This window comes from Aulonocara sp. 'chitande type north' Nkhata Bay, linkage group LG11, assembly GCF_057382095.1.
Source record: "Aulonocara sp. 'chitande type north' Nkhata Bay isolate Kocher_YH1m ecotype deep benthic linkage group LG11, A_spYH_male_GT1.1, whole genome shotgun sequence".
Classification (NCBI taxonomy): Eukaryota; Metazoa; Chordata; class Actinopteri; order Cichliformes; family Cichlidae; genus Aulonocara; species Aulonocara sp. 'chitande type north' Nkhata Bay.
In genome coordinates, this window is record NC_141354.1 from 38,448,578 (window position 1) to 38,559,650 (window position 111,073).

A 111,073-nucleotide genomic window follows, 5' to 3' on the forward strand; every position below is an offset into this window, starting at 1 on the left:
TGTAGGGTCGACCTTACAATATAAAGCATCTTGAGGCGACTGTTACTGGGATTTGGCGCTTTATTAATAAAACTGAATTGAATTGAAAAACGTTGTATAAATCTCTCTGAGTAATCCAGGAGAGCAGAAAGGTGCTGTATGAGAATCATTTACCATTTATTGTTATCATTATTGTTATTATGCTCATCTGAGAGGTCTCATGTGGAAAGCAAAGCTCTGTAGGCTCGAGGTCACACAGTTCACATCTCAGATAAATAAACTATGTCTGACTAGACCTGAAAATGTTAATTCCTGCTAAGCTGAACTGTTATAATTCACATTACTGACACATGGGTTCTTCTTGTTTGCAGCAGGCTGACAGATGAGGTCAGGCTGGAGCTTCTGTGGACTGTGATGTTTGCAGACGACACTGTGATCTGCAGTGAGAGTAGGGAGAAGGTGGAGGAGAGCCTGGAGAGGTGGAGGTCTGCTCTTAGAGACAAGACAAATTAAAGTCAGTAGAAAGAAAACAGAATCCATCTGTGTGAATGAGACGGAGACCAGTGCGAAGGTCAGAACTTATTTCTATTAGTTTTATTGTTATTTTTAACGCCTCAGTTGACCACATATTATTTTGTTTTTTATTTGTTTTTGAGGAGAAGATTTGGCTTCTTTTTCGTTCTTTTAATTTTATAATTTATTTTCTTTGCTAGTCATTATTTTTTATGAAAGAAGAAAATGTGGAAACCCTGTTCTGTCAGCAATAAATAAAAGACGGGAAGGTCTGCTTAGCTGACATCTCTGCAACACAGCACAGAATTCATTTAAGAAGTTTCTCCTTTTTTTTTCAAACAAGGATTTTACAAAAATAAAAGTAAAAAAATCACCAAACATATTCAGCATAAACCTTTACATTCACACACTGCATCAAAAATATGCAGCCAAACTTATTTGCAAGCAAAAACGTTTTATGAGATTTATAAGATCTGTACTTTTCCTTATATTTATATATATTTTAAACATTTCTAATTCTTTAATATTTATATGTAAAAAGAAAAATAAAGATAATATGTAGTTTTAGAATGTACTTTTTGTCCTTGTCCTTTTAAAAAATAAAGATTCCACAACAATAAAAAATAAATGAGACACGTTGGCGCAGGAATCCTGCTTTGAGTGAGTCATCTTGTTTTTAGACAACCTTTGGCCAGCCTCATCGCGAGCTCCTCCGCGCAGACTCCCTGCATCCTAACGGGAGCATCACTGCGCACCGACACGGAGACCGACGCAGCGAGCGGACGACACCTCCGTCAGCCGATGTATGAAGGCTTCCTTTCCCGGATCAGCGGCTTGTTTTCGGTGATTCTCTTCTCATCCGTCGCTCCTCTATGGATGTGAAGTAAAAGCGGGCGGTAGTCAGTCGGTGTCTTCTCATCTCTGCGCTCTTTCTCCCCGCTCGGTCAGGACCGCATCCTGCCCCGATCCACAAAATGGCGGATATCAGCGAGCTGGGACCCGCCTACGGTGAGATCCAGGCCCTTTTGGTCTTCGTATCTTTTCCATCTCACCCACATCCACCGTGTTTAAATGGCCTCACTGCGTTAGGCTGTGGGGTGTACTGGGGTCAAATGCTGTGACATATTTAACGGATGCCTGCAGCAGGTGAATAAAGCGGCCGCACAGCCCATCACATCCAGTCTTTCCTTTCATGCTTCAGGGGTGGAGCGGGTCATCTTCCCGTGACTGGCACCACTGCCAGGCCGGTCAAATGAGCTCACACGGTGATTTTGTGACCGCAGCCATGTTTGAGTGGACGGTGTTGGGGAAAGATGACCGTCCTCTAAGTCATCATTTCACTGCCACGGAAAAAAGTGCGTGGGGTTTAAACGAGGCCTCGCGCGTGCCTCTGCATCATCGGTGACAAATTAAAAATAACAGCAGCCCGCGCGGGGGAGAAAAACAGGGCGTTCTCGCGGCGCTCCCACGCACGGTCTGCCTCGCTCTCGTGCGTGAGCGCGCGCCCGTCGGGGTGTGTATGGGTGACGTCATGTCTGTGCTCTCCGAGTGAAAAAACCTTTTAAATCAGTTTAATCGTCGCGTGGGAGCTGATCAGCGAAAGGAAAATAAAGTAAACGACGATTACGTCATCGATGAAGCGCCTTTTAATACAAATGAGCTGAAGATCCAGACTTACACCACATCTTATATATACTGGCTGATAAATGCAGTTAATCGATTGGCTGATTGTGGTGCGATCATAAAACTGGATGATGGTGTTTCTGTGGAAAATTATAATTGCTCCTAGTTTTCTGACATTTTTAGATAAAAATCTATATTGAAGGTTTCTGTTGTTTGCTGGTTTAAAGGACCCAGTAAAGAGCTCTGTCTGTGGTGAGCCTGAACATCCACCCAGAAGACACTCAGCCACTTTATTAGGCACAGCTTGCTAGCACTGGGTTGGGCTCCCTTTTACCTTCACAGCTACTCTAAGTCGTCATGCCACACATTCAACATTTGGTCTATGATCACATGACATCATCACACAGCTGCTGCAGATTTGCCGGCAGTGTCCACGATGAGAATCTCCAGCTTCACCACATCCCAGAGGTGCTCGACTGGACTGAGATCTGAGCCCAGTGGAGTCACCATCATGTTAAAGAAACCAGTTTGAGGTGATCTGCAGTTTGTGACGTGGTCTGTTACGCTGCCGGAAGCAGCCATCGGCAGATGGGCCACTGTGGTAGTATTAAGGAGATGCACAAGGTCAGCTAACAGTGCTCAGTTAGCTTTGGGGTTTTAACGATCTTTTTCGTTAAGGAGCCCAAAGTGTGCAACCAAACCACACCTTTACCTCACCAGGCTGAACCACTGAGTCGGCTTCCTGTTCTTGACGGGAGCGGTGCCTGGTGGACTCTTCCACATTCAGCAAAGAGTCTTGACTGCATCCCTCAGTGCACTGAGTCGCTCCTGCGTGTTTGGCTGAGGACATATTTGCATATTTGCAATTCCAAGCAGTTGAATGGGTGTGCCTAATAAAGTGGCTCGTATAGTATGTGACAGGAAGTTCTGTCCTAAAGATCTGGTTTCACCGACAGAAGCTGCAAATAAGCAGAACGAGGGAGCTTTAAAATGACAGGTTAAGACTTCTGAATCAATCCACTGTATTATTCAGGAGCTCGTTGATCCACATACCGATCAGCTGAGGTTATGGATCAGCTCAGGACGGTGCTGATTGGAAAAGAGCTTTTGGTGTGAAGAAATGGTGGCTTCCAATGATTATGTGAACAAATCATTGAGCGTAAAGACAATCAATCACCTTCTGCATTCGTTTTAGCTGCAAAGCTACAAAGCTGTGCGCTTGAATGGTTTGTTCTGCTTCCCTGCAGAGCGAGAGTTCATGTTGAACCCCAGTTTAGTTGAGCTCCGATGACTCAGAGAACCTTTAGTCAGCAAATTTAATCCAGATTAATCAAACCAACAGGCGTCACTGGGCCCACTGAAGGGCTGTGCAGAGTGCAGAGTTAGCATCCATACATTCTGGACTTTACTGCATTTTTTCATAATGTCTGAATCCCACTGACGAGTTTGATATTAGACATTAAATTCTCTTCATTGTCAGTTTAAATTGGGGGGGGGGGGGGGGGGTTCAGTAAAATTATTATATAGTTACACCTCCAACCTTAAAATAAAGATGTTGTTCCCCACAAACTAGAACGAGCTCGACGCACCTCACATACCAGACATAGAAGCTGTGTGCAGGGAGCCTGAGGACGGCTGTGCAGACAGCTGTCTGTAGCTGTCAGCAGGGGGTCTCAGCGCTGCACAGCTCAGGTGCCCGTTAGTTGTTAATTAACTGGAGCTCTCTTTCTCTTTCCCCGTGGCTCCCACTTCCTGCAGGTCACCTGAGGCGCCGCTCTGTGTCCATCTGGGCCAAAAAACTCCCACTGTGTTATTTATTATCTGTATTGTTCAAGTGTACAGACACATCTTTAATATTCAGTAAGTTCGTTGCATTTACTTAAGTGAATCGATATGTTAAATAATCACAATTAAACCTGAAAAATTGTGATTATGTTTCTTTCCACAATCAGACAAACGAATACGTCTCATGCAGCACGGACTTCCTGTCGTATCCTCCAGTCATTAAATATCTGGATGTGAGCAATTACAGTTATTGGACACTTTTTCCTGTAATCGAGTGTAATCAGTCAGAGACAAAGGTCAGAACAGACACAGGTTACAGATGAACTGGTTACTCCGTGAGAAATCACATTAAGTGATGATTTAAACTGCTGAGAATAAACCGAGCAGATCAGAGACTGTGAGCTTCTCCTCAGTGTGTGTGTGTGTGTGTGTGTGTGAGCAGGAGCGTGTATTCATATCTTTGTGGGGACCAAAAATTGGAAGTTTTAGGGGACCAACAGCCCTTATAGGGACCGAAAATCGTGGTCCCCACAAGTTTGAAGGCATTGTTGAGACTCAAAATGTGGTTTTAGTGTCAGGGTTGCAGAGGGGTTATGGTTAAGTTTAGGGTAAGTGGCTCAGGAAAGCATTATGTCAATTAGATGTCCCCACAAGATATGAATGCCCAACATGTGTGTGTGTGTGTCCCAGAGTTGCCAGGCAGCGAGCTCAGCTGCTTTCAGCTCTTTCCAAAACATGACATCATCTGATGGAGTCTGAATGAAAAGCGAGAACAAACAGGAAGGAGGATTTTCTGGACTTTGATTCTGCAGCTTTTACACTTTGAGCAGCGACTCTGTGTCCGTCACCTCAGCAGCAGAAACACGTCAGACCTGCATATGAGTCAAAACACTGACAGCAAAGAGGAAACAGGGAGGCTTCAAGTGTGTGACACAGTGTACCAGGCACAGACTGCGTGAAGCTGTAAATGCTGTAACCACAGCTAATCACACAGTTCACTTCATCAACACGAGCAGTTTATTGTTTTATTCATATTTTATTTAGCGTTGTTTCCTTTAATCTGACTGAAACACGCGCTGATGTGGTTCTGACGCAGCCGTTTCTGTCACCAGCAGCAGTGTCCCGCCTGCAGAAGAATCTGATTGGTTACTCATCACAATTTAAAGCCTATAGGAGCCAAACAAAGTAGGTCATTCATTCTGGAGCAGCTCTGCTGAGCTGTGATGGAGACACAATAGCAGATGTTGGTGAAGTTGCAGTAAATAGATTTTACTAATGAAGCTTCTTAGATTTGATGGAGTTCTTCACCTCAGTTCTGCTCTTGCTCTTGTGTGTTTTTTCACCTCTCTTTGGCTTTTGTTCTGCGGTTGTGTGTTTATTTCATTCAGCGAGGTTGCTTTTCATGTTTTGGCTGCTGTGGAAATGCCAAGGGCAGCCTCGCGCTACGGGGCTGCTTCAGGCTGTGTGGCAGTGTTTAGGAGTCTGGAGCCTTCCAATGAGAGGTGGATACACTCTGCTAACGTTGCATCCTCCACCTGGGGTGGAGAGATTCTGGGACATGAGGACTTTCAGAGAACAGTGTGTAAAGTGGCAGAAACACGAGCTCCCTGCAGCTTTCCAAGAATCCCAGTGACTCAGTGGATCAATTGAAAAGGTTTTTCTCGCACTAGTTTTCTGGGATGGACATTTACTAACTGCGTCCTCTCTCTGTGGATGCTTTGCGTCCGGCCTGATCACCGACATATTGAAGCTACAGCTCGCTACGTTTTGCTTTAGCTGCTGGGTAGCACACTGAATTCTACCTCAGCATTCAGTGAATACCAAGTCAGTACATCAGTGCAGTTTCTCTGGGAAAGCTACTGTGTGTGTGTGTGTGTGTGTGTGTGTGTGTGTGTGTGTGTGTGTGTGTGTGTGTGTGTGTGTGTGCGCGCGCGCGTAGCATCAGTGTGCCCTTGTGTGACTCACAACAATACTCTTTTATACCCAGCAAACAAAGAGCTCCACAAACCCCGCCTCTCTGCTCTTCCTCCGCCCAGTGCTCAGATGTTTCTAATGAGATCCTCGGAGAGTCGATGTGGTGACTTCACTCTGTGTTACTGTTTTTAAATATGCTGTCACCGACTGCGCTGCCCTAGCTGCTGTAGGATGCTACAGTCTGCGCTCTCTGGTGGTCCCAGTGCTCGAATATCTCCACCTCTTAGATTTGGATTATATGGAAGGGAAACACTGACGGTCTCTGTGAGGACTGCAGCGATTCACCAAATAACTAACTAGCTAACTACAGAAGTTAAAATAAAAGTGTGCGTCTGCAGACCAACTGTTAACGTAGCTTGACTTAGCTTCAAATCGGGCAGCTGAAGTCAGACGGCAGCTTTCTTACGTCCTGTCAGTGAACCTGAAGCGAGCAGGGGAGAGTCTAAAGGAGGGCACGGGGGGCACTACGCTGCAGATTATCATTTCTATAAAATCTAAGTAAATAAAGTAAAAACACAAATGGGTCAGTGCAACACTGAAGTATTATTAACATTAATTATTAACATCCACACCGTCTCAACATGTGTTTTACACACTGTTGCAGTCATCACATGCTCCTTTAAATCTCACACACACAAGGACTCACACATGAAGACAGTAAAGCTACATCATAGGGCTGGGCGATATATCGAGTTTTTTAAAAATATCGATATATTTTCATACGAGATATAAGATGTGACCATATCGTTCATATCGATATAGTCTATGTTACGTTATAATTATACTTGTGGAGCCGCAGGTTTGCCTCTCTTTCGTCCACTTTTGTCTCTACACAACGTTACTCGGCCTCGCCTCTCCTTCACTGAACACAACTCCGCCTCCCCCATAGCTTCACCTGCAGGCAATGACAAGATGAAAGCGGAAAATCTCCGTTAGCGAGTTACTGTGCGTGGGGCTGGACGGCGTCAACGTGTTAGCGAGCTAACCGCGCTAACGAGCTAACCGCGCTAACGACATGCAGCCAGGAGGGGCTGCACGGCCTAAAATCCTTTCATTTTCTCAAAAATCGACAGTGCGCCTTATGTATGAATTCTGGTTGTGCTTACTGACCGCGAACCGATTTTATGTGGTACACAGCGCTCAGCAATCTGTCAAATGTTTTAATATGACTTTGCTAAGCTACGGAGCTGCACCGCTTGATGGATTGTCGGAGGATTACGGCTACCGGGGAGGAGCCTCGCGGAGTGATACGTACTGTGTGTGTATAAGGACCACAAATGGCACTTGTTCAGAGACGTGGTGCAGCTGTGAAATCTGTCTCTTTGTTATTATGCTCAGCGTCTATTAGTTTACATTTTGACTGCACAATTGTGAGCTTTTTGTTATGCACAAAACCAACATTGTTTTCTTTTATTTATGGACCATGATTATTTAATAAATGCTGATAATTTATTTTTGAGTAATTTCTTCATGTACATCTACGCTGTATGTAAATAAAAGTGCCCGTGTGACATCTGGGACACAGCTTAGACTAAGAACTCTCTTTTTGTTCTTAACTTATGGCTTTAAAAAAAAATCGAGATATATATCTTATATCGCCATCCAGCTAAAAAATATCGAGATATGAATTTTGGGTCATATCGCCCAGCCCTACTACATCATACACGAGGCAGTGATACGCCTCCCAAAATACAGAGTAAAGACTATTTTCTGTCTCATTTTATATTTAATTACTGTTTTTATTATTTAATTATTTTTGCACTTGAGAAAATAAACATAAACACACTACAAGCGTTACGCTGGCACGTTATGTAAACCACTCAAAGTACTGCGATTTCTAAAATGGAAAAAATTAACAGTTTATTTAAGATTTGTTTTGAATATTTACTGTTGCTGATTAATAAGACGACTACTTCGTATCCGATTACTCGATATTCAAAAGTCCTCTTGGCTCCGCCCACAAACAGATGTTAATTGGGCAAAGCGTTCGGTTATATTTGGTTACTCGGTTTAGTGTTTTTAATTATTTGTCCTCCTGATAACTGCAGTTTGTTCTCCCAGTGAGGGATTATTCTGAAAGTCCTGGACCCTGCTGTGCGGTGGATGGCAGACTTCAGGGTTACAAATGGCGTCACACTGGGATAAACTGCGTGTTTGTGTGTTGACTGAACAGCAGCCTGTTGTGTCTGACTCACTCCACTGTCGCTCTCTCTCTCGCAGCCATGTCTCCGGTGCTGGCGGGCTTCCTGGGGGCTGGTGTTTTGGTTTTGGTCGTGGTGGTTCTGGTGCTGCTCTGGTCCTTCTGTCAGCGCCGTTACCTCCGAATCTCTGGGCGCTACAAGCTGCACGGGGACCGTTACTATGACTCGGAGGATCCGCCCTACAAGTTTATCCACATGCTAAAGGGGATCAGCATTTACCCAGAATCCCTCAGCAGCAGCAAAAGGATCGTGCGCGGCATCCGGCGTGCCGACCGTTCCGACCGTGACGGAGAGCGAGGCTGCACCACAGCGGGCACCGCCGGGAGGGGGATGGTGCTTGTGGACGCTGAGAACAACATCCTGGATGTCCCCGGTCAGCTGCAGATGAGTCACCTGGTCCCTCCTGCCGGCGCAGACGCCGCCCACGGCCAGGGTCGGCTGGAGCGGGCTTTACCGGTCCGTGCTGACTACTGCTGCCTGGACAGCAGCTCAGCCAGCAGCAGCCAGACCAGCAGTAAGACGGCGTCCCCCTTTACCCCCGCCTCCTCAGAGCCCGAGCCCGAGCCCAGCCTGGGCTCCATCAGCCTCACCGTCGACTACAACTTCCCCAAGAAGGCTCTGGTAGTGACCATCGTCGGTGCCCGGGGCCTCCCCGCCATGGACGAGCAGGCGGGTAGTTCAGACCCCTACGTGAAGATGACCATCCTCCCCGAGAAGAAGCACCGCGTCAAGACCCGCGTCCTGAGGAAGACCCTGGACCCACTGTTTGATGAGACCTTCACTTTCTACGGCGTGGCCTACAGCTCGCTGCCTGAGCTCACCCTGCACTTCCTGGTCCTCAGCTTTGACCGCTTTGCCCGCGATGATGTCATCGGGGAGGCAGTGGTGCCGCTGAAGGGCGTGGACCCGAGCACGGGCCGAGTCCACCTGAGCCAGCAGATCACCAAGAGGAACATGCAGGTGAGCGAGGCTTTGCTGCAGCTGTAATAAAACTAATGGTAGTTGTATTTGAAACAGTCGTGGAACAGACTTCTAGTCTGATCCCAGATTAGGGCTGCCACGATTAGTCGACTAGTCACGATTACGTCGACGATCGTCGACGACTGATTTAATAGTCGACGCGTCGTTTGAAGCTTTGTAAGATCACAAAAGCAGGAATAAGTAGCAGGATTTAAGAGTGTAATAACGGACTGAAACAGAAGATGGCAGCACTGCATGTACAAGGATGCCAGCTGCCGTTAAACCCCGACGAAGAAGAAGAAGCTGTGTCCCAGAATTCATAGCGCAGCCCAGCTCAGTTTCCAACAATGGCGGCAGCTAGTTAGTTTTAATGTTACTCTTATTATTCTTTCTGGGTCACAAAATAAACGTTTAACATATTTTCAGGCGAGACTGTAACTGTGTAAACCTCAAATATCTGCTCAGTTTATCAAGACACCACGTATTTTCAAAAGCGCTCCGACGTTTTCGGAGACGTCTGTTACCCGCTAGCTCGATAGCTAGCCGGGGGCCATGAGAGCACCGGACTCCCGGCAGATCGTTTTCAAACCCACCGCCCTACTCAGGTTAAACATATACAAGTCACTTAGATAACTTAAAAATGTTATTGTTTGGCTTTTTTCAGTATTTTATTTGTTCCTGAGTAAATCGGCTGAGTTTATTAAACTTCACCGAAACAATCTGCAAATTTCATTAAAATTTAATAAACTACCATCTTGTCTTTATTGTTAGTTAGCACAGACCTTAAACACTTAAAGCTGTAAGCTAATGATAGTTATATAAGAGCAGATGCTGCTGGTGCAATAAGCTGTACTTTTACGTTCAATGGATGATGATCTGATTAGTCGACTAATCGCAAAAATAATCGGTGACTAGTCGACTATCAAAATAATCCTTTGTGGCAGCCCTATCCCAGATCAGCACTGAAACAGTGCCCTCATATAAATATGTTTCTGATGTAATCTCCAAAAGTTGAGTCTGTTCATCTGGATGTTTTCAGAGAAACGTTTCGTCACTCATCCAGGTGACGTCTTCAGTCTCAGCTGACTGAGACTGAAGACGTCACCTGGATGAGTGACGAAACGTTTCTCCCACTGAAAACGCTACGTGTGTGTGAATGTGTGTGTGAATGTGTGTGTGACTGGATGTGTAGAGCGCTTTGGGGTCCTTAGGCACTAGTAAAGCGCTATACAAATACAGGCCATTTACTTTCCTGGATGATGGAGATGCATCAAGACGTTTCTGATGTACTGTATTTGTATACAGCTGAAGTCACAGTTAGTGACTCTCATATGCAGCAGGAAGCAGCAACATAATAGTGACGTGATGTCCAGCCCATTTTTCTTAACCAATAAAGTTCTCAGTTTCTAATAAATATAAAATCATGTTCACAGTTGGGTCTGTTTTTGGTTGTTTCCATCCTAAATGACAGAGTTAGAAGTCACATGAGGCTAAAGCTTCCTGTTAGTGTTTGCACTCATGATTGACAGCAGTGGTCCTGGCACTTTACATACGTGACTAACTGACCCTGTTGTCTGCTCTCTGCGTTACCATGGCAGCCAGCTGCTCAGTCTGTGTCAGTGACAGCCTCGCTGTTGTTCCGTCTCTTATCAGTTTAATGTTGGATCGTCAAACATGCGAGCAGTGGACGAGAGAAAACACCGTAAACAAGAAACAGTCACCCGGATACAACGCTAACTTTGTTCCCTCTGTTGTGTGTTTTAGTGCGAGAGTCGTGGAGAGCTGCTGGCGTCTCTGTCCTACCAGCCGGTGTCTCATCGCCTCAGCGTGGTCGTCCTGAAGGCTCGACACCTCCCCAAGATGGACATCACCGGCCTGTCAGCCAGTGAGTAGAAAGCAGGACAGAGAGCAGGAAGACGCTCAGCGTTCAGTCTGACTTGCTTAGAAGATATTTTTCTGTTTTTTGAGGCACAGTCAATGTTGTGGTTGGAACATGCAGCATGGAGCGAGTCGGCCTAAAGCACCTGAATTGATTGATTTATTCATAAACTATCCACGCATATCCAAACACCCCCTGATAAACAACATGCTATAGAGCTGCTGTGCAATTGTTGTTTGTTCTTATATTGATGTAAGAGGATATTTGTCAAACATCGAAGCTTGATCTTAGACCGTTCTCCTTCTGTCCTCAGACCCCTATGTGAAGGTGAACGTCTTCTATGGCCGTAAGCGCATCGCCAAGAAGAAGACCCACGTGAAGAAGTGCACGCTAAACCCGGTCTTCAATGAGTCCTTCATCTACGACATCCCGCCCGAGCTTCTGCCCGAGATCTCTGTGGAGTTCCTGGTGGTCGACTTCGACCGGACCACCAAGAACGAGGTCCTGGGTCGCCTCCTGCTCGGCCTCCACAGCCCCTCCCCCTCTGGAGCCTCCCACTGGAGGGACGTGTGCGAAAACCCCCGCCGGCAGATCTCCAAATGGCACAACCTGAGCGAGTACTGAGGGAGGAGCACCGCCCAAAACCAGCCGACACCACCCACTGGCTGGGACTCCACCAGTGAAGCCACTGGGAAATAAAGACTCAGTGTACAGCACATACACACACACAGACACACACATACATAAAACAACACAGTCACACTGTTGTGATCATAGGTAAACTCTCTCCCTCTATTATCTCTCTACCACAACTACATCTGCAAGTATAAGAAGAATCCTGCAGCTCTTTACAGCCAGTAAACAAACCATGACGTCCATCTCTAAGACTGTTCTCGTGTCTCCTCTGGCTGTCGATGTGTGTCGACGGGGGAAGGAATGCTCAAATATGATTAAAAGAAATGTGAGAAAAAAGAAAAAGTTCCCCCTCTTGCTGTTGTTGCCATGCAGTTCATTGCATGTCCGTCTGAAAAGAAAAAAAAATCACTCCAAATGAAGAGTTGAGATCTGTGACATCACCACGGCAGGAAGAAATTTCAGCTCTGATAGAAAATATGATGAAAATACTGCATATAAACTGAAACGCTGAATATATCCAAGTAACGATTGCTCCTCTGGAGGACCAAACACTGCTGCAAAGAGTCGCTGCGACGCTCAGTCAACGTTCCATTTGCAGGATAGTTGCTGTTGTCAGACAGCAGCGTGCTTCTGCCTGCAGATCATTTTCACCCACCGCTCCTGCAGCAGATCGTACGACCGCACCCGACCCCGGAGGAAGTGCACTCGGCCTCGTTTCAACGGGGATTCAGGACCGTCAGAACCTCCTGACTGACCCTAGATCGTGTGAAATCAGCTCCTGCTCTTGAAGACTGAAAGATTATGTAAAATACTTGTTTGTAACATGAATGCATTCCTCTAATTTAGGCTGCGAGTGACGCAGAGGGCGGCTGTGGTGCCTGATGATGTTTCAGCTGTTCTATCTTCAGAACTAAAACTAAAAGAGAAGCTAGTTTACCACAGGAGTGCTGTAGTTACGATGAGGATAACACTCGCTTTAAATGATGGGAGGTAAATAAGAACTTCAGGGCTTAAAACTGAAACCAATGTGGAAGTGCTAAAACCTGCAGCTCCTCTAAACACTGTTCAGGCAGCTGGGTGACAATTCAGAAAAGAAAACAACCAAAATAAAGTCTGAAAACCTGAAAGGACATTAAAAAGCAATGAAATCTGCAGCATACAGCAGTTAATGACTAGAATTCAGCTGACCGTCGAAAGTACAAAAGTCTTTATAGTTCGACTACCTCTTTGATGCTAAAAGTAGCGTAACCAGAAACATCAGATGTAGCTTTTGTTGCTTACGACTCTTGCTGGAAAACGCTGAATATCCTGAAATGCAACAGTCCACATTCTACAGAAAAGCACTTTACTGTCATGTGACAAAAGTCCACCAAGTAATGTGTGTAAGGGCTGTTCAGTACACGCATTCAGAACTAATTAAGGCTTGTTTATAAAAGACTAATTCAGCGTTTTGACACAGTCACTGTTGATTTATCGAGGTCTTTAAAAGCTCTGATGGCAGGCGTCCACTCCAAAGGTCAGACTTCCATCTTGGACATAAAAGTTGGATGTAGGTACCGTGACATCAGCTTTTGGTCCCTGTGAAATCGAGGGAACTGAACACTCCTGCTTTTTAACTCTCATAAAAAATGACATCATGCTGCGTTCATAAAGACCTAAACTGTCAGGTGAAATGATAAATTCATCATGAAGGTGATAACAAGTAGGATTTCATTTCCTCAGTTCTTTCAGACTTCGGGCTTCTTATTCCAGCCCTCGCTGCCCCCTGCTGGTCATTAGAGGGAACTGCTTCCACATTGGGTTCACTTTTCAGACTCTGAACTTATGTTCATCTTCTGTATCCAGTCTTTATTTCTGCTGATTAGGCTCCACCTTCTCGTCTAAATATGGTCATCCTGGCACTAAACGCCGATGCTAAGGATGGGATGTGAAACATGCTCGGCGACCACGGCAGCGCTCCTCTGCTTCACTGCGCTGGTCTCATTTTGTACATTTCCCTCTCCTCCATCACACTGAGACTCTGATTTGCACTGCTTTGTAAAGCGTATCTCTCCCCCTGTGAATGTTCCCCTGCAGCCAGCTGGTGGCGCTGTTTTATATTACTTTGTTCCTACAAGCCCAGTGAATGTGTCTGAGGTGACGTTGGACTTTGGCTTCATGTTTTCTTACTGACGAGTTTGTTTGAGTGATGACACACTGTGAGTTTAGTCTCGAAAGCACATTTTAACCCCAGTTTAACTTTAACCTTGAATCTGCTCAACAGCTTGCTTACTAGTGCAGAGAGTAATAAAGTTTGTGTAAGTTTCACTTTGAATCATAGAGAGGTGAAGAAAACGCCACCTGAAGCCGGATCTCCATCGACGCCCTCGGATTCAAACTGTGACCTGCTGGCGGACGGACAGACAGACTGAGTGTACATTTGTACAGATGTGAAGATGTTTGCTGGTTTCCTTCCTGTCCGATGTTCTCAGAGCTTTAGTGTGTTTGAGCGCCCCCTGCTGTAGACCTGGATGCTAACCTCTGTGTTGGGTTTGTTAACACTCATTGGACGTACAAATAAAAACAAGTTATCCATGACGGCCGCGCCTGAACGCTCATTTCACTTTATTTACACTTGATCGTTTATTTTATGGGTCCAAGGTGGCGTGATATTAAGAATATTGTATATTGTCAACACAAACAATGGCAGATTTAATTGGCTCTATAAGGCATTATCACGCAGAGGTGGGACCAAGTCATTGTTTTGCAAGTCTCAAGTAAGTCTCAAGTCTTTATCCTCAAGTCACAAGTCAAGTCTCAAGTAATGTCAGGCAAGTCAGAGTCGAGTCTCAAGTCACTGGTGTAAAAGTCCGAGTCAAGTCACAAGTCTGAAACTTTGAATTTCGAGTCCTTTCGAGTCTTTAAAAAAGAAAAAAAGCACGTTGCAGTTATGCTAAATGTAAATATTAGACCATGTGATTTTTAAATCTGTGTTTTTCTCAACACATGACAAAATAGTGAACTTAGAAAATATACACAAATTGTGAAATTGCACCTCTTTAAAATGCAGCTCAATTAAACCTAGCTCCAAGAATAATTTTCACCGACAGTTCTGAGATAAGCTGCATGTTATTCTTGGATGCGCTTGTAGGACCAGCTTTAAAATCGCATGACAAAAATATCATACACATTTAAAAAAACTGCATCACCAACGTAGCCTGGACAACATTTGCTAGTTAGATGAAGTCATGATCTCATCGTAGCAAGAGAGAAGCACCGCCTACGTTCTTTATGCAACTTCTTGAAAGTTGGAAGCTGCTCCATCTCTGTCTGTGATTCTCTTCTTGCATGTTTTGCATATTGCATTTCGGTTTTTTGTTGACTACTTCATAGTTTATGTACCTGAAAAAAATATCTCCTTGCAGCATTTTTGAGCGTTTTTTTTTTTCTTTTTTAAAAAAAATCTGGTTAATTTGATTGGCTGTGCTACAGCTCACGCACACATACGTACGGAGTGTGGTTTGAATAAATGAATCAATTGAATTAATGGTGCACACTTTCTATATAATATAATATGCGTGTTAAATTTTATATTTGGGGTGAAATATCAAGTCCCAGGTCATTGGTGTAAAAGTCCAAGTCAAGTCACAAGTCTTAGAACATTTTTTCAAGTCAAGTCTAAAGTCATAAAATTAACGACTCGAGTCTGACTGGAGTCCAAGTCATGTGACTCGAGTCCACACCTCTGTTATCACGTCAACCTGCAGATCATTCTAGCATATCTAAATCTTTACGTGGTACTTTCTATATGCTGGCAGTACACACCTCACTTGTAAGGGTCATAGTTTCTACGTTACAGGGTTTTTTGTCAGTCTTTGACGTGTCGACCTCATTGGATGGAAGCCAGATTTAATTGGATTGTCACAATGACATCACTCTATGCCTCTAATAAGTTTAAATACGTTTTTTCACTGTGAATGACGCAGTTTTGATATTAGTAGTGTGTAAGCCATTTTAACCATTAACTTTATTTGAAGGAGTTTTATTAAAGTGAGGAGCTGTATCAGTAAGTGTGCACCGGATGTTTTAATAAGAGAAAAATGCAGCATGTCACCAGATTTTCACATCATTTAAAGATTGAGAAGATGTCTTTCTTAGAAATCACCAGAGCCAGTGTCATCTGACCTTTGATGATCCCTGTCACATGAATGTTTCTCAGAAACTCTGACACTGGTTCCTTCATCCCGCCTCTCTCTGAGCATACTCTGACTGCATTTACCCAAGAAGACACTGACGTGGTCCACGGAGAGCGAAACGCCTGTAATGACACAGATATAAACGATTAACCTGCTAACAAAAAAAAAAGTGAAAACCTTTTACATAATATTCTTTCAGTGGTTTTGTAGAGTCTCCGGCAGGCTGCTGCTGATGTTTGCTGATCGTGTTGAAGCATGACCTCATTACTTTCACATTTTACATTAACAGTGAGCCAGTGTTTTCTTGTTTTTATGTTTTCAGACTTGTATCTTATTTGAAGTTCCTGAATTGAGTCATGCAGCTACAACAATTTGTAGGGTAGATTACAAAATGTCACTGCTATGTATCAAGTGACAGAAATATCGGTTGTGTCACGTACGCCTCACAGTTACAGGAACACGGTCACGATCGATGCGTGAACACCAAATGATAGGTTTGTAGCTTGAACCCATCCGCTGGAACGTTGAAGACAATATAATTACACTGCAAAGCAAGACACAAGTAGGCAAGCTTCTTCATGTTTCTCGTGCACGGGAGAGAACCGGACAGGCACCGTTCCTTCGCTTGACCCCAGTTGCTCTCGTCCGTTCTCCCGTACCACTGTTCTTTTATTGAGGTTACATGAATATGCATAAGTTCATTAACATATGACGTCTACATACACACAAAGAGTACCTTGCCTGTGTGTGTGTGTGTGTGTGTGTGTGTGTGTGTGTGTGTGTGTGTGTGTGTGTGTGGACTGCTGATCAAAGGGTCAAACATCCTTGGTCAGGAAGAGGGTAGCCTCCCCCTCACCCTAGATGGTTCATCCTAGATAACACGGTGAGGAAGTCCTGCAGTTCATCTAAACAAAGAGCACTTAGACTCGAACAGACGCAACTACGTTAATCCTACCATAAAACAATAAGACACGGTATGACCTCTCATGCTCCCAAAGTGCTGTCTAATACACACAAAGTTTGCAGACTATCAAGGATCAAAACCTCTACCAATCTACAACTAATTACAAAACTCTAAGCATATATAAGTAAATATTTCTAAGCATAAATGACAATCAACAATACAAATCTAACACCAAACCTGAGCAAAACACTGGGAGACATTAGCTGATGAAGGCAGATTCAAAACACCAAGCTGGCCATGGTGAAACCACTCCAGGATTCATAACAAGCTTCGGTAACGAGCGGACCAACAAGCCTTAGTACTGATTTGATAATATCTTTTTTTTAAATCAGTCAAGAAGAAGCCAGTCAGTCACTCCTTACCTTGCAGCTTCTTGTTTCAAAGTGGCCACACCCCCACCTGTAAGCCTGATCAGTTACAGCTTCCTGTTTCAAAGTGGCCACACCCCCACCTGTAAGCCTGATCAGTTACAGCTTCCTGTTTCAAAGTGGCCACACCCCCACCTGTAAGCCTGATCAGTTACAGCTTCCTGTTTCAAAGTGGCCACACCCCCACCTGTAAGCCTGATCAGTTACAGCTTCCTGTTTCAAAGTGGCCACACCCCCACCTGTAAGCCCGCTCCTGTGTCTCGTTCCCTCATTACTTCCTTGTGTATTTCAGCCTTGTGTTTTCCTCTGTCCGTTGTTGCCTCTCAGGGCTGTGTGTTATCGCCTTATTGTTCATTTTGAGTTCTGCGGTTCCACTTGAAAGTTTTGTGTTTTCCCTGTTTGTAATTTTAGAGTTTTTGCCACAGCCAATAAAGCGGCCTCTTACTGTTCAAGCTTTTGTTTGAGTCCTCATCCTGCCTGCAACACAGCTAATCTGGACAGTATCGGATCGATACTAGCCTGATCAGATCAATACTTCTCTCCTCTGCGTTCAGCTCGTGGCTCCAGTACATCAGAACGCAGACGTGGCTGTGCAAACGCCGCTCTGCCCGTCCTCCACTAACATTTTGCATTTTAGATGTTTTAAAAAAGGCCTTAGTTTTAGAGGAAGTCTAAACATAGACCACACACCAGAGGGTGCTGCAGAAAGAGTTTAATGTCTTTAACTTTACGTCTGTTTGAAAGGCTTCGATCAGTTGTTGGTTTATAGTTTCGTCAGCTTATTATTACCTTTATTCTGGATATTTCTGCTGATATTTTCCGGTGGAGCGTTGTGACTATCAGCTGGATTTACAGTATTTATATTTTGTGTTGCGTTTCCCTCGGCTCTCAGTTTCCTGTACTTTCCCCCTGAATGACCCTTTTGATTCAGAGGTAATTGATTAGTCAGAGACATGTACAGCAGGGCAATCATTCAATTTCCCCATTAAAGTCTAAAACCTCAGTGACATCACACCACGCTCCAGCCAATCTGGTCGCTGTTTATTAACCTCAAATCCCAGGAGCACTCTTTATTTACAGATTATAAAGTCAGAGTGTCTTCATGATTTTTGTCATCGTGACTCGGCTCAGCTGCTTCATCAACAGTCCTCTAATGGGGTAAGACTCTCCTGTGTGTCTGTGTTAGAGTTAAAACAGAAACTCTGTTACTGGCGCCTTGTAAAACCTGATGCTTGCAGGCACCAGAAGCTCTTCCTGAGTTTGGGACGATCAGCTCAGGACTCTGTGTGAAGTTTCCTTTCTCATCTGTGGGAAACAGCAGCTTTAAATGCTGTTTTTTATGTGTTGGCTTTGAATTCTCCATTTATTACCTGTTCTGTTCTCATACACAGCAAAATCTCCAGTGTTAAATTAACACTGGAGAGTGTCTATATGGGTCCAGTCCTCTGAGTGTTAAATACAACACTGTTGAGTGTTAAATTTACACCTTTGACAGTGTTATATGTTTAATAGTAACCTAGTCAGTTTTGAAGATTAACAAAGACTAACACTGAGCAGTGCTGATCTTCTAACACTGGAAAATAACTCAAAATGTTAGAAATATTCCAGTGTTAGAAAACCAGCACTGCTCAGTGTTGGTCTTTGTTAATCTTCAAAACTGACTAGGTTACTTTCCACCTGTCAGACGGTTGGTGGTTTGCTCCCTGGCAAATTAACCTGCTTTACGGTTACACAAGTAGTGTTTAGAGAAAAAGTAAGTGCATGGTTAAAGAAAATGTTTCATGTTAACAAAATGACAATTTTTTAAATCATCTGGAAATAAAAATTTTATTGTGTTTGAGCATGTATTCATATCTTTGTGGGGACCAAAAACTAATAATTGACTTGAGGGGACCAACAGCGTAATGGGGACCAGAATCCTGGACGGCATTTTTACACTCAAAATGTGGTTTTAGTGTCAGAGTTACAATTAGGTAATGTTTGGGGAAAGCATTACGTCACTTAGATGCCCCCACAAGATATGAATACCCGAGTGTGTGTGTGTGTGTGTGTGTGTGTGTGTGTGTGTGTGTGTGTGTGTGTGTGTGTGTGTGCTGGCACACTGGAATATTCAGCCGCTTTTCTTTGCCTATACAGTAACACATTTTTGTGTAATAACACTCGTACGTTCTGAATGTTTTACCGTTGCATAAGAACCAAGTTTATGTTGTGACCCCGCTCTACACTTCTGTGCGCTGTAAATCCTTTAATTTATTTATTTTCTGCGTATTGTTCATTTTCTTTAATTTAATTATTCTATTTTACTTATTTCTTTGTAGTGAAGTAAGAATCTTATTGCCCAGCGTAACCTGAGCGGTGCGGAGGACAACAAACTTCTTCATTCAAAGTTTATTGCAGATAACAGTAACTACCTTTGCTCCTTCTGAAGAAATTATGATGGGACCCTAAAAAAATTACTACGTACAATAATGGATTTCTATACATTTTACATCAGATGAAAATGTTTGTTGTAAGATTTGGATAATTATTTATTAAAGCGAGACATTTTAAATGAGAATAAGAAAGTATATCTCTGTGCCCCCCTCTCCCTGTTAATGCCCTACCTGCCCCCCTGGCAACACTTTGCTAGATCCGCCCCTGCACAGTTACCAGCTGTCAGCTACATAGAAAAGGATCCTGGTGTTATTTGTCTCTCAGAAACAGCTCATAACTTCCCTTCAACTCATTCATCCAGCCAGTCCAGCTATGCATGTAACCCAACTAATACCTGTGGTCACTGCTTAACTTTAACGTTGCGAAGCTGCCAATTTACCGCTCAGTCTACATCCCCACCCTCACCGATGGTCACAAGCTCTGGGTAGCGACCAAAGGATGAGGTCATGGATACAAATGAGTTTCCTTGGAAGAGAGTTCGGCAGAATATGGATGGATGATTTCCAATGATCCCAGTCTGAATTGTGGGATTATTTCCACTTCATCCATGTTGAGTAGTTTAAATAGACGTTGCTGAAAATCAAAAACAGCAACAAACAAATAAAGAAAAAGTCAAAAAAAGTTCCCTCATGCAGAAAACTGCAAAATACCGATTATGTGTCTGAAATACAGAACGTTTATTTTGGTGCAATAGTTTTCCTCGTGATGTTTTTAGGTGACTTATTGAAGGTGCTTTCCATTTTCCACAGAGACGACTTGTAAAGCTGAAACTCAGATGATGCAAACTCAAGATCATTTTCTCCCTGTAAAGTCTTCACGCCGTTTCTCTGCGCTCTCGTTTTAAAGAAAGGCTTTTGTGCTGCGTCTGAGCCGCTGTGTGCTCGGCGGCTGGAGCGGATGGTGCGAAGAAAAGACGATTTTCATGCTGGCTTTGGTCGAACAGTCGTGAGCTTTGTGGAGGCTTGGCAGCTGACTGCCTCATGCTGATGTGAAGGTCGTGGAGGCGAGTCTGATCTGTGACCTCTGTTTGTTTTTTCTCAGATTTGGCGAAAGAGAAATGTCATCTCATCCAGATCATGAGGTGAGCTAAGAGCGAACATACTTAGGCTTCGCCCAAACGTTTCTCCAGCTCCTCCACAGAAGAGGAGGAAGGGATTCGATCTGTGGAAGCATGAGCAACAAATGATGAAATACAGAATGAATGGGAATAAAAGAACAACGTGATCTGTGTTTGTATCGATATATAAGTATGTGAAAAAGTATTTGTGAGGTGGAGGTGGGCTCGGATCATTGTCCTGCTGCATAACCTGAGGGAGCTTTAGCTCCAATGCCCAAATATTCCAGTATTCCCAGTTCCAGCTTTAAAAAACCCCATTGTAGTCCTGATGAGGTGTAACGGTTTTCCTCCTCGTGTTTCAGACCAATGCCATCCTGAGAGCTTCCCATCTGCCTCTGGTTCGCTCAGCGTTACAGATGGTGACTTCGATGTACTCGGGGGTCAAAGCTCGCAACCGTCTGCTGGGTCTGATGGGAGGAATGGCCGAGGTCGGAGTTCGCAGCTTTTCCCAAGAGGCCATGAGACGAGCCACGCCCCTCCTGCAGAGTTTGGAGCCACAGAGTACGTGACAGCACTGCTGGCACCGTTAGCTTCATCTCACCTAATCACAGTTTCGCTGCCTCTGAATCGTGTTTGTCTTGTTCTCCACAGTCGATGCTGCCAACAGTTTTGCTCTCGTTGGTCTTGATCACCTGGAGAAAACCTATCCGATCCTGAACCAGTCAACAGACGAGGTCAGTACCTGCTACAGATGTGATGTTTCTGTTGTGGTCATGTCACAAACTTTTCTTTGCACCGCTGCCAGTTAAGGTAACGGTAAATTTCTGCACTAGAGTACGAGCGAGCAGCCAGGCTGTCGAAACAACAGGATCCAACGGAAGAAAGGCTCAGCATTGTTTTAAAAGGCTATACACGGATCATTTAAAATCATCACCTTTATGTAAAATTAAAGTAATAAATGTAGTTTTTCCATCCAGCTTAAAGTCCTTCAGACATCACTCAAAGGATTCAGTTGTAGTTTCAGGTGTTTGTCTAGAACAGGACACCTGGGGGCAGAAATCACCTGGAGAAAGCCTCTGGGCACTTCCTGCTCAGCAGCCGACACACAGAGAGCTGCTCTGAGGAGGTGGTGGAAACCAAACCTGGAGCTCAAAGAGATTCATTAGGCAGGCCCAAACAGGACTGTAGATAATTGTAAAGTGTCTCACATGCTTCAGCTGCCCCCAGGTGGATCGTATCAGTTTGATCTCCTCCAACATTTGCAGTGTCTCTGAGCCTGTTAAAGGCTTAATGTGCAAAGACGACTCTTAAAAACCGTTTACAATGTCAGGGAAGGCTGCTGCCTGATGTTACAGGGACTTTAAATCGCTGTAAATGCCTGCCTCTGATCAGGTTATGACTCACCTGAAGGACGCCTTCTTCCTGACCCTGGATGACGTGCAGCTGTGGGTGGTGGACGGCCTGGACGCAGCTCTGGATCAGCTGGAGCGTCTGGCCAACGTAGGCCGGGTGGCTGTGCAGCAGCTGCAGAACACTCAGGTGGGCCAGGCCGCCATGTCGGGACTCGATGACGTGCTGAGTCGCGTGGAGGACGCCACCGCCTACTACCTGCCCCTCCCACCCACACTGCGTGAGTATGAGGAGGGTTGTAGTGCTCTTTGGCAAAACAGCTATTTTTCTGTAAGTCTGAGAGATTTAAGCTAATGTTGCCTCACCTGTAGTTATCGTGTTATCACACAGAAATGCATCCCTGCAGCTCATATTTCAGACGAGATTATCGAGAATCAACTTTTTTCTGTGGAAAACGTGTGTTTTAGTGTGAGTACATATCTTTGTGGGGCAAAATCCCCACAAGTTTGAAGGCATTTTTGAGACTCAAAATGTGGTTTTAGAGTCAGGGTCATGGTTAAGGTCAGGGGCTGGGAAAGCGTTATGTCGATTAGATGTCTGCAAAAGATAGGAGTACTTGACACTGTGGCTGTATCCCAATTCAGGGTCTGCAGCCTTAAAGGCCGCATTTCAAGGCCGATTACGTCACAGCGGCGCGCCGAAGGCTGTCCCAATTCAAAGGCTGCTCGAAGTGCGGCCCTCAAATGCGTCCTTCATTTCCCTGAATTTTAAGGCTGTGGCAGTGTAGACTTCGTGGTCCCATATATCCCACAATTCATAGCGCGGCAGTCGGTGTGGAGAATTCTGCCGCAGACGGCAGAAGCGGAGCGGCCGAAGAGTAAACTGTGAAAAGTAAGTACTGAATATGATGTCACTTATTTATGTGCAAATGTTTAATAACGAAGAACATTAAAACATTACTGTTGGCCACATGTCTTGTGGCCTCTGACAGTGGACTCATCTCTGTGCTTGTCCTGCTAGACCTCAGTGCAGCGTTCGATACTGTCGACCATAATATCCTATTAGAGCGATTAGAACATGCTGTAGGTATTACAAGTACTGCACTGCAGTGGTTTGTATCATATCTATCTAATAGACTCCAGTTTGTGCATGTAAATGGAGAGTCCTCTTCACACACTGAGGTTAATTATGGAGTTCCACAGGGTTCAGTGCTAGGACCAATTCTGTTTACATTATACATGCTTCCCTTAGGCAGCATCATTAGAAGACATAGCATACATTTACACTGCTATGCTGATGACACCCAGCTCTATCTGTCCATGAAGCCAGATAACACACACCAATGAGTTAAACTGCAGGAATGTCTTAAAGACATAAAGACCTGGATGGCCGCTAACTTTCTGCTTCTTAATTCAGATCAAACTGAGGTTATTGTACTCGGCCCTGAAAAGCTTAGAAATATGGTATCTAAGCAGATTCTTACTCTGGATGGCATTACCTTGGCCTCCAGTAACACTGTGAGGAACCTTGGAGTCATGTTTGACCAGGACATGTCCTTCAACGCACATATTAAACAAATATGTAAGACTGCTTTCTTCCATTTGTGCAACATCTCTAAAGTTAGAAATATCCTGTCTCAGAGTGACGCTGAAAAACTAGTTCATGCATTTATTACTTCCAGGCTGGACGACTGTAATTCATTATTATCAGGATGTCCTAAAAACTCCCTGAAAAGCCTTCAGCTGATCCAAAATGCTGCAGCAAGAGTCCTGACAGGGACTAGAAAGAGAGAGCAGATTTCTCCTGTTTTGGCTTCCTGTTAAATCCAGAATTCAAAATCCTGCTCCTCACATACAAGGTCTTAAATAATCAGGCCCCATCTTATCTTAATGACCTTGTAGTACCATATCACCCTATTAGAGCACTTCGCTCTCGCTCTGCAGGCCTACTTGTTGTTCCTAGAGTATTTAAAAGTAGAATGGGAGGCAGAGCCTTCAGTTTTCAGGCCCCTCTTCTGTGGAACCAGCTTCCAGTTTGGATTCAGGAGACAGACACTATCTCTACTTTCAAGATTAGGCTTCAAACTTTCCTTTTTGCTAAAGCATATAGTTAGGGCTGGACCAGGTGACCCTGAATCCTCCCTTAGTTATGCTGCAATAGACGTAGGCTGCCGGGGGATTCCCATGATGCATTGAGTTTTTCCTTTCCAGTCACCTTTCTCACTCACTATGTATTAACAGACCTCTCTGCATTGAATCATATCTGTTATTAACCTCTGTCTCTCTTCCACAGCATGTCTTTATCCTGTCTTCCTTCTCTCACCCCAACCAATCACAGCAGATGGCCCCGCCCCTCCCTGAGCCTGGTTCTGCCAGAGGTTTCTTCCTGTTAAAAGGGAGTTTTTCCTTCCCACTGTCGCCAAAGTGCTCATAGGGGGTCATATGATTGTTGGGTTTTTCTCTGTATCTATGAAGCGCCTTGAGGCGACTTTTGTTGTGATTTGGCGCTATATAAATAAAATTGAATTGAATTGAATGTCGGCGAAGTTATGTGACATTAGTGACGTTTGCACTAACTTGGTTTTAAAGCCTTTACTTTAAAATATACGCCGTTCAATAGCTGAGCTTAATCTTACAGAGAATGATCAAAGCTCATGTAGAAAGAAACAAATGAACAAAAGATTTTCTCCTTCATTTCTGTCAAACAAAGCTGTATGACACGTTTCCAGCTGTTAGTATCATGGTTGCTAGGCAACCTGGGCAGCGCAACGGAGGCTAGACCGTCCCAATACACAAGCCTTGCACTTCCGGCCTTAGCGGTCTTTGAGTACGCGGCCCTTGAGGATCGTTGAGGCTGCATACTTTAAGGCTGCAGACCCTGAATTGGGATACAACCTGTGTCTGCGTGTGGGATATTTTTCTGCAGAATTCAACCAGCAGAGGGAGCCGAAGCTCTGCTGACTCCCCAAACTGCTGCTGGCGACTTCAGCTCTTTATGCTGATAATAGCCAACGAACCAATCAGAGAGCAGAGTCCTCAGTGTCACATGTTGACGCCAATAACACTGAAGGTGACAGGATCAAAACCTCACTTCATGTGACACTCTGAGGAAATTTCTAGACTGAGTGTGTTTACCGTTTGTCTTTATATCTATGTGAGGCCTGGTTGGAATTTTAAAACAGCGAGGACATTTGAGCTGTGTCACCGAAAGTGTTTTTAAAATCTTCTTATTGTAGGTCAGGGGCGTCAAATGCAAGGGCCACACCAGGAAATGAGACCAGACATGAAGTTTCTGAACATGCTTTAATGTCATGTGAAATGCACGTCCTGCCCAGACTCCAGTTCAGCACGAGTTCTACAAACGTTACTTTTGATGGCTGCTTGCTGTAACCTATCTTTATGAATGCAAAGCCTTCTGCCTCTGAACGTCTCTGCCATCCATCAGGTCAGGAATGGGAGCTGAGGGTGCAGCAGTACGAGAGTGAAGACGATGGCGATGAGCCCAGTATGTGGACGAGGGTCCGCAGCCTCCTGCTGACTCTCAGCCTGCAGCTTTATCACCGCCTGATGAAGATCAGAGAGCAGCTGCAGAGAGCCGTCAGGGCGATGGGAGACGCTGCCGACAAGGTGAGAGCAAACCAAACTCCCGCAGAACTCGGTGTGTGATGTTTAACGTGAAAGGAAACACGACAGAGTTGTGGGGTTTGTTTAGGCAACCTGAATGCCAGTGAGAGAAGAAATCAGATTCATTTTAAGGTCCGGAAGACCTGGGATCTAATCCACATAAACCTAAAAGAGGAACCAAATCTAAACTAAACTACATCTAAACATGTTGGAGGATCTCAACAGTTCCCCCAACGAAATGGCAAGTCCAGAGAGCGTGAGTTCTTAGAAATTCTTTCACATACCCAGCAGACATCCTCGCGTGGACCCACTTTTGGTAGCTGTGGGTGAACTGTGGGCCTGTGTGGGCAGAAAAAACCCACACTTATCCCACACTGACCTGAGTGGCTGTGCTCACCGCAACTTTGTCCTTTGGGGCCTCAGAAAGGGGTTTCTATGGGCACACTACTACACTGCCCAGCTGGGGCACATCTGGACCTTATAGTGCAGGATTCATTCCATGTAATCTGAATCATATCCAGTAATTTGATTGATAAAATCAATCCCCCAGCTGAGTTTGGGCTGCAGATAAATGATAAATGGCCTGTATTTGTATAGCGCTTTACTAGTCCCTAAGAACCCCAAAGCGCTTTACACATCCGGTCATCCACACATTCACACACTGGTGATGAAGCTACATTGTAGCCACAGCCGCCCTGGGGCGCACTGACAGAGGCGAGGCTGCCGGACACTGGTGCCACCGGGCCCTCTGACCACCACCAGTAGGCAACGGGTGAAGTGTCTTGCCCAAGGACACAACGACCGAGACTGTCCAAGCCGGGGCTCGAACCGGCAACCTTCCGATTACAAGACGAACTGCCAACTCTTGAGCCACGATCGCCTCAAGAGTTGGGATAAAAGTATAACAACTTGGACGTAGCTTCCAGGTCCTGTCTTCTGACTTATGACCAGCAGGGGGCGATATCTATGATCTCCTAGCTTCTCTGGGCTCGGCCGCGTGTTTCACATGATACTGAATAAACGTTTTAGACAGTTTTGTAAACATTGCGTATTTTAAGACTCACAAAGGAGGATTATCGAACAACAACAACAGCCAACAACCTCGAAGTTTGATGATCCCATCGATTTAAAACACCACGAAGGCGATGATGAAAAAACACATCACAAGGTCAAAAAACAGGACTTCAGGACCCTGGGGCTGATGTCACCAGAGGAATTAAAACATTTAAACCTTTTCTAATGATGATGATGATGATAAGTATCTGTCAATCACACTTTCCAGGTTTTTACTTTAAACCTGTCTTTATGTTTGAATGTGAGGAACTGACTGTGACAGTCACACTTTAAAAATACAAACAAAAGTCCTCATAATTATGACGAGCACATGAGGAAATATGTCCACCTGGGCCAAACTAAACTGCACGTTTCTGTGTCCTGAGATAATTTGAGTCCAGTGTGTTCTCGTTTTGTTGTTAATGTTAGTTTCAGTTATTTAGCCTCCTAAGACCCGAACTCTTCCACAGCAGCATTTTTAATTTCTCTTTGATATTTGGGCTGATTGGGTCCTGATGAATGTAAAAACAAAGAATTAGCAGATTTTTTTTTTGCCTAATTTTTGTTTCTAACAAAAATAAGAGCCACATATGAGGATATTCATTTTAAATTTTGATAGAAGAGTAGCATATAATGTCCTCGTAAGTGGATATCAGGCCCTTGTAGAGCAAAATTGAGTATTTTGGTCTAAATAACCCAAAATGTGATGTCAACATATGTGGACGCCAGGTCCTAGGAGGTTAAAGCTTTTAGTTTTCTGTGTTATTTTTAGTAGCGTTCACCTTTGACTCGTCCTCCTCAGTTTATCCTAAAACCCCCACGTTTCTCCTCCCAGCAGCTTTTATGACTCTCAGGCTGGGACCAGCGTTTATCGCTGAGAGGCGGCGGCAGCAAGCTCTTCCCTAAAACAAACGTTTCTGTCATTTTCACCATGATAGAAATCTTCTGCCGTCCAGAACAAACAAACGAGGAGACGTGAAGCAGCTGCTGTAAGACGAGTGGTCTCGTTTATCTAGCTCTGTGAGGACCAGTTGTTAAAAAATGAAAGCAAATTAGCCCAACACACAGGTCTGTCTGAGGGTTCAGAGGTCGACACGCGAAGTTTCCGATACAAAAGTCCAACCTGTTCAAAGTGTCTTTCTTTTCTTTTTATCCAATTCAACATAAAATATCCAATAAACCTGAAGAAACATGATTCAGAAGTGACTGTGCAAACCAATGAAACCATCCCAGAAGCTGTGGGATGAAACTGCACTTAAAATGGGACGTAAGACATTAAAAAACACCTCATGCACGCCTGACAAGTCAGAAATGTTCCAACTTAAGAATCTTGGAACATTTTGGCCAGTTTGTCCAGAAAGTCCTAAAACTGAGAACATAGAAACCTGAACAACAGCCCTACAAACTGAAATATGAAACGTCAGACAGGATAAGAGCGGCAGGATGTTTCTCAGACACCTACATGTGTGCTCATTACACCTGGGAGCGCCAAAGTGTGTGTGTGTGTGTGTGTGTGTGTGTGTGTGTGTGTGTGTGTGTGTGTGTGTGTGTGTGTGTGTGTGTGTGTGTGTGTGTTGGCGGCAGCTACATGACTGGACACACACGCACACACGCACACACACACACACACATCAGACTCAGTTTGATCGAGTACAGATTAGCGTTGTTATGTGAGCAGATAAATTGAGAAGAATTTTAAACGAGAAGAATCCAAAGAGAGAAAACGTGACTCGACACTAAAACATGAATGAAAGCAATGGGAGGAAGCTCCAGCCTGCTCGGTGCAGGTGTTGCAGGAACACCTGTATTCACGGCGCTGTAATGACAACAGGAAACGGCTCATAAAGACATCTCCGAGGTCACTTTGACTTTGGCCTCCGGGCCTCACGTGTAAATCAAATCAAATCAAATCACTTTTTATTGTCACATCACATGTGCAGGCACACTGGCACAGCACATGCGAGTGAAATTCTGTAAATGTTTTTTAGGGTGTGGATGAGAACAGAAAATAAATATCAGCGTCAGTTTAGATGTCCTGCTGTTAAAGAAAACACAAGTGTTCTCTGAATAGCGAGGGATGGATTGATGGCACACAGATGGGAGTCTCCTGCCTTCGGGAAAATGAGCTCCATTAAAGATAAATGGATGTGCTTCCTCAGCAGACGGCTGTAATCTAAGCGGAGCTCGCTGCCTACGTGCCGCGTGGAGCGTCTGAGCTGATGGGGCGATAACGGCCGAGTGTGGTCTGCTCAGACTCACGGCCTCAGCTTGTTTAAAACATCATCAGCGACATGCAGAGCGACACAGATCTACATCATGATATTCAGCCTCTGCCCTCAAAGTGCACAATGAGAAGTTTATCTGTGGGTGATTTTAACTGTATTTCACAGATGCAACCTGTTACTTTACGCTACACTGAGAAACACTCATTACACTACACTCAGTGTTTGTACAGAAGCAGTTTTTGTAGCGTTGCCTCTACAGGACAGTTTAAATCACAAGTGCAGACTGTCAGCGTCACTTCAAGGAGTTTAAAATTTGTCATGAATTGTTCTGGACTTTCATTCATTTTTATGTACAATAACTGGACAGACTAACTTTAATTTTAAGGACTGGTTTAACTACTTTAATACTAGTCAGTCTAAACTGTGAGGCGCTTTCACCTGCTGCCATTCATGCCCACGCCATCACCCTGCTGGTGTCTGCTTCAGCTTTTCCCATCGTTCAGCTCCAACTTCATCTTGGTTTCTGTGCCGGCTTTTTTTCTGGCTAATCCAAGTTTTCCTAAGTCGGGTCTGTCCTTCTTGTTCTTCAGTGGAGTGCAGTCTATCGTAAACTCTGTATTTCCACTCATGTCCCGATTCAGACCTCATCATCGCGTTCTTCACTCGCTCCCATGTTGTGCGGAGGTTTTCTTAAACAAGGAAAGACGTCTGCACCACGATTTGTCTCCTGTGTGTTTCAGACCTTTCAGTGTTGCTGATCCCGTTGGTGGATTCCTTCTTTTTGAGACTTTTTAAGCAGATTGTGGATTTTTGCTGTTCTTATTTTGGTTTAATTTTGGTTTTTCATGGTAATAACGGCCACCTTCACTTCAACTGCCTGTCAGTCAATTGTTTAAGTACCTTTAAACTCAGGAGTTTAGATCATTCCTAAACCATTAATGCAATTTTATCTTTAATGCAAATGATAATTCGCACTCAAAACACATCTTGATATTCATATCTTCAAGATCAGGCTTCAAACTTTCCTTTTTGCTAAAGCATATAGTTAGGGCTGGACCAGGTGACCCTGAATCCTCCCTTAGTTATGCTGCAATAGATGTAGGCTGCTGGGGATTCCCATGATGCATTGAGTTTTTCTTCTTCACTCACTATGTATTAACAGACCTCTCTGCACTGAATCATATCTGTTATTAACCTCTGTCTCTCTTCCACAGCATGTCTTTATCCTGTCTTCCTTCTCTCACCCCAACCAATCACAGCAGATGGCCCCGCCCCTCCCTGAGCCTGGTTCTGCCGGAGGTTTCTTCCTGTTAAAAGGGAGTTTTTCCTTCCCACTGTCGCCAAAGTGCTGCTCATAGGGGGTCATATGATTGTTGGGTTTGTCTCTGTATGTAGTATTGTAGGATCTACCTGACATTATAAAGCACCCTGAGGTGACTTTTGTTGTAATTTGGCGCTGTATAAATAAAAATAAATTGAATCTTTGTGGGAACCAAATTGATATGAATACCCGACGTGTGTGTGTGTGTGTGTAAAGATGCACACAGAGGATTGTGAAGTTATTTGAATGAAAGGCAGAAACGTGACAATGTTTGTCTAGATTGTGTTTGTGCATTACGTCGTCCTGATCACTGAGCCAAACACTGACTGCGCCCAGTGTTATTGTAGGTCTCTATCTTACCGTATAAAACGCCTTGAGGCGTCTGTTGTTGTGATTTGGTTTTATAAAATCAAACTGATTGAATTAGACCTGCTGCTGAAGCTCCACGTGTTGCTGCTTTGATAGCACCATTACTGCGTGCAGCACCACGGGAAAGCAAAGACCTTCACAGTTTTGGTGCAGCCTTCTGAACCGAAGCATCGTGATTCACCGCATGCAGTAGAAGTAGTGAGGAGCGATAAAACGAGTTGGATGCCCTAAAATGTTTCAGCTCTTTGAGTTTTAATGAGTCTTTTATCAAAAGCATCTTTGGTGTGAGGAAACACTGAACTCTATCCTTTCCCCTGTGAAACATGAAAGGCTTCTGTGGTGTTTTTACTTCACCAGTGAGCAGTTTGTTTCTTCTTGCTGGTATCTGGCCGTGCTGTGAAAGGCACGTCGCAGTGACCCTGCAAAAGCCTGTCATCTCCTCCACAGTGTGACTTATAAGCACAGGCTGGTCACATTTCTGAGGCTCGGCTGTGGGCGCAGCCGTCCTGTTTCATTCAGACTAATGAGGACGTGTCTCTGCAGGTGAGCTGGTCAACATGTTGTTGTGTCAGCAGCAATCTGCCGCCTCATTAGCCTGTCGCTGTGCGCTCACGTGTTCAAGTGGCTGTTTGTCAGCAGCACAGAAGGTCACAGCCCGCTGTCTCAGTTTGACCCAAATACCCGAACCCCAAATTTCCCAGGACAGACCTGAGAACATTTTGTATTCGGAGAGAAAAACAACAATCTCTGCGTAAATATCTCGTTACGCATCCTGGCTTGTCTCTGATTGGTCGGCTGATGCTCAGTCAGCTGTCACTCCAATAAACAGGACCAAAGACTGGAAGCATAAATTCCAAAATGTTCCTCCTGCTGTTTATTTTTAGCACCACTTGCTTTTCTCCCAACTTTTTTGCTGCGAATACTTTTCATGAAATAGTAAAATATCTCAGTTCGAATATGAGTTTATGAGATGTGCAAATTATTGCATTCATACTTTGTTTACATTTTACACAGCATCCAAACTTATCTGCAGTTTGTGTTGTATGTATGTTATATGCAATTACATTGGCCCAAATCTAAATTAGACAGAGTTTTGTCTCTCGGTGAGCCCTGAGTGTTTAACCTGCAGAGACGAAGTAAATGCAGACGAGGCAAGGAAGAGGAAAAGGGAGCGCAGAAGGAAAGCAGCAAGTATAAAAGAGAAGGTGGCGAGGGAAGTAAGAAAAATGAGAAAGGAAATGATGTTTCACATAAAGGATGATGGGATGGAAGGTTGTCTGTGTGTGCGGCTACTGCAGGTAGGGGAAAATCTAGACAGTGTGGAGTGAACGTCGGACAGGAAACAATCAGTGTCCTGATGTATAATTACACTTTGATCCTTTTCCTTTTAAGTAAGTGATGCAGATTGTTGCTGTGAGCCTTTCTGGAGTGAGGCAAACAAACATAATTCCTCTTATTACTGAACTTTCATCCACATAATGCAGTGTTGCCACGAGTTTACAGGCAGGCGAAATAAATGAATGGATGTTTTTATCATCTAAGAGCCCAAATTCCAGGTTTGAAGCTGTTGCTTATGGACCAGATTACGTGTCACTGTGATCCTGAAACAAGATATTTTTTATTAGTTTATAGTCTTCAAAAGAAGTATTCAGCTGGAGGCATGGTTCTTCTAAATACCAGTACAAACTGGAGTCCTTTCACATGTGAGTGTAGTTAATTCAGTGCTTTTCCTCCACAAAATAAATGCATCACTGATTACATTTGGGGACGTGTGACAGACGGGCCCTCATCTCATTCCTGCTGTTCCTGCCGTCTTTGTTCCTGAGCAATCCCTCCTCACGCGTTGCTTTCTGTGTCCTCACGTGTTGCTCTGCTTCCAGCTGGTACCGGTCCAATTTTTCTCCCCCGTTGTGTCCCAGAAAATTTGCTGTCTCCGTAAACTCTGAGAGGTTTACGGAGAGTTTATGCCAACGAAAGGACACGAGTGTCCCAGTTCGGGTATGGCACTCACTTATTACAGATTTAAGGAAAGTGCAGAGAGGCCCCACTGAACAGTAACACAGTATTTCACTACACAGATCAGAATTCATCACCGGGGTAAAGGAACTCAATCAAGCTGTTTGCGAACTTTCTTCATAATAACACCAAAAACTAAATCCTGGAGATCCTCGGGTACTGTGATCTGTTCCCAGATGGTGTTGCATGTTTGATCCACCTTCTCATTGATCCAGGCTTGGAACTGGGACTGGGAGTAGCTTATGACCCCATGAGGTTGGGTTTGTGTCTCCTCCTGGTCTCAGAATTGTTGAATGTGTTAGCCATGCATAGGTCCATTGCACCTGTCCATGATGGGTCATGTTTAGGCTACTAACAGATACATGTATGTGTTTACTGTAAAACAGCTGTAAGGAATTCTGGTTTATGTGACAGAAAAGTTAAAGGAGGTGAAAAGACAGAAGCTGAAGAACAAAGCAGCTAGAGGAGTGAAAAAGTCGAATTCTTCCGAGTTCATTCACCATTTTAGTAAGTTTACTGCTGAAGAGACACAAGATTCATGGATGTTCTAACAACAGCACCTGTTCCCTGCAGGTTGGTCTGCTTCGGGTCCTCAAGTTGTCCGGTGACCTGCTGCAATTCCTGCAGGGCCTCCTGGTGGCGCTGGTGTACCAAGCAGAGGCCCTCAGAGAGGCCTCTCTGAATGCGGTCAGAGTTCGGGCGACCATGTTGGCAGAGCTGCGTGTGGTTCGTCTGGTCCGAGCAGTACCCCTCCAAATCCAGGAGCTGCTTCAAGAGCTGAGGGAAGTGGCCAAGATCATCCTTCAGTTCGTGTTCAACACCACACCACTTTACGACATGGTGAGTAGAAAGCACCTGCAACACACCTGTAACACACCTGAGACATGTCGGGATTTCCAACTCCACTCCCCATTTGTTTTCAGCTGCAGAAGCCATCTCCTCAGGAGGTGGAGGAATTCTTGAACCAAGAGGAGCTTGTATCCGACAACTCGTCTCGTCGTGGCTCCAGTAACAGCCTCTTCCTGAAGGCCATGGACGGCCGTCCTCGCCGCCGCCGGAGCCTGTACTCCCGCGCTGCACGAGGTTCCGGGGGTCCTGTGAGCCCCGACCCAACTAATGGCTGTCGTCGCTCGAGTCTAAAGGAGCCCCAAGCCGCAGAGGTGGAGGGCACGCCCCTCCCTTCCGAAGGCGCTGCCCTTCGACGGCCATCTGCCGCCGAGCTGCTCCTCGCCCCGCTCAAACAGTTCGTCTCCCAGAGCCAGAAGGCCTTCGAGTACCTGACCCCCAACTCCTCCGAAAATGCTGCCAACGCTACAGAAACAACCGACTCCTAAACACCACGCTGAGGTTTGACCCCACCCTTATCCCCCACCGACCGCGGCCTTTGACCCCGACCCCCGAGCGATTACAGCCGGCCACCTCAGTCCTGGATGATCAGACGAACCTGCCTCAGCTGCTGCTGGTTTGTGCGTTCGTGTTCAGCCGCAAAGCTGTCACCAAATTATCATTTGATCGCTGACGCCGTTCTCGCTGTGGACAGGCGGCAACATGCAAAACCTACAAGAGGTTTCCTAAAGGAGGTTTTTAAGACAGAAGAAATAAAAAAGGGCCCAAGACCGATTCGTATGGGACGCCTCCCAAAAAACACCGTCACATGAATCTAGAGTATCAGCCTGCATCAATGTAATTCCAGAGAAAACTCTGTCATTAGGTTTAATTGGGTTTAATGTCGAGCCACAAAGTCCCAAATAATCCCAGATCTGTTTCACATTTAGCAGAAAATGTTCTATATTTATTTCACAATTCTTTCAAATATGTTAAATGTATGCTGTTCATAATCTGCTTTGCTTTGTAGAAGAAGCAAGAAGCCTTTAGCCACATTTCATAACCTTTTTCCAGTCACAGAGTTGATGAGATGTGACTGAAAGCTGTTTTGTTTTTTTGGTCAACGTGCAGCTTGGTTATGATGTTATTTTGTGTTTTGCTCCTGATAATCAAGCACTGATGCAAAGTGTGGAGCAGGGAAATTATTTAACAATAGCAGTAAAATAATTTCCTGAACTTAAAGAAGGACCAAAGAGGAAGGAAAGCATATATTTTGGTTAAGTCTGATAAATTAGAATTAGAAGGTATTGTTACATTAAAAGGAGCAAAATGAAACAAAAAGGCTATACCAAAAACAGGTTATAACATAGGAAATGTGAGGTTAAAATGAAGTTAACACATAGGAGTTGTTTTTAGGCAGCATTTAGCTATGATGAAATGTATACAGGAGTAATTGCTTATATGCTTAAACTTAATTGATTAAAGTGGTTGTTTTTCTTTTGGAGCTTTTAGTAGAATAGGCTGGTTCTAATGATTTTTTGTTAAAAAGGTGGACAGTTTGTGCACAGGATGTTGATGATCAGATAAGGGAAAAATAGAGCGAGCAACCGGACGTAAAAGCAGGGCTTAAAGAGTTTTAAAGGGATGAGTAACGTTGAAGAATATATATAAATACAAGTCAATAAGTTAAGAACATAATTAGGATCATGCTTTTGATTACAGAGTCCCAAATAGGATAAGTTAGGGAGGTGCAGGAAAAGGTGTTTTGTTTCCTTTGCAGAAGATCTCGGCGACCACAGGAGGGGCGAGGATGCTGGAGATCTCGAGGCCTCATGAACCAAAAGAGAGGGACCGAGAAAACCTAAGCTTACACATGGAGTGTTCTCGAATGGGAGCTGGTTGAGCCAGAGGACGGCTAGAGAGGGTCTGAGCGAGGACACAATGTATTGCGACCTCTGGTGTTCCAGAGGTCGAGAGAGGGAGTGTGGAGCAGGGAAATTATTTTACTGCTATTGTTAAATAATTGTCATCATTACCATTGCATTAATAATATAATCTGGAGTTTATATTGCGTTTAGAGGTTTAAACAGTGTGTCTTTCAGAAAGGCTAAAAGTAACAGGACAGGAAACAGGCTTGGAGAGTTTTGCAGAAGTGAAAGTTATTTTGAGCAGCAGGCTAAGACGAGGCTTTAACAATGTAACAGATAGCTTTAAGAAGGCCTTAAGATGTTATGCATACAGTTATTATGTTAACTTTGTATTCCAGGTGCAGTTATGACTATTTTATACACAATGCATATCTGTGCTTATTAAAGAGTTGGAGCTCGGTCAATTAATTGGGGGTTGGAAGCTTTGTTCGGCGCGATGTCCGGACAATCTATTGTGCAAGTGACTTGGAGCCATAGAAGGAATTGCAGTACATGCTTACAAAACACTTATATCAGGTCATTTCATATTAAGGTTTTAGTAGAGGTTCTTGGTTAAAACATTTATTTAGTAGAAGACATACATATAGTCTCAGTGAGCCTCTGGTCTGGTGAAAGGTCAGAAGTGCAACAGGTGAATTGAGAAAGAGCATGTGAGGTCAACACACACACACACACATGAGTTAGATTTATTTAGAGGAGAGATTAGTCATGTCTCGGCAAGAAAGAGGAACAATTCACTTTAAGACAAGAACGGAAAGTACCAGCCATGAAAATAGAAGATGATCTTCTGGGTTAAAAGTCATTGTGGTGTTGATCTGATCTATGTATAAAATGTATCTGTGACGCATGAAGGGGCGTCAGTAAATCAAACCCTGATGCTATAAAATATCTGTTTATGCTTTGATTAAGTTGAAGATTAATTCCTGTCTGTGTACAGATTATTCTTCCCACACGTGTGTTCATTAAAAATCATTGTTTGACCAAGAGCTTCTGGACCAAGGGTGGTTTGTACTCTCCTTCCTCAATTTTGAACCTTAACAAAAGTAGTGATGAAGGCTCTGTGTTGTTGGTTGGAGATGTGTGGATGGGTTTGGTACCAAGACTTGTTGGGTAGACGAATGTTCGCCAAGTTCTGAACTTTATTATGTAAAAAAGACAGATGCAGCAGAATCTAGTCAAAGTGATCAGCGGTGGTTGTAATTGTCCAAAATATCGAGCACTTTGAAATATTTCACGTTCAAACCTGTCAGGAAGTGACCTGTTTTATTTGGACAGAAATTTGCTGAAACTCATTTAATCTCTTTTAATTAATATAGTTTTGATAATTTAGAAGTTATCATTGGTTTTATGGTTGTCACTCTTGTCTGTATGAAACCACTTATGTAAACGATGATCTGAAAGTGTTTCTGACTGAGCCACAAGTTCAAATAAAAGCTTCGTCAAACCTCAGAGGACTGAACAGTGACTTTGGTTCATGTTGTTTATTCAGGTTTGAATTTCAGGGGGAAAAATTTCTGTACAACACTGATATGAATAAATAGATTTATGTACAAAAAGAAACATTCATTTTACAGTACAGATAGGTTCTTTTGTTCTCATATATCCCAGATAGCTGGGTCAGCTGACGGCGGGCCACTCGTTCATCCAGGAGCTAAAAACAGACTGAACCCAGCATTCCTGCAGGTCCATGATGGTGTAAGTTTAGTGTCTGGAGAACCTGATAACCTGTTTGAAATCACAGCCAGAAAAAACGCTGATCGTCAGTCAGTGAGCGAGTTCACATCTAAACCAGTTTTTTAATCCAACAGAAATGTAAGTAGCTGATGAATTAAAGACGTCCGTCTGACACACAAAACTTTCCGACATTCCCACCAGGCTGCAGAGTCCTGATGATTTCAGATGTTTCAAGGGGAACTCGAGAATTTGTTGAGCTTTTAAAATATTTTCTGAAACAATGCAAATTTAGTGCATGCTTGCTACCTTAGCATGCTAAAGACTATACACAAGGCTAATGCTACAGTCAGTGTTTTTGCACGTTTGGTCACAAACCAAAGAATGGAGCACATAATGTCGGCCCTATTACAACACTATTGGTTCGATAGAATGGTTACCAGAATTTAATCAGAGGAGGTTACGTGACTGAAGTCAGTCGGGTTCACGCTCTTCGGTGCTGAAAGAGTTCGTCAGCTCATCGGATGGAAGAGCATCCTGCCTGTGCGGCTAATGGAAAAGTCAGAGGACCACCTGTGTAATTAGGATTCATCCTCTGAGGAAGAAACTTTGTGTCAGTGTCTGATAAGTGCCGAGATATTCATCGCCTCTCTGCTAGCTGAGCTAAAGGTCTTCAGCTCCAGCTGCCCCTCTTTATTCTGAAACAACTTTTCTCTGACCAGCTTTACCGTCGACCTTCCAATAAAGAATCGTTCTCTCAACCTCCTCAGCCCGTCTCGTATCTGACCTTTGACTTCACTCAGGAGGCATCTGACAGGAAATTCTCGCCCTGACGTTTTCATCTCATCAGAATGAGCAAAAACAACCTTTGCATGTTGAGTCTACTCCGCCCGTTTCTTTGCAAACACTGCAGACACGCTCCTGACGATCCCTCGGACGCCGGCCATGCTTTTTCTTATAGCTCGTGTCTCTTTCACGAGGTCGACCAGGCGGTGAAACACCAGCAGGACGCCGTGGTACGTCTCCGCCGCGGACACCTCGAAGAAGCCACACTGTTGGGACAGGGCGAGCAACCGTCCCTCCTCGCCAGAGACGCTGCGGTGCCGCTGCAGGTCGCGTTTGTTTGCCACGATGATGATGGGGACAGAGGACGGCTTCCTGCTTCGACGTATCTGCTGCAGCTGCTGCTGGACAATGTCGAAGCTGCTGCGATCACACATGTTGTAGACGAGGATCATCCCGTCAGCCCACTGCAGCTGTTTGTCGCTGACGGAGGAACTCTTCTCTCCGGGCTGTGGAGAAAGCAAACGCACAAACTCTAAAATTCATGCTCACATCATTATTTATGGTGTTAATATGCAAATTTGTGCAAAAAGGTTCCCCAAACTAATCTGTCGAACTAAACTAACCACACGCTCGATATAAACGATTGGTCCTCAGTCTGCATTCTGTCTATTGACCATCAGGGGGCGACTCTTCTGACGTTCCTTGGTATAGAGCTCTATTGGAGACACTTGACCTATGACCTTAGCAAACACTTTCCCCATGTTTATTTTATTAATCATGTTTACCTCAGATTTAAGATGCCCTTTAATCACCATGGATACTGATGTGTGGTACCTGCTCCATCTTTAGCACTGACCTTTATTATATTTTTCAAATCTGTTTGCTCAGCCACAATTTGGGAACCAAAAAGGTGTTTTAATATAAAGGATCACATTTTAAAGAGCTGGAAATACACCTGTGTGTGTGCGAGGTGCAGCCAGGTGGAGACCTACCTGTGCATACTGAGAGTCCCAGATGTTGAAGCAGATCTCCTGCCCATCAATTCTGTCAACTCGGCTGTAAACTGACTCTGAAAGAACGCGAGATAAAGGGGAAGCGTGAATAAATATTCATAGTACTGACACTGAATAATGATTTCGATCAGTCGGAGCATGTGAACACAGACGTTCTCTCTGACTGAGCAGACAGAGCTCTCACCGATGTCGCCGTACTCGCTGATGAATCTCCTGGTCAGAAATCTGACGGTGAGAGCTGCACAGAGAGAAAAGATCATTAGATCAAAGAAAACACTGCAAAGTAAAAACAGAAATCAGAACATTGAAATATGTTCATAGTTGACTACAGAGCTGCTTCCTCTGAGCAACATTTGAGCTAGAAAACTAGAAATGAAGTGAAAATACGAGAAGAGAAACATAAAGAGGAGGATATTTCTAACGAATCAACATGAAAACGTTCTGTAAGCAAAGGTGAAATATTCTGGAAATGAGCCAGTTTGATCTTTACTCACCGGACTTGCCGACATTGTGAGCTCCGAGCAGCAGGATGTTCACCTCCACCCTCTGCTGGTTTCCCTCCATCGCCTCCATACGACTTTTCTCCTGTACCACCATCAGGAATCAGTTCAGGTTTGCTGACAATAGATGCCAAAGATCTGGAGGCGCCGCTTCAGATCGCCGGCTTATGTACCCCGTGTGGGCGGGGCTTCGGAGCTGTGAGTCACAGCCCAGTCTGACTGCAGCCCATGCTTGGTGGAGGGTCTTATCTGGAGTCTTATTACAGCAGTAACGAGGCAGATATGAGCATCTTTGTGTACGTGCTTGTGTCGGTGTCTTTTTGAGGGTATTTCAGGGCTTTCACTAATTGTGGGAACATTTTAGGACATTTTTGCACCACTCTGATTGGTGGGTGGGGGTGGGAGTGGGGTGGTGGTGATATAATGACCTTTCTCTGTTGTTTACAACCTTTCTGCTTTTATACCATCTGACCTGTTTTGAAGTGAGGGGACATTGAGGGCGTGTCTCTGTCTCATTTTTCAGTTATTGGGACATTTTTGCATCGTGTGAAAATCTGCAGATTTGTGCAGCTGGGTTCGTCTCAGTGGGGAAAGACTATGTGCTGCAGAGCGCGTCGATTAAACGACGAGCTTCGTTTCTGCGCCTCTTTGGCTCCACCTGCTGGCTCCCAGCTGAACAACCTTATTCTTCCTGTTTTTCTTCAGCAGCCGCAGAACTTAACTGATTATTATTTTCCTCAACAAATCATTTAATTTGATATCAAATTTCATTTCATTTCCAACAAATTTAGACCAAGTTATCTGATCTTTATTCATTACTGGATCCCTCGGGGCCATATTTGGTGTATAAATCATGCAGACAAATATGTGACCTTTGTATCGTCGACTCTAAGACTCTCGAAGTCCTCGTGTACCTAAAAGTTTACACTTAATCATTTGGTTTAAACGCGGTTTGTCCCACCGCACGATTTTCAGCCTACCGAGAAATTTCAATAAGACAACGATCAAAGTCTCACGGGGTTTCCACAGCGGATGGTGCATTTGGCAGACTTTCACGGCCTCCTGATGCAAGCACAAAGGAATTTGTGTTCCGAGTAAAGATGTGATTTACAGTCACGTGAAAAAAATATTTAATGGTATTTTTTAAAACACAGCCCAACATTTTCTTTGATAAAATGTACAGCCGAAGAAGAATCCACGTTTAGATTTGAATTCTTGTTCTGATTCCCGTTTCTCTTTTTCAGTAGATTTTTATTTTTTCGATGAGTCATCAAAGTAAAATTATTTCAAATTCCTAAAAAAAGGGAACATAAACACAGACTTTCACAATAAAGTTTGAACACAGGTATGTGCATGACATCGAACTGCGCACACAAAGAAACGAGTCAGCGTTCCCCAACCAACACCAGGGGAAACATGAACCGGCTCATTGGTTCCACAGACGTGTGACTGGGATCCGTTTGGACACGACAGCTTTGACATATAATTATTAAAGAAAGAGAAGACAGCGACATGAAGTGATTAGAAAACAAATCGCGTCATAAAGCTGGAATGAAAGAATAAACAACAGCTGAGACCTCAGCAGGATGTGAGTCAAATACTGAAGACAAAGATCAAATACAGAGTCGCCTGTTACAATAAATCACATGTCGACTGAATGTTCACAGTAAATACACGAGACTCATCTCAGATACAAAGCCAGTCAGTTATGGAAAAGAACGTTTATTTTAATGTTATATTTTTATATATGTTAAACAAAGTAAATTCTCTGCGTATTTCATCGTAAGAGAAAAAACAACGTTCGTGTAAAACATGAAATATCAAACGAGAAAACTCGGACTAACCTGTAAACATGTCACGCTACTCGCTGCAGGCGTGCGCGCCTCAGCTTTCAGGGGAAATACCAAAAATTAGAACACGTTATGGCTGATCAGCTGCCAAAGAGATGAAATCTGACAGTAGTAAAGGTAACAATACTGCCACCGAGGACTCGCTGTAATTACAAAAGTAACAGCTTCCTGTCTGAATGAACGTGTCACACTCACTTTACATAAGGCGGTAAAATCGAGCCCGGCACAAAGTCTCAGACGAAATCACCCGTTTAATGTTTATAAAGTCAGAGCGCTCACAGCACGGACACTGGGCCGATCGATGCCGCCATCATTTCATCCCCTTTTGAAGAAAAATGTGAAATACTGAAAAATTATTGCCTCTAAGATGTGACCACTCCCAGAAAAATGAACTTTTTCATACCAAAAATATCGTTTAAAGTTCAGACCAAAATCATCGATTACGACTCGCAGATGCAGCGAACTGAGTGCAGAAATACAGAAGCGCTGGCGAGGACGCGTCCCGCCCACCGCAGAGGAAACCTTTAGCGGTTCTTCACGCTGTCAGTGAGAGACGACGGGGTTAATACTCCTGTGGGGTTACACGCGGCGGCCACTCAGAAACTGACTTCATCATCAGCGGCTGGGTTTCCAGGTTCTGTGGGCGGCTTTAAATTAAGGCACATGGTGTTTCTGAAAAATGCTTTTTAAAGTTACTCGTGCTGTAACTGTCTACAGCTGCCTGCTGTGAGCTCAGATGCTTCCTGTACATCAGAGTGCAGCACACCTGGAGGAGCTCCCCCTGCACCCCTGGAGGAGCCCCTGCACATCTGGAGGAGCCCCTGCACATCTGGAGGAGCCCCTGCACATCTGGAGGAGCTCCAGCACCGAGCGCACAGAGCCGAGCTTCCACCGATCAAATCTGCATCAGGACAGGTTTTTATTTTCTTTGAGCCGCTGAAACTCTGATTTTGGTTTTTAAAAGCAGCGAGGAAACAAACCGATGAAGGCGGAGCAGACGAGCGTGTTTCCGGTCACACGCACGGTTAGTCGCGTCGTTTCCATCGCGCTACGTTCAGTCTCGCTGGGCTTTTCACACAAACTTATGACATCTGAAGACGGCCCCTTGCTACAGGAAACTGCGACGGGCAGTTTCTCCTTCATTTTATGTGTAAAGGTCATATACGAACTATTGCTGAGGTCACTCGTACATTCATGGGTTAAAAAAGAAAAAAAGCAGCTGTGCAGAGTTTTCTTGGTCATTTAAAACCTCCTCAGTCATCGTCTCTCTTTCTCCTCTTTGGACCAGGACTTCCCTTTAGATCCAGAAAGTCTCTCAGTCTCTTCCTGAAGTCCTCGAGTTTGGATTCCGGTATTAACCCTTCTTCTTTTTCCAACTTTAACCTCTCGTCTTCTCGGCCATGCTGCGATCTGCTTGCGTGTCCAGCGGCAGTTTGCGGGTTTGAGTTCGGTGCGGTGAGGAGTGAAGGATGGAGCTCCGAACTCAGAGTTTCCACCAACTTCATCCGGAAACTTTCCCGCAGTTTCTGCAACTCGTCGTCCTGAAAACAGCAGAGAGAAGGCAGAGTGACGGCTCGTCCTGCTGCTCAGTTATCTCAGCGAGTCTGCGCTGAAGCCGAGCGTCGGCAGCTCGGCGTCACTGAAAGAAGCCAAAGCTCGCGCGTCAGCTGCACGGCAAACATGGCTGCAGGCGGTGAAATCAGCCCTAAATTCTGATTATTTATTTTCAAATTATACGTCCAACATCTTCAGACGTGAAACACCTGTGAGGACGAGAAAGGAAGCCGGCGCATCGACGCCACACTCACAGCAGTGCTCGATGAGGTCGAGAATAATTAGCCGACACTAGCGGACAGGTATCACCTGAACAGGTAAGACTGACTCCAGGTCATTTTCCTGCTCTCTCTTTAAACTCGGGGAACTAACAGTAGCAGCAGGTTAACAGGAAGCACGGCTTTCGCAGCCGCTAAAAAGGCGCCGTATCCTTCAGGTTTCTTTGACGTTTCAGGGACAGGTGCCGCGGGGTGAGGGGCGGGGAAAAGCTGATCAGGACCACAGACTCTCACATCCACAGCACAACTCTGCTGCTCTTATCACCGAGGCAACGCCACTCAGGCTTCATGGTAAAACTCTGCCTCCTAGTGGTGAAAGTTTAAGGTACAGTTTTAAAACAAATACCTGCATAAAAAAGTTGGACGTTATGAAGGCGAGCCATATTTTACTTTGTGTCCTTATAACTGAGCAGCTGTGCTCACAAGCACAAACAGCCCTTTAGAGACCTGGATTATTATTATTATTATTATTATTATTATTATTAATGGAATAATTAATGTGTTTCATCCATCCGGCATTTTAATTTCATGATAGTATCAAAAAGTACAGTTTAACACCGTCTCATTAATTCATTAAAGAGAGACAAACAGTTCATCGGCTCCGTGTTTGACTCCACCTGCTCCGTGCGTACCTGAGAGGCGTCTTTAAACAGAGTCCACATGTCAGAGACGAGCTCCGCGGCCGTTTGATACGGAGGAGGCCGGCGGAGGGTCAGGCGGTCCGATATAGACTTCAGCCGAGACAAACCGCCAAACTGAAGAGAAGAAAACAGAAAGTCTTCATCGCTGTGACCTGATCAGGCTGCAGGAGCGCCACCTGCTGGTTCAACGACAGCTACAGGAGACCCTTTATTTTGCGTTTCCCAGGTTTATTTTCATTCATGCACCTTTTATGAAGTGTATAAACTTGTTAGCTGCTAAAAGCTTCTACTCTGACTGGAGCTTTGTTCAGACTGACCTGAGAGCACCGACTGCAGACTTCAACCTTCAGATGCAGAACGAGACACTCGCACCTCTGAAAAACAAAAACAGACACAACACACAAAACTTTAGAAGAAAATCTACCACAAACCGATGGAGACAAGAGTCACGTTGTGAAGTGAGGTTCATGAGTAAGCGTTTGTGAGCAGACGCTGACCCTGAGGCTCTGCAGACTGAGGCTGGTGCGCTGAAGTCTCTCGGTGCTGTAGGGGTCCGACGGGTCTGACAGGTTCTGACATAATGAACAGGCCCACTCTGACCTGCAGGACAAGGTCAAACAGCAGAGGTCACTTCACTGTGTGATGTTACTGACACTCATAGTATGCACTTCCTGCAGAGGTTTTGATGCTCAATCACCAGGTAAGGAAGACCCAAAGAGCTGATTCTGTTCATCTGGACGTTTCCAGAGAAACGTTTCGTCATCATCAGGTGACGTCTTCAGTCTCAGCTGACTGCAGGTCTCAATCTTATAAACAGGACATTTGCACAATGACTGAAACCAGCCCACTGAGGAACAACGGGCTGTGAGGTCAGTTCCTTCAGCATTAAGACTTGTCATGACAGCAATTTGCAGTACGGCTGTTTGATATAACCATATATATCCATCGTTTCATTTTACGCTATCGTTTGTTTCGTGGTGTCGAAAAATAAACTGTTTACGTCAATATTTTTTCATGTTCTGATGTCACTGTAGTGACTATATTCATTTCTTAAAGTTCTCTCTTTCTCTTATATTTAATATCACCACACTACAGACGGACAAGCGCCTGTTTTTATGCGTTGTCGTTAGCAACAACGACGGTAACAGCATCGCGTGTCCGCTTGTTTATGTTCCACATAAACCTTTCACAATAAAGCTCAAGATCCTGTTGAGACTTTTCAAAATAAACTGAATCACATGAAAGAGCAGATTATTTACGGATGAAAATTTTAAAAAAGAGCCGCCAGGAGCTAAAAAATAAACCTTAGACTCAAACGTTAGAACAGGCTTTTCCCCGCAGCACGCCGTGTAATAAATACTCACAAAGAAAACGGCGCCGTTACAACTTATGTCTAAAAATGTGTCGTTTCATGCATCGGTTAAAACACTCGACTCCAGCTGGAAACACTTCACACAAGTCGAGCTGCTCGAGATTCACAGAATTTACATAAATGTTAAACTTTTGTGACTTATATGGTTATCGGGACGATAGACGTCTTATATCGGGATATGAGATTTTGGTTAAATCACACAGCCTGATTTGCATATCAATGCTGAAGGAACTGACCTCCCAGCCCATTGTTCCCTCAGTGGGCTGTTTCAGTCATTATGTAAATGTGCTGTTTATAAGATTGAAACCTGCAGTCAGCTGAGGCTGAAGACGTCACCTGATGATGACGAAACGTTTCTCTGGAAACGTCCAGATGAACAGAATCAATGTTAAGAGACTTCCTGCAGAGGTTTCATAATAAAAGTAAATCAGGAAAGAGTTGAGTTTTGTTCATAATAACTTAAAATGAAAAAAAAAAAAAACTTTTTGAATAGGCTTTAGATTGATTTTCAATCCAATGGTCACACATCAGTGGACTTCAGTCATCTTAAAGAAGCAAAAGGATAAAAATTATTTTTCTTACCAAAAGTCGAGTCCAACTGGGGGGACGTGGCAGTCTCTGTGGTATCCTCGACCACAGGCAGAGCAGATGATCGAAGTGCCGGGCGATGCACAAACCGAGCAGGCAAGAATCTCCAGGGTTATCGGAGAGTCTGGGGACGATTCCGGCTTCATGAAATCCTCTTTGTCAGCCGGCCCGTCTTCGGCATCGGACTGCAACGGAGCACAACGACGACAGTCTCTTAAAGCTGAGCGGTTCATTTTATAATCCAACTTTCTCAAGTTTGCCTGGGTTACAGATCGTGCATCCTACCTGACAGTCGTCGCTCATTTCCTCCAGGTAAATCTCATCTTCAGTCTCTCCAGGTAACAGACGAAAACTGGGAAGGGACCGTCCAAATCTTGGCAGGGACACAGGCAGTCTCAACACGGACACTTTGGGCTGCCACCGACTCAGACTGAAGTCCTCCTGTCCAATCACGGCGCTCAGCTCTTCGATGTCCTTGTCAGGAGTTACCAGTGTTGGTAAGTCGTCTTTTGGCTCGAGGGCGTTCGGTTTTGCTTCGTCAGAGACACAAGTGGCGTGCTCGGTTTCTTTCGTTTCCTGGACCACCTCAGTATCTTGTATAGTGCTATCACAGCGAGAGTCAACCACCAAGCCCTCCACGGGAACCTGTTGAGTCTGTTCCTGAGGGGAGGGGGGATGAAGTGTGCTGTCGAGTTCCTGAAGCGAGGACAAAGGGCTGCTGGGTAAAGCCGGGCTCGTATCCTCCATGGTTTGCTGCTCTGACGGTAACGTGCCGCTCGGTCCGTCGCAGCTAGAGTTTCCCGCAGAAGTCTCTGGACTCACTTCTGTGATGCTGCTTTCCTCGAGGCCGCTTCGTTTCTGCGCCGAGGCCGGATGGAAAGCGCGATGATCAGGCAGCCTGATGAGAGCAGTCTCGTTGAGCAGCACCTGATACATACTCTGAGTGTTGGTCAGCATGACGATGGTGGGCTGGTTCCAGTGAGGACCAGCGGTTTGGTTCAGAACCTGCAGTGGTTGGACGGGTTTAAGTGAGGATAGAAATTGACCCGCCGACAGGGGGAACGTGGAGCCGGCAGGCAGCATGCTGAGAACAACTGAGGAACGGGAGGCGTCAGTTTGGGGGAGGAACAAATAGCTGGGAGATGAACAACTGGTGGCGGAGGAGGGAGAACTGATGAAGGACGACAAGGTTGGAGTGATAGAGGGAGCGAAGATCTGTGACGTACTGAGACTGCTGACTGGAAAAAGCGAGTGAGACGTGTGGAGCAGCGAGCGAGACGTGTGGAGCAGCGAGCTGTGCGCCGCTGTGGAGCAGGTGGTGCTGGGCGGGGTGGCAGAGGAGGAGTATACGAAAGCTACAGAGGACGAAGTGGACGAGGAATTCCAAAGAGATGAAGGAATGCTGACGGGAACAGGCGAGGCAGCGTTACTGCTGGTCAGAACAGCAAAGGTGGATGTGGGTGGGCTGGTGGAGGAGGAGTTTATGGTTGTCGAGGAGGTGGTGGTGGCATCAGAGTTGACTGGAACAAGTAGGTTAGGATTACTGAAGTTACTTGTTTGGGGGAGGAGGCACCAGGAGGACACGGGACGGGCGGAGTTTAATGTGGAGGAGGTGGCTGGAGAACCAGCCAACACCATGCTTGAATGTGTAACAAGAGGTTTGAACTGATTCGGAGAGGCGCTCGGCGAGTTAGAAATCTGAGCAGGTGGGCAGGTGGAAGAGACGGTTGGAGGAGAAACAGACGAGAGGCAGGCGGAGGAGGACAGACGAAGATTAGACTGATCGTAGGGCAAGAGCCACGCCGAAGGGCGACACGTGGAACTATCTGGAACAACCAGGTTAGTGACACGGCTGTCGAGAGTCTGGAAAACAGACGCGGTGGTGGCTGCTGGACAGGTGGAGGTGGGAAGAGGGGTGGATAAGGAGGAGGGGGGAAACGCAGACAACTGATTGGTTAAATGTGGTGACGAGAAGCTACTGATGGTAACAGGTGTGTCGGGGGAGGTGTTGGCTTGAGCGATGGAGCCGGTGAACACTGGATTGGTGGAGGTGGAAGGAGTATAAGAGGAGGTGGAGGAGTGGGGAAACATGGAGGTTGTGGAGGATGGAGGAATAGTGGGCTGACTGGACACAAGTGCTGACAGACTGGGACGGGTGGAGATGAAAGGAGTGATGGAGGAGGGAAACATGGCGATCGTGGAGGACAGAGGAACGCTGGGCTGAGCAGACACAGACGTTGATGGTGGAGGGAGAACACTGGTAGTAGCTGGTGGGTTACAGTTCATAGCTTTGCCAGTTTGAGGGGTGCTGTCAGTGGGCAATGGAAAGGTGGAGGTGTGAGCAGGAGGGGTAATGGAAGTGGAGCAGCTGGATAAGAGCGTGCACAAAAGAGAGGCACGGCTGGTTGGAGCGCCTGGGGCATTACAGGATGGGGGGAGGGGCCTGTTGGAGGTTGCAGGAGAGGTGGCGGTTGGAGGGAGAGCATGACTCAACTGACCCGATGGGGAACTCGAGGGCGGAGATCGAGGATTGACCGAATCCTGAGTGCCAACCTGGTTGTGAGTGAGGAGATTATAAAGGGTTAGGTTGGGCGAAAATTTCCAAAGGGCCGAAGATGAACTTGACTGTGAGGATGGAGAAGGTGTAGCAGCACAGTCATCAGGAACAGGTGTAGCACTGGAACCGGCCGTCTCAGTTTGGGGGCCGGGGGATGCCAGACAGGTGGAGGGAGACTTGAAAGAAGTGGAGTCTGTTCCATGTGTGGGGGCAGATGAGGATGTAAACGACAGATGAAGCGAATGAGAAGCAGAGGCGCTGTCCATCACGGTGCTGGAGATGGGGTTGCAGGTGGAGGTGGGAGGAGGGGCAGCAGGAGTCGCCGGAGTTCCTGTGTTTTTATCCAAGGTTGGTGGCACAGCGAAAGGGATCCAGGAAACATGAAGGTTACCTGGAAACCGAAACAATGGAGGAAGAGGAGATGGAGGAGGGTGCAGCAATTATTTTCTCTCGATTAAACTACATCCAAACTCAAACAGCATCGACATGAACTCTGAGCTCGTAAAATGATTCGGTTTGGTTTCCACACGTACGGCCGAGCATCCGCTGCAAAGCTGAAGACAACATAACAAACAGATACACGAGCGGACTTACAAAGCTCAGAGAGGGTTTCCTCGTAACCCAACTTGGTAATGAGCTTCACTTCAGGCATTTTCAGAGGGGGGTCCGAGTCCTGATCTAGAAGCTCCTTCATTTGGGTTTTAATCTGGCAGAGAAAACAAAGCACGGATAAAATGGTTGGTTCACCGTCTACGCTCTACATCACCAGATTAACGTTTTCTGCACAACTTCTGTTTGTTTGCAACAGTGTTGCGTTTTGTTTTCAAAGATTTTTATAAACAATGATTATCTGATATGATTGGGGGACGCTCATAGGGATCCCTGTGCATGACTTAAGAGTCACATGATGTGCGAAACGTCCCTTTTTAGGGGTTTTAATCTTTGTTGAGCCAGATAAGGGAGGAAAGCCTGGCTTTGATGGACTTTAGTCTAACTCTGTGGGGACGTACCAGTGAGGACTGGCTCCTCCCACAGTTTCGCATCTACAGCAGACATTAGTGAAGATAGGCGACATCCATGAACATGGAAACAACTCCAGTCTCTTTGCTTCTAACTGTTGTTGTTAGATTTCTGTCATGACTGTTCATGTATGATTTACATGTTTAAACGTCTCTATCGCTCTGTAAAGACTTCAATATTCAATATTAGTCACACAGCATTTTGAGAGTCAGTGCGCCTCGCATGTTTTCATATTATGGTATGATGAGTACAGCTGCAGTGTGTCTGCCACATCTCTGTGTACCTGTGCGGTGTGTGAGAGCAGGGTCGGCAGGTCGGTGAGATTTCGGGCCTTTTCGAGCGTTTCCTTCATGGACATTTGGCTCTGCTGCAGCTGCTTCATCTTCACCATCCTCCCCTGAATCTGCTCACATTCCAGCTCATACACCTTCTACACACACACACACACACACACACACACACACACACACACACACACACACACACACACACACACACACACACACAAATCATTTTTTAGGCGCTCCATTTTTTTGTATTTTACCAGAAACGTTGGCGTGCGAGGCTGAGTGAGCACAGACTTTTGATACTGAGAGCAGCAGCAGATAAGACTCAAGGTTACGCTGAGGAGTGAAACTCACTGCAACAACTTCAGAGCACAGACTGAAAGACTTCTAAGAAACATCAGCAAGAAGAAAAATCTGTTCATAAATTCGGTTCCTATTTTGAGAAAAGATTTGCGTCACTTTCTAACAAATGAGAAACGTGCACTTGAAGCTGAGGCAGCGGATCAACTCTGGCTGCAGAAAACAAAGACTTAGATAGAGACGGGGACACTGCAGAGAGAAACAGGAAATGACATCAGCCTGCTAGATAGTCAACAATATTTAAAACAGCTGATGGATGTTACCTTTATGTCTTTGAGGAGTGACACCATTTTCGCTTTCAGAAGTTTAGCAAACGCGACGAATCCCGCCTGCAGCTCGGTCCTCAGACGAGACTCTGTTTGCTCGATGCTCTGCAGCCTGAAACACAGCAGAAGCACGAGGGGGGGTTATTTTCCAGAAAGTCCTCAGACGGGACAGCGAGCACCTGAGGAAGGTTCAAGTTATTAATACTAAGTAGGAATGAGGTGGCGAGCTTTACCGCGTGGAGACTCAGAACAGTGAAATTCAGTGAATGTAACACAAATTCTCTGAATGTTTCCAAACATGAAGATAACGAGTAAAAGTCTGTGTGAGGATTCACAGCAGCGCGGAGGCTGACAGTGGGAGCGTTTCACGTTAACGAGCAATAACGACTTCAAACCCGACGCAGTATGGTGATGGGAGATCAGGAGGAGGCCCTGCAGCCTGTGGCGAGTGACACTTTGATCCTTTCCTGCTCCGTGTTTGAGACGTCACAGGTCAGGATGTTTATCAAGCCACGCTGCACACTTTCCAAGGGCAGCCACACATTATTCCCGTCCACGCTCTTCTGCTTATCGTTGTCAGGGTCACGGGGGGGTGGAGCCTACCCCGCAGAGTACACCCTGGATAGGTCGCCGGTCTGTCGCAGGGCCAACACGTAGAGACTGACAACCATTCACACTCACACACAGTATTCCCGTTTAAGAGTATTTCCAGTGCCACTGTGTAAATGGAAATGTTGTTTTTTTGCCCTCTGTGGCAGATTTCAGGCCCACAAATGATTCGACCAACACAGAACTGAACGTACAGAGACGGTGTTTTTGTGTTGGCCGGTCTGCACACGGTTAAAGACACCCGCTCTGCTGCTCCTCTGTACATTTACTCATAATCTGCTAAACGAAAACACATTTAAGAAGATTAAAAACACTCGAGCTGCTGATATACATTTCTGTTTGGTTCTGTGGAGTAAGGATTTATTCTGCTGGTGAGCCATCGTCTTTTCAGGAAGTAAACAGTGAAATCATCAGTCGTACCTGGTCTCCATGTCCTGCAGACTCCGCCTCACCGTGTCCTCCTGCCTCGTCGTGGAATGAACGTACACGTCCAGCTGCTTCTTCAGGCTGACCACCGCCTCACTGACAAAGCGGTACCTGGAAACAAAAGCAGCTCACGGCTCAGTGTGCCGGCTCACGTCTGCACTACAACCACTTTAACTCGAGAACGCGTCCGACCCGGCTCACCTGTGGTTCATGTGAGTCGTCAGCTGGCAGTCTCTGCAGGTGAGCTGCTTACAGGTGAAGCAGATGAGTTGGAGTGGCTCAGATGGGTGGAGTCTGCAGAACTTGGTGGGAGAAGACAAGATGTTTCCTGAAGAGACACACACACACACAGATTATCACTTAGTTTGCTCACTGACCATGATCTCGATGATTACTATAATATAACAGGTTGTAACAGATGAGGTAAAATCAGGTTCCCACTGAAACCGTCTCTGGACCGAGCGCCCAGACCTGAAACAAAGTATGAAAATAAAGTAAAATATGTAACAATGTAGTACAAATACTGAGTGTACGGTGTTTGATATTATCTGCGGGACTTTCCCTTCGTTTCCACGTGTTGGGCTCGGAGCTCAGTGGAAGTTTGGCAGGTGAGGGAGACGCTGGAGTCCTGACACGCTAATGGTGTAAACACAGAAGCTGGAAAGCACCAGTGTTTCTGAGCTGAACACTGCAGAGACAGGCTGGGCTTAGCAGACCACTCCCCATTAAAGCGAGTCGTCGTTTCTACAGCTCGACCCGTCGGGTCAAAAAGACTAAACTCTGTCCGGCTGTTGGAGGATTCAGTTCTTCAACAATAAATAAAAACAGTGGACTGAAGCGCCTCTGGCTGCTCCTGCTCTTGGAACCATCACATCCTGTTTCATTTGTATCAAACTCCAATTCATGAACCAAATACTTCACAAGTTGTGGCTTACACACACTTGGATGTGCTTCTACACTTTTACAACATAAAAGATCTTTTTGAAGCTCGTCACTAAGTCAAAGGTCAACAGCGACGGTCAGCTGACAGCAGAGAGCAGTTTCTCTCCAACAGAATCTGGATCTGGGTGTGGGTGGGGTTTTTTTACCTTCTGGCGGGTGATGGAGGAGCCTGTGTGATCTGGTCACCGTGACTCTGCGATGCGCCGACACACAGACGCCGCACAGAGCTTCATTACAGTCGAGACACCAACATGCGGCGGAGGCTGCGTCGCAGTTGCTGCACTGAGGAGATGAGAAGGCGGAGACGTTCACAGGTGAGACCGAACTCCAGCTGGAGGTCTTTTCTTTTATCAGTCAATTTAAATGCCATAAAAATCACACAAATTCACGTTTCCTGCACGTACGGACCACGGGAGATCCTGAAAGTGTGTCACAAGACAGAACGGTCTTCATAGGGCTCGTGGTGTCTTCACCAGCCTCACAGTGTTCTACGTGCATGCAAACACACACTCACACACATTTTCCACATGCTTTACTTTTGTTGCCATGATGCCAGGCATCTCAATGAGACTTTTTACCTGGATAAATAAAGGACTAATAATAATAAAATGCTGCTGCAGGATCATATGTGAATATTCTTTGGTTAAAAAACTCAAAGCAGGAGATCCTGGTGCAGATACAGATAAATAAAATAAGGTTTGCTGGAGGTTCCCACGCCACCGTCTGAGTTACCTGCTGACTCAGGTTGTCTTCTGATGCTCCTGTCGCTTCCATGTTGCTCAGCAAAGTTGCTTCCTGAAAGACAGAAGCTGATGAAGTCCGGCAGCTATGATGAGAACATTTGTGGCGTTGGTGATGTGCCAATCTAATATGTGAATCAGTAATCAGTCTGATCCTGACACAAAAAGCTAGATCTGACATTGGTGACATGGTTCCCCTTTACTTTACCAGGCGACAGCAGCAGCTAGCGGGAGCGCTAACATAGCACGGAGGAAGTGATCCAAAGAAGCAGGTTCAACAAACTCTAAAATCAGAAACTCTTTGTTTTTGGTTCCAGAAAGGCTGATCACAGATTATGTGCAGGAGTAAAGAAAGTCATCATCAGTGGAGCTCTGATCCCAGGATTCCCCACAGCAAAGAGTAAATAAGGAGCGGAGCCTCCATGTTAGTCTTTGGACACAGTGCGCACCGTGATGTTCATCTTAATCAGGACGGGCTCGGGTCACTCTGTCATCATCATAAACATCCGCAACAGTTTATCAGCGTTTCAGTTTCTTAATCAAGTTTCATGTTGCCGACGGACGCCACAGGCTGTTTTTATAACACACCGTCTTTACTGTTTTATAACTTTATCTCATTTCAGCCTTCAGTGACAGACGGCAGCTTTCTCACAGACACGTAACTGAAAAAAATACAATTTGAATTTAAAGTTTTGTCTGTAAAGACAAACAAGCTGTAGGAAATTTCAAATCAATGTCTACATGTTGGTAATTTACATTTGAAATAGTTCAGCACAGTTTTGGAAGGATGGTCTCGTTAAATACAAACAGCTTACAGATCGTGGACAGAATAACAGTACGATCAGCTGTGATCAGATCCTGATCAGATATCATGCAACTGGATCCAGGTTGGAGTCTCCTGCCGTGTAGTCGGACCTACTGAGACTGATTTATGTGATTTATATTAATTTAAGAGACTGAATCTTTCAAAATGTTGAATTTATGAACAAATCGATACAAAATGTGAACACAGTGAAACTCACTTTAATCTCATTTCAGCCTCATCTTCACTCAGTGACGCAGGTCGTCCAAAGGGGGCACAGATATAGTATATATACCCTCACTGTGTTTACAGCCCCTTGCTGCACTTTAAGAAAATCTTCCAAGTGAACAGACTAAGCTCAGACAGTCTGTTACCATGGCAACTGACTCAGAGTTCACTCTCTTTAACAGTAAACCTGAGTTTCGCTCATCTGAGAGCTGCTATTAACGGTATTTGTAGTTTGAACGCTGATCATGAGTCTGCGCTCATGTTTGTGCGATGGTGCCGTTTTGTTGGTCACACAGCTGCAGCGTTCGTGCAGTCGCGTGGAGGACAGCGCAAAGGTTTCTGACTGCAACGCTGCTGCAGATGGACAGAAACAACTTCCTGGGAAACATCGTCCATTACGTCAGAGTCTGACCCCGCAGCTGTTGTAATAAAGGTCCATATGTGGCCTCTGCGGGCCCTCCAGAGCTGAGTCCACATACTACAGCAACCACGCTGCCACAGAAACAACCGCAACTCAGCGCGTCTCCTCTGAGCCACATCTGACACTGGGCTTCGTGGGTTTGTCACCCTCAAGTCCACCCTCACGGGAAAAACCGTTAGAGCCACACATAAAACACACGCAGGCGTGTCTGTGGAGGATCTCGGTCATCCAGGTCATGGAAGTTTCACCTCTCATCAGTCCTTCAGTTACAGGGTTTAGCGTGTCTCCACTAGTCACGTCACGGAGCTCGTGCCTGAGGGCCAAGGTGAGCCGAACATCATGTAAACACAGAGGAGCGTCCCAAACACCGCCATGACGTCATCGCGCGGGAAATGGAGTTTTTGCTTCCCACGGTCGCCAAGTGCTGGCTCGGGGCGTGGTCTGACGAGTGGCGCCGCGATTTGGCGCTGTGTAAATAAACCTGAGCTGAGCTAGACCCGGACCCGAAACGCCGCTAAGGGGGCCGAGAGCCCCGTGTCAGAGACCAGCTCCGACACCCGAGGTTCAGCCGAGATGTCATGGACTCACCGTCACCGTCCGCTCCATCCACAGACACGCACACCGTCGACATTCACGGTAACACGAGTCCTCCCGGTTTAGCCTGGAACCAACAAGAACCGTTACAAACACAACACAGATATAACTTCCGCCCCGCTTCTTCTTCTGGTCCGCGCAGGTGACGTCCCGACTGTGAGCGTATTACCGCCACCTGCTGGTCGTCACCGGAAACCTGTGGTATTTACAGACCTGCTGCAGGTTTGGGAAACAGCGGAGCGTCAGAAACACGTTTATACACTCATCGACCACTTTGTTAGGTACACCTCGCTGCGAGTCCCTCACTAACATAAGGAAACACATTAGACATAAAAACACGTCATAAACATCAACCGTCACCTCTGTCCCGTTGTGTTGTTGTTATATTCATGGTGCTGGAAACCTTCCTCGGAGACGTGGGTCCACCACATCCCGGAGGTGCGCTGCTGGACTGAGATCAGGTGACTGTGGACCTTTCAACAGGTCAGTTTGCCCTCGTCTACCTGCCTGAATACACTGAGCTGCTGCCACGTGATTGGCTGGTTACATAATCAGGGCTCAACAGGTGTACCTAACAAAGTGTCCAGTGAGTGAATATATTGGATTTTAAATATATTTTATTTTGTTAATATATATATTTACCTTTTTAAATGTATTATTATTTAAATACATTTGAGATGTTAACATGTTTTGAAAGTAATTTTATGTATTACTCTAAGATAATTAGCAAATTAGTAAAATAGAGTTTATTACTGGGAAATCGAGGTGGATAATAAAGAAAAGAAGGGGCGTGTCCTGTCTGTTTTCACTGTATCACTTCGCACCAAATGCAAAGATGCTAAAAACACAATTTTAAAAAAAAAAGATATCCTGATGTTACAACAAAACCGTGTCGGGCTGTGTCCTCAGTCTATAACAAGTTGAGCTTTTCTGCTCTTTCCAGAATTATAATAATTACAGCTTCACTCAAATATGGCTGAGGTGGTGAAGCAGCCCTGCAAACACACAAAACTCTGCTTCAGATTCAAATGAAGACACAAACCTGAGACCTGATGCAGCAGACGTGTTCAAGGTTTGATGCTGTGAGAAAAGCTTTATTACACTCACAGACTAGAAGTGCAGAAGAAGGTCAGAGAGGATGAATGCACGAGCACAGCTTACAGGGTATCACCTCAGTCTGGTTTCATGGTTTCACACTTCATTCCCTCACCATGTGGTGGTTGATGGAGGTCAGTCTGAGGACTCTTTGCTTCTCAGATGAATTTGAATAAGGCAGATTTTTGCATAAAGAAAAGACTCCTGATATCTTTAACCAAATAAACCTTAATGAGCGCTTACCTTTCCTGATACTACATCTGGATTTACATAAATTACGATGACCTTCTGATAGAGGAGCAGATGTTTATTATCTGGACGGTTTTAACTGTTTCCAGTTCAGCAGACTGGATGCTTCTCTTCATGTCAGCCGTTTTCTACATTTTGTGGCTCTATGAAGACAAGCTCACTAGAAAGAGAAGTGAGATGAAACATTCACTGATTCAGTCATTTAGCATCTTCTTGTAGCCATGGAAACGATTGTTATTGTAGGACTCACTGGGTTCATCAGTTGCACAAAGCACAGAAACATGTGTCTCTCTTTCATATTGCAGCTGCTATCAGGCTCAGTACACAAACCTGAGCAACAGCATGAAGGTCGCCGCTCTGCTGGCATCAAACGCCTCTGATGAGGTCACCGTGCATGGAAATGGTTTGAACAGCAGCGGGTGTGGTCAGATGGCAGCAGTACCCAGCACAGACAATGGAGGTCGTGCTGGTCTGAAGCGAATCGTACCGATGGCGCAAACGTCAGGTAAATATGTGTGTTTTTGTCCTGTGTACTGTTTGTTTGTATACATGTCTTTCTTGCTGCTGTTACACCCAAATTTCCCCTTGTGGGACAATTAAAGGATTATTCTATTCTATTCTATTCTTTTCTAAATGGTTCAAACGGCTGTCGTGAAATCAATCCATGTAGAGCAGTGTCACAAACCATGGAAGCCCCAGAAAAGTGCAATGAAACGATGAGTTTATTAACAGCCCGGAGAAAACATCAACATATGTCTTCTGACCAAAATACATGTTGTGGACACTTATAAAGCAGTGGGGTACACGCCCCCCCCCCCCCACGGCGTCAATGACAGATTAAAATAGGTTCCAGACATTAGTCACAGTTAATCGTACATCTTTAATAGCTATAACAGACATAGAACTTCTCTTTTCTATAACACCTTCCATACAAGGTAATAAACTTCAAGCCCTCAGGGTCTCTGAGGCTAATTATTGACTCTGATCATCTGTTACCAAGTAGAATAAAATATATTAAGACACCAAATGAGTTGAGGCCTCCGGCCGGACACATTCCTAGATTATATGTATTATATGTACTGTGAGCATGCATTGCAGTTATCCTTCTATGTTCTAGTTTCCCTCAGCATGGATCACCTGGACAGTCACGCCAGTGAAGCTTAAGACCCTCAATGAACCGAACATCAACTCAAAATAAGCACAGATAGGCAATGTGTATAAAATACTTCTAACCGTACCTGTAATAAAAGTTAACATAATGGAAGGATCCTCAAATGGACATCTTCAATAAACAGCTGTAATGCAGTATCAATACTGTGGGAAATATTATTAGATGGAATAATGCTGTAAAGAATGTTATTAATGCAGTTACAATGATGCAGATTATATGGCAGCAATAAAAGAATTTCTGTATCTCCACACGGCCCTTCATCACTCCGTCTGTGAGAGCGAGCACTGTGATGGTTTAGTCTGCACACTAGGACGGGATCAATGATTTATTCCCTGATTTTTTATTTTAGGTTACAAGCTGTAAAGATTCAGTGTTTGTCTGGATTTAAAATAATGTTACAGTCAAACAAAATGTTAGAGCTCTGGACAGAGTGCAGAACATGAATAATCAGTCTGTCTATGAGAGGTAACAGAGAACACGATAAACTATGTACTCGTGTTAAACTCGCGTTGATGATTGGGAGTCACTGGTCTTCATCCACTGACACCAAACACCAGTTCTGTATGGACCGCTAACCCTCACTGGTCTCATTGCTCTCCCGACTCTGTGATTAAACTCCAGGTCTGCTCTGCTCCCGTCTCTTCCAACAAAGGAACCTCTGGATTTATTTCTGGGAATAAACTGTTCAAATACTGTGCAATCATCATCTGTTTTTAGGTTTGGGTATACTTTAAATACGACAAAGCTGTGTTTCTGTGCTTTTTCCATGAACATTTGGACTCATGGTTGCTGCTTATTATCAACTAACTGTATTTTTTTTATCTCTTTCAGAAAAATCGAACCCATTAAAGCTGTAATTCTCGTGCTATCAGCTTAATGCATGATTAAAAAAGATATTTAGCAACAGTAACAGATTTCCCTTTTTTGGTTATCCGAGGGTTCGAGTAAAGAGGTGATCGTACACAAGTCCTCACTGTGTTTCTGTATGTAGCCGGTGTCCACACAAGAAAAGACCAGAGCCACAGAGGCTCCATGTAAACATATTACTCAGTTATATGTGAGGGGGCAACAAATCATTAACAAACTGGTTTAAATACATCATATAAAGTATAACTGTTTTCCTGATCTGACTGGAATTTGATGGAGAAAGTGCAGCTTTAGGTTGTTTAGTTCAAACTTAACTGTTAATAACTGAGTGAAACTGGATACATCCATGAGGCATTTTCTCTTATCTTCTTGCTGAATGATGACATATGGACCTTTGTTGAGTCCAAGCTTCAGATGAGTTCATTTTAAACATTTTGAACATTCTTCAGTCTCCCCAACATTTTATTGCCAACTCATATACAGCTCCTCTTTAAGTTAAATAAATTCATCATTTATTGAAGCGGGGACAGGTTTCTGTTCAGCAGTCAGACCGACAGAGAGTCAGAGCTGCGTCACATTTATTACAGTTTACACAATACAACACAACACCTCCCACCATAAAACCCCCCAATGGTTCTAAGACAAGGCACTATGTGTGTGTGTCTATGTGTGTCTATGTGTGTGATGGGGGTGTGTTTGTGTGACCTCCTGCTCACCAAAAGGGTCATAAAAGCAGGAAGCTTACAACACAAGAAGCAGATCTGTCAGACAGGATGTATCTGCAATAAAACCTCCCCCAGCACAGAGAGGCTGAGGTGGTCAGGATCAAAGGAATGTCTTGATCCTGCTGCTTAAACTAAGACTTTACAAATTTAAGAAACACAATGACAACATTCAACAATTTGACTTAACAGTTTGATTTTAAATTTGACTGATTTATTTTAAGAGGCTGTGCACCACAGGCTTTTAAGGTGTGTCTGACAATCTGAGCTCTGATTTAACTGAAGAATCAAAGTAGAATAATCAAAATCATGAAATGTATTCAAATTAGTTTTATTGGCGCCCTGTTTGCCATCATAACCCGTAAGTTGTGAAAAAGTAGAGGCGTGTAAAGTTGCTCTTTTATTTAGTTCATAAAATAAGATGAAAATTACAAATTTCATGCATTGAGAAAAACAGCTGAAGAAGAAAAATCATAGTTATTAAAAAGAAAATCATTTGCACCTGTTTCCTGACACCACAGCAGGACCCTCAAAGCAGAGCGTCACCCTGCTCAGGAGAGTCGTGATTAGAGGTCCAGCAACACTAATCTACAGAGTAATTACTTTTCAAACATTACACATACATATACTCGATTACTAACCCTAATATACACAATAATTTAGGAGCTAGCTACTGATATTTGTCAGTCAGATAACTTCTAAAGATTAAAAGACGTAATCGATTTATCATTAAAACATCAGCCAGTAATAATGAATACACAGATGATGTCACTTCCTGGTGTGCAGACTAAACCGACCCACAGTCTTCCTTCTCACAGTAAGCGGCTGTCTCCTCCTCTCTGTGGAAAACCTTCCCATCAGGCTGCGTCCTCCACCTCAGCTTCACCTCCTCAGTGACTCCTTGCTCCGCCAGCTTCTCCCTCACCTGAAACACAGTTTGCACACATTATGACAGTGTGTAAAATCAACAAGTGTTTGAAACCTGATGAAGACACAGTGACTGATTTATAACCAGCACAATCACCGAGGAGTCTGAAAATACCAGGATCACTGAACTTTCATTCTTAAATTCTTGAATTCATGACAACACTGTTGTCATTGACTATTTTCTTTCTTGCTGACTGAGGACATGCAGACAAGAGGAAAATGCCACCAAATGATCCTCTGGTTTTTTAGTTTAAAGATGCAAGAGGCTGCAGTTTGGTGGGGCTCTGCTGCAGCTCTGCAGCAGGAACAGGGTGTCGTGTGTCCTCTGACCTGCTGCAGGATGGACTCTTGCACTGCGGGGTCGTTCAGGTCTGCAGAGCCCGCTCTCAGCTGAACCTTCACCCTGCGCTGCAACACTGGAGTTTGGACATCTGCAGAGAAACAACAAGCCGATCAGACCTGGAGGATCAGGCTCTGCAGTAACAGTGAGCACAGACTCACCCTGGTAGCAGAGGAAGGGGTGGGTATTATCGCATGGCTGGAAAAGCAACGATGATGATGATTGGTCCACCATCACACAGTCCCCATCTCCTGATTGCAAAGTCAGAGGCAGGAGCTGGACGTCGCTGCCATCGGACCACTCCCAGCTGTTGCTCAAACCAATCCAGGCAAGTGACAAAGAGGGAATCAGCCATCTATTTCCATTCACTGAATAACTATCATACATGTGTGACGCCAGCAGAGTCACGATCTCCGTGTTGTTCACCACACTGTTGACAGTGCTCAGGTCTGTGTACCTGTCCCTGCAGTAGGACCGAGCGCCATGAAAGCTCCTCGAGTCCTGCACCAGGATGTAACGGCCAGCATCACCTGGAAGAGAAACGAGCAGACAGAGTCAGAGCACAGGCTGGAAATGTTCACCAACAACATTCGCCTTTTTTAAACTACAAACTGATATTTTTAAGAAATGCTGATCATGATATCTTTTCTTCGACTAAATGTGTTTTAGTTGTACATAATAATATAAATATATAAATATATCTATCTATCTGAGAGACTATTGTTCCTTCGTCGTGGTGCTTTTAGGTGCCGATGCCACTCACCGCTGTAACAGATGAAGTGCTTCTCTTCTGAACAGTCTGGTCGACCAGAATCCCAATGCAGATACCGTCACACACTTCCCCACACCAGGCTCGCCTGTGCCCCAGTTTGTGAAGGTTGATTTACCTGTTCCAGTATAAAACCACTTCCAGACCCTGAAGAGTCCGATCCAGAATTTTTGACTCCCCACCAGCCGTTGAGCCGCCATAGTTTCGTCTTTGCTGGTGAAGGTGGCGAGATCGGTGTACTTCTCTCTGCAGTAAAGCTGAGCTTCGGTCCAGGTCTTTGACTGAGTGACGAAGTGGAACTGTCTGTCGCACTGACCAGACTGAAACTGGCAAACGACCACATAACCTGAGAGACGACACAAGAGACAGCCCTGACTGCAAAAACACACGCCACCCAAAACGTCACCGATTATTCTGTGCCAGGAAAACTTCCGTTTATCGCTTTGACTCAACAAACTCTGCTCGTCTCCACTGATAACTGTGAATCGTTTTGATTTATTAACATCTGAAAAACCAAAGTGGTCCACAGGCGATCAACCACACAAAGTTTGATATTTTTGGCAATTAATTATTTTATGTCTGTTCAGGTATTCCACTCTTCTGCAGTCGAATAAAGAAGTCGTGAAAATAAAATTTCTCCAGATCAAAGTAAAATTAGCTCCAGTATACCTTCCTGGTTATACTGGAGGGAGTTTTTTCTTCCCACTGTCACCAAAGCGCTTGCTCACAGGGATCATCTGATTGTTGGGGTTTCTCTGTGTTACTGTAGAGTCTTTAACCAACTGTTGCTGTGATGTGGTGCTGTATAAATAAAACTGAACTGAACATTAGCTGCAGTTCCAGCAACAGAGTAAACCTCAAAACATTTATGCAATTTCTGCATCACTAACTGAATCTATATAAATTCCAGTGGCAATACAACACCAGCTGTTTGTGATGGCATAACGTCACAGCTTCATTCAGTCATGTTGGTGAGATACACTGAAATCAGGCTGTAAATAAAAGAATCAGTAAAACGTGGCACTTTACACAGAGACGCCACACATAACCTGCTCCAGACCAAGTTATGTGTTTATCATCAGTTGCTATGGTGATCTAGCAGGTGAAAAGATGAAAACAAGAAACTGACTTTAAGCTTGATAATCACACTCTCACCTCGTAGCACACAGTTTCAGTTTATTGTGGTTTGAGGCCGACAGGTCGCCACATATCCTTGTAACTAAATGTGTGAGAGGGAGACATGTTTGCTGACCTGAGAGCAGCAGGAGGAGCGCTTCACCACACTTCATGACGGACAGCTCGGAGACTGTAAGCACTTCTTCTGCAACCATTTCATCATGGACACAAAACGTCATCAGCATAGAGGGACACTTCTTTATTGTTACTGAGTTATTTCTCACTGTAAACTGTCAGCGTGTTCCTTTGTGGGAGTCTGAAGACATTATTTTCATGTGTTTAGCATCACATTCCTGTGATACAGGAAGGAGGATAATCACAGGCCTTAAATCAACCCTGGCATTACTCCTGTTTGTTCTCCAAATTGGGACGATTAATGATAGATGGGACCTTCTAGTCTACAGTTCCACAGTGACACTGACCTATCCCACCGGCTGACAGCAACAGCTCTGTCATGAACTTGAAACAGTGTTAAATTCCTGTTAAATCACTCAAACCAGACTTGAAGAACCAATGCACCAATGTGGCCCAATGAAGCCAATGTACAGATATTACAGACTGAATGATTCTTCCATCAACATGAATTATTACTCATCACTTCACATGAATATGAGACAAAAGAGAATCTCAGAGCGTACCTGCAGTGAGGAGATGGGGTCAGCGTGTTTGTCCACGAGACACCCAGACTGTCCCTCTAAATATACATCTGTCCCTCCCTCCTCTTCCTCCTCTCTCAGAAAGTCATCAATAACTATGTAAAAACCCGGCACATGTTCTTAGACATATAGAAGTGTTCATTAAAGTCTATTTGGTTAAAAGATTTATGGAGTCGTTTCTGAATGCAAAAACAGGCATATAAATCTGAAGTTGACTTATTCACACTCATTTCAGATGCAAACGACTCGCCGATCAGAACAGGCTGTGACTGAAGTGTGAAGCTGTTAAATCAAAGAGATGGAAGATAGAAACTGTGAGCAGGACGTTGGGTCAGTTGATTTATTTTACTTCTCTCTTCAGTTTTACTCCATTAAAATGAAGTTGTATTAAAAGCTTTTGAATCTTATCATCATTTGTCAGTACAGACGGAAATCTTGGCATCTTCATTTGAATCTAAAGCAGAAGCATTTCGCGTGTTTGCATGGATACAGCACAGTCTCTCTGCCTCACCACTTTGTGGTTATTTGAGTAAAGCTGTAATTATATTATAACTCTGATAAAAGAGTGTTCAGATTCAACTCTTCATCTAAAATGATCTGTGCTGACCGACTGAAGACACGTTTTACATCTAACTTCTAATTGTACTGATTTGGCAGTTTTTATATTACAAATATTTAATATTAAGAATTTATTTTTTTCCTGCTTCTTGATTGTTACAATTCTCTGTAGTAATCATCACGTTGGCATCTTTTGTTTCAGTCAGGTTTCAGAGCTCATCACAGCACAGAAACAGCTTTAGTGAAGGTTACAAATGATCTTCTTATGGCCTCTGACAGTGGACTCATCTCTGTGCTTGTCCTGCTAGACCTCAGTGCAGCGTTCGATACTGTCGACCATAATATCCTATTAGAGCGATTAGAGCAGCTGTAGGTATTACAGGTACTGCACTGCAGTGGTTTGTATCATATCTTGTTTGTTTTTTTGTTTTTTGTTTACAAATTTCAACTGTAGTACATTCCAGTACATTATCGATCACCATCGTCATCTTATCCACCACATTGAATTTCAAGATTTGTCCACATACAAGGCCACTCCTCCTCCTCCTTTGTTTCGCCTGGTTATAAATGTGAATTCATAACCCTCCAGTTCAAAGTCTGTTCCTTTTTCCATATTGATCCAAGTTTCTGATAAGGCAATGACACTAAATGGATGTGAAAACTGGTTAAGATATTCTTTGATATGATTAAAATTAGCATAGAGACTTCTACAGTTAAAGTGGATAATTGATCGTTTATTCTCAGTTTGAATCCTCTGATTGTAGTCTTCATTTGTATAGTAACAGCAGCTGTTATTGATAGATGAGAAGAAGTTGTTGTCTGGGTCTGTGTATTGTGATCCATAAAGTTAAATGTTTTCAGTTCCATTTGATCATATTCTGCAACTGTCTGACTGATGCAGCTGTTTCTTCCAGATGTATCTGAGTTCTTCCTTCCAGTGTGTGTCATAAGTGAGTGTGTGGTTGTCTGTTACCTTGTTTGTCATCCAGATCGTGTTGCTCACTGATATTTTTCGAGATCTGCCATGTTTTTTTTGCCTGTCCCAGATCTTTAGCCATCAGAATTGTTGTCTGAAGGCCAAGAAAGATGCCAAGCGGATTTACTTTACCAGGTGGATCATCATGGCCTTGCCATATTGGTCCATTTGATTGACCTTTATTATAATTATGAATTTATTTTATTTTCAGTTGCTACAAACGGGACAGACATGACTGGGGGATAGGACAGGGGGAAAGAATGAAAGAAAGAGAGGGAGAGAAAGAAAAACAGAGGAGGGGAGAAGAGACGGTGAGAAGGGGGGAAGAAAAAAACAGAAAAGCAAACAAAACACCTGGATCACCTGTATGGAGAAAAAAACCAGAAGAGAAAACAAACAACAAAGAGCAACATAATAAAAACAACACCATCACAATAAAGTAGCTAACAGTAGATAACAGTAGATACTTTTTTAATTTCACCTGTTGAGAAAGAAAAAAGAAAGCAAGCAGAAGAGAACAAGAGTAATAGAATAAACAACATCACAATGATATATGGGAATATGACAGTAAATACTAAATGTTAAACATTATTGTGCAGCACATAAGATCAACAGAACACAGTGTGCTTTGAGGTAGGAGCCAAAAAGGGTGTAGTTTGTGGGTGTGATCACCCGTGTGTACACCTGTGAGCATGGACGCGCTTGTTTTTTTAAAAGGTTCCTTCATGTAATGATCTGCTAGAGGGTGTGGGGGGGCCACAGCCCCGTCCTCCAGGGCATGAAGCAGGTGTGGAGGAGATCAAAACTCCAGACATCCAGAGGCCCCCAGAACACAAGAGACCAAGGAAGACCAACAGAGGGGCAGCCGCGCCACTGTCCCAGAAAGAGCTGAGGAGAGTCCCAGATGAGGGCTCACTCAGCAGCCGCGGAGCAGAAGCCAGGGGGAGTTGCAGTGACGCGCCCGTGAGCTCCGCCGGCAGCCAGCCGTGCCTGAGTGACCGAGCCCCAGGCCGAGAGGCCGGGGGCACCCCACCTCCGAAGTGGCCCGAGCGAGCCCCAGGCTCCAGGCCCCGATAAGCGGCCACCAGGAGAGAGCCGGTGTGTACCTGGACGCCCACCCCCAGACACAAAGAACCACCAACGCACCGACACCTGAGGGAGTCCGCCACTGGCAGGGGAAGTGGTGGTAGGGGGAGATAGGCCTCCAAACCTTGGAGGGCCTGAGATGTCCCCAGAGAGGTGGCGTCTGATACCCAACCTGACATATAGACACAGACATACAGGCACACACAGATACAAACATCCATTCCCACCCTCACGCTCTCATATGCACTTACTCCACACTCAACCAACGTGGAGACAGACATAAAGAGACGTTGTACACACGATCACACTCCCCAAGCGTACTCTACAAACCGGGTCTAGGTGCCCCCGCCCCTGGAGGGGGGAACTGCACCCAGACCCAGGTGGTGTTACCCTTTTCCCTGCGGTGGGGGGAGGCAGACCGCCCCGACTCCGCAGCAGCAGGGAGGCCCCACACTCCAGACCGCAGTCGGACGGCCAACTCCTCCTCCGCCATGTTTTTAATGGTCAGAACTTTGGCTTCCTCTGGTGATCTGTTTAGTTTAATGAATATTTTACAGTTTGTCGTCCAAGTGCTTTGAAATGTTCCCAGCTTCTTAAGGTGTCGTGCTTTTGTGGCTATTTCAGCATTGTGTTTGGTTAGATGTTCATTGATAAAGACATTAGATCCTTTTAATTTTCTTCCTTGTTTCAGCAGCGTGTTCTTGTGCTTTCAATTTACAAATCTTAATATAATAGCCAGTTTGTTGCCCTTCCTCCTGGGAAGAGGGTGGCATGGTTCAAGGAAGTCCAAAAAACTCCCTGAAAAGCCTTCAGCTGATCCAAAATGCTGCAGCAAGAGTCCTGACAGGGACTAGAAAGAGAGCAGATTTCTCCTGTTTTGGCTTCCTGTTAAATCCAGAATTCAAAATCCTGCTCCTCACATACAAGGTCTTAAATAATCAGGCCCCATCTTATCTTAATGACCTTGTAGTACCATATCACCCTATTAGAGCACTTCGCTCTCGCTCTGCAAATCAAATCAAATCAAATCAAATCAAAATTTATTTATATAGCACATATTAAAAACAACAGTGTTGACCATAGTGCTTCACAGTCAATAAAAACACGAGACAGTTAAAACAAACAATAGAAGAGGACAACAAACAATAGGTAACAACGCAACAAGCTAAAACAGCCAACTAGACAGAATCAAAAAAATAAGTTTTAAGACGTAATTTAAAAGACTGGATAGACTCGGCAGTGCGAATATGAACGGGGAGGTTATTCCAGAGTCTGGGTGCCACGGATGCAAAGGCCCGGTCGCCTCTCGACTTCATTCGAGTCCTAGGTTGTGCTAGGAGCCTGTGGTTGGATGATCTAAGTGCCCTGTTGGGATTGTATGAATGGAGTAAATCAGAAAGATAACTGGGCGCTAAATTATTCAAAATATTAAAAGTGAACAAAAGAATTTTAAAATCTATACGATATTTAACAGGGAGCCAATGTAATTTGGCTAAAATTGGAGTTATGTGTTCATGAATTCTCGTACCTCTGCAGGCCTACTTGTTGTTCCTAGAGTATTTAAAAGTAGAATGGGAGGCAGAGCCTTCAGTTTTCAGGCCCCTCTTCTGTGGAACCAGCTTCCAGTTTGGATTCAGGAGACAGACACTATCTCTACTTTCAAGATTAGGCTTCAAACTTTCCTTTTTGCTAAAGCATATAGTTAGGGCTGGACCAGGTGACCCTGAATCCTCCCTTAGTTATGCTGCAATAGATGTAGGCTGCCGGGGATTCCCATGATGCATTGAGTTTTTCCTTTCCAGTCACCTTTCTCACTCACTATGTGTTAACAGACCTCTCTGCATTGAATCATATCTGTTATTAACCTCTGTCTCTCTTCCACAGCATGTCTTTATCCTGTCTTCCTTCTCTCACCCCAACCAATCACAGCAGATGACCCCGCCCCTCCCTGAGCCTGGTTCTGTCGGAGGTTTCTTCCTGTTAAAAGGGAGTTTTTCCTTCCCACTGTCGCCAAAGTGCTGCTCATAGGGGGTCATATGATTGTTGGGTTTTTCTCTGTATCTATGAAGCGCCTTGAGGCGACTTTTGTTGTGATTTGGCGCTATATAAATAAAATTGAATTGAATTGAACTGAATTGAAAAACCCTGCTCCTCACATTAAATAGAATTAAACAAAATAGCTTTTTATTGTCGCTGAACATGTACAACGAAATTGTGGGTGCTCGACAACAACTGTGCAGAAATAAACAATTTGGAAGAACAGGTTGCAAAGTGCTTTGAAGTAGTGCAAACTGAGTCTGTGTGTGAGCGTCCTGAGTGATGAGGGTTACCCAGACCATGGCTCAGATTTGTGGGTGGGTGGTCAGGGTGGGGTGTGGGGGGAGGTGTGTGGGACCTGATTGAGCTGGGGTGCTGACCAGAGGGCAGCGGGTCAAAGAATTGGTGGGCAGGATGTGAGGGGTCACCTGTGATCAGTTTCTGGAAATATTCATTTGATTTATTAGGCTGTAGATTAGTAAGCATGTCCTGAAAGTCGTCCATGGCTATCTTTATTATACTGACTCTGCGTCTGACACTAACCACAACACAGGGTTTGGGACAGTTAGGTTCAGGGTCATCAGTGATGATGACCTCACAGGGTTAAAAAGCCCATCTCAACAGAGAAAGTTGATAACCGCTGTCTTTATTATCTCTTTAAGACTTTGTTGAGGCAGCTGACTCAAAGAAAGTCTGGCTGTGTTGAACTTTGTAGTATACAGTCTACAGACAAGATTAAATACTTATACGGCTTCCTTATTCTGCCTCCAAATTACTTGCCAAGTGTAAAAAATCTTGTATTTTCACTCAGGAAGTGAGCAACATCATGTGACCTTGGAAGGGGCGGGGCTACATGCATTTACACAGAAGCGTGGAGCGAGGAAGAGCCTGTTTCACCTGTGAGCTCAGTAAAAGGAAAGGATGAGTTTGGGCCCAGCAGCAGAAAAATTCCACTGAGTGAGCAGGAGTGTAATCATCATCGTCATATCCAAGGTGGAGCACCCACCCCCCTCCATCCATCCTCCGTTTACACTGCCCCTGCATCACGAGCACTGAGACACTACAGTGAATAAAGTTAAGGTGGACTCCCCATGTTACTTCCCTTCTTTTCATGCCAAATCTGTTGAGGGGCGCCTTAATTTAACTATCTATATTAAATTTTGTGTAACAAACTGGGATATTTAGAATAAAGCTATATATCGGAGCTACTTTATTATATTTTGTAACTTTGTAGCATATTATATTTTATTTATTGATTGTATTGGAGGAACTGTGACCACATTATTTCCTCTGGTATTAATAAAGCATTTTGATTCTGCTACCTCTGCAGCTCATTAGCTGCGCTCATTTAACCTGACTGAGCGTGACCAGTAGAAATAAAGGATCGAACTCAGTAATTCCTGGAAACCAGATTGTTGGAGCTATTTGTTCTTTATTTTTTATTATTTTGAAATTAGTTAAAGTTTGTTGTTAGTTTACTTATATTTTGGGGTTTATTTGTTGGTTAATATTTTGTTTTAAATGATTTGTTTTGTTTGTTGTTATTTTGTTAAATTAGTCAGTAAGAGCTGTAGGGCCATTTTGTTTCTATAAATAAAGAGACTGGTATAGGACCAGCATGCATTGGGGTGGGCCTATGGTTTTTTACCAGAGCAGGAGAAGCAGTAGGAAGGATCTTGTTATTGCTTGCCAAATGGATAAATAAACCAAAACTCTCAACTAAAAGGTTTGGACAATGGACTTCTTTTGCCTGCGTACGAAATATTACCTCAGTGCAGCAGTGGCTTGTGGACTTTAAGTTGTGGGACGTTTGATCATTCAAAAGTAAAGGAATTGCCACTACACAAAGTAAAAAACCTTCCCGTGGACAAAGGAATAATCCTTCATTAATGGATATAAGGATTTCAAGGATCACCGTCGAACTCGAATAAAAGGTATTGGATCGTCTGGTGAGTAATCCAGACGGATTTGATGTTGAGGCCTGGATCAACATATCACTCGTTCATCAAAGCTGGTGAGTGATAATATTGTTTAAGCCGTAAAGGAAAACGGTGAAACTATTGGAGTTTAAAGACATAATTTCACTACAAAGACTGATGAACTGAGTTTTGACGTACTAAATTGGTGCATAATAGGATCGCTAATTGAAACATGCCAACGCCCTCTGTGGAAATGTTTGTTCGCTGCAAAAGGCAGGTAAATGGATGTCATGTTTGTACTTTAGGCTATGGACTCTCAGTGTGCTGTGCATCTTTATAAAGTTTGAAATAATCCAAGAAGACAATAAAAATGTCGGATATTAAGAGTAAACGAGAGGATGACACTGAGATGCAAGCAGAGAAAAGAAGCGTTAAATTTACGCCAAAAGGCTTGGATTTGTATATAAAGACATGCCAAGAAAAGCGCAGTTCAATGTGTAAGCAAGCATCTAAGTACATGGGGAAAATTTCCGCTTTAATGACCTCACATGAAAACGTTAAGGAAGTGTCTTCTGAATTTGGGAAGTTTATTAAATGCTATCAAGATGCAAACGCTTTGCAAGAATCCTTTTTAAGTTTGCCACTGCCAGAAGATGAAGTGAAAAGGCAAGTTGCACATTTTCAGTCGAAGGTGACAGCATTCTCTGTTTTTATGGACAAAGTAAAGGTTTGGTTGCAGGAGGCGGGCGAGCCGTATACTGAACAAAACAATACTGTTCGCAATGATCAAGCTGTTGAAAGTTTGGATGAAATAAAACCTGAAGACAGTGTCTCTAATATCTCAAGTGTAAAACCACCTTCAAAAACCTTGTCACAGCAAAGTCGAATTTCATCAACATCTTCCGCATGCATTAAAGCTGCGGCTGACAAGGCAGCGCTCATGGAGCGACTCGCTGCATTAAAGAAAAAACATTCTATCGAAGCGCAAGAGGAAAAACTGAGAAAAGAAAAGGAGACATTATCCTTGGAAACAGAGCTGGCAGCCACTAATGCAAAGCTTCGTGTCTTAAAAATAAATTCAGTTTGTAGCTCTGAGCATTCTGATGGAATGAACTCTTATTTTGAAAGAGGGCACGTACAAGAAGCGCCTAGTTTAAATCCTTGTGCCGATACATTTGTTCCAACATCAAGAGATTACTCTGGTATAAATTCTGCATCTGAATCACAAGTAATCGTACCTAGACAAAGTCAAACCCAACATCAGGTTGATGATTCAGCTCAAGTGACGCAGTAAACACAGCCTCAGTCTCCTACTTTGACTGGGAACTGCACGAAGGAGATTGTAAATATTATGCAAAAACAAAATGACATCACTACTTTGCTTGTAAAACAAAACTTATCTTCTGTCCTCCCCGCCAGAAACATCCCTGTGTTTGATGGAAACCCTTTACAGTACAGATCATTTATGAACGCCTTTGAAAATGGAGTGGAAGCTAAAACTGATAACTGGAGCGACTGTTTGCATTTTTTAGAGCAGTTCACTAGGGGGCAGCCTAGGGATTTGGTGCATAGTTGTCAGCACTTACCACCTGAGCAGGGCTATTCCACAGCCAAAGATCTTCTTGAAGAACATTTTGGGAACGAAAATAAAATTGCCTCTGCATATATGGAGAGGATTGTGAGTTGGGTACCTATTAAAAGTGAGGATGTGAAAGGTCTACAGTCATTCTCTCTTTTTCTTCAAGGATGTTCGAATCTAACACAGCAAGTTGTTTATATGAAGGAGTTGGATTTGCCCTCAAATATGAGAATGGTTGTTATGAAACTTCCATACAAATTGAGGGAAAAATGGAGAGTTGTTGCCTATGAACTGCAGGAACAAAATGGTTACAGAGCAGTGTTCACTGATCTGGTTGCCTTTATAATAAAACAGGTAAAAGTAGCATCAGATCCAGTGTTTGGCAACATCCAAGACTCACAATCTGGAAGCAGCTTTAAAGCTTCAAGTTCTACCAAGCAAAGAAAAAAAGGAAGTAGTTTTGCCACTAATGTCAGTACAGTGCCAGGAATCAAAGCTCAATCAACTGGAAGCAGAACAACTTCCGTTGTTCTGCGTAGTTGTTTGTTTTGTTCACACAGCAACCATTTACTAGAGAATTGTAAGCAGTTTAAAGCTAAAACGCATCAGGATAAGTTGACTTTTATCAAGGAAAGGGGAATTTGTTTTGGTTGTTTAAAAGTTGGTCACACAAGCAAAGACTGTAGGAGTCGTTTGGATTGCGACGTGTGTCACCAAAGGCACCCAGGGGTTCTTCATATAGAGCGAAAGGATCCAGGTGCGTCTTCGGAACAAACTCAACAGAGGACAAACTCTAATGTCAACTTTTCAACTGCAACCACTCAGACATGTGGGTATATTGGGGCTGGTCATGAAGTTGATGCAATTTTTTCTATAGTTCCAGTTCAAGTTAAGAGCCAAAAGAGTAATAAAATTGTGCAAACCTATGCGTTTTTGGATCCTGGAAGTTCAGGTACATTCTGTACAGAAACTTTGGCAAAAAGGCTGAATGCAAAAGGTAAAAAGACCAATATCTTTTTGAGAACAATGAGTCAAGATAAGATTGTTAGTACACAAGTTCTGTCTGGTTTGGAAGTGTCTGGTTTGGAAGCAAATGATTTCATGCCATTGCCAGATGTTTTGACTCAAAAGACTATGCCAGTTTCTACAGTTAATATTCCCCAGCAAAGCGACATCGATCAGTGGCCTCATCTTAAACCTGTTAAACTGTACAACGTTAATGCAGATGTGGAGCTACTGATAGGCACTGATGCTTCCAATGTTTTGGAGCCATGGAAGGTGATAAACAGTGTGGGAGGTGGACCTTATGCTGTAAAAACAAAAGTTGGCTGGGTCATAAATGGTCCCCTGCGCACTGGAAGTAACAGTGGAAATAAAACCAACTGCACTGCTGTAACAGCCAATAGGATTTCTGTTGAGCGTCTTGAAGACATGTTGATTAAACAGTACAATCATGATTTTAATGAAAGATCCTCAGAGGAGCAGACTGAAATGTCTAGAGAGGATCTGTGTTTCATGGATATTGTTAGTAGTTCAATAAAGCTTATTGGAAATCATTATCACATTGATTTGCCTTTCAGGAGAGAAGGTTCCAGTTTGCCAAATAACCTCTGTGTCGCGGAGCAGCGTCTCCAGAGTCTCAGACGGAGATTTGAAAAGGATACTCATTATAAGGATGAATACACTAAATGTGTAAACAACATGCTTGAACGAGGATATGCCGAGTTTGTGCCTGTAGATGAGTTGCACAAAGATGATGGAAAGGTGTGGTACATCCCTCATCATGGAGTGTATCATCCCACAAAGGGCAAATTAAGAGTTGTATTTGACTGTGGAACAACTTATAAAGGAGCATCATTGAACAGTCAGCTTCTACAGGGACCTGATCTCACAAACTCGCTGGTTGGGGTTCTGATCAGATTTAGACAAGAGCCTGTTGCATTAATGGCGGACATTGATTCCATGTTTCACCAAGTGCACGTCTCAGAAAAACATGTCAACTTTCTCCGTTTCCTGTGGTGGCAACATGGCAACACTTCAAGGTCTGCACAGGAATGCAGGATGAAAGTGCATTTGTTTGGAGCTGTATCTTCGCCAAGTTGTGCAAATTATGCTCTACAGAGAACTGCAGATGATAATGCACAACAGTTTCCAGCTGAAGTGGTTGATACAGTCAAAAGAAACTTTTATGTGGATGATTGTTTGAAATCTGTTGCTTCAGAAGAGGAGGCAGTGCACATGGTGAAGAGGCTGACAGATATCTGCGCTAAAGGAGGATTTAAGCTTTCAAAATGGATCAGCAACAGTCGCACAGTGCTCATGTCAATCCCAGAGGAAAGAAGAGCAAAGGAAATTAAGGATCTGGATTTGGACACAGATCAACTTCCAGTTGAGAGAGCACTGGGTTTACAGTGGTGCATAGCAACAGACAAGTTCCAGTTCAGAACCTCCCTGCAGGACCGTCCAACAACCAGAAGGGGAATTTTGTCTGTGGTCAGCTCACTGTATGATCCTTTGGGAATCTTGTCTCCCTTCAGTATGCCAGCTAAACTGTTGCTACAAGAGCTTTGCCGACAAAATTTGAAGTGGGATGAAGTTATTCCCCACTCTCTTTCCCAGCGGTGGCGTGATTGGCTGGAGGATCTCCAGCTGATTTCAAAGTTTAAAGTGGAACGTTGCATTAAACCAAATTGCTTTGGAAGACCAGATAGGGCACAACTTCATCATTTTTCTGATGCAAGTCAAGATGGGTATGGAACGGTGTCATATTTAAAGTTGGAAAAGAATAACGTCACGCATGTTGCTTTTATCCTGGGAAAGGCTAGAGTTGCTCCTCTCAAGCAAACTACAATTCCCAGGTTGGAATTGACGGCTGCAGTTCGGGTGGACAGGCTTCTGCAAAAGGAGCTGCAAGTCAGGTTGGAAAAATCAGTTTTTTGGACTGATAGCACAACAGTACTGAAATACATCTCCAATGAAACCAGAAGATTCAATACTTTTGTTGCAAACAGAATTGCTGTTATTCGGGAAGCAACAGATGTGAATCAGTGGAGATACGTTTCTTCTAAGGAGAATCCTGCAGATGACGCATCCAGAGGTATGAGAGCTGGGGATCTCCTCAAATGTAGGAGATGGATAAAAGGGCCAGAATTTCTCTATGAGTCAGAAAAGGAATGGCCTAAACTGGATGTGGAGTACAGTGTAATTTCTGCAGATGACCCAGAGGTCAAAAGGGACCTGACAATGAATGCCATTGTGAGAGAATTACAAAATCCTACCAGCTATTTTATCCTCTACTTCTCGTCTTGGGCAAAACTTAAAATCTCTGTAGCCTGGCTTTTAAAGATGAAAGAGGTCTTGGTGTTGTTGGCACAGAAGAGGAAAGAGTTGCTTGCTGCAGGTTTGAATAAGAATGATCCGGAAGGTCAGAAAGAAGTGGAGATAAGAATGGAAAGATTTAAGACCACTTTGAAGAAAGGAAATCTCACTCCAGAAGACTTGGCAAAGGCAGAACAAGCTATTCTTCAATATGCACAACAACAGAAATTTACGACTGAAATGGCTTTAATCCGCAATGGCCTCAAAGGAGTCTCTAAGGGAAATTGGCTCTACAAACTTGATCCAGTGTTGGATGCAGGAATCCTCAGAGTGGGTGGCCGATTGAATAAAGCAGCCATGCCTATGGAATTAAAGCATCCTGTAATTTTGACAAAAGATATGCATGTGTCAACACTGATTTTACGCCATATCCATCAAAGGTTGGGACATGCAGGAAGAGCACACATGCTGTCAAAACTAAGACAAAATTACTGGATATTAAATGCAAATTCTGCTGCCAGGAAAATCATCTCTCGTTGTGTCACGTGTAGACGCAACAGAGGAAAGTTTGTTGAACAAAAGATGGCGGATCTGCCTGAAGAGAGAGTCCTGCCAGACATAGCTCCATTCACAAAGGTTGGAGTGGACTATTTTGGACCTATAAGTGTTAAAAGAGGACGAAGTCTCCTTAAAAGGTATGGAGTTCTTTTTACTTGTTTCACCAGTCGTGCAGTACATCTGGAGATTGCATGTACACTTGATACAGACTCTTGTATAAATGCTGTGAGGAGGTTCATCTGTAGACGAGGCCCAGTTTCGACCATCAGATCTGATAATGCTACAAATTTTGTTGGGGCGAATCGAGAGTTGAAAGAAAGTTTGACTGAGCTGGACCATGCCAAAATTCAAAAGGCTTTTGTTCAGGATGGCATGAAATGGAACTTCAACATTCCAGCAGCCTCTCACCAGGGTGGTGTGTGGGAGCGTCTCATTCGTTCAATAAAGAATATTTTAGCCTCAGTTCTTAAGGAGCAAGTTCTGGATGATGAAGGACTCCACACAGTCTTCTGTGAGGTTGAAGCTATAATGAACGACAGACCCATTACTAAAGTTTCAGATGACTCAAATGATCTTGAAGCACTGACACCCAATCACTTGTTGTTGCTGAAAAATAAACCAGTTTTTCCACCAGGACTGTTTCATCCAAGTGATTTGCATGTCAGGAAAAGGTGGAAACAGGTACAGTACATGGCAGAGTTGTTCTGGAAGAGATGGCTTTCTGAGTACCTACCTTTGATGCAAGAAAGACAAAAATGGATGAGGACTAAAAGATGTCTTATACCTGGAGATGTTGTTTTAATTGCAGACGCTACAGCTCCAAGAGGATCATGGATGATGGCGAAAGTCTTAAATGTAAACCAGGATGCAAAAGGCTTGGTGCGTTCTGTGAGACTACAAACAAGGACCAGTGTTTTGGAAAGGCCAGTGACAAAACTTATTTTGCTACTGGAAGCCTCATCGTGAAGAAAATCCTCAATGAAAATTAAGGATTTGTTTAAGGGAATAGCTCCTCCTTTTGGGACTTTAAAGTAATTGTGATAGTATGCACAATTAGGGGCCGGAGTGTTGGAGCTATTTGTTCTTTATTTTTTATTATTTTGAAATTAGTTAAAGTTTGTTAGTTTATTTATATTTTGGGGTTTATTTGTTGGTTAATATTTTGTTTTAAATGATTTGTTTTGTTTGTTGTTATTTTGTTAAATTAGTCAGTAAGAGCTGTAGGGCCATTTTGTTTCTATAAATAAAGAGACTGGTATAGGACCAGCATGCATTGGGGTGGGCCTATGGTTTTTTACCAGAGCAGGAGAAGCAGTAGGAAGGATCTTGTTATTGCTTGCCAAATGGATAAATAAACCAAAACCAAAACTCTCAACTAAAAGGTTTGGACAATGGACTTCTTTTGCCTGCGTACGAAATATTACCTCAGTGCAGCAGTGGCTTGTGGACTTTAAGTTGTGGGACGTTTGATCATTCAAAAGTAAAGGAATTGCCACTACACAGATCTTTGTTCAGCGTCAGCAAACCAGCAGCTTAGCCTGTAGCTGATGACTAAAAGGACCCACAGTGCTCAAACTGCACCTTTTTCATGATCCAGGGCAGGTCTGGCTTCTTCTTTCAGTGAAATTTAGTGGTGACTTTAAAATCAGTGCATTTTATTTGTCTGTGACTGAGCCTCCATCTTTGGGAGTGGTGCTGTGTGAGACTCTCAAAGCACGTTTTGCACTTTTAGAGGAGATGCACTAAAACTGTAACATCATTAAAAAGACGCTGAAGCCAAACAAACAAAGAACAAAATAAAAACTGTTTGTTCTCTATGATTGGAACTGACATGTGAAATGTGTCGGGTTGTGTCGTCATCATCACTGATTTGTTTGGAGGAGTCGAGCTTGAACGCTCTTTTCTCCCAATTCTAATAATGACAACATTATTCAAATAAGACTGAAGTGGTCGGGCAGAGAATCAGCGCTGTATCCATGCAAACACATGCACAGCAAGCAAACCTCGGCCTTGGATTCAAATGAAGACGCAAACATTTCCAAGTGCGTCCATCTTTGCTGATGATGCAGCAGACACGCTGACCTCCAGTCAGGAGGAGGAGCATGTTCTTCCTCTCACAGACACTGAAGCCTGAAACCGAACGGCCCGTTTACTGAGGTTTAACCTCAGTCCCAGTTTCATGGTTCGACGCCTGTGACCTCGTTTAGCTCCAGTTCACAGCCCGTTCTGCCAGACGTCAGTCTGTTTGCATCTGTAATAACTTTGAATAAGTCATCTTCAGTTAAACGACTCTGAGCATCTTTAAACAAATGCACTGTAATGAACACTGGGCTGCTTTCTAAAAAACCACTTTTACAAAGTCTCTGATGGACGTGGGAGGAGGAGCGAGGATGACATTTATATCAGATGAAGAGTTCTGACTGTGTCACAGCTGCACAGACGTCTCATCGTGTCGGGTATGTTCTGCATATGTTTGGTTTATTTGATAATCTCACACATTCATTGTCTGGTATTCTAATAAACAAAATGATGATAATTGAAGGAAGACAACATTTTTAAAGTTGAACGTTTCAAATGTTGAATATGTTTGATAGTTTTGTTTGAAAGATTAGATAGAAATGGAGTGAATGACAGAGACAGCTGCCTCTTTGTTGATGCTGCTTTAAGTGTTATGATTAATAATGAACGAGCAGCTGCAGATGAGATTCATGAGGACGTCTTCACAGTTTTTCAGCTCTCAGTCATGAAGAGGTGTGGACTGATCCTGCTGCTGCTCTCAGGTCTGTGAACTCATCTCAGTCGCCTCATTTACAGTTTGAATAAAACTTTTGATGTCAGAAAATCAAAGAAAGCACAAAGTGAACTGCTCCATAGGGATTATTTTAAAGGTGTCTGTAAACGAGCTTCAAGCAGTCACAGAAACACTCGTACAATCTCCAAAGACCTTTGTCATGTCAACTAAACTTCTAAAGGTTTCTTTGGGTCCAGTTAGAAGTTTGATTGACAGTTTAATGGTCGGTAGTTTGTAAGAGTTTGTATAAAGTGAAGTAAAAGAGTAAAGAAAGAAAGGAGGGAAGAGTCAGTGCATGAACGTGGCTGTTTGTGTGCACTGCTGAGAAAAACACGTCTTGATTTTATTTTCTGTGTAGAAATCTGACTGAAAGCCTGAAACGCTGCAAACCCGTCAGCTCGCTGAAAAAGATCCTGACTGCTTTTACCACGTCCGTGTGCACGTTAGAGCAGGGCGATATGACCAAAAATATTTATCATGATATTTCATTTTCTTATTGTTGCCTAACATTGTACCGGTATTACCGTGAACGGTATAATATGGCCCAGCCCTAGTGCACGTGTTGTTCAGCTTTGAGCCTCGACCACTAACACGTCGTTTTCCTTCATTGTGCACACTGAAGAGGAAAAATCGTCCAAATACATGTGCAATAAGGCCAGAGTGAAAAACAAACTTAGCACTGTTAAAGCAGCTTTTTAAGCTGATGTGAGAGTTTCGCCCTGGAGCAGGAAACCAGTGTGTAGGTGTCCACAGGCACCGTAAAACAGCTTTTAACCAGTACACGAGTTACACATCCTTTGAAGGACACATATATTAACATATATTCACGTCTTTAAAGATGTCAGCAAAAAGTTTGCGTTGTGGTAGCATGTAAAGAATTTATTCTCCTGATGACTAAAATAGTCGAGCTGAGGTGAGTCTGTGACCGCGCTGACTGACTCGTGTCCTCTCAGGTTACGTGATGGTCTGCCATCTTCAGTCTGATCAGTTAGTCAGACAGCTCCACCTGGTTGACCTGCAGAAGTCCTGGAACGATGCTCAGCAATACTGCAGAGATGAGTACATTGACCTCGCCATCGTTAACAGCTCAGCTCTCATCCAGGAAGCCCAGAAAAGGGCGGGGAGCACCGAGGCGTGGATTGGACTCTCCAAAGGCTGGAAATGGTCTCGCCTCGGTCCAGTTCAGTCATCCTGGTTTAACATGTGGTCACCGGGACAGCCAGGGACTGATGAGTGTGTTACAATATCTGGTGCTGGATCATGGTCCACAAGACCGTGCTCAGCTACTTATTACTTTGTCTGCTATGACGGTGAGTGTTTCAGACTTTGGTACCAGGGTTTGACAAACTGAACATTTTAGCTGCAGGTTTGAATCCGTCTGATCTTTTGTTTCAGCTGCGACTAACAAACACATCCTGGTGAAGAACTCAATGACCTGGTCTGTTGCTCAGTCTTACTGCAGACAGACGTACACAGACCTGAGCACCATCACCAACACGCAGGACAACAGCCAGGTCACTTCTATGTTGCCATTTTATTATCAAGCCTGGATTGGACTGTACAGAAAATACTGGACGTGGTCAAACTCGAGCACAGCCTCCAACCTGCCGTGGGGGCCCGGGCAGCCTGATAACAGCGTAAACTGTGCCACAATAGTCGGATCAACAGGCTCCTTCAACAGTCATAACTGTGATGACCAACGCCCCTTCCTCTGCTCCAGAGGTGAGTCTGTCCTCTGTGTTTCTGCACAGTCTGGTCCTCCTGGGCTCATCCGGACACTCTTGGCACAGCACTGCCGATGCTTTGGGTGGCGCTGTCATTTAGTGTTTGCTCTGTCTGCGGTAGAGTATCACTTCCTGTTCCTGTTTCAACACAGGAACAGGAAGTAGTAGTTGAGTAGCTTATCTGCGTAGCAATTTAATTAAAAACCTTTAGATAACTTCTGTTTTCATAGTATAATCTTCACGTGCACCATGGCTACTTCACCTGTCCCTCCTGCACTTTCTTGCTCATTGTGTCAGATGTTTAGTTACTCCTTTAGCAGTAATGATATCTGTAACAAATGTAGCATATTTGCAGCTCTGGAGGCCAGGATTACTGAATTGGAGACTCGGCTTCGCACCCTTCATTCACCCGTAGCTAGCCAGGCCCCTGTAGCTGGTGCAGCCGAAGATAGCGTAGGCCCCGCTAGCTGTTCCCCGGCAGACCCCAAGCAGCTGGGGAAAGAGGGCGGCTGGGTCACGGTGAGGAGGAAGCATAGTCCTAAACAGAAGCCCCAGGTACACCACCAACCCGTTCATGTGTCTAACCGTTTTTCCCCACTCGGCGACACACCCGCCGGGGGTCAAACTCTGGTAATTGGTGATTCTGTTCTCAGACATGTGAAGCTAGAGACACCGGCAGGGGCCAGAGCAGGCGACATTGAAGGAAATTTAAAACTGCTGGCTAAGGGTAAACGTAAATTCAGTAAGATCATAATTCACGTCGGCAGTAATGACACCCGGTTACGCCAATCAGAGGTCACTAAAATCAATATTGAATCGGTGTGCAACTTTGCCAAAACAATGTCGGACTCTGTAGTTTTCTCTGGTCCCCTCCCCAATCAGACCAGGAGTGACATGTTTAGCCGCATGTTCTCCTTAAATTGCTGGCTGTCTGAGTGGTGTCCCAGAAACGATGTGGGCTTCATAGATAATTGGCAAACCTTCTGGAGGAAACCTGGTCTTGTTAGGAGAGACGGCATCCATCCCACTTTGGATGGAGCAGCTCTCATTTCTAGAAATATGGACAAATTTATTAAACCCCCCAAAATATGACTATCCAGAGTTGGGACCAGGAAGCAGAGTTGCAGTCTTACACGCCTCTCTGCAGCTTCTCTCCTCCTGCTACCCCCCCAAAAACCCATCTCCATAGAGACTGTGTCAGCTTCCAAACAGACAAAAAACAAACTAAAAACCAGAAACAAACAACTTAAACATAAACAATTACAAAGAAAGAACAATACAGTATCCACATCTGAACCAAAGAGTAAAACAGTGAAATGTGGATTATTAAATATTAGGTCTCTCTCCTCCAAGTCTCTGTTAGTACATGACTTAATAATTGATCAACAAATCGATTTACTCTGCCTTACAGAAACCTGGTTGCAGCAGGATGATTATGTTAGTTTAAATGAATCAACACCCCCGAGTCATTCTAACTACCAGAAAACTCGAAGCACAGGCCGAGGGGGCGGTGTGCTGGGCTGGTTCTAGACAGGCATATATGAGGGGGCAGACAGAAATGTAAAGGGGGCACATGGTGGCAGCTGAGGCGAATGTGGGGTGCTCTGAATAACTGTTTTTGTCATGTAATTGGATTGCACTTTGTCAAACCTCTACCCTAAAACCTGACCAACTTGGGTGTCCCCCCTGAAGGCTCAGCTTCTGCAGGTCTAGATCTTAGTGTCACTGAGGCACACAAACCCCCTGACCACGTTAAGGTGGCAATCACTCAGGAGGAAAACTGAAAAACAAAATAAAAAATAATAAAATAAAATATTGCTCATCAGATTCTACCAACTAAAAACATGACATTTACCTTAATTAGATGCCCTATGTTAAATACATTTGAATCCAACCATAGTACTTCTCACTATTGCCAATATTAACAAAACTAAAAAGGGTAGGCCAAGTTATGAAAAAGGGCACTTCTCCAACTCTTGAAAAATAGAAATAAAAAATACATTAAAATATCCATCCAGTTCTTTAAAACCAACAACATAAAATCTATCTTAATTTGATTGCCTAAGTAAAGTATCAAATCAATTTTATTTATATAGCACTTTTACATTATACATGCTTCCCTTAGGCAGCATCATTAGAAGACATAGCATACATTTACACTGCTATGCAGATGACACCCAGCTCTATCTGTGCATGAAGCCAGATAACACACACCAATGAGTTACACTGCAGGAATGTCTTAAAGACATAAAGACCTGGATGGCCGCTAACTTTCTGCTTCTTAATTCAGATCAAACTGAGGTTATTGTACTCGGCCCTGAAAAGCTTAGAAATATGGTATCTAAGCAGATTCTTACTCTGGATGGCATTACCTTGGCCTCCAGTAACACTGTGAGGAACCTTGGAGTCATTTTTGACCAGGACATGTCCTTCAATGCACATATTAAACAAATATGTAAGACTGCGTTCTTCCATTTGCGCCCCTCCCTGAGCTCTGAGTTCTGCTGGAGGTTTCTTCCTGTTAAAAGGGAAAAAGTTTTTCCTTCTGACTGTCGCCAAAGTGCTTATTCATAGGGGGTCATTTGATTGCTTGGTTTTTTCTCTATATGTATTACTATAGGGTCTACCGCACAGTATAAAGCGCCTTGAGGCGACTGTTGTTGTGATTTAGTGATGTATAAATAAAATTGAATTGAATTGAATGGCCCTTTTCTTTCTCTGCAGATGTCAAACCTTCAGCCTTGAGGTCAGTGAAGGTTCAGCTGAGGGCGGGATCTGCAGACCTGAACGACCCCACAGTGCAAGAATCCATCCTGCAGCAGGTCAGAGGTCACACGGGCCCCGATACAAGGAACAGACCGCTATAACTACTGTGAAATGATAGAGAGCAGTGAGTCTGTGCAGGTTCAGGGACACGTGACAGCACACAGCTGCAGAGATACGGGGCTCGTTTAATGCAATCCCATCCATTTGTATTATTTAACCTTTTTAACTGGTAACTTGAAGAAGTCACTTAATTTCAGATTACTGTGAGGAGACGACGTGAACCAATGACAGGCAATGAGGCCTAATTCCAGACTTCAGTTTCATCCCCAGCCAGTTCATTTAGTTCATTTCCCCCAGAAACAGCACCAACAACGTTTTCTGCTCACTACAGAAACAACGGCTGATTAATGAGGAGCTTCTGTTAATGTGTGAAAACTGTGTTTCAGGTGAGGGAGAAGCTGGTGGAGCAAGGAGTCACTGAGGAGGTGAAGCTGAGGTGGAGGACGCAGCCTGATGGGAAGGTTTTCCACAGAGAGGAGGAGACAGCCGCTTACAGTGAGAAGGAAGACTGTGGGTCGGTTTAGTCTGAACGTTATTGGCTGATGTTCCTCAGATGATCTGCTGTGTAATTCAACTTATTTCCATCTCTGTACTCTGACTGCTGGACTGTAACAGCGTAGCTTTGCATGACTGACAGTTGGAAATCATCCTTCTTTATCCCAAGCTCAGATCAGAGTGTCTGATGAGCTGTTTTATGCCTCTTTGTTTCTTCTGATTGGTGAAGCTAAAGTTTGCAGGTGAGCGGGTGGGCGGACCTTCTGTGTCTCAGATATAAATGTTCATGATATCCTGTCTCTACATATGAAAGTTCAAGAGGAGAAAAAGGTGAAACTGAGTGTTCAGAGCAGCCTGATGTCTGAGCTTTTTGACTTCATACTTTATAGTTCAAATGAGCACCCAGCAATATAACAGTAGATATGCCATATATGTCAGTGAATCGCGCATTTATGCTCTCTATTATCATATTAAATATACATTTTTCTGTCTCAGAAATGTCTCTGCTGCTGTTTGATTCTGTAAACTACAGTCATGGCTCTGCATCCATCTTCATTGTAAACTCTATTCAATAAAGTCTATTGATATTTTATTGTCCTGTCAGAACTTTCAGTTGCTTCATTTTTATGCTCTTATTTTGAATTTGATGCAGTAACACACATCATAAAGGCTGAGACAACATGAAGTTTAATGCTAAACAATAAGAGTCTCACATACAGTGAAGCTGATTGGCGGGACAGCAGTCACATGACTGGCTATGAAATCCCAGACAGACAATCCAACAGTTTGTGAAACATCTGAATGTAAAATGCTGAAAACTTCTGCTGCTCATCTGTTCACAGAAAAATCTGTGAAAGCGACGAGACGGCTGTGTGACGGTGATTTTCAAAATAAATTCAGATCAAATATTTTCTGTTTTAAAACACAAAGTGTTTCACAGTCTGATAAAACTCCACATTAAGACCAGAGTACCTGTCCACACAGCGGTGCATTCACTGCTGCACACACACACGCACACGCGCACATTAGAGGAACAAAAGCCAAAAACAACAGGAAACAGATTAAAGCTCATCTATAAAATGAGTTGTCAGCAGTCGCTGCCCTGACATGGACGTGGCTGATGTGTTTACAGATGCATGTCTTTATTTTTCCTTTTCATGATGATCATGTGTTTTGAATAATTGTATTGTTTGTTATTTTCTCTTTTACCGTGGGAGGGGCTTTCGTGAGAATGAGATAAAGTAAATGATGGGCTGAGGAAAGCTGTTCCAAAGTTGGGAGCTGTGACTCTGGGTCGGTTTAGTCTGCCCACCAGGAAGTGACTGATCAGCTGATTTTTAATGGCTGATGTTCACAGGTTGATTTGACTCTTTTTTATCTTTAGAAAAATGCTCGTTTTGTTGGACAATAACATTTTTGTTATTCAGAGATGCTAACAGTAGAAAAGGTCTGAGTGGTAATGATCGAGTTTTCCTTCAGGACTTCATCGTTCTTCCTGAAAATGTGTGACTGACCATTTAAAAGTCCAGCCCTTCACCTCCACAGTAACACTCTAAGGAGTTTAAGACCATGGCGCCATCTGCTGGCCAAACCTCACATTGCACCACGAGAATAGAATAGAATTCAACTTTATTGTCATTGCACACGTCACAAGTACAAGGCAATGAAACGCAGTTTGCATCCATCCAGAAAGTGCTTTAGCCACAATATAGATGTATTACAGAAATGGGTCTGTTACAATGTTCATGGTATGAAGGTATGTCATGAATAAGCTCTAAGTATGTGCAGGCTGTAGTGAGTATACAGGCTATGAACAGGATATCAATATGAACTATGCAAGTTATAAACAGCTGGTTATAACTTGCATGTGGTTTATAGAAGATGGTTGATCACGCACGCACACGCGCACACACACGCGCACACGCACGCACACACACGCACGCACACTAGAGGAACAAAAGCCAAAAACAACAGGAAACAGATTAAAGCTCATCTATAAAATGAGTTTCCAGCAGTCGCTGCCCTGACATGGACATGGCTGATGTGTTTACAGATTCTGCACTGTAAAAAATTGCAGTGAATTTGACATATAAACCATGTAAAATCCCTACAGAAATGTATAGTAAACCCCAAAACACATTTTTTCTGTTTCAATCACAGTGAATTTTTGTAAACTATTAAACAGAATGTTTTTGTTACATTTATGTTACGTGCCTCCAGCCGAAGGCGAGCTAGATGCACCTTAAGTCTAGCATGTCCGTTTGACCCACTGAAGTCTGGGGACAGAGGATCGAAACGAGGTAGAGCAGGAGGCACCTTAGGCTCCACCTGGACTTTGGGGGGAGTAGCTATAGCACCAACATCCTCCTTCAGAGGTTCGACACCTTGCTCAGCAGAAAGAACGTTACCATCACATACCTCTGAACCAGTCAAGATTTTCAACTCAACTAAACGTTGTAAGATAATACCCTTAATTTCCTTTTTTGCACTATATTTCTTTACTGGAATATCAAAGTGTGCCGCAATACTCAATAAGTCATCTTTACGACATAACTCAAACTTCTCAGGTCTCGGAGCATGAATGAAATCTTCTAAGTCAAAATCCATACTTAATTACAAGGCAGTAACATTGTACCAAGCACCAGCGTTGTCTATAGCTCTGGAAAATAGATCCCGGACGAGCCCCCACTTGTGTTACGTCTCCTCGAGGGCAGGAGGGGATAACACAACAACTCCGGAAACTCGGTACAGGTGTTATGAAAAAGGTTTAATGGCAGCGCTCTCACAGATTAAATAACCCAGATTCAAACAACAAATGTGGGGGAGAAAGGGACAGTTAGGTTGTGCCAAAAAAAACACCAAAAAGACAAAACCAAAACTTAGCTGATTCAATTATCCTAGAAAAGCAAAAACAAGAGGGAAAGACCCTAAACCTCAACTCGAAACAAGCTCAAAATTACATGGGTGGCACCAACCTACTTACCTAGTGTTTCTAACAAAAATACTCTACGTGAGTAAGTGTATGGGGTCCCCAAATTTACCTAGTCCACTTTACTCCCACCACAATCATCAAACAAAAGAAAGACAGTAGTGAACCGTCACACATGTGCCAAACAATTCAAAGGAGGGAAGAGAGCCGCGCCTAGCCACAGGTGAGTCTCTTTATCAAGGTGTGCACTCCTGGATTGTCCAATCGGGGTCTCCCTCCTCTAATTAGTTGGACATCCCCAGATTGACATCAGCCTGCAGTCTGCGACCTAAGGGAACGGCAAACAAAAGGAGAGGGAAAGAACACATACAGCCTGCAGACACGTAACAATTTACAACATCAATGTGTGATTATAATCAAATTTATTTGTTAAAACTACAAACATTGGGAACAAAAACAGTGAAATACTTTAATATTCTAACAAAACAATTATATTAATTTGACATGCAAATATTGTAAAAACTATAGTTTTAGTCAGTTGTTTTTAAAATACACGAATTATATGTAAGTCACTTTACAAGTTTATACCGTAGGCCTGTAACGGACCTACTTTAAACATGATTCATGAAATTATGCAAATTCAGGTATACGGCTAATAAAAATGTATTCACAGAAAATATCATTGTGAACCTGAGAGGTTACTTCTCTATTTTTATGCTATACAAAAATATACAATTATAATGACATTTTTTAATTATTCAGGCTTATTTGCAGCCTATTGTACAGTAACCTATAAGAAATTATTATTATCGATATCTTAAGTAAAACTTCTGTTCAGTCATAATCAGAGGTGTGGACTCGACTTGGACTCGAGTCAGACTTGAGTCATTAATTTTATGACTTTAGACTTGACTTGAAAAAATGTTCTAAGACTGTGACTTGACTTGGACTTTTACACCAATGACCTGGGACTTGAATTGGACTTGAACCGGTTTACTTGAAAAGACTTGATATTTCACCCCAAATATAAAATTTAACATGCATATTATATAGAAAGTGTGCACCATTAATTCAATTCATTCATTTATTCAAACCACACTCCGTACGTATGTGTGCGTGAGCTGTAGCACAGCCACTCAAATTAACCAGATTTAAAAAAAAAAAAAAAAACGCTCAAAAATGCTGCAAGGACATTTTTTTTTCCAGGTACATAAACTATGAAGTAGTCAACAAAAAACCGAAATGCAATATGCAAAACATGCAAGAAGAGAATCACAGACAGAGATGGAGCAGCTTCCAACTTTCTCCGACAGTTGAAGTTGCATAAAGAACGGTAGGTGGTGCTTCTCTCTTGCTACGATGAGATAGCTGACTTCATCTAACAAGCAAATCTTGTTCAGGCTCCGTTGGTGATACAGTTTTTTAAAATGTCACATGACTGGCTATGAAATCCCAGACAATGTACATTTCAATTCCTTTAATTTTAAATATGTTTATATTGTCTATCCTGTAAAATAGTCAGATGTCTATTCATATTAATGTACAGAATTCACCTGCTTGCTGCTTCTACTGCACATTCACCCAGTGTACATATATATATATATATATATATATATACATATATATATATATATATATATATATATATATATATATATATATACATATATATATATATATATATATCGGTGGGCAACAGACGAAAACAGGGCGTTGTTGGAATGCTACTACGCAAGTAACCCCGGCGGAAGGGGCTACATGAATAGGATGAGGGACCTATGGATTCTTCGATACCCAACATCCACAATGACGGCGAAACAACTAGTAGCTCAGTGTTCCAACATTCGAAAGAAGGGACTGCTCTCACAGCTAGAGATTGACGAGGTACAACACAAATGCTACGGCAAGGAGGAGTCAGGACGCCAGGTCAGGGGGGAGATATCATCACCCCCACCCGAGATTGGGTACGTAGCCCCAAGTGCGATAGGAGAAGGATCATTGAGTGCGAGAGGAACTGACCTGAAAAATAGGATCATGGCCAAGCTGGAAACCTGGATCCCCTGTAGCCGGTTACCAAGATTACGTGAAGTACCCTCAGAAGGTCTGCTAGATGATGTTAATGCAGCACTACGGGCAATACCTACAACCACGATTACCGACACTAACAAGCTGATCTACAATACGGCAGCAGTGATCAGTGAGATGCTTGGCTACAAGTTGAACAGCCACAAGGGGCAGTACCCTCCATGGAGAAGGAGGCTAGAGGGCAAGATCAAAGTAGCACGTAGGGAGGTTAGCCAACTAACGGAGTTGCAGAAAGGTGCGACAAATAAGGTGCCTAAGACATACAGCAAGCTGTCCATACAGCAAGCTGTCCATACCTGAGGCCTTGGAAACTGCCAAGCAAAGACTCACAGCCTTGGCCAGCCGCTTGAGGAGGTACACCAGAGAGATAGAAGGCAGGAGAATAAACCAGCTGTTCTCCACAGAACCAGCAAAGGTGTACTCTCAGTGGCAAGGGAACAATAAGAGAACAGCACCACCAAGGCTGGAGACGGAGCAATACTGGAAGAGCATATGGGAGAAGGATGCAACCCATAACGGCAATGCTCAGTGGCTAGAGGATCTGAGGGCTGACCACAGTGACCTCCCTGAACAGGGTCCAGTAACCATCACAGTGGCAGATATCCAAGAAAGGGTCTCCAGTATGAAGAGTTGGACAGCACCAGGGCCCGACATGGTTCACGCCTACTGGCTGAAGAAACTGACTGCACTCCACGAGCGTCTGGCAGCACAAATGAACCAGCTGCTAGTTAACGAGAGACACCCGGAATGGCTAACTGAAGGCCGGACGGTCCTGATCCCCAAGGACCCCAAGAAGGGACCGGTCCCCTCCAACTACCGACCAATAACCTGCCTCAGTACTACATGGAAGCTCCTGTCAGGCATCATATCGGCTAAGATGAACAGGCACATGGGTCAATACATGAGCGGGACACAGAAAGGAATTGGCAAGAATACCAGAGGCGCAAAACACCAGCTACTGGTAGACAGAACAATCAGCCGAGACTGCAAGACCAGACTGACCAACCTGTGCACTGCCTGGATTGATTACAAGAAGGCCTATGACTCAATGCCCCACAGCTGGATACTGGAATGCCTAGAATTGTACAAGATCAATGGGACCCTAAGAGCCTTCATCAGGAACTCAATGGGGATGTGGCGTACAACACTAGAGGCCAACTCCAAGCCCATAGCACAAGTCACCATCAAGTGCGGGATCTACCAAGGAGATGCTCTGTCCCCACTGCTGTTCTGCATAGGCCTGAACCCCCTCAGTGAGATCATTAACAAGACTGGCTACGGATACCGACTACGGAACGGAGCAGTTGTCAGCCACCTCCTGTACATGGATGACATCAAGCTGTATGCCAAGAGTGAACGAGACATCGATTCACTGATCCACACTACCAGGCTATACAGCAATGACATTGGAATGTCGTTTGGACTGGAGAAGTGTAGTCGGATGGTAACAAAGAGAGGGAAGGTAGTCAGAACTGAGGGGATTGAACTACCAGAAGGCAACATTGCAGACATAGAGGACAGTTACAAGTACTTGGGGATCCCACAGGCGAATGGGAACCATGAAGAGGCCGCTAGAAAAGCTGCAACCACCAAGTACCTGCAGAGGGTCAGGCAAGTCCTGAGGAGTCAGCTGAATGGTAAGAACAAGATCCGGGCCATCAACACGTACGCCCTGCCCGTGATCAGGTACCCTGCTGGGGTAATAGGCTGGCCAAAGGAGGAGATAGAAGCCACTGACATAAAGACAAGAAAGCTCCTTACCATGCATGGAGGGTTTCACCCCAAATCCAGCACCCTGAGGCTGTACGCTAAGCGGAAGGAAGGGGGCCGGGGACTGGTGAGTGTCAGCACCACAGTCCAGGATGAGACAAGGAACATCCAAGAATACATTGGGAAGATGGCCCCAACTGACCGAGTGCTCAGTGAATACCTCAGGCAGCAGAAACCCAAGAAAGAGGAGGGAGACGAGGAACCATCATGGAAGGACAGGCCCCTGCACGGTATGTACCACCGGCAGATAGAGGAGGTGGCTGATATCCAGAAATCCTACCAGTGGCTGGACAAAGCTGGACTGAAAGACAGCACAGAGGCACTAATCATGGCAGCACAAGAACAAGCTCTGAGCACAAGATCCATAGAGGCTGGGGTCTATCACACCAGGCAAGACCCCAGGTGCAGGCTGTGTAAAGATGCCCCAGAGACAATCCAGCACATAACAGCAGGGTGCAAGATGCTAGCAGGCAAGGCATACATGGAACGCCATAACCAAGTGGCCGGCATAGTGTACAGGAACATCTGTGCCGAGTATAACCTGGAAGTCCCGAGGTCAAAATGGGAGATGCCCCCAAGGGTGGTGGAGAATGACCGAGCTAAGATCCTATGGGACTTCCAGATACAGACGGACAAAATGGTGGTGGCTAACCAACCGGACATAGTGGTGGTAGACAAACAGAAGAAGACGGCCGTAGTGATCGATGTAGCGGTTCCAAATGACAGCAATATCAGGAAGAAGGAACACGAGAAGCTGGAGAAATACCAAGGGCTCAGAGAAGAGCTCGAGAGGATGTGGAGGGTGAAGGTAACGGTGGTCCCCGTGGTAATCGGAGCACTAGGTGCGGTGACTCCCAAGCTAGGCGAGTGGCTCCAGCAGATCCCGGGAACAACATCGGAGATCTCTGTCCAGAAGAGCGCAGTCCTGGGAACAGCTAAGATACTGCGCAGGACCCTCAAGCTCCCAGGCCTCTGGTAGAGGACCCGAGCTTGAAGGATAAACCGCCCGCAGGGGCGTGCTGGGTGTTTTTTATGTCGAGGAGCGTGTCAGGCTACATTTCACTGTATAACTATGCATGTGACAAATAAAGAACCTTAAACCTTGAACCTTGAAGATGGACACAGGTGCAGAAACCAACCCAGAAGCGAGACGATAAGGGAACAAAGGATTTATTTCTGCCCACAGGCAAACACAAGCAAAAAAACAAAACGACGCCACCACACTAGTGGCGCGTAGGATAATCTAAGATAATGGAGGGTGACCTAGACACCTCTAGGAGACGGCTGAACAGCAGAGGCAGCGGGGAGGTGGAAACAGGACTAGGTAGGGGCCGGGGCACTGGAATAAGAGGAGATCATGGTCAGTGGGATCCAGCAGACAATCAACGATCCTCCACAGTTGAATTGAGTTGCCTTACTTGGTTTCAGGTGGAGGGGACAGGTGGGGCGGAAGGCCCGGAAGCGGTCGAGGCGTGGGGAGGCAGGCAAGTGAGTGGTGGGCCGGCAGGCCACGTCGTATCAGCAGCAAGCGGCCCAGGTCCAGGAAGGCGGGAGTGAGGGAGACAAGACCTCCACTCCAGGTGCTACCTCTGAGAAGAAGAAGAACAAGTAAGTCATCACACGGATTCTGGACAGAGTTATGATGCTCCACTTGACTAACATGGGGATAGCAGATACTCAGGCGATGAACGGTTGAGAGCGCAGGTCTGATATACTGCCGGAATAATTGCTCACAGGTGGTCAGCCAGGGAGGAGCAACCGAACTCCGCCTAAAGGAGTTGGGGCTGCTGTTGGAGACCTGCAGGTACCCACCCAGACCATGACACTAACAGTGCCTTCCATAGGATGTCTATGGTGCCTCCTCTCCACAGAGCTGTAGGCTACTGTAGCCTGCACTGAGTGCTAGGAGCTGGGTTCTGGTTATGTGGTGTTTTTGTCTGTATGTGTTTTTGGTGCCTCCCTTTTTGTATAGGTAGGCGGGGCAGTGAGTCACTGAACCTGGCACACCTGTTACTCATCAGCTGCATTCTTCAGAAGTGTTCTTTAGGAGCTACCTGACAGAAGACTAGTGTCCGAGTATTGACGTTTTTGGAGAGTCTGTAATTCTGCCCCTGCCTGCTGGAGCCGTTGGATTATTTCTGGTGACTGTAAGGATTTTGTTTCCTCCCCAGGATTTCGCCTCGTCTGGAGGTTTTGGCAATAAACAGTACCAAGTAAGCTCTCTGTAAAGTCTACTTTAAGCTTTTCTCGGTTATCGGTTATCATTTTTTTAGATCGAGTGCACTACCTGTGTGTGTTTCCGTCACCTGCACGTCCTGGCTCCGCGTCCCCATTCATACGCTATTGTACATACTTTGTCCTTGTAAAACCTCCCCATCACTGTAAATAAACTGTCTTCACCGCAACTCTGCCTCCGTGCGTTCTGCTCCCTGGGTCCATCTGCATTTGCCATAACACTGAGTGCGCCTAATTTTGAATGTGCATCTGTAGCTCGTCTCTGATTGGATAATGACGTGAGGGCGGGAGGAGCGGGAGAAGAGCTGCTAGTTCACGGCTACAGCTAACGAACCAGCAGTGTGCACAGTCTGCAGAGTGGAGAGAGAACAGAAAACGTCGAGCTTTTACCAAGGACGTTTTTAGGACAAATCACAAATATGCGATCTGTGGTTCATCTGAAAGTTTGCACGGTAAGTTTAACATCTAGGCTACTTTTTTCGAGACCAAAACGTCACTAGCACCAGTTGATATTTAGACTAATACTTGATAACTTGGCGCTAGCATGCTAGTTCAGCTGAAAAGCACTGGCAAACTTTTTAAATACTAAAAATGGTCACCTGCGTCTTTTGTAAAAAGATATTGGTCACATTAAGAGGCTGTGTACAGTGGTCCTTCATTTATGGCGGGAGTTACGTTCTAAAAATAACCTGCCATAGCTGAAATCCGAAGTAGCCAGCTTTATTTTTTACAATTATTATAGATGTTTTAAGGCTGTAAAACCCCTCACTACACACTTTTCTCAGACAGACATGAACATTTCCACACTTTTCTCTCTTGTTTAAACTCTCTCAAAGTTCAAACCTTTGTAGAAAAATGAGTCCAGTGTTATAGAATGGTTGCATGTGTTTACAAAAGAGAAGAAAGTGTAGGAAGCATAAAGCATGTTCCCCAGATGGTATTGATGACATGTACAATCTCACCCTCAGCCCCCAAATGACAGTACAGATTATTAAGAAAACACACATAAAACCATGTCATCTGCTAATTCAGCCACTGATATGCCAGAGAATGATAGTCGGTCTTATCTCAGAAATATGTGTCTCTTTTACCTTAAACTGCAAGGACAGCTGCTAATTCCTGCCTCTATAATACAGATTACTTGGATTTGAAGGGGAAAAGGTCTTCTGGACTACATGACCACAGTTGGTGTCAGCAAAAGCAAGACGTTCCTTCAGACTGATGCAAGGCTTCAGAGGATACGAGGACGGCAGAGTGGCTGCTCAGATGATGTGAAAGAGGTGGTCCTGCTTCTGCTCAGCTACTTTGAAGAGAAGGAGGAGTTCATGCTTTTCCATGTAGAAGATGCATGTCTGGCAGATGAGGTGCAACTGGAGCAAGTGTCTCTGACACCCACGATTATTGTCTTTGGTAAGTCTGTTTCATAGCTCTCTCTCTCTCTCTCTTTTTAATTGCACTGTTTATAGAATCTCATGTACTGCAGTGCTTATTAATATAACCTGTTAAATAATTTGTTCTCAGGAAAGTCCTGCTATTCCTTAAGATGATACATGCTGAGTCTTGATCGGAACCTCGTCAGCACAAACATATCCTCATTCATTTCTGCACTGTGCATCGTGTTCGGGAGCTACTACAATTTTAACATCCATTATCTGGCTTCCACTCTGGAGGTTCTTCAAAGGTGAGCAAATATGTCTTTCTTATTTCTCAGACCTGAGAATCTCGCGGTACAACAATTGTGATTGAGACTCTGAGATCTGGAGTCTGGCTCTGACTCTTGGCTGGGTTTGGACCCGGATTAAGACTGTTTTTATAAAATAACAGTCTTTATTTTTCCTTTTCATAATTATCATGTGTTTTGAATAATTGTATTGTTTGTTATTTTCTCTTTTACCGTGGGAGGGGCTTTCATGAGAATGAAATGAATAAATTTTTCTTTTTCTTTTTTTTTGTGAGAATGTCTCACGACAGTGACGTAAGCGAGTGCGACGTTCGTGACAACAGCTGTGTGCAGATCAACAGTGGATCACATATCGATTATGGGAGAGAGTATGGGCGTGCAGCATTTAAAGCGTGGAAGCACTGACCTTACTTTGAGTTTGATTCCATAAAAAGTGACAAAAACATTAGTGTCCGCTGTGCGTGGGAAGAAAACTTCTTTTTACAGCGAAAAAAACCCCCAAACGTCCGAGCAAGCACCGAGTAGCTACGATGTAATTGTAAATGACCCAGATTATTTGTTTATTTGATATTTTTCAAACAGTTAAATCCCTGAACGAATTATACCTTATAATATAGATTAGACTCTTATTTTGAAATTCGGAACGGGCAACTTCCGGGAAGGAAGATCGTACCGCAACTGCTTGCCGCAGAAAGGATTAATGAGAAGGTTATCGTTTTCCATCCATCTTAAAATTAGCATCTAGCTGGAAGGCGAACAGGTATGTTTGTGTGTTGTACTTGTTGTTTACATTTCGGACAATTTGTAAATGTATTACTTGATTGTTAATAAGTTTATGAGTGATCTAGCAGGCTGATGCTAGCACCTCCTGTGCCTTTTCTGTGAATTGATTAGCATAACAGAAACGTGGTTATATCAAGTGAATGTTTATTTGTTTTATGTTATGATTACAGCTCTTACGATGTGTCTATGGCAATTTGTGAATAAATGGGTTGGAATACCCCACCATGGTCCATCCGTAATGATCATTGAGTGCATCGTCTGAATAAAGTCCGGCTGGAATGCTACAGTAAGAGCTGATCCCCCGCATCATCCTGCTGCCATCCTGCACCACGGAACCACGAGGACGAGTCACGGAGCTGTGTTGCTATTCGTCTGGGATTGACAAGACATTTCACGGAGCAACTCAGTGCCATTCTATGGGTCTTCTAGACAGAGACTTTATAATCATCATGCAGCTGGCTTAATGGTTTGATGTGACGGTCAGAAAAGGTATGGAACATTTCATTCTAATCGACAAGGAAAGGACATTCATTCTCATCAGTGGTGGTTAAAGGGAGAGAGAAGGTCGTCAACTACTGTGGACATCTGCTGCATTAAGACACAACGGACATGAAGTAATAACAAGTGAAGTAATTTTGTTTATTGGTATTTACCACCACTACTGTATATTTATCATTCTTTCTACTGACCAAAAAGGGGGTGAAAGAGGGGCATTTAGTTCAATTTGTAACTGTACAATAGTAATGGTGTATTGATCTGTGTTTAGCATAAGAGGTTTACTTTACCACATCAGTTTGCAACAGCTAGCAGGTTGCATTTATTATTTTATACATTTCTTCTCAATGTTGTGTTGGTTATCCGCTTCTATTTCAACTTGGTTTAAAGTGCAAAGATTCTCCTCCCTTCTGTTAATGCAGCCTGTAAGTTATAGTAACCACAAGCAGCTCATTAACTAAAGCCTGCAAATTAGATAAGTAAATAACATAAACATTAAGGAAATGGAGACTCCCTCCTCACAAACAGAACTAGAGCATCAGATAGTCGACCTGCAGAATAAAATCAAAGGGCTTAAGGCGTCTCTTGAAGACACATCAGAAACTACGGAAATAGAACTTTTGGAGAAGGAAATTCAACGCAGAGAAGAAACGTTGAACAACTTACAAGGTGAGCTTAAGGAAGGCCTCCGACGTTCCACTCGAACAAAAATCCCAACTCCAAAGGCGCTCGAAATGCAACAGGAGGAAGCAAGAAAAAGGGAAAGAAAGTTCATCTCAACGTACGAAAGATGGAAGATTCGAGCCCGAGAGTCAAGAGAGCAGCTCAAGTCAGACATTAGTAAAGGCGAGCTGGCATCTTTGATGGATGCTTTGGAGAAAGAGAAAGAAACTGTGTTAAACACTTACCTTGAAATACGAAGTCACATTACACCTTCTCCAGAATTAAGACGTCACGTTGACAGTTGTGAGGCAGTTACAGCCGAAATTATGAAAGTTACCTACGAGAGAATGTCAGATCTCGATGGTGATTATGATGCAGAACAAGTACATTGCCGTCTCAGGGAGCTGCTTAAGAACAGCTACGCACGCTCCATCTATGGATCCACTGCATCTAGAGTGACAAAGTCAATCCGTAGTCACAAAGGCACTACTCTAACACTCAAACAGGCGGATGCAGCAGCAGAGCTAGCTGCTAAGGAAGTCGAATTTGAAGGGTTGCTGGAAGAAGAGAGACAAATGGAAAAGATAGAGGAACAGCACAGAAAAATGGAAGTAGAAAAGCGCAGACTTGAACGCCTTCAAGCAGAAAGGAATCTGAGGGCTGCTCGGGCCAAACTGCAAGTCTACAGCCAGGTAGCCTCGCAGGAAGGCAGTCCCCATTCCTCTAATAGTTCAGTGGGAAATCATCATGTTCCCCCTGCTATCAACCCTCCAACTCCCACCGTCACAGCATCGCCACCCGACCTAAACGTGTCATCCCTTGCCCAAGCCCTACAAGACAGTATGGCTCTAAATAGACTTCCAGTTCCAGAGCCGTCTGTATTTAGTGGGAACCCCATTCAGTTCATTGAGTGGAAAACTTCATTCATGTCACTTATTGACAAAAAGGCCATCTCCCCAGCAGACAAACTTTATTACTTGAGGAAGTATGTAGGCGGCCCAGCTCGTAAAACATTAGAAGGAACTTTCTATAGGAATGACAGCGACGCTTATAAGGATGCGTGGAACAAACTGGATAACAGATATGGCCAAACCTTTATTATACAGAAAGCCTTCAGAGATAAGCTCACAGATTGGCCAAAGATCCAACCAAGAGATGCAGAAGGATTAAGAGACTTCTCAGATTTCTTAAACGCTTGCCAAGATGCAATGACACATGTGAAGAGCCTCGAAATACTGAACGACTGTGAAGAGAATAAGAAGCTAATCCTTAAACTACCAGAGTGGATAGCATCTCACTGGAACAGGAAGGTTACTGAAGCCTTAAAGGGCAATAAGGAATTCCCCAGTTTTAAGGACTTCGCCGCATTTATGGCGACAGAGGCAGAGATTGCTTGCAATCCAATCACCTCAGCTTATGCCCTCCGCGGCTCTGAGTCGAGCACAGCAAAACAAGGCAGCAGAGACCCTAAGAGGAACAAGGCAAGGGTTCTAAACACACAGACTGAGGCTGACACCGAGAGGCTCAAGCCAGTTAAAGGAAAGGAAAGGTCTCCTTGTGCCTTCTGTCAAAATAATCAACACAGACTACATGGATGTCCCAAGTTTATTGCTAAAACTCTGGAGGAGCGTCGAGATTTTGTCAGAGAACATAAGCTCTGCTATGGCTGCACCAAACCTGGACATAGTGCAAAAGACTGTCGACATCGACACTCATGCAACACGTGCAAGGGTAAACATCCCACTTGTTTACACGATGACAACTATTTAAAGAAGGAAAGAGTTCTGCCACAGGAAACCACTATCCTGAGCAATGCCGGCCAAACGGAGGCTGCTGCAACTTCAATGTCAGTGATTACTGGACAGCCAACTAACACATCAATGATTGTGCCTGTGTGGGTGTCAAAAAAGGATACAGGAACTGAGAAACTGGTTTACGCCTTGCTGGACACGCAAAGCGACACGACGTTTGTTGACCAGGAACTGAGTGATGTATTAAAGGCAGATTCCTGTCCAGTTAAGCTGAAGTTAACTACTATGATTGGACGCGACGTGATCGTAAAGAGCCAAAGAGTCTCAGGGCTTTGTGTTCGGGGTTATCGCTCTTCCCTCCTCATCGACCTTCCTCCTGCTTATACCAAGGATTGCATACCAGTAAACAGAGCCCATATCCCAACATGCGAGACAGCTAAAAGGTGGAATCATCTCTCCAAGGTCATAGAAGAGATTCCACCTCTACAGGACTGTGAGGTTGGTTTATTGATAGGCTATAACTGCGCACGAGCAATGGCACCAAGAGACGTCATAACGGGAGGAGACGATGAGCCTTATGCAATTCGTACCGACTTAGGATGGAGCATAGTTGGTGGTACGTCGACATGCCCCGACACCTCAAGTACGGCGGGACAGTGCTTCCGAGTTGCAGTCAGGGAGCTCCCACCAGTCACTCCGGCAGATGCCATTCGCATTCTAGAGTCTGACTTTAAGGATGCTAAGGAAGACGGCAAACCAGTGTCTCAGGAGGACATCCTGTTCCTGGACAAACTCAAGAACCACATCGAAAAGAACAGTCTAGGTCACTACGAGATGCCGTTGCCCTTTAAGGAGAGACCTACCTTACCTGACAACAAACAGCTTGCAGTCATACGTCTGAGCCATCTAAAGAGGAAGCTGTTAAAGGATGAAGGGTACAAAGAACAGTATATCAAGTTCATGGAGGAGGTCATAGAAAGGGGTGATGCAGAGGAAGTCCACGATGATGGGAAAGAGGGCGAAAAATGGTACATACCTCATCACGGTGTATTTCACGACAAGAAGCCAGGCAAACTGCGCGTGGTGTTCGACTGCTCTGCCAAGTACAAGGGAACCAGTTTGAATGATCATCTGCTCACTGGTCCTGACCTGATGAACAATCTCAACGGTGTACTTCTTCGCTTCTGGTTGCACTCCACTGCATTGATGTGTGACATAGAGAAAATGTTTCACCAATTTCATGTGAAGAAGTCAGACCAGGATTACCTGCGCTTCCTTTGGTGGAAGAAAGGAGATCTCGGTGCACAGCCCTAAGAATACCTTATGAGGGTGCATATCTTTGGCGCAGCCTCATCGCCTGGCTGTGCGAACTACGGATTGAAGCATTTGGCTACAGAAAATAAAGACCGATACCCATTAGGCTCTCAGTTCATTCTGAGAAATTTCTATGTCGACGATGGAGTCACAAGTACAGACAGCTCAGAGAAGGCTATCAAGTTAGCAGAAGAAGCCAGAAAACTTTGTGCCCTGGGTGGTCTTAGGCTCCACAAGTTTGTGTCCAATGACAAAGCTGTCCTGGTAAGCATACCAGCAACTGAACGTGCATCAGACATTAAAGACCTCAACCTTGCCTTTGATAACTTACCTTCAGAGAGAGCGTTGGGTATCCAATGGCACGTCGAATCAGACTGCCTGAAGATCAGCACCAACCTTAAGGAACAGCCTGCAACACGTCGAGGCATATTGTCCATTGTTGCATCCCTGTACGATCCCTTGGGTCTCATAGCCCCCTTTTTGCTCATTGGAAAGGAAGTGCTGCAGCAGATGTGCTGCCATGGAACAGGTTGGGACGACCCTCTAACCAACGAACTTCGTCCACGGTGGGAGAAATGGAAAAACGACCTCAACAACTTGGAGAGGATAAATATACCCCGAAGTTATGCCCCGGCAGATTTCGGAAGGGTTATTAAACGTGAGTTACATCACTTCTCCGACGCAAGCACTACTGGCTATGGACAGTGTTCATATCTGAGGCTTAGCAATGAAGAAGGAGACATCCACTGTGCTTTAGTCATGGCCAAATCTCGCGTCGCCCCAACAAAGGTCACCACGATCCCAAGATTAGAGTTGACGGCTGCAGTCATCTCTGTGAAAACCAGCAATGTTTTGAAGGAAGAACTTGGATATGCGGACATTGAAGAGCATTTTTGGACCGATTCCAAGGTTGTACTAGGGTACATCAATAATGAGGCTCGACGTTTTCATACATTCGTAGCCAACCGTATCCAGAAGATACATCTCTACACGAATCAAAGGCAATGGAGATACGTCCCTACTGACCAGAATCCTGCGGATCGTGCTTCTAGAGGTTGTTTTGTCCATGAGCTAATATCATCGGACTGGTTTACCGGCCCTGCATTTCTATGGGAAAACGGAGTTGACCTCTCAGAAGAGGTGGCTCCGGAACTGTCAGTCGGAGATCCAGAAGTTAAGGAAACACGGACTCTAAACACGGAAACTGTAGAACAAGATTCTCTTACTTATCGGCTGGCAAAGTTCTCATCCTGGACTCGCGCCATCTGTGCAGTGGCTCACATTCTTCGAAGGATCAACAAGGATAAGTCAATCGGCCTCTCTACAGTGCAGGAAAGAGAAGAAGCCGAGCGCCTCATCATCAAAGATCTGCAGAGACAAACATATTCGGAGGAAGTGCGGCTACTGAAGAAAGGTTGTCAGCTGCCACCTCATAACAAGCTACATCACCTCAACCCCTTCTTGGACAACAATGGTGTGATTAAGGTGGGAGGTCGACTCCGTGATTCAAACCTTCCTCTCTCAGTTAAACACCCTACCATCATTCCAAAGGAACATCATGTTACAAGGATGATCATAGCATACTGTCATGAAGAAGTCAAACATCAAGGCAAGGGGATGACTCTCAGTGCAATTAGGACAAGAGGTTACTGGATACCAGGAATTGGCAGGACGGTTGCATCCTATCTTCGCCGATGTGTAGTTTGTCGGAAGCTTCGGAGACGGACAGAAGAACAGAAAATGGCCGATCTCCCTCCAGAGCGAGTAAATCCATCTCACCCTTTACCTACTGTGGAATGGATTGCTTTGGACCCTTCTATAGCAAGCAAGGACGTAGTGTGCGAAAACGATATGGTCTCCTTTTCACCTGCTTCTCCTCCAGAGCCATCCATATTGAAATGCTGGAGGATCTATCTACAGACTCATTCATAATTGGACTGCGCTGCTTCATTGCTATACGTGGAGCCGTACGCCAGATCAAATCTGACCAAGGCAGTAACTTCCTAGGAGCCAAGAATGAACTGCAGGAAGCCCTCACGGAATTAGATGGTGATAAACTGACGAACTTCCTTTCTAAGAAGCAGTGTGACTTCATCCTAAATGCTCCTGGATCAAGTCATGTTGGTGGAGTGTGGGAGCGTCAAATTAGAACAGTCAGGAGTGTTCTCAACGCGACCCTTGGACTCTCACCTGGAAACCTACCTGATGCTTCCCTCCGAGCATTCTTCTATGAAGCAATGACGATAGTTAATAGTCGTCCTCTCACTATTGAAAACCTACATGATCCCAACAGTCTTGAGCCTCTGACACAAAACCACTTACTTACCCTGAAGTCTACCATGGCCCTTCCTCCCCCCGGCAAGTTCATAAGGGAAGATATGTATGCGAGAAAGAGATGGCGCCACGTACAATATTTCGCCGAGCAGTTCTGGAGCCGTTGGCAAAAAGAGTACTTAGCCAACATTGCCTTTAGACAACGCTGGCACACCCCAAAGAGAAACCTGCAGATCGGGGATATAGTCATAATGAAGGATGAAGACTTGCCCAGAAATGAATGGAGGTTGGGAAGAGTCGTAGAGACTACAATGGACAGAGATGGACTGGTTAGGAGAGTGAAGCTCTGTCTAGGTGACAGGAAACTTGGCAAAAATGTTGAACGTCTTACTAAGCGGTCAGTGCTCGAACGGCCAGTTCAAAAACTAGTCTTATTGTTGGAAGGTGACTAGTCCATTCCTTGCATACTATGCTTCTGTTGTTTGGTCATTATTTGTATTATGAAATCATTGTGTTCTTTCTTCCTATGTTTATGGAGTTATGTTTTTGAACACTAATGATTTGGTGGGAGTGTAAATGACCCAGATTATTTGTTTATTTGATATTTTTCAAACAGTTAAATCCCTGAACGAATTATACCTTATAATATAGATTAGACTCTTATTTTGAAATTCGGAACGGGCAACTTCCGGGAAGGAAGATCGTACCGCAACTGCTTGCCGCAGAAAGGATTAATGAGAAGGTTATCGTTTTCCATCCATCTTAAAATTAGCATCTAGCTGGAAGGCAAACAGGTATGTTTGTGTGTTGTACTTGTTGTTTACATTTCGGACAATTTGTAAATGTATTACTTGATTGTTAATAAGTTTATGAGCGATCTAGCAGGCTGATGCTAGCACCTCCTGTGCCTTTTCTGTGAATTGATTAGCATAACAGAAACGTGGTTATATCAAGTGAATGTTTATTTGTTTTATGTTATGATTACAGCTCTTACGATGTGTCTATGGCAATTTGTGAATAAATGGGTTGGAATACCCCACCATGGTCCATCCGTAATGATCATTGAGTGCATCGTCTGAATAAAGTCCGGCTGGAATGCTACAGTAATGGGAAACTCAGAGAAACTCGCGGATTCTTCAACTGACATGACTGCTGCAACTCACCTGCACCAGGGCAAACCTCCGCCTGCCCCACTCCTGCTAAACAGGTGAAAATAGATCAACAGGACCGCTGAGTCTATTTGAAAGACTGAGTGTAAACACAAAAAAATATTTTATTTTATGTGCAGAAAATAGGTTTAAATGTTAAACAAATTTCTTCCAGTCAGAGAATGTTGTATATAATTTAATGTTTGCTTGATGCATAAAGTTAGATGAGTAATAAATAAATAAAACTAGTTTTAAAAACCATTTGATTACATTTTGTATGATGGATTATGCAGAAAAAGTAGAATTGGGCTGAAAGATCTATCGCTTTATCACCTCTTCAGGTTGTAACTAAAAAACTAATTACTTTTGAAAATAAGTATCAGTAAAGTAACAGGATTACTTTTGGGGGGAAGTAATCAGTAATTAGTTACTGATTGCATGGCGCCATCTGCTGGCCAAACCTTCACATTGCACTACAAGAATAAAGACTATGTAGTGTGCATCCTGGTAACTGTGGCTTGTTTACAGACTCTAATATACTGTGTGGAAATGTACAGATTGTTTGTTTGTTGCATTCAGTAAGACCTGAAATTAGAGACTGCACTTCTATACAGTCAGATTTCTTCCAACCAGACCAGCTGCCCCCTGCTGGCCTGTAGAAAGAATGCAGATTCAAAGCTTCACGTTCAGATGCGCCAACGTCCATCCTTTTTTTACAGCCTATTTGTGACTTGGCCGCCATAGCAGTGGGTATCAGTGTGTTTACAGTTTTGTTTACATGTGAACAAAAAGAAGAACAGGACTGTAACTACATGCAACCAAAGACGTGATTGGTCAATGCATGTGGACTACAAATAAATATGTATATAAATGAATAAAAGCATCTTTCACCATTTTTGTTCATTTAGCCAATTTTTTGCAATAAGTCATCCTCGGCTCGCTGTGTCCACAGAGGACGTGTCCACCTATAAAAGTGTGAGGGCTCAGCAAACTCCAACCCCTCCACCACTGAGGATGTAGGCCCATCCTTCCTGTCCACTCAGTGAGCCGATACACACCAACGTTGATTTTCTCACAAATAATTATTCTTATAAAAATTTAGTCGGCACACCGCAGTAGGTTTGTTATACTAAAAGCAGTCACAGGTTTATTAACATTGAGATGATCAGATGGTTTACAGTCAATAAAAACATGTTAGTAATATTCAGAGTGAATATAAATGATGTTAAAAACAAAACATCACAGTTTCAGCTAAGAGATGAAGTCTAAATGAGAAGTAATTTATAAGATTGTGTTAACTCCAGGATTACATTAAAAAAGACATTGATTAGCTAAAAACATCCTTGTTCCATGTTTTTGTTAGAGTGCAGTCATGTCGGTGACCTTTCCCTCTGCTCGACTTCACCTACGGAGGACCAAAGCTGACTTCATGAAAATAAAGTAATACAGCTGATAAAAACGACTCATATAAAACACTTTGAAATACAAACGAAAAAATACACAATTTAATTCCTTTTAAATACTTTTCATGGTCTGTGTTCATCATTTTAAATTCATGTATTAACTTTAGAGAACCTTGAAAATATTATTTCAGTATTTTATGATTCGAGATCAGTTTGAGTCAGACTTCAACTTCCATACAAGCAGAACAGTGACTATAATTCTCCTTTTATCCATTTTCCCTATTTCATGTTGTGTTATTTTAGTATTATTATTGATAAATAAATTTACTATTTGAGTATTTTGTGGACATATTATTACTCATTTGTTACTTTTCAGTGTTACATATATTTTGCGATGTATTTGGTCAAGAACGTCTTAGCTCTGTAAATCGTTTTCATTTATGAAAGTTTAAATTATATTTATTTCTAAACACATGTTGTCATTTACAAATGTGTTTATTCATTTGGCCTGTTTGCTTTTCAACAAGTCACCTTTGGTCCTCCGTATATTCGGTGGGTTTGAAACAGACTGCAGGTTATAACTCGTCTTTAATGCAAACAAAGTTTGAATATCACCAATAAAACTCTTCTTCTTTTGTGTCTTCATGTCCCACTGTTACCCTGCAGCGCCCCCCTGTGGTCTGCACAGAGAAACCCGGCAGGTGTGGTGTTTCTGGGCTCAGGTGTGGTGGCGTTTTGGCTTCAGAGCTCACTGCAGCAGGCAGGTGCACTTGGTGCCTTTCTCTTTGTGCATGGTGCCGAACAGCTGAAGGGCCTGGTTGTTGATCAGCTTCCAGAAGTTGTCGAAGGAGATGTTCTGGCCGCTCTGCACACCCATCTGCTCCAGGACCTTACCCAGGCCTTCTTCATTCTCCACCGTCTGCAGGCAGGAAACAGCAAGTCAGTCAGCACTGCTGGAAACACTTAGTGGAAACTCAGGGGAGCGTGATCTCAGGCACAAAGCACTCCACCAACTCTGGTCCAGAATAACAGAGAGGAGGATGTGACCTGCTTCATTACTGTTAGCATGAAAGAGTTTTATTTCATATTTTTTTGCTTCTCTTGTATGCTTAAGCATCCATCCTCTTCCCATTATCCTTTTCAGGGTTGTGGGGGGGCTGGAGCCTATCCCAGCTGTAATGTTAATTCAATATTTTTAACATAATACTGACTCTAATCACTTTTTCCTTTCTTTTCATGCAAAGTGTGTTTTAAGCTTGTTTTAAGACTTTAAAAACAACGTTGAGCTGTCAGTGCACAAAGACTCGATTAGTCTGATTGTTACCTAACGTGGGACGTTCTGCTGACTGATGGCAGTTCGCTGAAGAGAAGCCCAGAATTAAATCACCTCTGCGGCGCCCTCTGCTGTGCAGATGACTGCATTTACAGTTGGTTTCCAGGTGATGCAACAAAAAGCAGAATTCTTTACGACAACTTTCAGAAATATCATCAAACTTTAAGCTAAAGGAATCAGTTGCTTTGTCATTTCCAGAGATGGGCAGTAACGCGTTACTGTAATCCGATTACTTTTTTCAAGTAACGAGTAAAGTAAGGGATTACTATTGCAAAAACTGTAATTAGATTACCGTTACTTTCCCGTCGGAACACTGCGTTACTAAAACCGTGATTTTTTTTTCTTTTTTTTTTTTTGCGGGAATGTCTCATGACAGTGACGTAAGCGAGTGTGACCTTAGTGACAACAGCTGTGTGCAGATCAACAATGGATCACATATCGAGTGCAGAGAGAGTATGAGCGTGCAGCGTTTAAAGCGTGGAAGTACTGACCTTACTTTGAGTTTGATTCCATAAAAAGTGACAAAAACATTAGTGTCCGCTGTGCGTGGGAAGAAAACTTCTTTTTACAGCGAAAAAAAACCCTAAACGTCCGAGCAAGCACCGAGTAGCTACGACGTAATGGGAAACTCACAGAGAAACTCGCGGATTCTTCCACTGACTGCTGCGGCACACCTGCACCAGGGTAAACCTCCGCCTACCCCACTCCTGCTTTACAGGTGAAAATAGAGCAACAGGACCGCTGAGTCTTTGACTTTATTTATTTTCTGCTGTGTTTTACTTGCATCTATTTGAAAGACTGAGTGTAAACACACAAAATATTTTATTTTATGAGCTGGAATGTGCAGAAAATAGGTTTAAATGTTAAACTAATTTATTCAAGTCAGAGAATGTTGCATATAATTAAATCTTTGCTTGATGCATAAAATTAAAAGATTAAAACTAATAAAACAAGTTTTAAAAAGAGACTTTTCCATTTGATTACATTTTGTATGATGGATTATGCAGAAAAAGTAGAATTGGGCTGAAAGATCTATCGCTTTATCACCTCTTCAGGTTGTGAATCATGTTTTTAACTGATTACTTTTTACAAGTAACTTGACCAACGCTGGTCATTTCTAATAAAAGCATGTTGGAGGATCAGTGTGAAATCTAGTTCGGTTGTAGACATGAAGGATTTTTTTATTTTAGGAATGATTTGATTGGGAGTATAAAAACAGTCTGTTTCTCAGTTGAAGCCCTCAGCGTGGACTGGGATGGATAAATAAGTGACAGAAAAATCTGAGTTTTGCTGACTTTGTTCCAAATAAGGTTTTAAACCCAAAGCACAACAAAAACACTTCAACTTCTACCATCTGTGCAGATTTCCCTTCAGGACTTTCTGAGGACTGTCTCCGTCATAACGTCTCTGATCTGCAGTGAGCATTCCCAAACACGTCAGACGTCACCGAGGACGCATATTATTCCAGCCCCCACGCTTAATTAACGAGGAACAGACGCATGTTCTCCTGCAGTCTGCTTACTTGGTTAAACAGCCTTTGTTTGGAGACCGAGTTAAATGATTTGTGATTGGAAGACGAGCTGTGATGTCATCAGTACCTTGGCAATTGCCGGCATCTGACTGGAGATCATGGACTGGAACTGGGTGGTGTTCATGGTCGGTCCGTTGTCTGCAGCTTTGTGAAACTCGGTGACCAACGTGTTGAGGGCCAACTCCAGCTCTGATAGGGCTCTCATAGGGCTCGTGGTGTATTCACCAGCCTCACAGTGTTCTACGTGCATGCAAACACACACTCACACACATTTTCCACATGCTTGACTTTTGTTGCCATGATGCCAGGCATCTCAATGAGACTTTTTACCTGGATAAATAAAGGACTAATAATAATAAAATGCTGCTGCAGGATCATATGTGAATATTCTTTGGTTAAAAAGCTCAAAGCAGGAGATCCTGGTGCAGATACAGATAAATAAAATAAGGTTTGCTGGAGGTTCCCACGCCACCGTCTGAGTTACCTGCTGACTCAGGTTGTCTCCTGATGCTCCTGTCGCTTCCATGTTGCTCAGCAAAGTTGCTTCCTGAAAGACAGAAGCTGATGAAGTCCGGCAGCTATGATGAGAACATTTGTGGCGTTGGTGATGTGCCAATCTAATATGTGAATCAGTAATCAGTCTGATCCTGACACAAAAAGCTAGATCTGACATTGGTGACATGGTTCCCCTTTACTTTACCAGGCGACAGCAGCAGCTAGCGGGAGCGCTAACATAGCACGGAGGAAGTGATCCAAAGAAGCAGGTTCAACAAACTCTAAAATCAGAAACTCTTTGTTTTTGGTTCCAGAAAGGCTGATCACAGATTATGTGCAGGAGTAAAGAAAGTCATCATCAGTGGAGCTCTGATCCCAGGATTCCCCACAGCAAAGAGTAAATAAGGAGCGGAGCCTCCATGTTAGTCTTTGGACACATTAGTGCGCACCGTGATGTTCATCTTAATCAGGACGGGCTCGGGTCACTCTGTCATCATCATAAACATCCGCAACAGTTTATCAGCGTTTCAGTTTCTTAATCAAGTTTCATGTTGCCGACGGACGCCACAGGCTGTTTTTATAACACACTGTCTTTACTGTTTTATAACTTTATCTCATTTCAGCCTTCAGTGACAGACGGCAGCTTTCTCACAGACACGTAACTGAAAAAAATACAATTTGAATTTAAAGTTTTGTCTGTAAAGACAAACAAGCTGTAGGAAATTTCAAATCAATGTCTACATGTTGGTAATTTACATTTGAAATAGTTCAGCACAGTTTTGGAAGGATGGTCTCGTTAAATACAAACAGCTTACAGATCGTGGACAGAATAACAGTACGATCAGCTGTGATCAGATCCTGATCAGATATCATGCAACTGGATCCAGGTTGGAGTCTCCTGCCGTGTAGTCGGACCTACTGAGACTGATTTATGTGATTTATATTAATTTAAGAGACTGAATCTTTCAAAATGTTGAATTTATGAACAAATCGATACAAAATGTGAACACAGTGAAACTCACTTTAATCTCATTTCAGCCTCATCTTCACTCAGTGACGCAGGTCGTCCAAAGGGGGCACAGATATACTGTATATATACCCTCACTGTGTTTACAGCCCCTTGCTGCACTTTAAGAAAATCTTCCAAGTGAACAGACTAAGCTCAGACAGTCTGTTACCATGGCAACTGACTCAGAGTTCACTCTCTTTAACAGTAAACCTGAGTTTCGCTCATCTGAGAGCTGCTATTAACGGTATTTGTAGTTTGAACGCTGATCATGAGTCTGCGCTCATGTTTGTGCGATGGTGCCGTTTTGTTGGTCACACAGCTGCAGCGTTCGTGCAGTCGCGTGGAGGACAGCGCAAAGGTTTCTGACTGCAACGCTGCTGCAGATGGACAGAAACAACTTCCTGGGAAACATCGTCCATTACGTCAGAGTCTGACCCCGCAGCTGTTGTAATAAAGGTCCATATGTGGCCTCTGCGGGCCCTCCAGAGCTGAGTCCACATACTACAGCAACCACGCTGCCACAGAAACAACCGCAACTCAGCGCGTCTCCTCTGAGCCACATCTGACACTGGGCTTCGTGGGTTTGTCACCCTCAAGTCCACCCTCACGGGAAAAACCGTTAGAGCCACACATAAAACACACGCAGGCGTGTCTGTGGAGGATCTCGGTCATCCAGGTCATGGAAGTTTCACCTCTCATCAGTCCTTCAGTTACAGGGTTTAGCGTGTCTCCACTAGTCACGTCACGGAGCGCGTGCCTGAGGGCCAAGGTGAGCCGAACATCATGTAAACACAGAGGAGCGTCCCAAACACCGCCATGACGTCATCGCGCGGGAAATGGAGTTTTTGCTTCCCACGGTCGCCAAGTGCTGGCTCGGGGCGTGGTCTGACGAGTGGCGCCGCGATTTGGCGCTGTGTAAATAAACCTGAGCTGAGCTAGACCCGGACCCGAAACGCCGCTAAGGGGGCCGAGAGCCCCGTGTTAGAGACCAGCTCCGACACCGGAGGTTCAGCCGAGATGTCATGGACTCACCGTCACCGTCCGCTCCATCCACAGACACGCACACCGTCGACATTCACGGTAACACGAGTCCTCCCGGTTTAGCCTGGAACCAACAAGAACCGTTACAAACACAACACAGATATAACTTCCGCCCCGCTTCTTCTTCTGGTCCGCGCAGGTGACGTCCCGACTGTGAGCGTATTACCGCCACCTGCTGGTCGTCACCGGAAACCTGTGGTATTTACAGACCTGCTGCAGGTTTGGGAAACAGCGGAGCGTCAGAAACACGTTTATACACTCATCGACCACTTTGTTAGGTACACCTCGCTGCGAGTCCCTCACTAACATAAGGAAACACATTAGACATAAAAACACGTCATAAACATCAACCGTCACCTCTGTCCCGTTGTGTTGTTGTTATATTCATGGTGCTGGAAACCTTCCTCGGAGACGTGGGTCCACCACATCCCGGAGGTGCGCTGCTGGACTGAGATCAGGTGACTGTGGACCTTTCAACAGGTCAGTTTGCCCTCGTCTACCTGCCTGAATACACTGAGCTGCTGCCACGTGATTGGCTGGTTACATAATCAGGGCTCAACAGGTGTACCTAACAAAGTGTCCAGTGAGTGAATATATTGGATTTTAAATATATTTTATTTTGTTAATATATATATTTACCTTTTTAAATGTATTATTATTTAAATACATTTGAGATGTTAACATGTTTTGAAAGTAATTTTATGTATTACTCTAAGATAATTAGCAAATTAGTAAAATAGAGTTTATTACTGGGAAATCGAGGTGGATAATAAAGAAAAGAAGGGGCGTGTCCTGTCTGTTTTCACTGTATCACTTCGCACCAAATGCAAAGATGCTAAAAACACAATTTTTTTAAAAAAGATATCCTGATGTTACAACAAAACCGTGTCGGGCTGTGTCCTCAGTCTATAACAAGTTGAGCTTTTCTGCTCTTTCCAGAATTATAATAATTACAGCTTCACTCAAATATGGCTGAGGTGGTGAAGCAGCCCTGCAAACACACAAAACTCTGCTTCAGATTCAAATGAAGACACAAACCTGAGACCTGATGCAGCAGACGTGTTCAAGGTTTGATGCTGTGAGAAAAGCTTTATTACACTCACAGACTAGAAGTGCAGAAGAAGGTCAGAGAGGATGAATGCACGAGCACAGCTTACAGGGTATCACCTCAGTCTGGTTTCATGGTTTCACACTTCATTCCCTCACCATGTGGTGGTTGATGGAGGTCAGTCTGAGGACTCTTTGCTTCTCAGATGAATTTGAATAAGGCAGATTTTTGCATAAAGAAAAGACTCCTGATATCTTTAACCAAATAAACCTTAATGAGCGCTTACCTTTCCTGATACTACATCTGGATTTACATAAATTACGATGACCTTCTGATAGAGGAGCAGATGTTTATTATCTGGACGGTTTTAACTGTTTCCAGTTCAGCAGACTGGATGCTTCTCTTCATGTCAGCCGTTTTCTACATTTTGTGGCTCTATGAAGACAAGCTCACTAGAAAGAGAAGTGAGATGAAACATTCACTGATTCAGTCATTTAGCATCTTCTTGTAGCCATGGAAACGATTGTTATTGTAGGACTCACTGGGTTCATCAGTTGCACAAAGCACAGAAACATGTGTCTCTCTTTCATATTGCAGCTGCTATCAGGCTCAGTACACAAACCTGAGCAACAGCATGAAGGTCGCCGCTCTGCTGGCATCAAACGCCTCTGATGAGGTCACCGTGCATGGAAATGGTTTGAACAGCAGCGGGTGTGGTCAGATGGCAGCAGTACCCAGCACAGACAATGGAGGTCGTGCTGGTCTGAAGCGAATCGTACCGATGGCGCAAACGTCAGGTAAATATGTGTGTTTTTGTCCTGTGTACTGTTTGTTTGTATACATGTCTTTCTTGCTGCTGTTACACCCAAATTTCCCCTTGTGGGACAATTAAAGGATTATTCTATTCTATTCTATTCTTTTCTAAATGGTTCAAACGGCTGTCGTGAAATCAATCCATGTAGAGCAGTGTCACAAACCATGGAAGCCCCAGAAAAGTGCAATGAAACGATGAGTTTATTAACAGCCCGGAGAAAACATCAACATATGTCTTCTGACCAAAATACATGTTGTGGACACTTATAAAGCAGTGGGGTACACCCCCCCCCCCCCCCCACGGCGTCAATGACAGATTAAAATAGGTTCCAGACATTAGTCACAGTTAATCGTACATCTTTAATAGCTATAACAGACATAGAACTTCTCTTTTCTATAACACCTTCCATACAAGGTAATAAACTTCAAGCCCTCAGGGTCTCTGAGGCTAATTATTGACTCTGATCATCTGTTACCAAGTAGAATAAAATATATTAAGACACCAAATGAGTTGAGGCCTCCGGCCGGACACATTCCTAGATTATATGTATTATATGTACTGTGAGCATGCATTGCAGTTATCCTTCTATGTTCTAGTTTCCCTCAGCATGGATCACCTGGACAGTCACGCCAGTGAAGCTTAAGACCCTCAATGAACCGAACATCAACTC

General features: G+C 44.1%; 8 protein-coding genes and 2 long non-coding RNA genes across 19 annotated transcripts; 7 read left to right on the plus strand and 3 right to left on the minus strand.

The window, feature by feature from the left end:
• Positions 1 to 1,208: 1,208 nt before the first annotated feature.
• LOC147319809 (synaptotagmin-11-like) lies at positions 1,209 to 14,127 on the plus strand. Its single transcript, XM_086312572.1, has 4 exons — positions 1,209 to 1,500; positions 8,095 to 9,035; positions 10,800 to 10,920; positions 11,228 to 14,127. The coding sequence occupies exons 1-4, from the start codon at positions 1,467 to 1,469 to the stop codon at positions 11,536 to 11,538; spliced, it is 1,407 nt and encodes a 468-aa protein (XP_086168698.1). The 5' UTR covers positions 1,209 to 1,466; the 3' UTR covers positions 11,539 to 14,127.
• A 4,021-nt stretch (positions 14,128 to 18,148) lies between these two features.
• plin6 (perilipin 6) lies at positions 18,149 to 36,715 on the plus strand. Its single transcript, XM_086312578.1, has 8 exons — positions 18,149 to 18,215; positions 20,532 to 20,571; positions 20,910 to 21,108; positions 21,199 to 21,281; positions 21,940 to 22,177; positions 25,342 to 25,523; positions 33,078 to 33,344; positions 33,428 to 36,715. Exons 1-8 carry the CDS (start codon positions 18,160 to 18,162, stop codon positions 33,836 to 33,838), a joined length of 1,476 nt encoding a protein of 491 aa, XP_086168704.1. The 5' UTR covers positions 18,149 to 18,159; the 3' UTR covers positions 33,839 to 36,715.
• Positions 36,716 to 36,723: 8 nt separating this feature from the next.
• Positions 36,724 to 40,190, minus strand: LOC147319811 (ras-like protein family member 11B). Its single transcript, XM_086312581.1, has 4 exons — positions 39,222 to 40,190; positions 38,912 to 38,965; positions 38,707 to 38,783; positions 36,724 to 38,220 (listed from the first exon to the last, which is right to left on the minus strand). Exons 1-4 carry the CDS (start codon positions 39,322 to 39,324, stop codon positions 37,810 to 37,812), a joined length of 645 nt encoding a protein of 214 aa, XP_086168707.1. The 5' UTR covers positions 39,325 to 40,190; the 3' UTR covers positions 36,724 to 37,809.
• Positions 40,191 to 40,439: 249 nt separating this feature from the next.
• On the minus strand, positions 40,440 to 55,260 carry trim33l (tripartite motif containing 33, like). Of its 5 annotated transcripts, none has more exons than XM_086312575.1 (14): positions 55,123 to 55,260; positions 52,710 to 52,772; positions 52,124 to 52,259; positions 51,237 to 51,363; positions 51,030 to 51,146; positions 49,998 to 50,112; positions 49,371 to 49,517; positions 48,662 to 48,773; positions 45,796 to 48,458; positions 45,505 to 45,695; positions 44,048 to 44,150; positions 43,868 to 43,924; positions 43,542 to 43,664; positions 40,440 to 42,618 (listed from the first exon to the last, which is right to left on the minus strand). In XM_086312575.1, the coding sequence occupies exons 2-14, from the start codon at positions 52,749 to 52,751 to the stop codon at positions 42,331 to 42,333; spliced, it is 4,221 nt and encodes a 1,406-aa protein (XP_086168701.1). In that variant the 5' UTR covers positions 52,752 to 52,772; positions 55,123 to 55,260; the 3' UTR covers positions 40,440 to 42,330. The 5 variants fall into 5 exon arrangements, with proteins under 5 accessions (XP_086168701.1, XP_086168699.1, XP_086168702.1 ...); XM_086312573.1 differs by lacking the exon at positions 55,123 to 55,260 and adding an exon at positions 54,757 to 54,923; XM_086312576.1 differs by lacking the exon at positions 55,123 to 55,260 and adding an exon at positions 54,417 to 54,738.
• LOC147319813 (uncharacterized) lies at positions 53,827 to 68,806 on the plus strand. 5 transcript variants are annotated; one of them, XR_015131599.1, is made up of 6 exons: positions 53,827 to 54,804; positions 54,905 to 55,043; positions 55,177 to 55,245; positions 56,412 to 56,611; positions 62,970 to 63,064; positions 68,203 to 68,806. XR_015131599.1 is itself a non-coding variant. In XM_086312583.1 (5 exons), exons 1-5 carry the CDS (start codon positions 54,747 to 54,749, stop codon positions 63,005 to 63,007), a joined length of 504 nt encoding a protein of 167 aa, XP_086168709.1. In that variant the 5' UTR covers positions 53,827 to 54,746; the 3' UTR covers positions 63,008 to 64,050. The 5 variants fall into 5 exon arrangements, 3 of the variants coding, with proteins under 3 accessions (XP_086168709.1, XP_086168710.1, XP_086168708.1); XR_015131600.1 differs by lacking the exon at positions 68,203 to 68,806 and adding an exon at positions 63,495 to 64,050; XM_086312583.1 differs by lacking the exon at positions 68,203 to 68,806 and having other exon boundaries at positions 62,970 to 64,050.
• An 8,370-nt stretch (positions 68,807 to 77,176) lies between these two features.
• On the plus strand, positions 77,177 to 83,203 carry LOC147319814 (putative C-type lectin domain family 20 member A). The gene is made up of 6 exons (XM_086312585.1): positions 77,177 to 77,221; positions 77,492 to 77,545; positions 78,510 to 78,866; positions 78,952 to 79,278; positions 82,005 to 82,102; positions 82,493 to 83,203. The coding sequence occupies exons 2-6, from the start codon at positions 77,509 to 77,511 to the stop codon at positions 82,628 to 82,630; spliced, it is 957 nt and encodes a 318-aa protein (XP_086168711.1). The 5' UTR covers positions 77,177 to 77,221; positions 77,492 to 77,508; the 3' UTR covers positions 82,631 to 83,203.
• A 10,173-nt stretch (positions 83,204 to 93,376) lies between these two features.
• On the plus strand, positions 93,377 to 94,311 carry LOC147319815 (uncharacterized). Its single transcript, XR_015131601.1, has 2 exons — positions 93,377 to 94,061; positions 94,255 to 94,311. It is a non-coding gene; the product is annotated as an uncharacterized LOC147319815 (long non-coding RNA).
• A 5,249-nt stretch (positions 94,312 to 99,560) lies between these two features.
• On the plus strand, positions 99,561 to 101,625 carry LOC147319816 (uncharacterized). Its single transcript, XM_086312586.1, has 2 exons — positions 99,561 to 101,375; positions 101,569 to 101,625. Exon 1 carries the CDS (start codon positions 100,002 to 100,004, stop codon positions 101,031 to 101,033), a length of 1,032 nt encoding a protein of 343 aa, XP_086168712.1. The 5' UTR covers positions 99,561 to 100,001; the 3' UTR covers positions 101,034 to 101,375; positions 101,569 to 101,625.
• A 1,220-nt stretch (positions 101,626 to 102,845) lies between these two features.
• LOC147319817 (uncharacterized) lies at positions 102,846 to 108,676 on the minus strand. Of its 2 annotated transcripts, none has more exons than XM_086312587.1 (4): positions 108,533 to 108,676; positions 106,481 to 106,543; positions 106,064 to 106,236; positions 102,846 to 104,051 (listed from the first exon to the last, which is right to left on the minus strand). In XM_086312587.1, the coding sequence occupies exons 1-4, from the start codon at positions 108,573 to 108,575 to the stop codon at positions 103,881 to 103,883; spliced, it is 450 nt and encodes a 149-aa protein (XP_086168713.1). In that variant the 5' UTR covers positions 108,576 to 108,676; the 3' UTR covers positions 102,846 to 103,880. The 2 variants fall into 2 exon arrangements, with proteins under 2 accessions (XP_086168713.1, XP_086168714.1); XM_086312588.1 differs by having other exon boundaries at positions 107,514 to 108,659.
• Positions 107,709 to 110,611, plus strand: LOC147319818 (uncharacterized). The gene is made up of 3 exons (XR_015131602.1): positions 107,709 to 108,580; positions 108,681 to 109,021; positions 110,187 to 110,611. It is a non-coding gene; the product is annotated as an uncharacterized LOC147319818 (long non-coding RNA).
• Positions 110,612 to 111,073: the final 462 nt, after the last annotated feature.

What these genes read in the sequence shown, in the direction of transcription:
- LOC147319809 (XM_086312572.1), top strand. Translation starts at nt 1,467, where the DNA reads ATGGCGGATATCAGCGAGCTGGGACCCGCCTACG. An exon ending in CGAGCTGGGACCCGCCTACG is followed by an intron (nt 1,501 to 8,094) that starts GTGAGATCCAGG and finishes TCTCTCTCGCAG; the next exon opens with CCATGTCTCCGGTGCTGGCG. An exon ending in CATCACCGGCCTGTCAGCCA is followed by an intron (nt 10,921 to 11,227) that starts GTGAGTAGAAAG and finishes TTCTGTCCTCAG; the next exon opens with ACCCCTATGTGAAGGTGAAC.
- LOC147319817 (XM_086312587.1), bottom strand. Translation starts at nt 108,575, where the DNA reads ATGTCGACGGTGTGCGTGTCTGTGGATGGAGCGGACGGTGACG. An exon ending in GGATGGAGCGGACGGTGACG is followed by an intron (nt 106,544 to 108,532) that starts GTGAGTCCATGA and finishes TCTGTCTTTCAG; the next exon opens with GAAGCAACTTTGCTGAGCAA. An exon ending in GAGACAACCTGAGTCAGCAG is followed by an intron (nt 106,237 to 106,480) that starts GTAACTCAGACG and finishes GCATGCACGTAG; the next exon opens with AACACTGTGAGGCTGGTGAA.
- LOC147319816 (XM_086312586.1), top strand. Translation starts at nt 100,002, where the DNA reads ATGTGTAGTTTGTCGGAAGCTTCGGAGACGGACAGAAGAACAGAAAAT.
- trim33l (XM_086312573.1), bottom strand. An exon ending in ACGACTCACATGAACCACAG is followed by an intron (nt 51,147 to 51,236) that starts GTGAGCCGGGTC and finishes TTTTGTTTCCAG; the next exon opens with GTACCGCTTTGTCAGTGAGG. An exon ending in GGAAACCCTCTCTGAGCTTT is followed by an intron (nt 48,459 to 48,661) that starts GTAAGTCCGCTC and finishes TTCGGTTTCCAG; the next exon opens with GTAACCTTCATGTTTCCTGG.
- plin6 (XM_086312578.1), top strand. Translation starts at nt 18,160, where the DNA reads ATGATTTTTGTCATCGTGACTCGGCTCAGCTGCTTCATCAACAGTCCT. An exon ending in ATCAACAGTCCTCTAATGGG is followed by an intron (nt 18,216 to 20,531) that starts GTAAGACTCTCC and finishes GTTTTTTCTCAG; the next exon opens with ATTTGGCGAAAGAGAAATGT. An exon ending in TGAACCAGTCAACAGACGAG is followed by an intron (nt 21,282 to 21,939) that starts GTCAGTACCTGC and finishes GCCTCTGATCAG; the next exon opens with GTTATGACTCACCTGAAGGA.
- LOC147319813 (XM_086312582.1), top strand. Translation starts at nt 54,747, where the DNA reads ATGGACTCACCGTCACCGTCCGCTCCATCCACAGACACGCACACCGTC. An exon ending in CTCATCGACCACTTTGTTAG is followed by an intron (nt 55,044 to 55,176) that starts GTACACCTCGCT and finishes CCTTCCTCGGAG; the next exon opens with ACGTGGGTCCACCACATCCC. An exon ending in GACTGTGGACCTTTCAACAG is followed by an intron (nt 55,246 to 56,411) that starts GTCAGTTTGCCC and finishes TTCATATTGCAG; the next exon opens with CTGCTATCAGGCTCAGTACA.
- LOC147319814 (XM_086312585.1), top strand. Translation starts at nt 77,509, where the DNA reads ATGAAGAGGTGTGGACTGATCCTGCTGCTGCTCTCAG. An exon ending in CCCCTTCCTCTGCTCCAGAG is followed by an intron (nt 79,279 to 82,004) that starts GTGAGTCTGTCC and finishes CTTTCTCTGCAG; the next exon opens with ATGTCAAACCTTCAGCCTTG. An exon ending in AAGAATCCATCCTGCAGCAG is followed by an intron (nt 82,103 to 82,492) that starts GTCAGAGGTCAC and finishes ACTGTGTTTCAG; the next exon opens with GTGAGGGAGAAGCTGGTGGA.
- LOC147319811 (XM_086312581.1), bottom strand. Translation starts at nt 39,324, where the DNA reads ATGGTGGTACAGGAGAAAAGTCGTATGGAGGCGATGGAGGGAAACCAG. An exon ending in TCACAATGTCGGCAAGTCCG is followed by an intron (nt 38,966 to 39,221) that starts GTGAGTAAAGAT and finishes CTCTCTGTGCAG; the next exon opens with CTCTCACCGTCAGATTTCTG. An exon ending in CAGCGAGTACGGCGACATCG is followed by an intron (nt 38,784 to 38,911) that starts GTGAGAGCTCTG and finishes GCGTTCTTTCAG; the next exon opens with AGTCAGTTTACAGCCGAGTT.